Source organism: Pipistrellus hanaki (assembly GCF_964339955.1).
Source record: "Pipistrellus hanaki genome assembly, chromosome: 16".
NCBI lineage: Eukaryota > Metazoa > Chordata > Mammalia > Chiroptera > Vespertilionidae > Pipistrellus > Pipistrellus hanaki.
This window is the reverse complement of record NC_140518.1, coordinates 28555839-28687188: the sequence shown is the minus strand read 5'-3', so window position 1 is coordinate 28687188 and position 131350 is coordinate 28555839. Positions and strand designations below refer to the sequence as shown.

At 39.3% G+C, this 131350-nt stretch overlaps 2 protein-coding genes and 1 pseudogene across 5 annotated transcripts; 2 read left to right on the top strand and 1 right to left on the bottom strand.

Moving 5' to 3' along the window:
• Positions 1-31536: 31536 nt before the first annotated feature.
• Positions 31537-85710, top strand: SUZ12 (SUZ12 polycomb repressive complex 2 subunit). 2 transcript variants are annotated; one of them, XM_084862735.1, is made up of 16 exons: positions 31538-32109; positions 34656-34702; positions 34790-34854; positions 40492-40560; positions 51272-51321; positions 55237-55322; positions 57603-57834; positions 59429-59522; positions 66090-66195; positions 76433-76610; positions 78887-78978; positions 79182-79325; positions 80229-80386; positions 80691-80889; positions 81344-81423; positions 83399-85710. In XM_084862735.1, exons 1-16 carry the CDS (start codon positions 31797-31799, stop codon positions 83742-83744), a joined length of 2259 nt encoding a protein of 752 aa, XP_084718861.1. In that variant the 5' UTR covers positions 31538-31796; the 3' UTR covers positions 83745-85710. The 2 variants fall into 2 exon arrangements, with proteins under 2 accessions (XP_084718862.1, XP_084718861.1); XM_084862736.1 differs by lacking the exon at positions 40492-40560 and having other exon boundaries at positions 31537-32109.
• Positions 32764-128909, bottom strand: CRLF3 (cytokine receptor like factor 3). 2 transcript variants are annotated; one of them, XM_084862763.1, is made up of 8 exons: positions 128681-128909; positions 112567-112774; positions 108753-108840; positions 105740-105917; positions 103865-104087; positions 102249-102381; positions 92039-92151; positions 32764-32886 (listed from the first exon to the last, which is right to left on the bottom strand). In XM_084862763.1, exons 1-8 carry the CDS (start codon positions 128795-128797, stop codon positions 32855-32857), a joined length of 1092 nt encoding a protein of 363 aa, XP_084718889.1. In that variant the 5' UTR covers positions 128798-128909; the 3' UTR covers positions 32764-32854. The 2 variants fall into 2 exon arrangements, with proteins under 2 accessions (XP_084718889.1, XP_084718888.1); XM_084862762.1 differs by lacking the exon at positions 32764-32886 and adding an exon at positions 89643-91207.
• On the top strand, positions 113374-114585 carry LOC311611063 (integral membrane protein GPR137-like; annotated as a pseudogene). The gene has a single exon. The product of its transcript is annotated as an integral membrane protein GPR137-like (transcript).
• Positions 128910-131350: the final 2441 nt, after the last annotated feature.

Genomic DNA, 131350 nt, shown 5'->3' with positions numbered 1-131350 from the left:
ACCCTCCGTTTGAGGAGAAGAGAAACTCAGTTACTTTTAAGTGTCCTTATTTTAGGGAAGATAGGATTTACTAGTGGTCTGCAAACTGCTGTTTAACTTAGTTTCCCTATTCTGCTTGTCCTGGAATTTTCCTACCTTCTTACTATTCTATAACAGTTGTACACATATGCAAAAATTCATCCACTGAGGTTCAAACTTTAGATTTGTGCACTTCATGGAAGTTATACTTTAATTTAAAAGAAAAAAGTAATGGCCAGACTCTCTCGTTGAGGATACCATTCCTTTTCAGAGCTTTATATGTGTGGCAGGATCAAAATATTGAAACACAAATGACCAAAGCCTCCTCCTTCTCCAAAAGAGTTCCTTTGAATTTTGCATCCCGGCCCACAATGTATTGGTTTTAAATTAAATTATTGGCCTGGCTGGTGTTGCTCAGTGGTTGAGCATGGACACCTGAACCAGGTGGTCACAGATTCCCAGACAGGGTACGTGCCAGGGTTTTGGGCTCTTCCTTCAGTAGGGGTATGCAGGAGGAGGTAGCCAATAGATGATTTTTCTCTCATCTCATCATCGATGTTTGTATCTCTCTTTTTCTCTCTGAAATCAATTTAAAAAAACATATTTAATATAAATTACTGTTTGTTTTTTAATATATTTTATTGATTTTTTACAGAGAAAAAGGGAGAGGGATAGAGAATTAGAAACATCAATGAGCCGAGACCGGTTTGGCTCAGTGGACAGAGCGTCAGCTTGGGGACTGAAAGGTCCCGGGTTCAATTCCGGTCAGGGGCATGTACCTTGGTTGTGGGCACATCCCCAGTAGCGGGTGTGCAAGAGGCGGCTGATCGATGATTCTCTCTCATCGAGGTTTCTGACTCTCTCTCTCTCTCTCTCTTCCTCTCTGTATAAAATCAATAAAATATATTTTAAAAAAAGAAAAAAGAAAGAAACATCGATGAGAAACATCAATCGGCTGCCTCGTGCACACCCCCTACTGGGGATGTGCCCACAACCAAGGTACATGCCCTTGACCAGAATCAAACCTGGAACCCTTCAGTCTGCAGGCTGATGCTCTATCCACTGAGCCAAACAGATACGGCTAACTTACTCTTTTTTTTCCAATCATCACGTAAGATTAATCCCAGAAAGATGTATCCTGCTCACCCCACGTTGGAGAAACACGGGCCCCACTGAACCCAGTTTGGAAAACAGGGATGAGGGGTCTAAGGGTCCTAAGACAATCTCTTGGGAAGTCAAACAGATGAACAATAGCAGATGTTTGCAAATCAAGTCAAAACTTCTGTTCTTGCCTTCAAAGTACGTTAAGTGTAAACTTCAAAATAGCTTGAACCTTTCTTTAATTATTCATTATCATATCTGAAGACTAAGTTCTCAGATAGCTCTGTGGTTAAAAACAGCAGGCAGCTGAAACCGGTTTGGCTCAGCGGTAGATCGTCTGTCTGGGGACTGAAAGGTCCCAGGTTCGATTCCGGTCAAGGGCATGTACATTGGTTGTGGGCACATCCCCAGTAGGGGGTGTGCAAGAGGCAGCTGGTCGATGTTTCTCTCTCATCGACGTTTCTAGCTCTCTATCTCTCTCCCTTTCTCTCTGTAAAAAAAATCAATAAAATATATTTAAAAAAAAAAAAAAAAACAGCAGGCAAAGAAATGCTTATCTTCTTTTATTATTATCACTAGAGGCCCGATGCACAAAATTCGTACAAGAGTTGGCCTTCCATCCCCGAGCTGCTGGCAGCGGCTTCCCTCTGGCACTCAGAACCTGGGCTTCCCTCACAGCCCTGGCTTCATCCAGAAGGTTGTCCAGAAGGATGTCTGGAAGGATGTCTGGTCTAACTAGCATATTACGCTTTAATTTTTATAGATGATGATGATGATGATGATGATGATGATGATGATGATGATGATTTGGTAAAGGGACGTACCTAACAGCAATGCTAGATCACCTGCAATCCCATCCCCCTCCCTTGCTTAACTCCTCTGCCCGCTCCTCCCACACAGAGAGCTCTGGTCCTCTTCAAAGTAGGAGCAGAAGCGATAGACACTGATTGGTCTTTGATGCCTGAGAACATCAGGGCCCGCCGTTTGCTGCGAATGCTAAGCATCTGTACTTTTCAAACCTTCCCTGCTAGCTCACACCGCTCCAACAAAAGCTGAAGAGTCTGAGGTGACACACATCACACACATTAAAATATTTGGAACGGGGGACTTTTCATTTCTTTTCTCTATTATCTATAGCTCCTTTTACTCTGCAAACCACACGGGACAGTAAATTACTTCTGGCATGCAGCCCTTGTCCCCTTGCCAAATTTCAACTGAAGCCGGTTTTTGCCACCAGGCTAACAAGCCCTGAAAATGAGGAGGTAAGTATAATGGACGTGGTGGCCTGGTCTTTAACTGCGGGCGCCTCGCATGACAACGGGAGGTTCGAATAGATTCTACTTTATAAAGTTGTTGTTTTTTTATTCTAATGAAATCTTTAAAAACTCTTTCAGGTTACTCCAGCTCAAACACATGTAAATGGATAGAGTTTCTTTTTAATTGGCAAAAGCATTTTTGTGGGTTGTTTTCCTGTGGCTTAAGTTATTGCTTTTTGAAAACTCAAAAAAAAAAAAAAAAAAAAAAGAAGAATAAGAAGAAAAGAAATGGTAGTGTGGGGGTAACCGCCTACGATTAAAACAAACTGACATCTTGAAAAAAAAAACATGCTCTGCCATGATTGGCCTGCCGATTGTTTGTGTGTGAATACATTTCATCAAAGCGTCGCTGATGAGCGACTTTTTTTTTTTTCAGTTTGCCTCCAGCCCATATAGAAACCCAACCCTGCTGAAGTATGTTGTAGGTCTCTTTTTTAAAAAAAAACTTCAAAACGTTAAAAATAAACATCACATTTCATTTTCATCATGGAAAGCAGCAGGTAGGATCTGTGGTGAGGTAACACCCATTTCTCTCCATTGAATTCCCACGTCTATTCCCGGGCACAAGTGACGGGGAAAAATTCTTTTTCTTCTTCTCATTCTACCCTCCAATTAGACGTGACTGATTAGCCTCGCATCCATGCTCAGTCCCAACTTGTTTCAGCAAAGAAGAGGTTTGGCGTTGTGGGGTGTGTGTGTGTGTGTGTATGTGTGTGTGTGTCTGTGTGGTGTGTGGTGTGGTGTGTGTGGTGTGTGTGTGTGTGTGTGTGTATGGTATGTGTGTGTTGTGTGTGTGGTATTTGTGTGGTGTATGTGTGTGTGTGTATGTGCATGGTATGTGTGTGTTGTGTGTGTGGTATTTGTGTGGTGTGGTGTGTGTGTGTGTGTGTGTGTGGTATGTGTGTGTTGTGTGTGTGGTATTTGTGTGGTGTGTGTGTGTTTAACTCTACAAGAATAATATGGCCTTCCTCCAGAAATGCCAGCTTTCTTATCATTCACCAGCCATTCCATGCTATATCTTTTGTCCCTTTATTCATTTGCAAATTTAGCTCAGGGGGAAAAAATTAAAAAGGAAACCTGCCCTTAATGGCCCACCATCCCACTATCACCACTAATTTGTGTGCTTACATACATTTATATAAATGGCTCAGTCTTTCCATCTTTCCTCCCTCATCTCACTAATTTTCTAATTTTCTAGGTGATCTTATCCAGGCCCATAACATCAAATGAATCTATCGGTGTTATCCAGCAGAATTTTCTATGATAGGAATGTGTTCAATTGGCCGGCTGGCGTGGCTCAGTGGTTGAGCATCAACCTATGAACCAGGAGGTCACAGTTCCATTCCGGGTCAGGGCACATCCCTAAGGTTGTGGGCCTGATCCCCAGTGTGAGGCCCACAGGAGGCAACTAATCAATGATTCTCTCTCATCACTGATGTTTCTCTCTCTCTCCCTTTCACTTCCTTTCTGAAATCAGTAAAAATCTATAATAATAAAGGTATAATATGCTAATTAGACCGGACAGCCGAACGACCTCCTAGAGGTCCTTCTGGATGACCTTCTGAATGAAGCTGGGCTGTGAGAGACAAGCCCCTTGCACAAGTTTTGTGCATCAGGCCTCTAATATGAATATATTTTTATTTTTTTTAAATATATTTTATTGATATTTTACAGAGAGGAGGGAGAGAGATTGAGAGCTAGAAACGTCAATGAGAGAGAAACATCAACCAGCTGCCTCTTGCACACCCCCTATTAGGGATGTGCCCGCAACCAATGTACATGCCCTTGACTGGAATCAAACCTGGGACCTTTCAGTCCGCAGATCAACGCTCTACCACTGAGCCAAACTGGTTTTGGCTATTTTTAAATGTATTGTATCTGCCCTTTCTGATATGGTAATCATGAACCCTAGGTGGCTGTAGATGACCTTTGGAAATGCACATGAATGACCTTTAAATGAATGTCAGCTGAGTCTGAGGTGACTAGCATGGCCCTCTCCCGGAAACAGCCTCCCAAAACGTAAAAGACCACAATCAGTACCATCTCTTATCTTTATCCAGTGCTTGGAATGAGGAACAAATAGGGCCTTCACTTACCCAGGTCTTGATATGCTAAATCTCGTCCTTGAACAACAACAAAAAACAAACAAACAAACAAACAAAAAAAAAAATGAGGAACTCACCCAGGTCTAGGTGAATAGGACCTGGGCACACCCGAAACTCCTTTTGACCTTAAAGCCCCCCTTGGAGCTGAAACCGGTTTGGCTCAATGGATAGAGCATCGCCTTGGGGACTGAAGAGTCCCGGGTTCGATTCTGGTCAAGGTCATGTACCTTGGTTGCGGACATATCCCCAGTAGGGGGTGTGCAAGAGGTGGCTGATCGATGACTCTCTCTCATCGATGTTTCTAACTATCTCTCTCCCTTCGTCTCTGTACAAAATCAATAAAATATATTAAAAAAAAAAAAAAAAAGCCCCCTCTGGAAATCAATAAATGTGCTGTGTTGTCTGTGGTGGGGGTGGCTGTCCCTTCATCAGAGTAACAGCCTCCACCAGGCACCCAGCTTGAACCTGTTTCTGTCTCTTGTCTCTTTCTTTCTTTTTTCTCAATCCCCAGCTCCTCCACTCAGGAACCTGTCCTTCTCCCCTTCCGTGCAGGATGCAGGAGAAGGAGAAGCACCCACCGCAGATGGCTGTTAAGTGCTTGAAATGTGGCTATCGCATGTGAGAAACTGAATTTTTGTGAATCCTCACCAGAGAATATTTTTCCATTGATTTTTTTTTTAAGAGAGAGTAAAAGAGAAGAGGAGAGAGAGAGAAAGAGAGAGAGAGAGAGAGAGAGAGAGAGAGAGAGAGAGAGAGAGAAACTTACCTCCAGCACTTGCCCCAACCATGGCGGAGGATTGAGCCCACAACAAAGGTACGTGTCCTGGGACCCTTCACTCCACAGGCTGATGCTTGATCCACTGAGCCAAATAGGTTAGGGTACGATAAACTGAATTTTTAAGTTCATTTCGTTGATCTAAATTTAAATTGCCACAAGTAGCTAGTGGCTGCCGCACTGGACGGCGCAGATCTATAGGACTTCCAGGGTATAGCACCCGCCCATCACTGTCCACCGGACACCAGGCTCAGGCCAGGATAGCCACCTGCCTGCTCAGCATCTCCGCTGGGAGCTCTTACAGGCATTTCAAAATGAGTGTGTCCAAGATCAAGCTGCTGAAGTTCTCCCTCCACATCTGCTCTTGCTATGATCTTCTCCTTCTTAGATAATGATAATTGTATTTTCTGTTTCTCAGGCCAAAAGGCCGGGAGTTGCCTTCATATCTAACGTGTCAGCAATCCTCTACAAAATACAGCCAAAATGTGACTTCTCCCCATCATTGCTACTGCTATTATCCTCGAGCAAGCCACAATTACTGTTCACCTGGATTATTGCTACAGCCTTCACCTGGTCTCCCTGCCTTCACCCTGACTTTCTTGAGTCTATTTTTTATGGTAATAGTTGTTATATTTATTCAATATCAATTATGAGCTGATGTTACATACAGTATCTTATTTTATTAATATTGCATAACTGAGCTATGTGTTCTATATTGAACTTAACTATTACTAATGTGAAACCTTAGAAAAGGCATCTTACAATTCATAAAAGATAGCATACATATATATTGCAAGCCACCATTCTATTTAGTCTATGCATATTGATTTGTTAAAATGTATGACCATGCCCAGCTGATGTGGCTCAGTGGTTGAGCATCAACCTATGAACCAGGAGGTTACGGTTTGATTTCCAGTCAGGGCACTTGCCTAAGGTTTTGGGTTTGATCCCCAGTGTGGGGCCCACAGGAGGCAGCCAATCAATGATTCTCTCTCATCATTGATGTGTGTGTCTCTCTCTCCTTTTCCCTTCTTCTCTGAAGTCAATAAAAATATATTTAAAAAAAATAATAAAAATAAATAGAATTATGACAATCATAAGTCCTATTATTTTATTTTTCAATTACAGTTTACATTCAATATTAATGTCTATCTGTTCCAAGCATACAGTATAGTGGCATGTTACCGACTGGGGTAACTGGATGGGAACAAGAGATGGTACCAGTGAGACAACAAGACCTTGGTTCTTATCTTCTTGAGGGAAAGATTTCAATCAAGAAACAAAATGTAGAAAAGCAAGCAAGAATTTATTGACCTCAGCAAAAACCCACTTAGGACAATGAAACAAGGACGGGCACAGCAGAAGCACCAGGAGAGCCTCAGCTGGGCTGCTTTGGCTCACTGGGAAGTCAGAGGAAGGGAGGGGCCTTGGAGACGGGTTCAGGGGTCAGCCTGGGACGGACTGCCACTGCCCATTGCTCCCCCGGCTGCAAGCTCAGGGGCTCCCTTAGAAGTTAGGGGGTATGTGCTGTGGGGGAAGGAAGTGGCTTCGGTCTGCTCCCTGGAAGGGGAGCAACCTGGACCTTTATTTTCAGGAGTTTTAAAGGCTGCACATTTAGGGGAGGTCATAAGGCAGAATCAATAAAATATTCATTAGCTTTATACCGACGTACCAAAATGAGGTTCATTCTCTTCATTTGTCCTTGGGTGTGGTTGGCAAATGGCACTTAATTGGGTACCAATTATCTATCTCCCTGAGTAGGGTGATTTAAAAAAAAATATATATATATATATATATATAATTTTTACAGAGAGCAAGGGAGAGGGAGAGAGAGTTAGAAACATTAATGAGAGAAACATCTATCAGCTGCTTCCTGCACACCCCTTACTGGGATGTGGGGGATGTGCCTGCAACCAAGGTACATGCTCTTTTTTTTTTAATATATTTTATTGATTTTTTTACAGGGAGGAAGGGAGAGAGATAGAGAGCTAGAAACGTCAATGAGAGAGAAACATCGACCAGCTGCCTCTTGCACACCCCCTACCGGGGATGTGCCCGCAACCAAGTTACATGCCCTTGACCGGAATCGAACCCCGGACCTTTCAGTCCGCAGACGGATGCTCTGCCACTGAGCCAAACTGGTTTCGGCCAAGGTACATGCTCTTGACCAGAATTGAATCTGGAACCCTTGAATCCACAGGCTGACACTCTATCCACTGAGCCAAACTGGTTAAGGCGAGTAGGGTGATTTTTTAAAAATATATATATTATATTGATTTTTTACAGAGAGCAAGGGAGAGGGAGAGAGAGTTAGAAACATTGATGAGAGAAAAACATCAATCAGCTGCCTCCTGCACACCCCTTACTGGGGATGTGCCTGCAACCAAGGTACAGGTCCTTGACCGGAATTGAACCTGGGACCCTTGAGTCCGCAGGCTGACGCTCTATCCACTGAGCCAAACCGGTTAGGGTGAGTAGGGTGATTTTTAAAAAATTTTTATAAAAATTTATTTGAGCCCTAGCCAGTGGTTCAGTGGTTAGAGCATTGGCCCAAGGACTGAAGGGTCTTGGGTTCGATTCCAGTCAAGGCTCCATTCATCTCTATGTCTCTCCTCCTCCCTTCCACTCTCTCTAAAAAATCAATGGGAAAAAAATATCCTTGGATGAGAATCAACAACAACAAAAGAATTTATTTGAGCCAAACTGAGGACATATGCTAGGAAGCAAGATTTCAATTGCTCCTGAGAGAATGATTTAAGCTATTTTCCCTCTGGTTGGGAAGGAGAAGTGCAACCCGTTTACTATTGAGTGTCGTTGGTTTAGGGAAGTTAAGATTTACGAGGTGACTGAAAACTGCAGTTGAACTATCTATCTCAGTTTCCCTATTCCTCTTGTCCTGGATTTTCTTAGCTTCTTACTAGTCTACTAGAGGCCCAGTGCACAAAATTCATGCACAAGTAGGGACAGTAGGCCTGGCCAGGGTGATTGGGCTCCCCCCTCAATCATATACTTTACAAAGTATATGATTTGCTGGCACAATCATATACTTTACAAAGTATTCCCCTGATATTTCCAGTACCCACCTGGCAACAATATATTCTTGGGGAGGAGGGGTAAAACAATATTGTTGACTATATTTCCTATGCTATACTTTACATCCCCATGACTATGTAACTACCAATTTGTACTTCTTAATCCTTTTACCATTTTCACCCCATCTCCCAAGCCTCCTCCCCTCTGGCAACCATTAGTCTGTTCTTTGTGTCTATAAGTCTTGTTTCAGTTTTGCTTATTTTGTTCTTTAGATTCCACATATAAACAGGTGTCCATTCTAAACAGCAGCCAATGTTATTCTTTTATAGTCTGGCAGACCACATTGCATGCTCCTCAAAGCGGCTCTTAAAAAACAAAACAAAACAGCTGAAACCGGTTTGGCTCAGTGGATAGAGCGTCGGCCTGCGGACTGAAGGGTCCCGGGTTCGATTCCAGTCAAGGGCATGTACCTTGGCTGCGGGCACATCCCCAGTAGGGGGTTTGCAAGAGGCAGCTGATCAATGATTCTCGCTCATCGATGTTTCTAACTCTCTATCCCTCTCTCTTCCTCTCTGTAAAAAATCAATAAAATATATTTAAAAAAAAAACAAAAACAAAAACACAATCATTTTTTAAAAAATTATTTTTCAATTACAGTTTACATTCAATATTGTTTTGTATTAGTTTCAGGTGTCCTGCAGCGGCTCTTTAACTCAGAGTAAGAACTAAAGTATTTCACTTGCCTACAAAGCCCCATACAGAGAGAGGCCAGTAAGCCAAGGCAAGTAGAACAGGGATACTGAGACAGAGAGCTAAACAGAATGACAGAGCAATTTACAGCAGACACAGGTCACCTCGCTGGAAATAGCATCTAGGCCTCAGTTGTATTTCAGCTGCAGGCCCAGAAATGCAGCAAAACCGGATGGGCCACACCAGGACCCGCTGCAATGACTGAGGACTCCCTGCCCTGATACCAGTCCGTGGAGACCATGGCCCTGGAGGAGCATACCTAGAAGACAGAGTCATTTGCTGCTGAAACCCTCCCCTGAGACCTCCCCTAAAGTTCTCTTTTGTGAGAAAGAGATAAAAGCCTTAAGACAGCCTGGCTGGTGTGCTCTGTGGTTGGGCATTGACCTACGAACCAGGAGGTCACAGTTTGATTCCCAGTCAGGGCACATGCCCAGAGTTGTGGGCTCGATCCCCAGGGCGGGGCCATGCAGGAGGCAGCCAACTGGTCAATGGTTCTCTCTCATCATTGATGTTTCTGTCTCTCTCTCTCTCTCCCTTCCTCTCTGAAATCAATAAAAATATAATTTTTTTTCTAAAAGCCTCAAGACAGCCGAAATCGGTTTGGCTCAGTGGATACAGCATCGGCCTCCAGACTTAAAGGTCCCAGGTTTGATTCTGGTCAAGGGCATGTACCTTAGTTTCGGGCACATCCCCGTAAGTGGGTGTGCAAGAGGCAGCTGATGGATGTTTCTCTCTCATTGATGTTTCTAGCTCTCTGTCCCTCTCCCTTCCTCTCTGTAAAAAGTCAATAAAATATATATTTTTTTAAAATAATAAAAGTCTCAAGCCATAGGACCCAGTGCATGTTCTCCCTTTGGGGAGCAGCCCCTGCCATTACCTTCCCCTCTTCTTCCCCCACTCTTCCCCCACAGGCATGCATCTCCTAAACTCTAAAGGACCCCATGAGACTTGCAACCAGGGGAGCAATGGGCAGCAGCAGCTTGTCCCAGGCTAACCCCTGAACCTGATCCCTTTTCTTTGACTTCCCAGAGAGCTAGGGCAGCCCAGCCTAGGTTCTTCTGTTGCTTGTTCTATGCTAAGTCCTTTCTTGTTTTATGACCCCAGCTTTAATAAATGTTCTCTCAGAGTCATCTGTTTTGAAATGTTTTCTGCATGAAGTCAAGAATCCACACACTATCAGCTGGCCCCAGGCAGACAGTCCCTTTCCGGTAACATTGCCATTTGGTGTCCTGCCACTCCCTTCCCTCTCTGACCTTATCTCCCACTCCTCCCTAGTTTCCAGATACATTAACCTCCCTCGTACCCATCCCCACCCCCTCAATATCGCAATGCAGGGCCTTTGCACTGGCTAGTCTCTCTGCCTAGAATTCTTTTCCCCAGATAAATTCACAGCCCATCCCCACACCTACTTCGAATCCTTCTCAAATGTCACTCCTTCCCTGAGGCCTTTCGTGTTTATCCTCCCTCTACAACCCTTATTCTACATTCTTGCTTTTTCTTTTCTTCATCTCACTGATCACTATCTAGAATAGTATTATCCTTCCACTCATGCACTGAAACATAAGCTCCAATGAGCTGAAATTGTTTGCTGCTCAACTTCCAGAGTTAGGCAGTAGTGAGTGCCCAATACCTATTGGTTGACTGAATGAATGAATATTTGTACAGTTGTACTGTACTATGTAGTTTGCATTGTAACTTATTTCTTTAATCTATATGTCTATCTTTCATAATGCTGTGATTTCTGTGAAAGAGAGAATGAATATTTTCTTTATCTTTGAAGTCCCTAGAACCCAACATTGAAAAACACTAGATACTCAATAAACATTCACTGAAAAAAAAAATAATCAACTCCATGTCATGCATACCACCTGTTATAAGAGTCACTCACAACATTTAATATGCTTAAAATTCTTCCTAAAGGAGGCCTATAAGAATGACAATGTAGAAGATGGCTGCTCGGGTAGGCAACTAGCCGCAGCCGCACACAACAATTTTAATAAAATACAACTAAAATATAAAATGGACATTACCCAGAACTACAGGAAAGTCGACTGACTGGAAATCCTACAACAAGAAGCAAGGAGAAAACCAGAAGGAAGCACGGAGGAGCTGTAAAAGCCCAAGGTACGGAGACACGCGGCGCGCGAGAAGAGGACGGAGCCGGAGAGGAGGGAGGCCGAGTGCCTGGCAGGCGTTCCCTAGCGGAAAGGAGATAAAACTCCGACTGTGCTGGGCCCCCGACTGCTCTGAACCCCCGTTCTGGGCCAGACCCCGGGGACTCAGGCTCAGCCATAGGGAGCTGGGCTGTAAGTCGGAACCCCGGGGTAGCGGAGAAAGGAGGTCCCGGAGGCGCGCACACTGCCCCCAGAGAAGGGACGGTCGGCTGTGCCGCGGGATTGCCCTGACGGGAAGGAGTCTGGGGCTCCAGACTGCTGTGAACGCCACCTCCAACTCCACTTCCAACTGAACTGAACCCCAATACCGGGCTCATTGTGGGAGAGCATAGACTGTTTGGCAGCAGGCGAAAATCGAGGGCACCTTTCTCTCAGAGGCACCGGCAGCGAGCACTGAAGGACCCGCATAGGGCGGGGCTGACGGAAGCCAAAGCTGCAGGCTCCACCCTGAAATCCCGTCCCATCTGTAACTGCGAAATGCGACAACAAAATAGATCACAAACGAAAGAAATGGAGGACAAAAAGCGTCTGGATATAGAGTTCAAATCTACGCTTATAAGGTTTTTCAAGAATTTCCTAGAAAAGATGGATAAGGCCTATGAGGATATGAAAAGAGACCATCAAGAAATGATAAGGGAACAACAAGAAATAAAGAATACATTGTCTGAAATAAAAAATATTCTACAGAGTCCTAAAAACAGAAGGGAAGATCGCAAGAATCAAGTCAAAGATTTGGAACATAAAGAGCCAGAAGACACTCCTCCACAGAAGCTAGAAGGCAAGAGAATCCAGAAAATTGAAGATAATGTAAGAAACCTCTGGGACAACTTCAAGCGAACCAACATCAGAATTATGGGGGTTCCAGAAGATGAGAGAGAGCAAGATATCGAAAACATACTGAAAGAAATAGTGACAGAAAACTTCCCCCACCTAGTGAAAGAATTTGACTTACAAGTCCAGGAAGCGCACAGAACTCCAAACAAAAGGAATCCAAAGAGGACCACACCGAGACACATCATTATTAAAATTCCAAGAGCAAAAGATAAAGAGAGAATATTAAAAGAAGCAAGAGCAAAGAAGGTAGTAACTTATAAAGGAGCACCTATACGATTGTCAGCTGACTTCTCAACAGAAACCATGCAGGCCAGAAGGGAATGGCAAGAAATATACAAGGTGATGAATAGCAAGAACCTACAGCCAAAAATAAGCTACCCAGCGAAGCTATCACTCAGAATCAAAGGCCAGATAAAGAGCTTCACTAATAAAAAAAAGCTAAAGGAGTTCATCACCACCAAACCAGAATTATATGAATTGCTGAAGGGGGTTCTTTCAGAAGAGAAAGTAAACAAAGATAAAAATTATGAACAACAAATACGTAATTATCAACAAGTGAATCTAAAAACCAAGGAAATTAAAAAAATCTGATGAACAATATTAACTGTTGAATATAATAGAATCAGAGGTATGGAAGGGGAGTGAACTGACGATTCTTGGGGAAAAGGGGAGAGGGGGGCGTGGGAAGAGACTGAACATAAACTGTGCACCTATGGATGAGGACAATGGGGAGAGGGGAAAGGGCAGAGGGTGGGGTGGGAACCTGGTGGAGGAGAGCAATGGTGGGGGGGGGGGAAGGAACATTTGTAATAATATGAAAAATAAAAACTTATTTAAAAAAAAATAAAAAAATAAAATAAAATAAAAATAAATAAAAAAAAAAATAAAAAAAAAATAAAATTCTTCCTAAAGGAAAATGGTCTGCCCACAGCTACTTTTTCTTACCACCTGACCTGGGCAATTTGTCAATATGGATCAGGTCACAGAAAGTAAAATTCTGACTCAAGGGCAACCAATCCATTGGAAGGCAAAAAACCTATAATGTACCCTGGCATGAAAAGGTAAACTGAAGTGCCCTAAGCCAGTTTCGCTCAGTGGATAAAGCATCGGCCTGTGAACCAAAGGATCCCGGGTTGGAACCTGGTCAAGGGCACACACCTTGGTTGCAGGCTCCTCCCCAGCCCGGGCCCTGGTCCAGAGGAAAGAAGGAAGGAAGGAAGGAAGGAAGGAAGGAAGGAAGGAAGGAAGGAAGGAAGGAAGGAAGAAAAGAAAGATGAACTGAACAAACTTAACTCTCTCTTTGGACTCTACATTAAGAAGAAAAGCGAGAATTACATGATGGGCACATATGAATTCAAACTAAAGAGAATCCCTGAGTTAGAGATATGAGCTTGAAGAGCTTGGCCAGGCAGAATTGTAAGGAAGCAGACACCATGAGTAAGTAGAGGTTGAAATATGGAAAAGGTATACAGAATGACGGAGGAAGAACATATCAATCAAGAGGAAATGGAGAGTCACTGAATCACATTAATAAGAGCACCCTGAAGTAAGGGTCCACAAGTTCCTACAATTAGGTCCCATTTTGAACTCTTTTAATTCCGTTCTCTTGAAGCTCTGTGCCCTGTTCTTGCTCTCTGTGTCAATTTGCAATAATGCCCAATTGCTGGAGTGTCTTAGAAGAGGTTGTGTCAGTTCTTTATAATCCTCCATCCCAACTAAAATACCATTCTTGGTTCATAAGTGGCTATCACATGTAGAAGAGTGAGGTATTGCATTTTCCACCAAATGAAACATTTGAGATGTTCTTCAAAGCCATAGCCCATTGACCCTGGGAGCTTTGATCATTTATTAGGAAGCAAAGGGAGAAATGTTCTCTTTGGAGCCATTTGGTTTCTCTTAAAGTCACACTTCTCTCTCTCTCTCTTTTTTTAAAAATATATTTTATTGATTTTGTAGAGAGGAAGGGAGAGAGATAGAGAGTTAGAAACATTGATGAGAGTCATCGATCAGCTGCCTCTTGCACACCCCCCACTGGGGTTATGCCCGCAAGCAAGGTACATGCCCTTAACCAGAATCGAACCCGAGACCCTTCAGTCCTCAAGCCGAAGCTCTATCCATTGAGCCAAACCGGTTTTGGCAGTCACACTTCTCTTAAAGCTGGAATCTACTTACATTGTGGATGTACCTTGCTGAAACAAAATTGAAACTCTGGGTTTACAACACATTATTATTTGGTCACTTTTAACAATATTCCATTTATTTATTTTATTACAAAATGAGCGTACTGTGAGAAATTCAAATGCCATGTTCTTTTAAATAGTGAAGGTTTATGAACCACAAAAGAGCCACAAAAATGACGTTCCCCCGCTACATTTCAGTGAATAACATTGGTCTGGGTTAACACAAAGCACCCAAGAAAAAACAGCTTTCTTCTCCAAAGACTTGGTCACAGTCTTTCTCCTTTTCCATTAGTAGCCCTTCCCTATAGGTCCACACAGCTGCACAGAGGAAGCCAGCTATTTTATCTTTTATTTAAAACATATTTTTTTATTGATTTCAGAGAGGAAGGGAGAGAGAGGGAGAGAGAGAGAGAAATATCAATGGTGAGAGCGTTATTGATTGGCTGCCTCCTGTGGGCCCCATACAGGGGATTGAGCCAGCAATCTGGGAATCAAACCATGACCTCCTGGTTGATAGGTCTATGCTCAACCACTGAGCCACGCCAGCAGGCCAGGAAGCCAGCTATTTTAAAATGCACTCACTCATTTGCTAGAAGGGCAGTGGGCCATAACAATTAAAACCGCCATCTTTATTTTGAGTACATTTTGGCAGTATCTACTAACATTTTAAACATACGTGAATTAAGGCCCAGGTATTCTGACATATACAAATCTGCAGAAACACTAACAAAACTACACAAACATATATGCATAAGGATGATCACTGAAGTGATGTTTGTCAATAGCAAAACATTGGAAAGATCCGCCGAAACCGGTTTAGCTCAGTGGATAGAGCGTCAGCCTGCAGACTGAAAGGTCCCGGGTTCGATTCCGGTCAAGGGCATGTACCTTCGTTGCGGGCACATCCCCAGTTGGGGGTGTGCAAGAGGCAGCTGATCGATGATTCTCTTTCATCATAGATGTTTCTAATTCTCTATCCCTCTCTCTTCCTCTCTGTAAAAAATCAATAAAATATATATTTAAAAAAAACATTGGAAAGATCCTAAATTGTCTAACAAGGAAGTAGTTAAACAAATTAAAGCACATCCAGGCAATGGTTTAATATGCAACTATTAAAAAGATGGAGCCAAAACCGGTTTGGCTCAGTGGATAGAGCGTCGGCCTGCGGACTGAGGGGTCCCAGGTTCAATTCTGGTCTGCGGCATGTGCCTGAGTTGCGGGCACATCCCCGGTGGGAGGTGTGCAGGAGGCAGCTGATCTGTGATTCTCTCTCATTGATGTTTTTAACTCTCTATCCCTCTCCTTCCTTCTCTGTAAAAAAATCAATAAAAATATATTTTAAAAAAATTAAAAGATGGAGCAGTGCATGTATATGAGATGGAAATAGGCCAATATGTTGATAAATCTAAAAAGGCAAGTTAGCCCTAGCTGGTTTGGCTCAGTAGATAGAGCATCAGCCTGTGTACTGAAGGGTTCAATTCCAGTCAAGGGCATGTGCCTGAGTTACAGGCTTGATCCCCAGTAGGGGTAGTGCAGGAGGCAGCGGATCAGTAATTCTCTTTCATCATTGATGTTTCCATCTCTCTCTCTCCCTTCCTTTCTGAAATCAATAAATATATATATATATTTTTAAAATAAATAAAAATTAAAAGGCAAGTTACAGAACAGTAGTTATTGTATAATACATTTAAAACATGTGTATGTTTGTGTTGTGAGAGAAAAAAAAAAAAAGCTTGGAGGATTGCCCACCCAACCATTCACACATTTAGAAGTGAAATAAAAATATTTAAATAAAAACACTTTAATAGAGAGAAAAGGGAAATGAGAGACTTCAGAATCTGACTCTGGTTCAAATCCTAGCTGCAGCATCTTTTTAGGGTTCGTTGGGCTATTATTAAAATGAAAATCTGCTTTATCTTAACTTCTGAGTGACACTTTACAGCCAACTGCCGGAAACACCTCCGCTTTTATTTAATACGCTGTTGTTTTGAAACACCAGAGAAGATCCTGCCTTGAGAGACACGTGATCTGCTTTTCCTGCGAGGAACATGTACTTTGTCAAGTGAATAATTTCACTCCCTCACCTATCTGCTTGTTAATAAGATGCTCTTAATAAGTGGGGCATATTGTCTCTTTTGCAAATCCTGCTCCCTTTTCTCCCCATCTTCCCCTACGCCTCTGTAAGCTGGGAGCTGTCCAGGTACAAATTAACATTTAAAAAGACCTCGAGTTGTTCACACAAGCAGCTCCATTATTGCTCTCTCCTTTACAGCCTCGTCTGCTCAGGAACCCACGTTCAAATTGGACCACAGCCACTCCAGCCAGCCCCTCAGCACCCAGGTATTGAGGGCGAGAGGCTGCTGTGGGCTGCAAAGTCCTTTCTTCATCCAGAGAGCTTCACTCATAAGGTTCCCTGACCACCTGGTGTGTGCTCATCACAGGCTCTGACAAAGCACTTTTGCCTGCCTTGTCACTAAACCTTACAGCAACTCTGTAGGAGGGTGAGGCTTCCTTGAACAAAGGAACAAACCCCCCTTCCAGATGCTGGGAAATCTAGGCTTTGGGGTTACTCAAGGTCAAGGTCATTAGCGGTTCTTTTATTGATTTTAGAAAGCAAGGGAGAGGGGGGAGAGAGAGAGAGAGAGAGAGATAGAGAGAGAGATAGAGAGAGAGAGAGAGAGAGAGAGAGAGAGAGACTCAAGGACAGAGGAACATCAATGACAGAGAAACATTTCTTGGCTGCCTCCTGCACGCCCCTACTTGGGGAGGAGGGCAAGTGCCTGGACTGGGAATCTAACCGTGACCTCCTGGTTGGTGGGACTCGGACCGTCACTCAATCCACTGAGCCACACCGGCCGGCCTCTTTTTCCTTTTTTAAATTAACTAATGTTAAAAGCCACGCAGTGCTCTAAAACTTGGAAAGGAATACACACTCCCCCCTAGCACTGAAGGGTCGACGGGTCAATTCCGGTCCAGGGGTTGCAGGTTCTATCCCGGGTGCGTGCGGAGGCAACCCATCATGTGTCCCACGTGTGACCGGTGTGTCGCGCGGATTGAACCATGGCGTATCCCAAACGCCGTCTTCCCGCAGCTCCCTCCGTCCCTGTATACCTTCTTCACCCCGTCCCCTCCCTGCCCAGGCGGATGCCCTCCCCTCGTCCACTCCCAGGGCGGCTCCCGCACCCGGACTGCGGCCGCTTTCCACGCGGGACGCCGGCACCCGCTCCCCCGGCCTCGGCTCCACCTCGCGGGCTGCGGGTCTGAGAGCGAGGATCCGCCGAGGACGAGGGTCTGATGGGGGGTCGGGGTTGGGGTCGCGGGCAAGGGTCGGAATCGGGTCGGTGGTGAGAATCGAGGTCGGGACCCAGGTCAGAGTCTGGCAGGGTCGGGGGCCCCGGTCCCGGACTGAGGGCCGAGGGTGGGGCGGCGGGGCGGCGGTCCTGGTGTAGCCGGGAGACGCGGGCCCGGGCCGGCAGGGCACGGGAGCGGCCGCCCCCCCACTCCCCGTCCCGATCTGGCAGCGGCGGCCGTGGAGGCTCCCCGCGGCCCTCGACAGGCTGCCGCAGCCCCCGCGGGAAGGGCGCCCGCCTCCCCTCCAGCCCCGTCCCCGCAGCAGCTCGGCGCCAGCAGCCCCAGCCGGACTCCTGCACCCCAGCCCGACTCCTGCACCCCAGCCCGAGTCCACAGCCGTCGCCGGCCCCCCGAGCAGCCGCCGGCCTCCGGGGCACGGAGTCCCTGTGGGAAGCAAGCCGGGGCGCAGCGCCAGCCGAAGGCCGGGGCTCGGGGTAGCAGCCCCTGCCCCTTCCTCCCGGGCGTTGGCGGGTGAGAGTGGACAGAACTGCCTAGAGAGCGCTCCACCAACCCCCTCCCGTTTTCCTCTGACCACCTTTCCATGTCTTTTATCGGGCTCAGGGTGTTCAAGACCTGAGCCGTCTCTGACGGAAATGCTCTTTGTTTAGGGGGTGGTCTCTTTCCCACTAAGTGTAGGATCCTTTAGTTTGGCCTTGGATCAACTCTGTCCCCTCCCCTCCACACTCACTCCCGCATCTTCCCCAAACTGTCATCACAGCTGTGGTTTAAATCAATTTTTATTTTTTAAAATATATTTTTATTGATTTCAGGGAGGAAGGGAGCAGGAGAGAGAAAGGAACATCAATGATGAGAGAGAATCATTGATTGGCGGCCCCACACTAAGGTGGAGTCTACAACCCAGGCATGTGCCCTGACCTGGGATCAAACCATGACCTCCTGGTTCATAGGTTGACACTCAACCACTGAGCCACACCAGACTGACCAATTTTTAATTTATGTTATGAATTTGAAAAGACTTTTCAGAGTAAATCTGTGTAATATACTATGATCATATTTCCTGTTTATCATACTTTCACCCCTTTTCCCTGTGTTCATCAATGTCTCAATTATTAAGCATTCTATGTACTTATTAATTTCCCCCCAGATGTCCTGCCTAAACTGTAAATATTATATATTCAAACTCATCAGGTAACACATCTATTTAGGGTTTTGTTTTTTGTTTTCTTTCTCAGAAATACTCCTCCCATTTTCATCTTAACTGTAGCTCACTAAGACAATGACACAGCTGTTGTTCTGGGATTTCCCTTCATCAGCATCGTCCTGGGAATTTTCCTTACCTCTTTGTGGGAGTCCGTCCCCTGTGTTCTGGATCCCACGTCTTGTTTTTCTTCCTCCTTTGGGTACAGCACACCTTCTAGTAGCTTCCTGAGAAAGGGTATAAAGGAGGCTAATTTTTCTTGAGATCTTGCATGTCTGAAAATATCTTTATTTGACCTCCTGGCTTGACCGATGTGATAATTTGGGTTTGTAATTCTAGGTTGGAATTTACTTTTCCCTAGAATTGTGGATTGTCTTCTACCTTTCAATGCTATTCCTGAGGAGTCAATTGAAATTCTTCCTTTTGTATATGACCCATACACCTTTGTGTATTACCCTGTGTGTATTATTGTTTCTGGAAGCTTTATCTCCTACCTTTGATGTTTTGAAATGTGCCATAATATACTTCAATGTGCATCTCTTAAAAATATATATGTTTTTATTCATTTTTAGAGAAAGAAACATCGATGTGAGAGAGACATGTCAATTGGTTGCCTCCTGAGCATACCTCAACCAGGGCTGGGACAGAAATTGCAGCCCAGGTATGAGCCCTTGACCAGAATCAAGTCTGAGACCTATAGGTGCTCAGGTTGATGCTCTAACCACTGAGAAACACTGGCCAGAGCTATTTATCTTTTTTTTAAAAAAAAATATTTTTAGCTGGGACCGGTTTGGCTTGATGGATGGAGAGTCGGCTTGGGGACTGAAGGGTCCCGGGTTCGATTCCGGTCGGGGGCATGTACCTTGGTTGCGGGCATATCCACAGTGGGGGGTGTGCAAGAGGCAGCTGATCGATGACTCTCTCTCATCGATGTTTCTAGCTCTCTGTCTCTCTCCCTTCCTCTCTGTATAAAATCAATAAAATATATTTTTTTTAAAAATATATATATAATTTTATTGATTTTTTACAGAGAGGAAGGGAGAAGGATAGAGAGCTAGAAATGTTGGTGAGAGAGAAACATCGACCAGCTGCTTCCTGCACACATCCTACTGGGGATGTGCCCGCAACCAATGTACATGCCTTTGACCGGAATCGAACCTGGGACCTTTCAGTCCCCAGGTCGATGTTCTATCCACTGAGCCAAGCCGGTTTCGGCTATTTATCTATTTTTTATTGATTGGTTTGAGATGAGAGAAATATTGATTTGTTATTACACTTATTGGTTGGCATTTGTATAATCCCTGACCAGGGATGGAACCTTCACTCCTGACATATGGGGATGACATTCTAACCAACTGAGCTACCCTGCTAGGGTCCTTATTTGTTTATCAAACAAATATTGATCTATCATGTCTTAAGAGACTGGGGATACAAAAATGAATAATATAAATTTCCCTTCTATGAGGTACAGAGTAGTAAGAGAAGAAAAACTTAAATATTGAATGTGATAGGTACCATAAAAAGGTATGCACCAGGTACTGTAGGAATGCCTAGAAAATTAATTCAGTCTGGAGGACCTGCCACGGAAAAACTCAGCATGTTCTTTAGGTCTACATGTTCTTTAGATCTACTAGTGGGTTAGGTTTTTTTGTTTTATTACACATTATATACTTTTCTCATCACAAGTCTTAAAGGTAAAGTATAATATTTATTTGGAAGAGTACTAACCTACTTTTTTTTTTTTTTAAAGCCACAAGAGATGTCCTCAGAATAAACTGCTGGTTCATTCAGTTAAGTCAAACACTTTAGACTGAATTAATAAGGGGTTTCTTTAAGCTACTAATGTATGGGAAAGGTAGAACTATTAAATAATTGCTGCTAAGTTTCTAGAGTATATTTACAAGCATGAATAGAAGAAATGTCATGAAAATAATATAAACATACATGGAGGTAATAGTAGAGGTGACAATGGATAAAATACACTTGAAAGTTGTAAGAACCCCGAAATCATATTTCATAGGATTAGCAATCATCTTATCAGAGGATCACAAAGATTTGTCTGACACCAAATATTTGAGCCTATAATTTTATTCCAGATTGAGAATAATTGCTCTAATAGAATCTTCTAATTGTGTAAAGAAATAGGCCCAGAAAGTTGAAGTGACTTTTCTAAGGCCGAGCTGAGGTTGGAGGAACTAGGAGATGTGGCTCCCACTTCAGTGCATCTTTTCCTCTAAATACTCTATACATTTGCCCAGGGGAAGCTCAGATATCCACCAATCAGCATCACAGAAACGTTATGTCAATATGTTAAGTCCTTTGTTAATTAGTTCAACAAAAATGTATTGAATGTCTATTCTTTAATAGGCTTTAGAGATGCACAGGTGAATTAGACATTAGCTAGTTGGGTAGATGAGTACATGCACTATGGGTAATTTTTTCTATCTGGGAAATTGGGGGATATTTTCATGTCAGAGATGGCATCTGAGTTAAAACAATGAATGTGTAAGCCTTTGATGAGGGAATGGGGGGAGGCATTCCAAACATATTAACAAAGTGCAAAAAATGTCATAAAATAATGCTGAAATAAATATGACTGAAGAGCAGGGAGGGATGGCCAGGAATGCAAAGACATGAACTGAGAAAGTAGAAAAGACTCTGGCCAAAACCGGTTTGGCTCAGTGGATAGAGTGTTGGCCTGTGGACTGAAAGGTCCCAGGTTTGATTCCGGTCAGGGGCACATCTTCAGTTGGGAGTGTGCAGGAGGCAGCTGATCAATGTTTCTCTCTCGTTGATGTTTCTAACTCTCTGTCCCTCTCCCTTCCTCTCTATAAAAAAATCAATAAAATATATCTTTAAAAAATTTTAAAAAAAGAAAGGACTATGATTTTGCAAGGCTTTTACCTAAAAAAAAAAAAAAAAAAAAAAAAAAAAAAATAGGGATATTTATTGATTTTTCAAAAGGTTCTATCAGCCGGGACCGGTTTGGCTCAATGGATAAAGCATCGGCTTGGGGACTGAAGGGTCCCGGGTTCGATTCCGGTCAAGGGCATGTACCTTGGTTGCGGGCATATCCCCGGTGGGGGGTGTGCAAGAGGCAGCTGATGGATGACTCTCTCTCATCGATGTTTCTAGCTCTCTATCTCTCTCCCTTCCTCTCTGTACAAAATCAATAAAATATATTTTTTTAAAAAAAGGTTCTATCATAGTATTGTTTAAAACATGGTAAGTCTTCAAGATACATGGCTTTCCCAGCTACTCGTTCTATGCCATCATTTTCTCTGGAATAATCCTGAGTTCCAAGAAACACAGAGCCCAGAATAAAACAAGTTCCCCAACCCTGCTTGGGAGTTTCATGGTGAATTCATTTTCTTGTTCACAATGTATTCTGTTCCCCTTCTTCTGCTGACCCTTTATTAAGTTTGAAGATTTCTAAGAAATGAAAAGTAGCTTCTAATGAGAAAAAAAAAAGGAACCCTGCTTTGAGTATATAAGCAACATAATTAGAATTATTAAAATAGAATTGATATTACGATTTTCTGGAAGTCAGTGAAGGGAGAAACCTTATGAAGGGCACTCACATTTAAATAGAGGACGTCCGGGTCTGGAGCATGAGCTCTGCCAGTAATGAAGAGGCATCACTGACAAGCAGATCTTCAACTCATTGGCTACTCTCACTGCCTCTTTCTCTCCCAGGAGTTTACTGGGATGGGCAACAAAGTTTCTCATCATCTTCTCCTCCCTGACATTTCCAAGTCCCTGTGAAAAGAAAATTAGTTCTTTCTCATGAAAATGTGGTGACACTTGTTCAACATACAATTGTCTGAACAGCACCAACTGGGGCCCCATGGAGTAAGTGCTCAGGAAAGAGGGAGATAGATTGAAAAGAATATGACTACTCTCATTAGAAAACAAATGAAAAGGATTAGAGGCGGAGACACCAGCATAAACTCATGTTTAGTTTAACCTAGGTAGAGATTGATAGATACAGTAATAATTATAGATTTGTGTTATGCATGTGTTAATATACATCTGAAGCAGTGGGTACACCCAACTTCTACATCTTGGTTTCTCTGTCAAAATAAAAGGAACCATAGCTTCTTGGATAAATGGTTGATCTAGGTCAAAGGTAAGGAATATACAAGATAGCACTTCTTGTAGTAGGAGACAGTAAGGAATTGCTAAAAGGGGTGGGGGGGGGCACCCACAATGATGCGGCCATGTCAAGGGAACAGAGAAGCCAACTAAAAGGTCTCCCAATGAAAAATAAATAAATAAATAAATAAATAAATAAATAATAAACAAATGAACAAATAAATAAATAAAATGAAAGGTCTCCCAGTGGCTAAAGCAGGAACAATTTGAACAACAAAATGAAGAACATAGTATTGAATATAGCTTAAAGTACCAAATAAATATCTATGAATCCATACAAATTAATGATTGAATGAATACTCTCTTCAAAGAGAACTTTCTTCAACTCCTGGTTCCTGAGTTGAAATTTCTTGGCCTGTGTGTGTTCATTTGATCCTGATACACCAAAAAAGTACAGTAACTTAATTTATCTTGATATAAAATATAAGTCCAACCCCTCCAATCATTCTCTCTCTTTATAGTGCCTTTGTGATAAAATAAATAAATAAATAAAATGGTTACAGAATTCTAAATTCTATTGTTGATGCTTTTATAATCTCAAGGAATTCCTTCCAGGCACATTGAGTACAAACTATCCCACCAGCTAGATGTAAGCCCTGTATTGTTTGATCAAAAACCAGCTGTTGGCCGAAACCGGTTTGGCTCAGTGGATAGAGCATCGGTCTGCAGACTGAAGGGTCCCGGGTTCGATTCCGGTCAGGGGCATGTATCTTGGTTGCAGGCACATCCCCGGTAGGGGGTGTGCAGGAGGCAGTTGGTCGATGTTTCTCTCTCATTGATGTTTCTAGCTCTCCATCCCTCTCCCTTCCTCTCTGTAAAAAATCAATAAAAATGTATTTAACAAACAAACAAACAAACAAAAACCAGCTGTTAAATCATTCTGTGGTCTCTTCGGGCCACTCTCTTATTCAGCTCAACGATGATGGTGGTGACTTTCTCAAACTAGTCACATAGTATTGAATTGTTAGAAGCTTAATGCCAAAAATTGTTAGAGTGCTAATTGCAGGGAATATGGAATGGCAATGCCTTTTAATGGATTCACTGCAAATTTCAAATCATTTCAGGTCCAAGGGAAAATCTTCCTACAGATTAAAGTTTAGGGAGAGGAAGCCATGAATATGAATTTTAAAAAAATTGTTCGACCAGGGAATAATAGCCAAGTTTCCCAGGAACTGGTGCCACTGACCACCAGGGTGCAAGCAGAAATAAAATCGTGAGTAGAGTAAGGTGGATGAGAGTATTTTTGTACAAAGTACTGAGACATCCCGAAGAACAAGCATTTATAAGTTGAAAGACAATTCTTCCATAAACATTCATCCCTACAGATCCTCTCCCAGGATATATCAATACTTAACCTCCTGTGTCATCTTGGCAAATGACTTGAAACAGTGGAGTTCAGTTTCCTCAGGTATAAAAAAGAGGCTTAAATTAAATGCTCTCTGAGTTTCCTCTAGCTATACAATGTGTTTCCATGTAAAAATCCATTTCTAAACAGTAATTGCTAAATATATCCTCCAAATGAAAATCATATAATGAAAATAGGAATATTTTAAAAACAACTAGCTAAAAAGGAAGGCCTGCATCTCTTAATTTGTTCTGATTAACAGTAGTACTTAGTAGCAATTATTAAGGTGAAATGAAGATGAATTTATAAACTTGAAATGGAAATCTGGTATTATGGAAGTGGTATAATACTGAGTTACATTGACATGATTTATGACATAGTGATGCTCTTATTTCCTCAGAAAATGTAGGAAACATTTATTTTGGAAACAATAAGTTCACAAAGATAAGAGCTAATAACATCAAGACTAAATTTTTTTCTGAGCCGGGCCTGCATAAGATATGAAGAGACTGATTTTTTAATCTCTTTTTCATTGCTATGAAACAGTAATTTTCATTACTCTCAGCATAGGTTTATTTTAATCCTCACCTGCAGAGTGCGGATATTTTTCTTTTCTTTATTTTTTTGGAGGATATTTTCCCATTGATTTTTAGAGAGAGTGGAAGAGAGGGGGGAGAGAGAAACACTGATGTAAAAGACACATCCATTGGTTGCCTCCCACAGCTGCCCCTTCAGGGACTGGAAAACCTGTAACTGAGCGCGCCAGCCAGGGCTAGGCTTGTTTTTTAATGCAAATTTGAAAGTATGGGTGCATGAGGTGTACAGAGACCAATTCCATTTTTAGTGCCATTTCAGCTCCTTATTTCTCAGTATCGGACCTGGGAAGGCAGCAGAGTGTAATACATATACAAGTAGAACCATTATCTTCAAGCAAATTATAAAGCAGAACAGCTCTGACTGAATGGGGATGCAGAGCCCACCACATCACAACCTGGCCGTTTCCCTTGCGGCACCTTCTTGAAACTCTGAGGCTTCCAAGATGCCAATTTGGCTATCTTTGTTGTTCTGGAAAACACATGGGTATTGGAGTCCCCTGTAACTTGCTTCACATCTCAGTTCTTCCCTTTATAAGCTGTGGGATGGTGAGAGAGCTACTTAATCTCTTTGAGATTCAATTACACAGGTGTAAGAGGTTAGCTAACATTGCTGTTTATGATTGTCGGTGGATAGGATGCTCAATCAATTTCAATTTTCTGATTTTGTTTAAAATTAAACATAAAACAACTTGTCCCACACTTTGAAAAATGGACATAATAGTTGTCTCCAGATGTAAGCCTCCCAAAATTCAGGTTTAGGCATTTTCAATTTGTCTCAGGTGGTTTTTCCTTCTTCGGGTCATTAGGGTCAAGTTTCTTCTGGTCCCAGGAGTTCTAACTACCATGCTTATTATATCTAGTTAAGTCTAGATAAACACACACATAAATCAGTGGCTTATTTTACAAAAAAAAACACACACACACACACACACACACACACAACCCCCCCCCCACATAATACATAGTGAATATTCCATAGGCCTCATATTTTTTCTTTTAAACAAAGGAAACAAAAACGTACAAACTTTTAATTTTACATTTCAAATAGAACTGTTAAGATTATTCCTTCACACAAACATTTATTAGGAAGGTTATTGCTATTTTTACTTTGGAAGCCATTCTTTTTTTAAATTGATTATATTTCTCGCAGAACTTATAGCAAATATAACTCTAGTTTGCTCAAAGCAAGACTTAAAGATATTATTTTCGGATATAGCATTTGTTGGCTTTTTAAAAATGTTTTTTTAAAATATATTTTATTGATTTTTTACGGAGAGGAAGAGAGAGTTAGAAACATCAATGAGAGAGAGTCATTGATCAGCTGCCTCTTGCACCCACCCCACTGAGGATGTGCCTGCAACCAATGCACATGCCCTTGACCGGAATCGAACCCGGGACCTTTTAGTCCGCACGCTGACTCTCTATCCACTGAGCCAAACCAGTTTTGGCTAAAAATGTTTTTTAATTGATTGATAGAAAGAAAGGGACAGGAATAGAGAGACATAAATATTGATGGGAGAGAAACATTGAGCCTAAAACCCAGGCATGTACATTGACCAGGAATTGTGACCTCCTGGTTCCTGGGTTGATGATCAACAACTGAGCCACACCAGCTGGGCTGTTGGATTATTATTTTTTAGTATCTTTTTATTGATTTCAGAGAGGAAGGGAGAGGGAGAGAAACATCAATGATGGGAATCATAGATCGCCTGCCTCCTGCATGCCCCCAACTGGGATCGAGCCCACAACCTGGGCATGTGCCCTTGACCAGAATCAAACTCGGAACCCTTCACTCCACAGGCCATTGCTCTATCCACTGAGCCAAACTGTCTAGGACTTGGTTTATTTTGATAGTCTCAGACCTCAATATCACAGTGAGCAGTGGGTGGAGGACAAAAAGACACTGTACAAACGAAAAAGAAAAATTTGATATCTAGGTTATTTTCAGCAAATGTATTCAATACTAATAATTATTAATTCCAGTGCATCAGAAGTTGATCTTTCTTGATTTAGAAACAATATGTACAATATCTTACGTCTCTAAAACTCTTTAGTTTCATGGAATCATGGTCCAGAGTGAGAGTTCTGGCCAGAACCGGTTTGGTTCAGTGGATAGAGCGTTGGCCTCCGGACTGAAAGGTCCCAGGTTCAATTCCAGTCAAGGGCATTTACCCTGATTGTGAGCACATCCCCATTGGGGGGTGTGCAGGAGGCAGCTGGTCCATGTTTCTCTCTCATCGGCTTCTGACTTTCTGTCCCTCTCCTTTCCTCTCTGTAAAAAAATCAGTCAAATATATTTTTTTTAAAAGAGTGAGAGTTTTAGAGACACATGGTCTTGCCTTTGTTTCTTCATCTATGAAATGGGGATAATAAGTTACCTACATTAAAGTGTTGTGTAAGGACTGAGTCAAAATATGAAAAAACCTAAAATACTGCATGGCACATAGTAAACATGCAATAATTATTACCATTACTTATATTTGTGCACTGGTGTTCTTATTCTTTAAAATCCATTGAATGAGCCCCTATGCCATCCACAGTGGTATACATCTAAGAAGTAGAAAGTGAAGTAGAAAGAAAAAAGACTTGGTGCTATAATGCAGGGGTTGCTAACTTGACTTTGATTCAGGTAATACATGAATTTAGATGAGAAAAAAATTAAATCTTTAATTACATTAACTTCCAACTGAAATTTAGCTTTCCTTTAACTACTAATATAATAACATATCACAGTAGTGTTAGCAATGCCTGTGGTTTTATTTCCAAGAGAATTAGATATTTCTATATGAAGTTACAGTTATTGCAGGTATCTTAAAATATTATTTGCCCTCATCACTACTTTGAAATTATGATGGTTATCAGACTGACCTGCTGCTAGATCACATTTGGTACATTGAAAAAAGATGCACTTATATTACTATATCACAACTTTATTTTTTACTATTTTGGTAATTATATTTAATTATTATTGGCTTCCTTTATAATCTGATAAATTTCATTTATGCATATGTTTGAAAAGGGGTCCATAGTCTTCATCAAATTGCCAAAGGGGTCCATGACACAAGAAACATTAAAAATCTCATCACAGAAGCCTATGGAAGGCAAAGTGGGGGCATTAATAAAAGAGTGCACACTTGGGATGAGTACAAAATGTGTTTTTAAAATATATTTTTATTGATTTCAAAGAGAGGGAGAGGGAGAGAGAGAAAGAAACATCTATGATGAGAGAAGATCATTGATTGGCTGCCCCTGCATGCTTCCTACTGGGGATAGAGCTGCAACCTAGCATGTGCCCTTGACCAGAATCAAACCTGGGATCCTTCAGTCCGCAGGCAGACGCTCTATCCACTGAGCCAAACCAGCCAGAGCTGATTTTTTTTTTTTTTTTTTGTAAGAGAAGCAAGGTGGTCCTCATTTTTTTTTTTTTTTAAAACAACTTAAAAACAGTCAACTTGAGGTCCTAAGGATAACTTTATTCTGATTGCAAAGGTGCCTAGGAATTGGAGTTTAAAAACCTGGGTTCAAGTCACTTAAATGAGCAAGTCACTTAGTCTCTCTGGACTACTTTCTCACCCGGTGAATGAAAATGATGCCTGTTTCATAGGATCATTATGACAATGATTATGTAAAAAAGCATATTTATAACTGTAAAGGTTAAAATGATTGCTACTCTCTCCTTGAACACATATCTAGTCCTGTGCTAGGAAATAGAAAAGAAATGGACAACCGCCTTTGCTTTTTAGGAGTTTATCAACTCTAGATATGGCAAAAGTAAAGATAAGCAAAAAACCCTAGAAAACAATTCAAATCCAGTGTGAGGTGGGGCACTTGTGAGTTGGTGCCACAAAGCTCAAAAGAGTTGCCATGCCACACTTAGAAATAACAACACAAAATAAATAAGCTAACCACAGAAGTCACCAACTCTGTGGTGATGTAATTGTTTTACTTATAGAACAAAATCTGATTAAGAAGACTATCATGTAACCAAGACAACTCCTCAATTATTTGTCTAAAGGAATAAGGGGTTTTTCCTTGTTGTCTTTTTGTGTGTGTGTGTGTGTGTGTGTGTGTGTGTGTGTGTGGGTGCTCTACATACAGTCTAGACAAAGGAGAATATAAAAAGTGAGAATTAGGACATATTTATAATATCTTAATCAATAAAGAAAATAAAAAAGTGAGAATTTGCTTCTATGCCTTTCCCAAGAGATTGGTTTCCTCATGACCAGTTCTGGGGATTTTCATTAATGTCCAGCATGGGGCTACTGGACATTAAAACCTTGTCCATGCTGAAGCCTAGAAGGCGACCATGGGGTTCCAATATATATATTTTATTGATTTTTTACAGAGAGGAAGGGAGGGGGACAGAGAGTTAGAAATATCATTGAGAGAGAAACATTGATCAGCTGCCTCCTGCACACACCCTACTGGAGATGTGCCCCTAACCAAGGTACATGCTCTTGACCAGAATCGAACCTGAGACCCTTCAGTCCACAGGCTGACGCTCTATCCACTGAGCCAAACCCGTTAGGGCGATCATGGGGTTCTTAAAGACCCTCCCTGCTCCCTTCACTCCATTTCTCTGTCCATCAAAGGTTTATGATAACTTGTCACTCGTTCTTTTCCTTTGACTGTAACTGTTCCCCCACACCCCTCCAAACGGGAGGATCCTGTACAGATGATGAACACTGGTGGTTTTGCCAGTTATGTTTGCTGTTAATTAATAAATTAGCATTCTGGCTTATAACTTGGAATGTTGATGATCTGCTTAGTGTGATGTAATGCCCCAGACGCTGATTAAATGGATGGAACTTCATTTTATAACCCAGTAAAGCTAAAGACCAGCAGTTTACCACGATCTAAAACCCCACAAGCCTCTGTGGGGGTAGCTTTAAATCAGAGAGGGCTTTTTTTTTCTTCCCCCCCTCCCCCCCCCAGAAATCTAAAACAGAAATCCTCTTTTGTGGAAGGAAACCTAAAAAACAAAACAAAACAAACAAACAAAACCCAGCGCAGATAATATGTACAAATAATATAACAAAATAGTATTCTGAACTTTTTGTCGGATGAAAAATCAGCAATAGGTCTACGTAATTTCAGACGTGTTCCTGAAATGCCAGATTTCATATTAAATGTTTTATTTGTAGAACTCACTTTCTTATAAATAGCAGCTTTGATAAAATCAGTAATTTAGATAAGTAGCCATTCCAAAGACACCAGTTTTGCAAACAATTTAAATAACCATTCCAAAGATACTTGCTTTGTATGTACTGTTTTGAAGCTGACTATAAAGACGAAAGCAAACATTTGAAAAAAGTGTTTTTTGAAAGTACAAAATGGTTGTGTGTTTATAGATTGGGGATTTGGAAGGTAATGTTTCACTGTAATGTAATACTAGATCACAGCGTTTGAATTGGAAAAACACCCTTAGAGGTCACATTGCCTAACCTAAAATTCAAATCTTTTAAGAGCTTTAGCTCAACTCCAAACCCTTCTGTGTCTGAAGAATGAATGGGGCCTATGCATCTACCTTTTTAAGCGCAATACCCGCAAAACAAAGGATTCCCTCTCAAGTTTTTGAGGCGCAAAGTTAATAAGTTTTTCAAGAAGGGTGTGCGTACTTCTAAGAAATTCTCCCTCTGCCCACTCCTGCGGTGTCTGGGGTGGCCGTTGGCGGTGGGTGGGTGGGAATAAAATACCCAGGTTTTGCTTCCAACGTAACAGAGGTTGAGCAGCCACAACCTCTCTCATTACAGATCCTGAAGCCCCAAAGAACCTACAAAAAACTGTTCTCCTCGCTTTATAGTTTATGGGACATTCCTGTTACATATAAATCGCTTCCTTGCCCTAACTAGTTTGGCTCAGTGGATAGAGCCGTCAGCCTGCGGACTGAAGGGTCCCAGGTTCGATTTCTGTCAAGGGCATGTACCTGGGTTGCGGGGGCACACCCCCAGTAGGAGGTGTGCGGGAAGCAGCTGATCCATATTTCAAACTTTCTATCCCTCTCCCTTCTTCTCTGTAAAAATAAAATCAATAAAATATGTTTTAAAAAAATCGATTCCTTTGGTGGAGCCCAGTCGCACCACAACCCCTTGGCTGCTCCCAGTCTTCAAGGGCTTTGCTGGGTGGGGGTTCGGCCATGGGTGGCTTGAGGCACGTGGTTACAAGGAGACAGGGAACTCGAACCTGCCTGGGAGAAACCCCTCAAAGGAGAAGCGACCCAACTCCCTGGCAGGTCCCTTCCTATGAAGTTAGAGACTCGCTGATCAGCCATGGATCTGGGTTCCTGTAAGAGGCCCCTCACCCCCGGTGCCTCGGAGGCCGGCCTCCCGTCAGGGGGGTCCTGTCCTCCTGGGGACGGTGACTGACGACGCTCCGAAGGCGAGAAGCCGCTCTCTAAGCCGCTCGCTGGGTCTCTCTCGCTCCCCACAATGCACCGGGGCCAGCAGGAAGGCCGCTCCGACCCCTAATTTTCCCGCGAATTCAGTTCAAAGAGGCGGCCGGGCCCCGCGGTCGGCAGCGCGCACGGGCCAACCAAGCCGCGCCTCCGCGAGAAGAGCCTCCGCGTGACTGACGGGGGGATCCGCGGGCCAACGGGATGGGCGGCCGGGCGGCGCGCGCTCCCGCCGGCCAATCAGGACGCCGGGCGGGGGGAAGTGGGCGGGGCCAGGCCGGGCTAGGGTGAGCGGCTTCGGGAACGGAGCGGGGCTCTCAGGAGGAGACACTTTTTTTTTTCCTCCCTCCTTCCCTCCTCTCCTCCTCCCTTCCCTTCCCCTCTCCTCCCCTCTCTCCTCCTTCCCCCCTCGGTCCGCCGGAGCCCGCGGGAACGAGCGGTGGGTAGAGCCGGCGCGCTTACTCTCCGGGGCCGCCCGGCGGGTAGCTGGCGGGGGAGGAGGCAGGAACCGCGATGGCGCCTCAGAAGCACGGCGGTGGGGGAGGGGGCGGCTCGGGGCCCAGCGCAGGGTCCGGGGGAGGCGGCTTCGGGGCTTCGGCGGCGGCGGTGGCGGCGGCGACGGCTTCGGGCGGCAAATCCAGCGGCGGCGGGGGCTGTGGAGGCGGCGGCGGCAGTTACTCGGCCTCCTCCTCCTCCGCGGCGGCGGCGGCGGCGGCAGCGGCGGCGGCGGCAGCAGCAGCGGCGGGGGCTGCCGTGTTACCGGTGAAGAAGCCGAAAATGGAGCACGTCCAGGCTGACCACGAGCTGTTCCTCCAGGCCTTTGAGAGTGAGTGCGTTTGAGCCTTTGAGGGCAGAAATACCCACTCTTCCGGCATTCGGGGGGTCGGGACACTCGGGCTGGCCTCCCCCCCCCTCCTCGCCGGGAGTCGACTTGATGTGGGAGTGGAGGGAGCTGTTCCCCCCTCCGGGGTCACGGCTCCGAGTCTGGGGTCTTTTGGGGGAAAGTGGGATCGCAAGTCCAGGTGAGGGTCCCGACTCCCCGGAGGTTTGCCCAGGAGCTCGGGCACCGGGGCCTCGCGGTAGGGGCCGGCTTCTCCCGGTGGAGGTTACCATTGGGCTGTCGGGCTGTGCGGTCTCGATCCGCAGTCAGATCCCAAGGCTCGTGCTTGGTCTTTTCGTGCCTTTCGTGCTCTAGAAGTTCAAGGGTTTCGGGGGGAGGTTTTGGGGAGCAAATCGAGTCTGTTGAAATGGACAGAATTGCCATGAGTCTGAAATGCCGACGCACCCCCAATCACCACCACCCCATCCCATCATCTTATCTCAACCCACCGCCACCACCTAGAAAAAAAGGAATAAATACCCACGCACCAACTTGGTGTGCATATTATATGAACACGGCACCTTTTGGGGCTTTGAAACCTTTCACGTCTGTCCGCCCATTTCACGGATACACACACCGAGACGGGGAGTGTGGAGGAAGCATTTCGCTTACCTCGAGACCATCTCGGAAATGTGCCCGCGTTGTTAACTTGTCTTAATTCCGGAACCTTTTCTTGGGTCAGTTTTCTGCTTTATGATCTGTCTTCGAGGGCAAAACTACGACCTAATTTGGAAAGGGGGACAAACAATAGAATTTATTAAAAAGGAACACAACGGCTATAAATATTTACGGCCGCCCCGAGATTGGTTTCCATTTTGCTTTTGTGTGAATGCTGTACTTTGGATGATCGTGAGCACTGTCTTCACAAAACTTGAATAAACTCCGCTCTACCGCCGAAGGTCTTTATTTACAATTTTTTCCCCGTGGCATATGTTCAGGGCATGGTATCAGCTGTACTTGGAAAGACATAGTACATTGTGTAATACCTTTCTTTCATTCTCTCGTTAGTGCTTCATGAAATTCTAATTGGGATTTAATACACGGAATATCCGTTTTTATTGGGATCTATATTGAACCTTAAGGGAGAGTCGCATTACTTTTGTTTTTGATTAATTTCAAAAGCTGGCGAGGATTTAAATTGGAAATACGGCGGAGAACTGAATCTCAGTAATGACAATAAACATACCCATTTGTACCCCTTCTAAAATATAATCTCTTAGTTTGTTTAGAACAAAACCAAACTAACGATTCAGTGGATATTTGAACAATTATTTCTAAATGTTGAAAAGATAATTTTCCAAGAAAGTGTTAGCTATTTTGTTTTCTGTTGTGTCTACCATGGAGAAGTGAACTGTCATTAAGAACTAGATTTAGCCACAAAACAACTGGATTCTTCTCTAATATTGACCTTCTTTTCAGATTAGTTTAAATGCTTTGATGTATTTAATAATATAGTCATTTCATTTTGATACTGCTTTATTTAAAGGAACAATACTAATAGATCAATAATTGATATTATGGTATTGTGTATAAAATATATTTTCTATCTATAACCTGAGTCTTTATAACAAATTGAATTTTAATCAAACTCAGCATTAAAAAGCTTTTGGGAATCTGTCAATTACTTTAAAAATATGTGTTGAGGTAGTATTTATATGTTGAGATAATATTTACATTGAGCGAAATAGATAAAAATGAACTATAAAGAAATATTCATTGAAAAATTTACAATTTGCTTTTCAGATTTCTTTTAATGTTGGCTTTCATCATATCTTATTAGGACATGTAGATAACAGTTTTATTCTGTTTTGGCTGACTACTATAACTTTTTAAGAAGACTGATCAAAAAGTGGGAACTTCATTTTTATTTGGCATCAATAAGTGGTTCTTTTGCTAAATCCAACTACCTTATTTCAGCTACTTTTTTGGGGAATATGGTTTATATTAATAGTTTAAATTAGCTAAATTAAATTAATGTAAATACTTTTCAATTCTGCATACAGATTAGTTTCAAAAGTACATGCTTTAGCCTGGCTGCCATGGCTCAGTGGTTGAGCGTCCACCTATGAACCAGGAGGTCAGTGTTCAATTCCTGGTCAGTGCATATTCCCAGGTTATGGGTTCTATCCTCAGTGGGGGACATGCAGGAGGTAGCAGATCAATGATTTTCATCATTGACATTTCTATCTTTCTCCCTCCCTTCCTCTCTAAAAATCAATAAATTACTTTTAAAAAATAAAAAAAGTACCTACATTAGAAATGCAAGGCTTAAGAACAAGACTGGATCATCTGAAATTTCAAATAAATGTAGATGAATTTTGTGAATGTCTCTTGATCTATGGTACATACTAATATATTCTTGATGTAAATATTTAGTACATGGCTTTCATAACAGGTGACTATACTGATTACATGAGCTAGATTGGTATTTTTCTTAACCTGAGTAATACGTAAATTTAGATAATGTTTGGGTTTTGTTTTTTGTTACCCAGAACCAACGCAGATCTATAGATTTCTTCGAACTCGAAATCTTATAGCGGTAAGTTATCAATAAAATTCATCAATATTATTTTTTTCTTAGAATTTCACCTATTTAATTTTAATATTTTTAAAACTTTTTTTATAGCCAATATTTTTGCACAGAACTCTTACTTACATGTCTCATCGAAACTCCCGAACAAACATCAAAAGGTACATTTTATGAGTCTTATTTCAAGTTAACCAAACCATGTTAAAGTTTTGTTTTAAAGTACTTTAATTTCTAATTAAAGATTAAATATGAAAACTTAGGTAAAAGAGTGGCAGGTTGAATTGTTTGCAAAGTGATCATTTTAGAAGTATCATGTTTGTAAATTCCAGTTTAATACCATTTTTTTTCTTAATAGAAATGATTTAGTAGTGAAGTGAATGAAATGATTTTACTGACATGTTTTCACTCTTTACTTCTAATTATTTTCAAGTTTGATAGAAGTTGAGAATTTAAATATTAACTAGAGGGCTCAGGGTAGCTATCTTGGATACATAAACTTAACAGTTAATTTTTTAATATTTCTTATATGTTCTAGCATTAAAGAATTTGCTTCTATATTGATAAGTTTAAAAAGTGTCATTTTATATCTTTGGTCTTACTAAAGTGGAAATACTTTTTTTTATTCATTGATTATAGAGAGAGAAAAAGGGAGGGAGAGATTGAGAAACATCCACTTAGTTATTCATTGATTGATTGATTTTTGTATGTGCCCTGACTGGGGATTGAACCTTGATGATATTCGGACGATGCTCTCTAATCAATTGAGCTACCCAGCCAGGGCCAGGAAATACTTTTGATGTAAATGGGATGAGTGTCCTTAAAATAAATCTTAATCATTTAGTCTTAAAGTAGAATCTAGAAGTATCAGAGCTTATATTTGTAATGTTCAATTTTTTAAAGATTTTTTAAAAATTGATTTCAGAGAGGAAGGGAGAGGGAGAGAGAGATAGAAACATCAAGGATGAAAGAGAATCATTGATTGGCTGCCTCCTTCACATCCCCGAAACCCAGGCATGTGCCCTTGACTGGGATCGAACCTGATACTCTTCAGTCCACAGGCCTACGCTCTATCCCCTGAGCCAAACCAGCTAAGGCATAATATTCAATGTTAAGCATATGTAATTGAATGCTAATTTCTTGTCCTACATGCAGGGTTATTTATCCAGCATATCAAATGAAATAACGTTTTTACTAAGCATTTGGTGTTGTCATCTTGACTTGGTAAAACAATTAAGCTATTTCAATAGACTTTTAAAGTAAACTCCTTTTAGGTTTCCTTTGGAGACTTCTACTGGTTATTAAGTAAGCATCATGGTGTGTTTTGTTTGTTTTTGTTTTTTAAATATATTTTTATTGATTCAGAGAGGAAGGGAAAGAGAGAGAGAAAGAAACATCAGTAATGAGAAAGAATCATGATCAGCTGCCTCCTGCACACCCCACACTGGGGATCGGGCCCGCAACCGGAGCATATAGCCTGACCGGGAATCGAACCATGACCTCCTGGTTCATATGTTGACGATTAACCATTGAGTCATGCTGGCCGGGCCAACCATCATGATTTCCATCTATAACCTAAGAGCAAGACATGTACTTTATTTTTTTAAAAATATATTTTATTGATTTTTTAGAGAGGAAGGGAGAGGGATAGAGAGTAATAACATCCATGAGAGAGAAACATCGATCAGCTGTCCCCTTCCCCCTCCTCAACCCACCCCCACTGGGGATTTGCCCACAATCAAGGTACATGCCCTTGACCGGAATTGAACCTGGGACCCTTTAGTCCGCAGGCTGGCACACTATCCACTGAGCCAAACCAGTTAGGGCAAGACATACTTTAGCTTAGCTTTACATACCTACGTTTGTGGCCGGCAAATGGGCTCGTGAGCCACACACAGCTATTTGGACCCTTGAGTGTGGCTCTTCCACAAAATACCACTGCCTGGGTTAGTCTATTTTGAAGAAGTGGCGTTAGAAGAAGTTTAAGGTTAAAAAATTCGGCTCTCAAAAGGAATTTCAATCGTACTGTTGATATTTGGTTCTGTTGACTAATGAGTTTGGTGACCACTGACCTAGGTGAATTTGAAGGATTGATATGTTAAAACTATTTGTCTTCTGGTAATATTTCTGAATATCTAGAGAGAGCATTGTATTTAATAGGTGAAACTTACTTAAATACTTAGGAAGAGGGTGGCAGGTTAGGCAACAGAATTAAGTCTGTTCGCTCTTTATCTGTCAACTTCATTATTTCTATGCCTGAATTCAACAAACTTTTTTTGTAAAGGACCCAGAGAGTAAATACTTTATGTGGTCTATGATACAGAATTGAGGATATTCGGTAGGATGTAGTACTTACACAAAAAGAGAGAAAACAAATGTGTTCAGATTTTTTAATTGATGAAATTCAAAATACTTTGGGTTGAGTATAGTGTTTTGAAATATAGGCCTACTGGTGGGCAGTATGGGACTCTTATTTTTGTAGGGTGGGGAGAAATAACAGCATAATTGGGGTTTAGAATTAATGTTCTCTCATCAAATCAATTGCAAATATTTATAAAAACCTCTCTTAGATTGTCGGCTGTGTAAAAACAGTAGGCTGGATTGATTAAATAGTGGTTAATTTTTTCCCTGTATTTTAAAAAATATATTTTTTTTTCATAAAAGGAAGGGAGCCGGGAGAGTGATAGAATCATCAGTGATGGGAGAGAATTATTGATCAGCTGCCTCCTGAATATCCCCCACTGGAGATTGAGCCTCCAACCCCTGATTAGGAAATCAAACTACACTCAACCTCTGAGCCACATTGGCCAGGCTTTCCTGTAGTATTTTTAATATGGAAGGTTGGCGGGGTTATCATCTAGGATGTTGCCTAATTTATATTTAAAAATGATTGTTTTCAAAATAAATTAGAATTAACCCATAAATGGATAAAAACAATATATTTATTTAAAACCTAACTTCATAATTTTCTTGTCATGTTAGACTATTTGATTGTCTCGTGGGATATGTTTCTGTTATCTCTAACTGTGGAGGCAGTTTTTTAAACTAGCCCTTAACTTATTACCCTATAGGTAAAACATTACCTTTTGGGGAAGTTTTGAAGCAGTTTGCCAGCCAAGAAACATAAATTCCACTTTGTAATTTCCATACAAAAGAATTCATTAGGGAGGAAAATGCATTAGGAATCACTTAATTCTTTTGTTATATCCCTGGCCTATCAAAGACATTGACTCATTTTTTCAAATTTTCATTTTTTTAATCATCACCCCAAGATATGTTCTCCATTTTTTTTTTTTTCAAGATAGAGTAGGGGTGTGGGAGAAAAGAGAGAAAAACATCAATGTGCGAGAGATACATTGATTGGTTGCATCCCGTTCACACCCTAACCTGGGCAGATTCAGAGGTATATGCATTTGACCAGGAATTGAACTTGCAACCCTTTGGTCCCTGGTTTGATGCTCATTAACCGCTGAGCCAAACTGACCAGAGCATAAAGACTGATCTTTAACAAATTACACTACAACTTATATCTTTAAATGAATGCTGCCCTGTCTAAAGTAGTTGGTGTGAGGATGGTACTTAGCTCAGTAATTATGGTCTTTGTTTAAACTGGGGTTTTTTTGGAACTCCTTTTACTAAATTGCTTTTAGTATTATCCCTTTGCTCAAAATGTTTTTAGAACTAGCCTTGTACTTTTCACTTCATAGATATATTCAAACTGTAGGCTAACACTACACTGACAACGTGGAATACTGGTGAGGAGAAGGACATCCTTTATTGAATCCTTTTACAGTTTTATGTTAGCTGTTTTTTAATCCTCCCAAGAAGATTTCCTAAAATTTCTTGAATTTAAAAATACTTTTCTTGGATGACTTTTTGATAACTATTTTCCCTTTTATATCTGATCTAAGTAGTGGTACCTTTCTAAAGAACAGAAATACTTGTTGCTTGGGTACTGGGGCTGCTTTTATATAGTTGCTTTATATAGTTGCTTATGGGTTGTTGTTTTTTCAAGGAGGAATGGGTTGTCTTTATGATCTTACCTGTTTCAAATGGTAGTTAATAACCAGTTCTCTTTTGCAGAACACCATAATTTTGGAAGAGATGAACTTTGTGATTTAGTCTTTTTCCCCCCCAACAGATAGAATCTCATCTTAATCATTACATTAACATATTGTTAAAAAAAACTTTTAGTAGTTTTACAACTCTCCTCAATAGTACATTTCAGTATTTGTTTGTTTACTTTATATACACATTTTTTACTGATTACAAAGAGGAAGGGAGAAGGAGAGAGAGAGAGAGAGATAGAGATAGAAACATCAATGATGAGAGGGAATTGGGGATCCAGCCTATAACCCGGGTATGTGCCCTTGACTGGTATCAAACCCGGGACCATTCAGACAGCAGGCTGACGCCCTATCCACTGAGCCAAACCAGCTAGGGCTCAGTATTTATGATATCTTTGTGATTAGCCTAGAGAAATCTTACGTTTTTCTTCTTTCTTCTCTGTTATCTGTGGAGATTGAAAATGTATTGCCCTCCTTCATAAAGTACTTCTTACTATACTCTATTGGATGAAACTTTATTAATGAAGTTTTCAATAACTCTAAAGTTAAAGAGAGAAGCTTTTATTTTTTATTTTTTTAAAAAGGGTCTTTTGTTAATGGAGGCTATTTATTCACCTGAACTATATATTCCATCAATTCTGTTCTTCCTATCAGTATTTTACTGCAACACATATACATTAACATTTCTCTACTCATAATTTTTATTATAGCAATTGTGTATAATAGCTGATTTTGAGGAATGAGGGTATTAGTAGTTTCTAGTATCTGAATTTAAGCTTTACAAAGTAGTTAATGCAGAATACATTAAACTTTTCAAGTCCTAAATTTGAAGAGAGTGCATGAGTATGATGATAAATATTTGTCCCAACTAACATGTTACATATGGATTTAGACTTTTAGCCTCTATTTTTAGAACATTTATAGAAAACCAGCTTAAGATTAGGCTTGTTTTAGAATTAATTCTTAAATTGCATTCTTAAATTCTTAATTTAAGTTTCTAGTTTGTAGAAAAATTACTCTCTTAAAAGCTAGTAATATTTTTATGATTTGATGTGGGTATGTCCCTTAAACTTTAAAATTTTTTCATGATGATGATAACCATCTCTTTAATATGATATTCTGTAATGTTAGCCATTACTAATAATCTTTGAGGATGTTAACTTGATATATTTTTTATAGAATACTCATTTTTATGTGATAGTACTAGCACATATTTGTCAGGTTACTTAATAAAAGGATGAATGTTTTCAAAGTATACATAATTTGCATTTGTTTGGCTCAGTACAACAGATGCTTGAATATCTACCAAGTATAAGGCACTATGCCAAACATTATATGACTGCTTGAAAAAAAAGCAATCTCTGTCCACCAGGAGCTTATAATATAGCAGGAGAAATAAAATATTTATAAAATTTCACATTTAGGAAACTAAATGTTAAAATAATTAAAAACCTATGTGCCATAGGTAAGGAGAAATAACCCCAATTAAGGTTTGGGAATAATTACAAAAGATTTCATGGAAAAATTAGCATTTGAGATGGGACTTGAAAGCTTGTCTGCTATATTATAACATAAACTGTCTCAGTATTATGCATTGTTATGGCTAACCATAATTTATCTTATAAAAATAATAAAAATCAGATTTCCAACTTGCCTATTATAGTGACAATAAAGTGTAACATGTTTGTTTTTCCCAGTTGAGAAGTGATTATTTTGTTTATCTGTTTCTTCTAGGAAAACATTTAAAGTTGATGATATGTTAACAAAAGTAGAGAAAATGAAAGGAGAGCAAGAATCTCATAGGTAAGATAACCTACATTAAGTGACATACTTGAGGAAAGAGGAAAATGATAGTGATCTTTTCCCTAGTGTTTACCTCAATATTATAAGGAGTTAGAAGGAACCTTAGAGATCACATGGTCCAAACTCTTACACAAATCAGGAATTATTTCCTTTATACCATCCCTGGCGGAGAATACCTAAGCCTCATCTCAGTACCTCCAATGCTGAGAACTCAATGTTTTCTAAGGCAGCTGTGTTCATTATTAATTATTTCTATTTCCAGTTTCTTAGATTTTTAAAAAATTTTTTATTGAGATATTATATGTGTACATACCTTACCAATCCCCCCCATAGTTTTTCCTCCATTGGTTATGCTCATATGTATGCATACAAGTCCTTCAGTTGATTTCTTCAGTTTCTTAGATTTTGAATTCAAATTTCTGTAACTTCTGCAGTTGGTGTTAATGTTGTAATTCATATAAGAAGAGATACAGACTCATATTTACAGTGTACTTCACTCTATGTTAGGTGTTGTGCCAGGTGCCTCACAACAGCATATTTCTTCTAAGTATCATCTTCAAATCTGAGAGAGGCTCTCTCTTTTCCCCATTTTGTCTTTCCCCTTATTTACATTATTCAGGCAAAATATTCCTAACTTCATTTTTATTTGAATATGTTTATCACATGGTAGTTTAATAAATTTGACATTTGGGCAGAATCTACTATTGTATGTTTTCAGATGTGACACCCAGAACTAATTCCCTAAATAGCTGACCTAATAGATAATATGTTTCCACTCCTAGACAGTATTATTCTTTTTTTTCCCCCCTTTGCACAATATTTATTTATTTATTTATTTACATTTTTAAATTAAATTATCTGTGTACATATTTTAACATTGCCCCCCCCAATACATACCCTTCCTCCCCAGAGTTTTGTGTCCATTGGTTGTATTTATATGCATGTATACAAGTCCTTCTGTTGATCTATTATCTCCCCCAGATCTCCCCGCTGTAATTTGACAGCCTAGACAGTATTATTCTATTTATTTTTGTTATGTAAACTAAAGAAAGTTAAATACTATTTTAAAGAGAAATAAGAACTTAGTTAGCATTTATTCATTGACTCATTTTAGGGAGAATGCAAAACTAAAAATACCAGGTTTAAAAAAAAAAAATAGAGTTGAAAAAATTGTCACAGTGGGTTTTTCTTTTTCTTTTTTTAGATATATTAGTGATTTCAGAGAGGAAGGGAGAGGAAAAGAGAGATAGAACCATCAATGATGAGAGAATCATTGATTGACTGCCTCCTGCACACCCCCTATTGGGGATCGAGCCCGCAACCTGAACATATGCCCTTAACCGGAATCGAACCTGGGACCCTCCCATCCACAGGCCAACACTCTGACCTTTAAGTCATATCGGCTAGGGCTCTTTTTCCATTTGAAGTTTTAATCATATCATGCCAGTTTCTATAGGCTATGCACTGATTTAATGATACTTCATGTATGGTTTCTCATTTTGGTGACTGCTGTAAGATGTCATTTTTGCAAATGCTTATATTTAAAGTTTGGCTTTTGAATTAAAAATATTTTGTTACTTGAATTATAAAATTACAATTTTTATTTTATATCTTGCAATCTTATAAGACCAAAGTGTAATTTCTATTTCCATATGTAGGTAATCTTGACTTGTAAATAAGCTTTGATGATCTGTTCTAGAAGCTGAAATCACTGATCTTGACTTAATCTATTCCTGCCCACAAAGCACCTTTCAATGCAGGAATATTCCCAGTGCATGTACACTCTATTCTTTGCTTGCATTTTTATTCCAGATTCTTGTCTGGTCATTTGCCCTGGACAAAGCTCTTGGGATCCTCAAGGCCTTTTTTATTTAAAGTGTCAACTGTGTTCTGACCTCCCTGATTCTTTTCTACTGAACATCTTAATAGTTTGCCCTTCAGGTCTTTAGGGGTTCATGTGAGAAGGAAGAATGAACCAAGAAGAACATTTAACCCTTTTCTTCTTTCCTTTCAAACTTCTACCTTCATCACTGCTGAACCCTACTACTATCTCTTTGTGACATTGTCTTAGATAAATATTACAGAGCTTGCCTTAGAGGGAGTAGGGAGTCATATGAGGGAGATAGAACATGCTGGTTAATTCTCTGAATAATCACAATAATTTTCTTTTTGATCAGTAGGTTCAGTAATTAGACGAGTACTGTAATGGGTATTGTTAACCAGCTCATAGCAACATCAGAGATTTGCATAGAATTCTTGCTTGTTATTTTGAAAGACAATTTTTTCAATCTTTAAGATCCACCTGGGACCATTGAGTTGGATATTTCAATCCCCAAGATTTTCTTTTTAAAATTTGTTTCAGAGAGAGGAAGGGGCTGCCTCCTGCACACCCATCACCGGGGATCGAGCCTGCATCCCAGGCATGTGCCCTGACCAGGAATTGAATCATGACCTCTTGGTTCATGGGTTGATGCTCAAACATTGACCCACACCGGCCGGGCAATATTTTATTTTTTTTATTTTTTATTAAGGTATTATATGTGTACATATCTTTCCTTTGGATATTTTATTTTATTTTTTAAAATATATTTTATTGATTTTGTACAGAGAAGAAGGGAGAGAGACAGAGAGCTAGACACATCGATGAGAGTCATCGACCAGCTGCCTCTTGCACACCCCCTACTGGGGATATGCCCGCAACCAAGGTAATGCCCTTGATCAGAATCGAACCCGGGACCCAAGCTGATGCTCTATCCATTGAGCCAAACCGGTCTTGGCGGGATATTTTATTTTTTAAAACCTAATTCTGTTGGAGCTGACCATACTTAATACGCAGCATAGCACTTTAGGCCAAGGGGAAGTATTGAGTTAATGTGCTAGCTGTTTCAACCCCCACCCCCAAAATGTCTCAGTGATGCTCCTGGGAAATTCTTTCATTTTAAGTTTACCTCCAAAACCTTATAGTATTATTAAATGACTACAATATATTTCTCATCTCAAATTAGGTATAATCCTATTGTTTACTATATTTCTCACACAGGATTATAAAATGTTTCTTAGACACTAATATATAATGCCAGCACTATAAAACTTGGCTTGTAAAATTGTTGATCAAATTCTCTTAAAAGAGGACAAAATAAATCTTTGTTGTTCCATGCCATTAACTATTAGTAAAAATCTTAAATCATATACAAAAAAGTATATCTTTCATTTATATTTTTATTCTGTACAATATCAGATGTAGAAATCTTGTTCAGTTTAACTGTATCCTGAATTTGTAATCTTAGTTTTCTACTGTAACAATGTTCTTTCAGCACTTCCAAAGTTGTAATAGCTCCACTCCCAAACCCAATGTATTTCATGCTCCTGAGTTCTAGGGGAATATCAGGATAATCAAAGAAGCTCCTAAGTTCCAGAGAAATATAAAGATATACAAAAATAATATAGTACTACAGCTCAAAAGTTAGAATAATCAAATGTCTGGCCTATTTATGACATAGTGATTTATAAACCAAACCAAATTCCCAACATTATCCGTGCAAAATGAAATTGGTGTTCCAGGATTTTTTATGTAGTTTCTACTCTAGATAAATAGTTGTCTTACTAGTGACAGATAATTGCAGAAATTTACTAGGGCAGGGGTGAGGAACCTTTTTTTTTTGCCAAGGACCATTTGGATATTTATAACATCATTCTTGGGCCATACAAAATTAAGTTGATAATTTTTATCAACTTAAAAATTAGCCTGCTATATTTGGTCAAATATTTAATTAACTCACTTCTAATGTCTTGCCAGGACTAGACCAACTGTTTTTGCGGGCTTTATGACCTGTGGGCCAGACATTCTCCACTCCTATATCAGAGGAATGGGCGGATAGAAAAAAGAAAAACATTGCCCTGGCAAGTGTTGGTCAGTGGTTAGAGCATCAATCCTTGAACCGAAGTGTTGTGTGTCAAGGGCACATACCTTGGTTGCAGGTTCCCTGCCCCACTTGGGGTGTGTGCAAGAAGCAACAATTGATGTGGCTCCCTCACGATGATGCTTCCCTTCTCTTCCTTTCCCCCACGCTTTCACATTCTAAAATCAATGGAAACAATATTAACAAAAAAGAAAAATACATGTATTTCATGGTTTTTACTTCTTTAAGGTGTTGGTCAATTCATGACAATAGATCAGAATTGTCATCTGTAACTTTAAAACTCAGTTTCAAAGCCTACCCTTGATGAACATTGCTGCTTTTCTTGCAAAATGGCTTCTGAAAATTCCATGGCAATGAGCAAATCTTAGAAATTTATAGTTGTCTCACCTCAGTCTCCCAAGTTTATACTGATGTTTCCTCTTGCTTTTTTTTGTGTGTGTGTGATTATATTTAAAATATCTTTATTTTCTTTTTAGAATATCTTATATCCTGTCCTCTCGAGCTCTTGTTCTGGCACTTAAGTTTATTGTGGGCTTTTTATTTACTTTGGGTTTTGACCAAGCACTATGGCTTATTGGAATAAATCTCTGGTATTTCAATAGTTTTCTATTCTAGCAGGATTCCCAGGGGTCTCTTGTGTTATTAATCCTACCAATTTTGGAATTGCTATAATTCCTGACTTACAAGTGCATCCCCACTAGCTGAAAGGTCAGCATGAAAAGATTTCCAAGTTGGAGTTGCTTCCAAAAATATTTCCTTGGGCGAGATGAGAAGCAGGATGTCTTCTCTCTTCTCCTAAATCATCTTTCATTCCTGGTCCACTGTTGATAGCTGGAGATGTTTCCTCAAAAGATATCTGAACTACAACTTTTACTAGGGATATTTTCCAACCTTTGATTTTGGTAGGTTAATAAGATAAATGTCTTTCATCACTTCCTATAGTTGTTATTACAGCCTAAGCTTTAGAGTTAGGAATCTTTCTTTGGTAAACATTTTTTTGTACTATTCCAAGGCCCAGATCTCTTTTTTTTCTGTATTCCCATTTACTTAGTGTACCACTTCCCAAACACTATATATACTATCTCCTATTGCTCTGGTCAGCAAACTGCAGCTGGAGAGCCACATGCGGCTCTTTGGCCCCTTGAGTGTGGCTCTTCCACAAAATACCATGGCCTGGGTGACTGGGCGAGTCTATTTTGAAGAAGTGGTGTTAGAAGAAGTTTAAGTTTAAAAAATTTGACTCTCAGAAGAAATTTCTTTTTTTTTTTTTACATGGAAGTTGTTTTTTTTTAAATTATTTTATTGATTTTTCTTACAGAGAGGAAGAGAGAGAGATAGAGAGCTAGAAACGTCAATGAGAGAGAAACATTGACTAGCTGCCTCCTGCACACCCCCCACCAGGGATGTGCCCGCAACCAATGTACATGCCCTTGACTGGAATCGAACCCGGGACCCTTCAGTCCGCAGACGCTCTATCCACTGAGCCAAACCGGCTTCGGCTCAGAAGAAATTTAAATCATTGTACTGTTGATATTTGGCTCTGTTGACTAATGAGTTTGCTGACCACTGTCCTAGGGGATATTATGGTGAGCAAAAAAGATAAAGACCCAGCCTTTATGAAGATCATTGGCATTTGGGGGGGGGAAAGACATAATCATATAATAAATATAAATAAGTGCCGGGAAAGAAAACTGTGGGGAAGCTATGAGTGTGTAAAGCAAGAGAATCAGCTCTTGTTTAAGATACTGGCTTTGGAAATAGTGATGGTCAGGGAGGGCTTTTCTGAAAAAATGAACTGATATTTGAAAGATAATATAGGACTAAGTAGGGCAAGAGGAGAGCAGATAACTGATTCTAGATAAAGGAAATATTATACATATGTCATTTGAGGCCAGAGTAGCTGACAGGGAGAGTGGTATTAAATGAAGCTTAAGCAGATGGCCTTGGCCAGATAATGCAGATCCTTGTAGGCTATTTAAGGATTTTGGTCTTCATCCTAAGAAAGTTATTTTAAATACATATATCACATTAAGGTATTTCTCTACCCTTCTCTCTTAGAGATTAAGACTGCTCCTTGAGTTGACTATGTCTTTTCCATCATTAATAAGATATGATGTTTTCCTTTTTTTTTTTTTTTAAGGACTAGCTGGTTCTATTTCTTTTTTTTTTCTTTTTTTTAAATATTTTTATTGATTTTTTACAGAGAGGAAGGGAGAGAGAAAGAGAGCTAGAAACGTCGATGAGAGAGAAACACTGGCCAGCTGCCTCCTGCACACCCCCTACTGGGGATGTGCCCACAACCAATGTACATGCCCTTGACCGGAATCGAACCTGGGACCTTTCAGTCCGCAGACCGACGCTCTACCACTGAGCCAAACCGGCTTCAGCTCCTTTGTTTTAACAATTTGGCTGCCTTGAGTGTACATTTTGAAGTTGTTTTCAAATTATTATCTCTTTATACTTGAGTTTTAGTTGTTTCTTTTTCAGAATCTGGGCTGTAAATTTCTTTTTACATATCGGTTTCTGAAGGTGCCGTATCATTCACTGCTGAGCATATCTGATTCTTAAAATTTAAGTGGTTAAGTACAAATTTTATAAACATTCCTTTGTTAAAAAAAAATGTTCCTTTGTAAAATATGGGTGTTAACAATAATTCCTCTACTAGTATGTTTGTCCATAGTATTTCTAGAAGGTGATTGATTTATATGTAATGGATTCCCTCACTACAAAGGGTTCCCATTCTTGTGTCTGAACTTCAAAAGAAACCAGATTCCAAAATAATGGGCTTGGAGCAGTCATCAGTTTCTCAGCTTTATGCATTACTAGAGGCCAGATGCACAAAATTCGTGCAAGAGTAGGCCTTCTGCTGCCAGCACTGGCTTCCTCTGGCCACCAGAGGAACCAGGCTTCCCTCTGGCCACCAGCAGGCACCTGGGACCCAGGCTTCCCTCGAAGCCCCATCTTTGTTTAGAAGGTCGTCTGAAGGATGTCTGGTTTAATTAGCATATTACACTTTTATTATAGATAGCATTAAATGTATAAGAAAAGTTAGGTAACTAACATCTAACAAAGTAGGTGCCAAATAATTTTTTTTTTTATTGAATTTTTTACAGAGAGGAAGGGAGAGGGACAGAGAGCTAGAAACATGAAACATCGATGAGAGAGAAACATCGACCAGCCGCCTCCTGCACACCCCCCACCGGGGATGTGCCCACAATCAATGTACATGCCCTTGACCGGAATCGAACCTGGGACCTTTCAGTCCGCAGACCGACACTCTACCACTGAGCCAAACCGGTTTTGGCATGAATCAAATTTTTATCTGATATCTTACTACTGATCATCTAGACTCTGTATAGTCTAAAACCAAATATCCCTGCCTAATCAATACTACATGTTTCTTCCCTTTTTCTGATCTAGCTTAATTAATAAGATGTAAATACAGTAGTCATCAGAGAGGGAAGAGGGTAAATCAGGAAGGGGAAAAAAACGCCTTTTTCCTTTGATGAAACCACCTATGGAAAAGATCAACTACACCTCTTTGTTGCTTTTATTGTAGGTACAAATCAGAGTGTTTACTTTTAGGAGGGAGAAGAGGAGGAGAAAATGTGCATAGCAAATTACATTCCCAGAGTGATTTTTTTAAATTGGTTAATTGAAATGAGGATTTTATTTTCTCAAAGAAACAATGTTAAAATGATGGCTGAATGTACTTGCTATCTCACTTAACTCATAATGTACCACTTAAAATGGTCTCAAACCCTCTGTAATGAAGGACCTTTCTGTTTGTTTTTATTTTCTCATCTTTTGTAGATGGATACTTTTGTAAATACACTAATCACATGCTTGTATATTATGGCAATATTAAATTTCTATTAAAGTTTTTAAACTCTTATTCTTAATTTCTTACCTTGTTGTGGAATGATAAATTTTCCCAATGAGACCTCAGTTTGCAGACTACATTTTGAGTGACACTGATTTAAAATATTTTCTGGAGTAAGAGAAGATGTTTCTGGCATTTTAAAATTGGAAGTTAAAAATCACATTTCCTATAAAAACAATGCAAATAACACTATAAGTACTACAGTGTAATGGCAATTACACTGACCTTAAAAATCTTTCTACTCTTGGGAGGATATCATTATTCTTATAAAAAGTATTTATCAAGACACTACTAGGTTCTGGGGGTGCTGATAAAATAAAATGATTGTTTAAGGAGAACCTGTGTGGGGGAAAAAATAGTGACAAAATGGTAAATAGAAGTGCTTATAAAGGAAATTTAAGCTCTCTGATTATAAAGCTCTGGGATGGTTGGGGATTGGTTTTATGCAAGATTCAGTCCTGAGAGATCATTTTTTCATTTTACAGATATCGGATCACGGTGAATAACTAAAGCCAGAATTCAAACTTGAATTTTCTGTCTCTAATTAGTCAGTGTAATCTATTTTCATACTTTATGTTATCATTGTAACCTATTTTTCTATATAAGGCTTTAGTGGCGATAAAACAAATGGGAGCCATATTATACACAACAGTAAGACAAAAGATTTGGCAGTTAAGGACTCATTAGAAAATTTGGAGAAAGGAATACTACATGGTGTTTTTAAGAAAATTATCCTGGTTTTAGCATGTAGGTTTTTTAAATGAAGCAACAAAGAATAGGATAGGCTGGTTGTGACTAATGTATATTCCAATACGTGGAAATTCTATAATTTCCAATTATTACATGCTCTTTAATATTATCTCGCTTCAGTGTCTTTATACAGGGTGTGCCAAAAAATTGGATACACAATGTCTAGATTCTACTATATTTTGAAAATGAGATGTATTTTCATGAACACTTCCTTTATAATTTTATTCAAAGCATGTATATATTTTTGGGGTGAACCCTGTATAACTCCCCTCCTGCTTATAAGAATGCCTAGATTATCACCATCTTTTTTAACCTCCCCCCCCCCAAAAAAAACCCACAAAACCATACCCTTTATGGATCCTTATACCCTTTAACTATTTTCTTTCATTCATTACACTAGCAAATTTTTTTTTAATAAAGAGAGACTTTTAAATTTTTTTTTTATTGATTTCAGAGAGGAAAGGAGAGGGAGAGAGATAGAAACATCAGTGATGAGAGAGAATCATTAATTGGCTGTCTCCTGCACATCCCCTACTGTGGACAGCCTGCAATCTGGGTATGTGCTCTTGACCGGACTCGAACGTAGGACCCTTCAGTCCACAAGCAGATGCTCTATCCACTGAGCCAAACCAGCTAGGGCATAGTAAATTTCTTATTTAAAATCTTTATTGTTGAAAGTATTACATATGTCTGCCTTTCTCCCCCCATTGTCCCCCTCCAGCTCCTTTAAAAAATATATTTTATTGATTTCAGAGAGAAAGGTAGATGGAGAGAGAGATAGAAATATCAATGATGATAGAATCATTGATAGGCTACCTCCAGCAGGCCCTCAGGCATGTGCCCTTGGCTGGAATTGAACCGGGGACCCTTCAGTTTGTAGGCACTCTGTACACTGAGCCAGACTAGCTAGGGCTCTTTTTCTTTTTCATTAATCCTCACCTGAGGATATTTTTCCATGGATTTTTAGAGAGAATGGAAGAGAGGGGGGGGGAGAGAAATATTGAGGTGATTGGTTGCTTTCCACCCTCTGAGGTTACTTGTCCATAAACAGAATTGAACCTGGGACTCTTCAGTCCACAGGTTGATGCTCTATCCATTGAGCCAAACTAGCTAGGGCAATTACCCTAGTCCAGTGGTCGGCAAACCGTGGCTCTCGAGCCTCATGCGGCTCTTTGGCCCCTTGTGTGGCTCTTCTACAAAATACCACCAGTAGGCACACATGTACAGTGCGATTGAAACTTCGTGGCCCATGTGCAGAAGTTTGTTTTCTGCCTGGGAGAGTCTAATTTGAAGAAGTGGTGTTAGAACACTCAAGGGGCCTAAGAGCCACAGTTTGCTGACCACTGCCCTAGTCAATTTCCTGAGTAAGAGATCAGTACTGCTTCCCTTTCCCCAACATCTATTCTCTATAGCCCCCCCACCCCTACCCCGGGTCTGGTGTCTTATCTCACTATAAAAACTGTTCTGGAAAGTTATGAATGGCTTCTGATCAACAAATAGATGGTTTTATTTTGTGGTTTAATGATACTACAAAAGCCTGTTGTCTCTGTTATTCTATCCCATCTTAATCGTTTTTCATTGTGAGTAGGTATTTTCAAAACAAATAGGATCTTTATAATTTTTCTTTTTTCTTTTCTATTGCTTCTAAAACTAGTAGTGGGAATGACATGTTGAAACAGTCATTTGTAATTGTATATTACCCTTCCCCCCATTGAAGTAGAAAGTGATGTTTTTTTATATTTGTTAGAAGGTTGAATTTCCATAGCTTTGGAATATTCAGACACTGCCTGGATTCAGCAACCCTTATTAAAAAAAATTGTGGGGTAGGTGGGGAAACTTGTTTCTATTTTAAAGATATAACACTAAAGCACAGTAAATCATCTTGCCTCTCATTTGGTGGTCTGATTTTATCTGCCTTAATCTTTTGGTGTTTTCATTTTTGGGTGTGATATTTGTTTATTTTTTAATGTGTAGACACTATTTCAGATGTCATACTTAATGGAAAACATGGAGTCATGGGCTTAAATAGAGTTAAGAATAAGAAAATCAAATATTTATAAATTACCTGAAATAGTTTTGATTTTAATGTTGTTTTAAAGTCTAGGCTATTTTTATTATAGAGCATTAAAGTGATAAATGTTTTGTTTGTTCTGTTTAGCTTGTCAGCTCATCTGCAGCTTACCTTTACTGGTTTCTTCCACAAAAATGGTATGTACTTTAAACATTGGCATTTAACAACAAACACCATTGTGAATTAAAAAAATTACTTCATGTATGTAAATTTATAAAATGGAGAAGATGTTGAGTCTGATAAATGTTATACTTCTTGTTAGTTGACCTCTTCAGTGCTTTTCATTATTGCTTTATGTGGTGAATAATGGGATGTGGAGGATGTAACTTGCAACTCAATTCTCAAATTTTAGAGATGTGCCGAATTCTGAAAAGATCTTGGCACTTCATTTAAAATCCATAGGCCCTACAAAGACTCAGATCTATTAAGGTGGAGTTTAAGAGTCTACATTTTAATAAAGTACAAGCCCAGCAGTGTAACTCAGTAGTTGAGTGTCATCCCATGCGCCAAGAGGTTGTCAGTTCACCAGTCAGGGCACATGTCTGGGTTGCAGGATTATTCCCTGGTAGGGACCATGCAGGAGGCAGCCAATCAATGATGTTCCTCTCTCATTCATGTTTCTCCCTCTCCCTTCCTCTCTCTCAAAATCAATAAAAACACATTTTTTTAAAAAGGGAGCAGATTGCTGTCCTACTTAAAACCCCCCAAATAGTTTAATAAACAAAATGATTATATTAGAACAGTTTGATAGCTTTTTTCACATAACAATTAATGAGCTCTGTTCATATCTCTTTTGACAGGTGGTATAACTTCCTTCTAGTTTTGCTTTAGATCTGGTCCATTTTTGGTAGGAGTAACTTGAATGGCACTTTTGAGATTTCCCCACCCTAAACCAGTGGTTGGCAAACTCATTAGTCAATAGAGCCAAATATCAACAGAACAACAATTGAAATTTCTTTTGAGAGCCTTAAATTTCTTTTAAGTTTCCTTTATTAAACTTAAACTATATAGGTAGGTACATTGTTATTAACTTAATTAGGGTAATCCTAAACTGGCCTTTGCTAAAAAAAAATGTCCTCAATCTGATTGAAGCATGTGGCTCTCGAGCCGCCATTTGCCGACCATTGCCCTAACCTATTTATAATCTTATAGACTCCTTACTTCTAATCATTATTTGGTTTTCTGTGGTACTTTTAAAGTACATGGGCTCTAATACTTTAGAAATTTATCATTTGAATTTTGTAGATTTGTGAATCCTTTGTTCCCAGGAACTTACATAAAACATATATAAGTTCTCCATCACTGAAGTTAGTAATTGATAGTAATTGAGTGATATTTACTGATCAATATTATTTTGTTAATTAATATTAACTTAGTTGAACCAATTTTAGTTGAATTAATTAGTTGAAATTAATTGAAAAGTAGTTTGATTAAACTGTTATGTCTACATGACAACATGTATAAAGTTCAAAAATTGCTTGAATTCACTTAAAGCTTTTATTTTATCTTGATGCTACTGAAGTAAATGAGAAAGTAAACTCTATTGATACTTATGTTTCCAGAAAATAATTTCCCATAATAATAAAATTAGTGGATTTTGGGAAGAAGCAGATATATTGCCTTTCATCTATTCAAAGTATTGTTACAAGTTTTTGGGTTTTTTTAAGAAGTAATATTTTAAGTATTTATTGATTTTTAGAGAGAGAGGAAGGGAGAGGGATAGAGAGAGGTAGAAACATCAATAGAAAAACTGGAGATCAAGCCAGCAATCTGGGCATGTGCCCTGACTGGGAATCAAACCAGTAAACTCTTGGTTCCTGGGTCAGAGCTCAACCATTGAGCCATGCTGACCAGGGAAGAAATAAATATTTAAAAATATATTTTATTGATTTTTTTACAGAGAGGAAGGGAGAGTTAGAAACATCGATGAGAGAGGAACATCGATCAGCTGCCTTCTGCACACCTCTTCTGGGGATGTGCCCGCAACCAATATACATGCCCTTGACCAGAATCGAATCTGGGACCTTTCAGTCCACAGGCGGATGCTCTATCCACTGAGCCAAACTGGTTAGGGCAGAAATAATATTTTTAAGAAACTAGGATAGAAAACCAACATCCAGGTCTCTAAAATCTGATTTTTTGTTTTGTTTTGTTTTTTAAATGAAGACTTTTTGTTTAGCAGTTACTATTTGAAACTGCTTAGAATGAATACACAAATATTATTAGGGTGCTATTTTCGGAGTAAGTAATGTTTAGAGAGTAATGTTTTGTTGCTGCATTTTAGCTATTGGATTATTTTTGCTATATTAAAGTATTTTTATCGTGGATATAATTTTCAAATAGGCTGATTCAAATTCATTTTATGCACACTTTTTAAGTAGAAAAATTGTTGTCCAGAATCTCAGGACAAAAATTATTTTATTTCTGTATGTTTATAGATTCATTTATTATAATTCTTCCACATAATACTGAAACTTGATGATGAAAGAATAAATATTTAAAATTTTGACCTATTAATATTTTTAGACTTTAAAGACAAGCTATGTCTCTGTCCACTCATAGTGGACCCATGCCAGAGGAAGTTGCAGCCTCAAACCATTGCCAAGCCTCCTTACCCTTGAGCTGTGAGCACTGAAGGGGGCTGCACAGTATAAAAAAAAATAAAGATAAGCTATGGCCCATTGTGGCTCAGTGGTTGAGCATCAACCCATGAACTGAGAAGTCACCAATTAATTCCCAGTCAGTGCACATACCCAGGTTGTGGGCTCAACCTCCAGTAAAGGGCCTGCAGGAGGCAGCTGATCGATGTTTCTCTCTCGTCGATATTTCTGTCTCTCCCTCTCCCCCTCTAAAAAAGCCAATGAAAACATTTTAAAAATAAAAATAAAGTCAAATTATGGAAAATAATGTTAGTTAATTGGTATAGATAATACAGAATATATTTTTAAATTAAAATATTTAAACCTTTGTGAACCAAGAGATTCCTTTAGAGAAATTCTGGTGAAAAGGTCAAAAATAGATATTTTTATTTTGAAATGCTAATATATTTATATAACTTTTTTTAAATTCATTTTTTTATCTCTTTGGTCTTTAAACTAAATTTTTTAATGATAACTGTTGGAAGAAGGAAAAAAATTTATTTTTTTAGGAAAAAAAATTTAAATATTTATTCTATGTGTGGTGTCTTTCCTGAATATTTCATTGTTTTTTCCTCTTGAACTATTTTATTGGTACTCTCCAATAAGAAGCTTTAACTATATTTGTCTTTTTTTTTTTTTTTATAATTGCAGTTTATTATATTGTTTTATTGTTGTAATTAAATCTTTATAGCAGAAGTAATCGGTAAGCCTTTTTAGTTTTAATTAAAATAATAGAGCCATTATTTGAATGAAAAGAAAACTCACAGGGCCTACAACGATAGTGTATGATCCTGATAGGCCAAGGTTTTGGTTCAATCCCAGGTCACCCAATGAATACATAAATAGGTAGAACCAACAGGTCAATTGTTTCTTTCTGTCTTTCTCTCCTTTCCTCTCTCTTTAAAATCAATAATTAAAACAATTTAGGAGGGAGAAAAGAAAAATGAGTATATAAGAAGATAATTACAATTGTCTTGTGAAAGGTTTATTTAAGTGACTATTTGTAAAGGCTTTTTAAGAGTTTGCTGCACATTTGAAACTGATTTCGGCCATAGTTAGTTTGCTCAGTCGTTAGAGCATCGGCCCACAGACTAAAGGGTCCTGGGTTTAATTCTGGTCAAGGGCATGTACCTCAATTGTAGGCTCGATCATTAGCCCCAGTTGAGACACGTGTAGAGGCAACCAGTTGATGTGTCTCTCTCACATAGATGCTTTTCTCTGTCTCTTCCCTTCCCTTCCATTGTCAGTAAAGATCAATGGAAAAGGTATCATTGAGTGAGAATTAACAAAAGGAAAAGAATGAATAAAATTCTGAGAAGTCTTTTATATTAGAAATTTCTAGACTTTTTAGGAAAATGAGTACTGTATTTATATATTTTAAAAAATACATGAAGTATTGATTTTTCTATTTAGATAAGCCATCACAAAACTCAGAAAATGAACAAAATTCTGTTACTCTGGAAGTCCTGCTTGTGAAAGTTTGCCACAAAAAAAGAAAGGTAACATAAGTAAATTGGTAGATTAAGTAAAATAATTTTAGAATTTGAGTATATTCATTTGTATATACTTTGTATTTAAACCATAAAAGCTTTTAAATATGTGGGTGCTTGAATTGTAACACTGATAACCTCTTTGCCAACCTCCCAGATCTGTGTGTTTTCTTAGTCTGGCTGTAGGTATATATATATGCATAAAACTTTCTCCTGTAGGAATCTGACAGTGAAGGGAAGAGCTATCTTTTAATATTTTAAGATATAAATTCAGTTACTTCCCTACTACTTAAGTCTATTCTTATACCCATTAAAAATTTAATAAAATATATTTTTTATTGATTTTTTTTACAGAGAGGAAGGGAGAGGGATAGAAAGTCAGAAACATCGATCAGCCGCCTCTTGCACACTCCCTACTGCGGATGAGCCCACAACCAGAGTACATGCCCTTGACGGGAATCGAACCCAGGACCCTTGAGTCTGCAGGCCAATGCTCTATCCACTGAACCAAACCGATTTCGGCTCCATTGAAATTTTAAATACGGGCTAAGAGAGAGTTTTTCCAAAAGGATTATTTTTTCAAAAATATTCCTCTCAGGCTAAGAAATTATATTGCCAGCGTTATCAGCCCTTAACTTGTTAATACATTGCTTCAAGTTTTTATTATAAGATGAAATTATTGTCATAAAAATGTAATGGTTAAATTTCTTGGACAACCCACCAAAACCAACAGATATAGTCCTTGGGTTTTATGAAGTTCCTATTGCTGATATTCTTCCAAAATCATAGTAAGGTGATACAGGACTTGAAAACTGCTAGAACAGTCGTCAGCAAACCGCAACTCGCGAGCCACATACGGCTCTTTGGCCCCTTGAATGTGGCTCTTCCACAAAATACCATGGCCTGGGTGAGTCTATTTTGAAGAAGTGGTGTTAGAAGAAGTTAAAATTTGGCTCTCAAAAGAAATTTCAATAGTTGTACTGTTGATATTTGGCTCTGTTGACTAATGAGTTTGCCTACCACTGTGCTAGAGCATTGGTATGGATAGACTAAGGTGAGAGGAGATGGCAGAGTATATATTTATTAAAAACTTTGCAGTTAATCTCCCTTCCTCTCTGTTAAAAATCAATAAAATAAAAAATAAAAAAAAACTTTGCAGTTAAGAAATATCACTTTCCATGCTTTCAACTCCCATGCACATATAACATGTAGTGATGTGAAAAATTTTTTAATATATATTTTTTATTTAGGCAAAAATATGTGAATATACCTATAATGTCCTTTTTTATATTTCAAAAAATAATAGGCATAACTATTTTCTTGGAAAGTGAGATATACTAATATTAGTCATCTCTGGAGTGTAAGATCTGGGGGATAGGGAAAACATTTTTCATTTTATACTCTTGTGGATTAGACTTTGGTTTTTTACTATAAACATGTATTTATTTAAAAAAGAAGCTACAGCCAAAACCGGTTTGGCTCAGTGGCTAGAGCATCGGCCTGCGGACTGAAAGGTCCCGGGTTCAACTCCGGTCAAGGGTATGTACCTTGGCTGTGCTGGGGATGTGCAAGAGGCAGCTGATCGATGTCTCTCTCATCAATGTTTCTAACTCTATATCCCATTCTCTTCCTCTCTGTAAAAAAATCAATAAAATATATATATTTTTAAAAATAAATTGGACATGTGTTTAAAAAAATAAAAAAGCTACAATGAAATAATGTACTATATTTTGTTATAAAAATCCTATGCGTCTTTTAATTTTTCACCTATGCTTTTTCAGCATAATTCTAGTTATATAATTGCAGAACGTTACTCATAAAATGATGAATATTGCCTCTGTTAAACAACATATTTAAATGAATTTATTTATGTCATAATGTTGACAATAAGGTTATAATTCTCTCTTTTCATTTCTAATGGTCTCATCTATTTTTTTGTTAAAATGTAAAATTTAAGGGGGAAAGATTAGCAGGTTTAATGTTTAAGCATGATTTTTATTTCATATTTCTAATTTAAAACTTCGATTATCAGCTAAATATTGGACATACTTTATCATTATTTTCAGCATATTGGAGAAATCCACATTTGTGTTAATATTTGGAATATATTGTACTTGTTCCAAATTTTCTTTTTGCTTCACAATTTTCACAACTGTGGTTAGAATTTTAGAATGTCATTTGGGAATTTTGGCCTACAGCATGTTTCGTATAGCTGTGATTACAAGTTTGTTGTAATTCTAATAATTGTACATATAAATAAATATAATTTAATAATCTTTACTTTTGCAGGATGTAAGTTGTCCAATAAGGCAAGTTCCTACAGGTAAAAAGCAGGTGCCTTTGAATCCTGACCTCAATCAAACAAAACCTGGAAATTTTCCATCCCTTGCAGTTTCCAGTAATGAATTTGAACCTAGTAACAGCCATATGGTGAAGTCTTACTCATTGCTATTTAGAGTGACTCGTCCAGGAAGAAGAGAGTTTAATGGAATGATGAATGGAGAAACCAATGAAAATATTGGTAATTTTATTTTAATGATATGACTAGATTTTGTGATAGGAGATTACAATGGTTAATGAAAATTATTAAACCAGCATATCTTAAAAGTATTCATAACTTGGTCTATTTCTTTTTGAGTTATTGTAATAATTTCTTAAAACTGCCATCCCACAGGAACAAAATAATGCAGAACTAGAACTGAATTCATGTTTTTTTTAGTAGCATTGCTTTTATTTGCAAATCTCTGGTAGTCTAATGATATAATTTTATGGTAGATTGTCCAGGCTCTTGGACTGTTTGCTATTGTGCGTGGTATTTAATTTGTAAAGTTCTCATTATTACATGATGAAACATACTTCATATAGTAAAATAATAAATTTAACACTGGATGGAAAAGATGGGAATTTCTTAGCCTCACAGCAAACAAATTCATTACCACCTCAACATTTTATTTTTATTTATTTATTTATTTATTTTAAAATATATTTTATTGATTTTGTACAGAGAGGAAGGAAGAGAGATAGAGAGTTAGAAACATCGATGAGAGAGAGTCATCGATCAGCTGCCTCTTGCACACCCCGTACCGGGGATGCGCCCGCAACCAAGGTACATGCCCTTGACCGGAATCGAACCCGGGTCCCTTCAGTCCCCAAGCCGACGCTCTATCCATTGAGCCAAACCGGTCCCGGCACCACCTCAACATTTTATTGTGGTAAATTTCATATATACAGAACATTCAAAAGAATTTGTGAACACTAATATCCTCACATTCAACACATAGATTCATATTTTATTATACTTGGTTGTTATGTATATCCCAACAGTTTTGAATCCACCTTTGAGGTAATCATTCAAACAATTGAATGATTGGTGCTGGAGATACAAAGATGATTAAAACAACCAGTTTTATCCTTCAAAGACTCACAACCTAGAATGTGGAGATAGACAAATACAAATAAATACAGTTGGCCCCTGAACCAATGTGGGGGCTAGGGGTGCCTAACCCACCCCACCTCACCCACCTCTGGAATTGAAAAATCCACGTAATAATCTTTGAGTTTTTTTTATTCTTTTAAGTAGTATACAGAATCTTTTATTTTAAACTGTGTTTTTATTGATTTCAGAAAGAGGGAGAAAGGGATAGAAATATCAATGATGAGAGAGAATTATTGATCAGCTGCCTCCTGCATACCCCTTAATGGGGATTGAGCCTGCAACCCAGGCATATGCCTTGACTGGGAATTGAACTGTGATCTCCTGGCTCAAGGTTGACACTCAAACCACTGAGTCACACCAGCTGGGCTACTCTTTGAGTCTTTAAGTACCCTCTGAAGTTCTTCAAAAGAACCATGAATGAGGAGGATTTTTTTTTTCCTTCTTGCCTAGCAAGATCAAGATCATTCTTAATAGAGGTGGGGTTATTGCCAATGAATGCCATTAAGTAGAACATTCATACATACCATAAAAACAAAATAGACGAGTCTAAGTCTGCATAGTATATTGCAACTTAGTGTAATTTGTACCTCATTTGGGATAAATATGTTGGGTCGTATATCATAAATAGTACATTTGTGCTTTTAATATTTTATTCATGAGAAATGTTTTTCAAATTCAGATGTTAATGAAGAACTTCCAGCTAGACGAAAACGAAATCGTGAAGATGGGGAAAAGACATTTGTGGCACAAATGACAGTATTTGATAAAAACAGGTAATGCTGGTGGACAAATGAGGCTCCCATAATGTTCTGGACATCCTTTTATTCCAAAGTAGAATGTAGTAGTGATATTATTTCTTTGCGTTTTCTCTCTTTATTCTTATGACTACAAAAAAAAAAACACCACGAAAAAAAACAAGAAATATTTTCTCTTGATCACATAGAAAATAATAAACACAGATGAGGAACTACTTGAATGGCTCAGTTAAGATTATTTGGCAATTGTCTTTTTTTTTTCTTTTTCTTTTTTTTCTTTTAATATATTTTATTGATTTTGTACAGAGAGTAAGGGAGAGAGATAGAGAGTTAGAAACATCAATGAGAGAGAGTCATCGATCAGCTGCCTCTTGCACACCCCGTACTGGGGATGTGCCTGCAACCAAGGTACATGCCCTTGACCAGAATCGAACCCGGGACCTTTTAGTCCCCAAGCCGACGCTCTATCCATTGAGCCAAATTGGTTTCGGCTACAATTGTCTTTTTGAGTGTCTACTCTGTCAGATACTGTTCTAGGAAATGAAAAGGCAATGAAATCTCTGCCTTTGTGGAACTCTAGTGGAGTAAACATACACCACCCCTTCAAAAAATTATATCAACTAATGTCACTTAGTGGTGAGTGCTATAAAAAAAATAATAACGAAAATAAATGGCTGTTTTACAGAGAAAGCCTAGGAGAGGGTAATATATGAGCAGAGACCTGAATGCAGTGGGTCCGGTGCAAATTTTGAGGTTATATAATTACTAAAATTAAGGAAGAAAATTATGTGTAATCATTGTATGGCTCTATGTACATTTGGCATAGAGTAGCAAAGAACACTTGGATTTATAATTATCTCAACAGTTTTCATTTGGGAATAAAACATCTGATTGCCAGTAAAAATGATCTAGGAGGCAAACACAGCTTTCATTTTTTACAGGATTGGAGGTGAAACCTATAACATATTTCTGGTTCCAGGCTGCTCACTGGTAGTTCACTGTCAGGTATTAGATATAGAGCAACTAGTACATTCCTTGTATTTTATAAAAAGTAGTAGATATTATCACTTATTAGTCACCATGTAAAGAAAGGTAAAAGTTTTATTTATTTTTTTTTAACGCCAAGAAATCTATGGAATTTTTTTTTTTAATTGATTTTTTACAGAGAGGAAGGGAGAGAGATAGAGAGCTAGAAATGTCAATGAGAGAGAAACATTGACCAGCTGCCTCTTGCACACCCCCTACCGGGGATGTGCCCGCAACCAATGTACATGCCCTTGACCGGAATCGAACCTGGGAACTTTCAGTCCGCAGACCGATGCTCTACCACTGAGCCAAACCGGTTTCGGCAGTAAAAGTTTTTTAATAGGAAAGCAAAGATGATTAGGAATAATACCACAAAATTTGGGTACCATATTGTCTTAGAATATATCACTTAATATCACAGTATTGCTATTGGCAGAACAAATATAGTGTCTTTTTAAAGTCTGAAATTTTAATGTGGATCAAAGATTTAAATGGAAAATACAGAATTATATACTAGGAGATAGTGATTATGTCTATGGGAGAAGCAATGAGAATATGACACACGGCTTCATTAATGTTGGTAAATGTACTATTTTAGGCAGGGTGGGAAGGTATCTTGAATTCTTTTTAAAATTCTTAACATATACTAACATATTTTTTATAAATGTGTAATACTGCCTTTTATTTAATGATAAAAACTATGAAAATACCATGGGAAAATTTCCTCTCAACTTTTTTTGAAAATTCCCAAACCTACAAAAAAGTTGTGAGAACAATACAGGTAATTAAGGCCATAGACCCTTTAGCTAAATTCATCAGTTTTTAGCATTTTACCACATTTGCTTTCTTTGTGAATATACTTTGTTTTTTACGAACGATTTGAAAGTTTGTGATACTCAACTTCATTTTTGAATACTTTAGGATGTGTCTCCTAAGTACAAGAACAAGAACATTTCCCTCCACAATCACAGTACACCTATCATATTAAGGAAATCTAACATAATATAATACTGTCTCCCCAATTAACCCAAATAATGTCATTTAAAGCTCTTTACCCTTTACCCCTAATTGAGGACTGTGATCTGTAGTTGCCAGTTGCCATCTGTTCAGATAACTTTGAATTGGAATAGTTCTCCAGTTTTGTTTGTTTGTTTTGCCTTTTGGGACACTTTTTTAAAGTCTAGGCCTATAGTTTTGAAGCATTTCTCAATTTGCACTTCTGTGGTCGATTTCTTTTCTTTTCTTTTTTTTTTAAAATATTTTATTGAGTTTTTACAGAGAGGAAGAGAGGGATAGAGAGAAACATTGATGAGAGAGAAACATGGATCAGCTGCCTCTTGCACAACCCCCATTGGGGATGTGCCTGCAGCCAAGGTACATGCCTTTGACTGGAATCAAACCTGGGACCTGAGCCAAACCGGTTTCGGCTGTGGTTGATTTCTTAATATATTCAGGTTAAACATTTTGAGCAGAACTCAATAGTGATGTTCTTTGCACATCACAAACAGATAATGTAGGTTTGATCACTTGATTAAGGAGGTGTTACCATATTTCTCCATTATAATACTACCTTACTGAGGATATTTTCCCATTGATTACTTTTGGGAGAGTGGAAGGGAGTCGGGGAGAGAGAGAGAAACATCAATGTGAGAGAGACATCGATTAGTTATCCTGAAATTGCTCAGGGATTGAACCTGCAACCATGTCGCATTGATAAGACACTAACAGCTGAGCTTCTCTATAATTAATCAATATGTAATTTCTGTAGTAATACATGAAACTGGGTAAATGTCCTTTTCCCCCTGACCACCTTTTACCCAGCAGTATGGCATTCATTCAGGATTCTTGATTGAACAAATTATTCTCATGTCAGTTGCCAGTTGGTAACCTTCTATAATTTCTTCCACATTTATTGGCAGTTTCCTATAGAGTTTTCCATCCCTCACCTTAAATAAAAAAGGGAATGGATTAACAAATTCTATTTTTATTCAATCTGCTCTAATCTGTTCATGTAGTTATTCATTTTAATTCGCAAATTATCCCAAATTTGGTAAGGAAAAGCGCCTCTATGCCAGCTCCTGTGTTCTTTTGACTTACGTATTTTTTGGTTTCGTTTGTTTTTTCTGATTTTCTTGGGTAGCATTTCCAGCTTATATTCTCCATTTTCTTCCTCTACTCTGGAATTGGCCATTTCTTCAAGGAATCTTGGTTCCTTTTAGTAAAGTATTTGCAAGCCAAGATCTGAGAAGTTAGATGTGTAAAGATTATTTTTATAATCTCAGAGAAATTAAAGTCTCCTTAAAGAATAATCAGAATTCAAAAAAATATATAGAAAAAGTATGGCATATTGAACAAAAATATAAAACTACATCTGAAAGCAGAAAAAAACAAGTAAAAGATAAGTCAGGGAAATTAATTTTAACTCATAAGATAAATGTCTCATTCCTCTTATATAAAGAGATCATACTAAGAGGAAAAATACCACAGCCTTAGAAGAATAGGCAAGAGATATGATAAAGATGTTTATAAAAATAACTATATATATGTGTGTGTGTGTGTGTGTGTGTGTGGTCCTTAAGCAATTAAAAGATATCTGTATATAAAAATACACTGAGATGTCAGTTTTTTTTCACTTACCAGTTTGGCAGAGATTAAAAAAAACAACACCTTAATAAAGCACTATTGATCAGGCTTTGGGGGGAAAGGGCCTCATTCATTACAGGTAGGAAGGTAAATTCAATTGAACCTGTCAAATGTACAATCAGAATATTATATACTTATGTAGATGCATGAGGGAAGCTTCTTTTCAATTTAGAAGTATATGAATATATAAATAAAATTAGCTTTTTAAAATATTAAGTTAAATAGCTTTGCATGCTATTTGAAGGATAATAAATTCAAGTACAGCATAAAAACAAATTTTATTTTTAGAGACAGTGGAAGGGAGAGGGAGAGGCAGAGAGAAAATCATCAGTGTGAGAGAGACACATCGATTGGTTGCTTTCTGCATGCACCCCAACCAGGGCTGGGGATTGAGTGCAACTGAGGTACATGCCTTTGACTGGCATTGAACCTGGTTCTCTTCAGTTCACAGGCTGATGCTCTATCTACTGAACCAAACTGGCTAGGGCAAGACAAAAATTCTTAAGTCTCAAAGTCATTTGTGTTAAAGGTCAGTCTTTGGAGACAGACTGTCTAGATTTAATTGCTAGTTCTGGCTACTTAGTATGTCATCTTTTTTTATTTTTTTTTTTAAATATATTTTATTGATTTTGTACAGAGAGGAAGGGAGAGAGATAAGAGAATTAGAAACATCGATGAGAGAGAGTCATCGATGAGCTGCCTCTTGCACACCCCCTACTGGGGATATGCCCGCAACCAAGGTACATGCCCTTGACCGGAATGGAACCCGGGACTTTTCAGTCCCCAAGCCGACGCTCTGTCCATTGAGCCAAACCGGTTTCGGCTAGTATGTCATCTTAAGGCAAGTTACTTAACCTCTCTTCAGTTTTTCTTCTGAAAAATGGCAAATTAGCATCTTTTTTTTTTTTTTTAATATATTTTATTGATTTTTTTATAGAGAGGAAGAGAGAGAGAGAGAGCTAGAAACGTCGATGAGAGAGAAACATTGACCAGCTGCCTCTTGCACACCTCCTACCGGGGACGTGCTCACAACCAATGTACATGCCCTTGATCGGAATCAAACCTGGGACCCTTCAGTCCGCAGACCAACGCTCTACCACTGAGCCAAACCGGTTTCGGCAAGCATCTTTTTATTTTTAATTTTTTATTTTATTGATTTTTACAGAGAGGAAGGGAGAGGGATAGAGAGAAACATCGATGAGATGAGGAACATTGATCAGCTGCCTCCTGCATACCCCCCACTGGGGATGTGCCTGCAACCAAGGTACATACCCTTGACTGGAATAGAATCTGGGAACCTACAGTCTGCAGGCTGACACTCTATCCACTGAGTTAAACCACTTAGGGCAAGTAATAGCATCTTCATAGAGCTGTTGGGAAGATTAAATGAATTATGTAAAGTCTTTAAAATAGTGCCTGACACATTGTAAGCACTTGATAAGTGTTAACTGTTATCACTTAACAGATTTTTTTTTTAAGACTGATGAAGAGAAGCCAGGTTCTTCTTACTATGTACAATTAATTGTTGAGCATAATTAAAAAATGCTATTTAAGCCAAAACCAGTTTGACTCAATGGATAGAGCGTCGGCCTGTAGACTGAAAGGTCCCAGGTTCGATTCCAGTCAAGGGCATGTACCTTGGTTGCGGGCACATCCCCAGTAGGGGGTGTGCAAGAGGCAGCTGATCGATGATTCTCATCAATGTTTCTAACTCTCTATCCCTCTCTCTTCCTCTCTGTAAAAAAATCAATAAAATATATATTTTAAAAAATGCTATTTAATATAATGTTACCAGTGTTCAAAATATAAATTATATATATTCTCACACACATACACACACACACACACACACACACACACACACACACATTAAAACTATACTATGGGCCAAAACCAGTTAGGCTCAGTGGTAGAGTGTCAGTCTGCAGACTGAAGGGTCCCAGCTTCGATTCCGGTCAAGGGCATGTACATTGGTTGCGGGCACATCCCCGGTGGGGGGTGTGTAGGAGGCAGTTGGTTAATGTTTCTCTTTCATCGATGTTTCTAGCTATCTCGCTTCCTCTCTGTAAAAAATCAATAAAGTATATTTAAAAAAACAACAACTATATTATGGGTATAATTAATTTTTGATTCAGCTGGTATTTCATTTATTCATTTACCCATGAAATGTTTATTGAGCACCTATATGTGCCAGGTGACTCCAGGATCTTATAGTTATTGGAGTTGTTGTAATCATGAATTTTATTATTGGTCAAGTATAAAAGTCAAGAACTCCAATTCAAATATTTATAATAGTTAAAAATAACAGAAGCATAATTCTTAGTAGTCCCCTAAGGCAAGAATTGTAACACCATCCCATTTTTATAAGTAAAGCCTGCATACATACTTTATACTTAAGTATAAAGTTTTGAGGCCATAGGTATATTACATTTTAAATGTTTAAAGTTATATCTGAGTAGCTGCATTAATAAAATCTATAATAATAGTAGTTAATAGTGGAACCCATTAAAATTGCTGTGTCAAGAATGGAGTATAGCCGAAACTGGTCTGGCTCAGTGGATAGAGTGTCGGCCTGCGGACTGAAAGGTCCCGGGTTCGATTCCGGTCAAGGGCATGTACCTTGGTTGCAGGCACATCCCCAGTAGGGGGTGTGCAAGAGGCAGCTGATCAATGACTCTCTCGTCGATGTTTCTAATTCTCTACTCTGTATGTATCTCCCTTCCTCTCTGTAAAAAAAATCAATAAAATATATTAAAAAAAAAAAAAAAAGAATGGAGTATAGATGTATTTTAAAATTTGGTCGGACATATAAGCTAGTTTATAAATTTAATAAATGCTTTATAAGTCTAAATTTGTAGAATTTATGTACTTACAATAATAACAGGTTACTTTAAAGTGTATGTGTTTGTCTAACAGGCGCTTACAGCTTTTAGACGGGGAATATGAAGTAGCCATGCAGGAAATGGAAGAATGTCCAATAAGCAAGAAAAGAGCAACATGGGAGACTATTCTTGATGGGAAGGTATGGACTTCTTAGAAGGCATGTTATAGTTATGAACTCCCATTTTTTATTGGTGTTTTTCTCCTTCAAATGCAAATTTATGTTGAAAGTAGAGTCCTTTGTTTTTGTACTTTGGAAAACACAAATAAAATTTACTTAGAGTATTTAATGGGAGGAATCCTCCTTGGAGCCAGACCAAGTTGAGATTTTCACTCCTTGCTATGTAGCATCCAGCAAGTTTCATAAGCTTCGTGTCTTAGTTTTCTCATATATAGAATGAGGCACAGAGTTGATGGATTAACTGAAACAATTAATGAAGTATGTTTAGCACTGTGCCTGGCATAAAATAGGTGCTCAATAAATGTTAACTGCTATTTTAAATCCCTTTCATAGTAATAGCAGGTAACATGATGACTATTAATAAATTATTAAGAAACCTGCTGGACTTACATGAAGTACACGTAACATAACTCTTCTAAGAGACTTAATAAATAAGCATCCATACATTTCTTGAATAGGCAGGCTTAACAAAATGTTACTTATTTCTAAATAATAAGGTCAGTGTACCATCACAAGCAAAATCCTATAAAAGATTTTTTTAAGCCTTAAAATTAGTCTTAAATAATCCTAGAATAACCTGTAATAAAACTAAGGAAAATTATGGAAATGTTTTCAAAGAACATTTACTTACCAGGGGGTAGTGCATACTATAAAGTTAATAGAACTTAAATAATATGATGTAAGCAGATCAGTGAAGCATATTTCTGAAATGGTTTTCATATATATTTGAAATTTAGTCATGATAAAATTGGTGGTACATCTCTGTGGGAAAGACTGTTCATTAATTGTCACAGAATTGGTCTCTAGCCATCTAGAAATAAACTTAGACCTAAGAAATTCCAGAAGGCTCATAAATATAAATGTAGAAATAAACAATACACAACAAAAAATGTAGATGAATATTTGTATAATATCGTTCTGAGGAAAGCTTTTAAATTTAAAAACATGAATTGGGGAAATATTTGCAATATATAAAAGGCTACTATTATGAATACATAGGATTATAACTCAATAAGAAAAGCTAAGCAATCAAATTAGGAAAATGGGAAAAGGATAGGCAGTTTTGATTATTTTTTTTTCTTCTTTTTTAAAAAATATATTTTATTGGTTTCTTACAGAGAGGAAGGGAGAGAGATAGAAAGCTAGAAACGTCGATGAGAGAGAAACATCGACCAGCTGCCTCTTGCACACCCCCTCTGGGGATGTACCCGCAACCAAGGCACATGCCCTCGACCGGAATCGAACCCGGGACCCCTCAATCTGGAGACTGACGCTCTACCGGTTTTGGCAGTTTTGATTATTTTAAAAGATATGTTTGTTTATTTTAGAGAGAGAGGCAGGGAGAGGGAGATAGAAATATCAACGAGAAAAACATCAACATCAATTGGCTGCTTCCTGCATGCTCCCTAACAGGATTGAGCTCCCAAACATGCCATGTGCTTTGAACAGGAATCAAACTCGTGATCTCTTGGTGCATGGGTCGACACTCAACCACTGATCCACACCAGCCAAGCTTAGGCAGTTCTTTAAGCAACAAATATAGATGGCCAGCAATTTCATTCTTATTAGTATTTAAAAACATGCAAACAGAATTAGAGATAGTTACTTTTGACTTCTTGTATGACCACAGTTTTAAAGATTGATAGTTTATAGTTGGATATATGAGGACACATATTCTCAAATAATGCTTTAAGAATAAGTTGGTAAAACTTCCTGGAGGGCAGATGGTCAATATGGATAAAAATGTTAAAAGTATGTTAGGTTTACCCATAAGAAAATAAAATTGTATTTATATGAATTGTTAGTTTTTCCCAAGAAATTGTTTGAGGCAATATGAAATGGCATCCTTTTGAGTCAGATCATATGGATTTGTTTTTTAAAAGCTCTGTGTGGTATTTTGTTCCATAATTTATTATACCAATGCCATTTTAATATATAATTTGGTTATTATAATTCATGTAAATTTTTTTGTTTTAAAAGTAGTGAATATATTTGTACATGTATCTTTTTGCATTGCAAATCCTGTAATAATAGGCTAATATGCAAATTGACGGAACAGCAGAACTACTGGTCGCTCAACACAGGAGCTGCCCCCTGGTGGTCAGTGGGAGCGAGGCTCAGCCAGAAGCCAGGCTCATAGCGAGCACAGTGGCAGTAATGGGAGCCTCTGCCACCTCTGAGGCAGTTAGACATTCCCCAAGATAAATTCAGAGGGGGAGATTTGAGAGTGCAGGCCAGACTGGGAACAACTCCCCCCGCCTGTCTCCATCCCAGTCCCCAAGTGCATGCCTCTACTATGTTTATAAGATAAATTCCTAGATATGGACTCAGTAGGTCAAAACCAGTTTATCTGACCACATTTTTACTTCATTCTAGTCTAAAATTATGGCTTTATGATAATTATTTGTAATAAAAATGTAGAAGGAGTTAAGGCTTGTATTCAGTGAAATAAACAATGGAGAACCAATTTGGAATAATTGGCCTAATAATAGTTCAATCTTAAAGATGAGTGTGAGGTAGAGAGGCAAATGGCTAAATGTTACTAGGAACTAAGAAAACCAAGAGAAGATAGTAAGTTTTATAAAGTGATTAGAGGTGGAGGAGGAAAGCCAAGAAAGTAGTCATCAAACAGTGTCAAAAAATTGGCAGGATTTAGGTACTACAGTTTACTTGCTTTTTTTTTTTTTTTTTTTTTTTTTTTTTTTTAATATATTTTATTGATTTTTTTTTTTTTTTTGCCCCCCACCCTCCCTCCCACACATCCCCTCCCTCCCCAGAGTTTTGTGTCCATTGGTTATACTTATATGCATGTATAAAAGTCCTTCGGTTGATCTATTATCTCCCCCAGATCTTCCTCCCCTCCCCGCTGTAATTTGACAGTCTACTTGTTGATTTACTGTCTCTATATCTATCTTTTGGTTCATCAGTTTATAATGCTCTTTGTTATCCACAAATGAGTGAGGTCATGTGGTGTTTCTCTTTCATTGATTGGCTTATTTTACTCAGCATGATGTTCTCCAGTTCCATCCAGTTTGCTGCAAATGATGAGAATTCCTTATTTTTTATGGCCGCATAGTATTCCATTGTGTAGATGTACCAAAGTTTTTGGATCCAATCATCTGCTGACGGACACTTAGGCTGTTTCCAAATTCTGGCTATTGTAGATTGTGCTGCTATGAACATAGGGGTGCATATATCCTTTCTGATTGGTGTTTCTAGTTTCTTGGGATATATTCCTAGAAGTGGGATTACTGGGTCAAATGGGAGTTCCATTTTCAGTTTTTTGAGGAAACTCCACACTGTTCTCCACAGTGGTTGCACCAGTCTACATTCCCACCAGCAGTGCACGAGGGTTCCTTTTTCTCCGCAACCTCGCCAACACTTGTCGTTTGTTGATTTGTTGATGTTGGCCATTCTGACAGGTGTGAGATGGTACCGCATTGTTGTTTTGATTTGCATCTCTCGGACAATTAGTGACTTTGAGCATGTTTTCATGTGCCTTTTGGCCTTCCTTCTGTCTTCTTTTGAAAATGTTCTATTTAGGTCCATTGCCCATTTTTTAATTGGATTATTTATCTTCCTTTTATTTAGTTGTATAAGCTGTTTGTAGATGTTGGAGATTAAACCTTTATCAGTGGTATCATTTGCAAATATGTTCTCCCACACTGTGGGCTTTCTTGTTGTTTTGTTGATGGTTTCTTTTGCTGTAAAAAAGCTTTTTATTTTGATGTAGTCCCATTTGTTTATTTTCTCTTTAGCTTCCATTGCCCTAGGGGTAGTATCAGTGAAGAAGTTCTTTTGGCATACGTCTGAGATTTTGCTGCCTGTGGATGCTTCTAGTATTTTTATGGTTTCCCGTCTGATGTTTAAGTCCTGTATCCATTTTGAGTTTATTTTTGTGAATGGTGTAAGTTGGTGATCTAGTTTCATTCTTTTGCATGTGTCTGTCCAATTTTCCCAACACCATTTATTGAAGAAACTGTCTTGACTCCATTGTATATTCGTGCCTCCTTTGTCAAATATTAGTTGAGCATAGTGATTTGGGTTGATATCTGGGTTCTCAATTCGATTCCATTGATCTATATGTCTGTTCTTGTGCCAGTACCAGGCTGTTTTGAGAACAGTGGCTTTGTAATATAGTTTGAAGTCTGGTATTGAGATCCCTCCTACTTTACTCTTCTTTCTCAGGATTGCTGTGGCTATTCGGGGTCTTTTATTGTTCCAAATGAACTTTTGGAGAGTTCTTTCTAGGTCGGTGAAATATGTCGTTGGTATTTTAATGGGGAGTGCATTGAACCTATAGATTGCTTTAGGAAGTATGGACATTTTGATGATGTTGATCCTACCAATCCATGAACATGGTATGTTCTTCCATCTCCTTACATCTTCCTCTATCTCTTTTTTCAGTGTCGTGTAGTTTTCCCCATATAGGTCCTTTACTTCCTTAGTTAAAGTTATTCCTAGGTATCTTAATTTTTTTTGGTGCGATGGTAAATGGAATTGCTTTTTTAGTCTCTGTTTCTGCAGTTTCTCTGTTGGTGTATAGAAAAGCCATGGATTTCTTGGCATTAATTTTGTATCCTGCTACATTACCAAATTCATTTATTAAGTCAATTAGTTTTTTAATGGAGTCTTTTGGGTTTTTTATGTACAATATGTCATCGGCAAATAAGGATAACTTTACTTCTTCTTTTCCAATTTGGATGCCTTTTATTTCCTCCTCTTGTCTAATTGCAATGGCTAGTACTTCCAGTACTATGTCAAACAGGAGTGGCGAGAGTGGGCATCCCTGTCTTGTTCCTGTTCTTAGAGGGAATGGTTTTAGTTTTTGCCCATTGAGTATAATGTTGGCTGTGGGTTTATCATATATAGCTTTTATTATGTTGAGGTATGATCCTTGTACTCCCACCTTGTTAAGAGTTTTTATCAGAAAAGGGTGTTGGATTTTATCGAATGCTTTTTCTGCATCAATTGATATGACTATATGATTTTTATCTTTCAATTTGTTTATGTGATGTATCACGTTTATTGATTTGCGGATATTGTACCATCCTTGCATTCCTGGAATAAATCCTACTTGGTCGTGGTGTATGATCTTTGTGATGCTCTTCTGGAGTCGATTTGCTAGAATTTTGTTGAGGATTTTAGCATCTATGTTCATGAGGGATATTGGTCTGTAATTCTCTTTCATTGAGTTGTCTTCATCTGGTTTTGGTATTAGGGTGATGCTGGCTTCATAGAAGGAATTTGGAAGTGTTCCTTCCTCTTGGATATTTTGGAATAGTCTGAGGAGGATAGTTTTTAGTTCTTCCTTGAATGTTTGGTAAAACTCTCCTGTGAAGCCATCTGGCCCTGGGCTTTTGTTTGCTGGAAGCTTTTTGATGACTGTTTCAATTTCTTCCCAAGTCACTGGTTTATTGAGATTTTTAGATTCTTCCTGATTGAGTTTTGGAAGATTATATTTTTCTAGGAATATGTCCATTTCCTCCAGGTTGTTCAGTTTGTTGGAGTAGAGTTGTTCATAGTATTTTGTAACAATCCGTTGTATTTCGGTGGGGTCTGTTGTTATTTCACCTCTTTCATTTCTGATTTTGTTTATTTGGGTCCTCTCTCTTTGTTTCTTGGTTAGTCTGGCTAGAGGTCCATCTATCTTGTTTATCCTTTCAAAGAACCAGCTCTTGGTTTTGTTGATCTTATGTATTGTTTCTTTGGTCTCTATGTCGTTTATCTGTGCTCTGATTTTTGTTATTTCCTTCCTTCTACTTACACTGGGCTTTTCTTGTTGCTCTTTTTCTAACTCTTTGAGTTGTAGAGTTAGATCATTTGTTACACTTTTTTCTAGTTTTTTGCAATAGGCTTGTAAGGATATGAACTTCCCTCTCAAAACTGCTTTTGCTGTGTCCCATAGATTTTGGATTGTTGTGTTTTCATTGTCATTTGTTTCCAGGATGTTTTTAATTTCTTCCTTGATTTCTCTGGTAACTCAGTCCTTGTTTAATAGCATGCTGTTTAGTCTCCATGTGTTTGATTTCTTTGGATTATTTTTATTGTAGTTAATTTCCAGTTTTATGCCATTATGGTCTGAGAAGATGCTTGATATGATTTCTATCTTCTTGAATTTGAAGAGACTTTGCCTATGTCCCAAAATGTGGTCTATCTTTGAGAATGTCCCATGTGCATTTGAGAAGAATGTATATTCTGTGGCTTTGGGGTGGAATGTTCTGAAGATGTCAATTAATTCCATCTGGTCTAGTGAGTCATTTAGGATTGATATTTCTTTGCTGATTTTTTGTTTGGATGATTTGTCGAAGGGTGACAGTGGGGTATTAAAATCTCCTACTATGATTGTATTGCTGTTAATCTCTCCCTTAATGTCCTCCAGCAGTTTTTTTATGTATTTGGGTGCTCCCGTATTGGGTGCATATATATTTACCAGGGTTATTTCTTCTTGTTTGATTGCTCCCTTTAGTATTATGAAGTGGCCTTCATTGTCTCTTGTTATGTCCTTCACTCTGAGATCTAATTTGTCAGATATAAGTATTGCTACCCCAGCTTTCTTTTCATTTCCATTTGCCTGGAAAACCTTTTTCCATCCCTTCACCCTCAGTCTGTGTGCATCTCTTTTTCTGAGGTGGGTTTCTTGTAGACAGCAGATGTATGGGTCTTGTTTTCTTATCCAATCTGTTACCCTATGTCTTTTGATTGGAGCATTTAAACCATTTACATTTAATGTTATTAATGATAGGTACTCATTTGATGCCATTTTTATTCTATACCCCTGTGTTCCTTCTTCGCTTCCTATTTATTTATTTTTACAGTAGACCTTTGAGCATTTCTTGCATTGCTGGTTTGGTGGAGATAAATTCCTTTAGTCTTTTTTTGTCTGTGAAGCTCCTGATTTCCCCTTCAATTTTAATTGATAGTCTTGCTGGGTACAGTATTCTTGGATTCAGACCCTTTCTTTGCATGACTTTGTATATTTCATCCCATTCCCTTCTGGCCTGATAAGTTTCTGTTGAGAAATCAGTTGTTAGTCTGATGGGGGTTCCTTTATATGTAACTTTCTGTCTCTCTCTGGCTGCTTTTAAGATTCTAACTTTGTCATTGGTGTTTGCCAATTTAATTATAATATGTCTTGGCGTCGGTCTTCTGGGATCCATTTTGCTTGGGACTCTGCGAGCATCTTGGATTTGTGTGGGTTTTTTCTTCTCTATCTCAGGAAAATTTTCTGTCATTATTTCTTGAAATACATTTTCCATGTCTACCTCGGTTTTCTTTCCTTCCGGAACCCCTATTATTCGAATATTGTTTTGTTTTGCATTGTCCCAAAGCTCCCGTAGGCTCTCCTCCTGCTTTTTAATTTTTTTTTCTAGAAGCTGCTCTAATTGGGTATTTTTTTCCATCTTGTCTTCTAGCTCACTGATGCGATCCTCTGCTTCTTCTAGTCTGCTCTTGATGCTATCTATTGAGTTCTTCATAGTAGCGATGTCATTTTTCATTTCATCTTGAGTCATCTTCATTTCCTCTTGGGTTTTTTTCATTTCCTCTTGGGTCTTACTCAAATTATCAAATTTGTCTTCCATTCTTTTTAGCCATCTTAAGATTGTTACTCTGAATTCTTGCTCTGGTAGGTTGCTTGCCTCTATATCGTTTACTTCCTTTTCTGGTGAAGCCTGCTTTTCTTTCATATGCGGGCTGTTTTTTGGTCTCCCCATGATCTATGATGTCTGGTTGTGTAGTTCTCTCTCTCCTGCTTTGATTTAAAGGCACAAAATACAACACAACCAGGTACAACACACAAGGCACTGAATCGAAATGTGTTTGCGATATTAATAACCACCAATAAGGGTGACTAGAACCCAGCTAACAAAAACATGCAATCAAACAAAAAGCATAGGCAAATCAATCTTATAAAAGAAAAGCATACAACTTCAGTAAAGTTAACATTCAACATACAACTTCAGAGTTAGAGAGTAAGACTGTTTTTTTTTTTTGTTTTTTTTTTGTTTTTAGGACAACTGCGAGGGAGGTGTGAATGGGTTTGGAGCAGGTAGTTGGAAATTAGATATATACAAGTAGGGTGAAATTTTAGGAGGGGGTAGACAGATGGAATGGGGGAAATCTAGAGCAGGAAAGGGTTAAGATAAACAGGGTATCAAAGGAAAAGATTGGAAAGAGGGTGAGGGCATAAAGGTAGGGTTGAGATAGAATAAAGCGTTGGAGAAAGAAGGATAGATAAAGACTGTAGAACAGTAATCCTGAAATTAAAAAAAAAATTAAAAAAAAAAAATATATATATATATATATATATATATATAATCAAATGGAATAAAAATAATAAAAATAAACAAAAGAAAATAAGATGAAAAAGGTAAATTAGTAGTAGTAGTAATAATGTTGATTACATATACAATGTAATAATTATCAAGATAAAATCAAGTGAGGAAAAAGAAAAAAAATAGTTTCTTGAGTAAACGTTGCAAATAATGAAAACAAAAGTAAAAAACAAAAATTTAAAAATTAAAAAAAAATAATAATAAAATTTTAAAAATTTAATTAAAATTAGCAGTAATGAAGGTCATTCGCTTCCTCTATTGTTATGATCCAGTCCTGATTTTTAGGCAGGTTTTGCTTTGTTTTTATTATACTAGAGTCAATTTGTGACTTAGCCTCTGGGGGCAGTGTTTCTAGGTTGACTTCCCAGACTCTAAAGCCTCTCCAGCTTTTTTTTTTTTTCCGTCCTCTCTGAAGCTGGAACTATGGAGGGGGGGAGGGGGCAGGTCCGAGCAACTGCAATCTCCCGCAACTCTCCGATATCCCTCCGAGCCGGATCCAAATGTGTTGCTCTTTAGATATCTCCCCTGTTAGGAGCCCCGTCCACTTTCAAGGGTGACAACCGCCCAACAGCGGGGGCTTCTACTTGTAATCACCACCCCTGTCCTCCAGCTTCCGGGAGCGCGCTCTGTGCGCACAGGCTTTTTGTTTTCGCCGCGAGCGCTCTCCACCCTCTCCCCGCGAAATCTGACCTTTTCGCTGAGCAGTGGGGCAATCCTGTGAGGGCAAGTGTTCGCGCCGCTTGGGATCCGCGTTCTGGGGGTCACAGATGCTTGGTGGTCGCTGCGGCTGTGGATATTCAGGCCTCTGACACGATCCTATCTTCCTCTCAAGATGGCGAGGTTTCCCCGTCCAAGCCGGTAGGTAGCTCCGGGCAGGGACACAGCCCGCGTGGGTGCTTCCCTGTGAGGGGCACCTCTGTCAGCAGCCCCCCAGCAGTTTCTTCTGGTGTTCGCTGTCTCCCAGCTTGCCAATAAACACTCACAGCACAAGACCCTCAGTTGCTCTCTCTTTCTGCTTCGGGAGAGGGCTCAGAATCCGCCCATCTATTCTTCCGCCATCTTACCTCCTCCCAGTTTACTTGCTTTTTAAAAAATATTCTAAGGAGGTATATTTGAACTCGCTTAGACACCATGAACAAAGCTCACCCTCTCGAATTAAAAATTTTATGTACAAGAAGTTATTGAAATTAAATGGAGGTTGACATGTCCAAGGAATATTGCAGGGATTTGATCCCTTTATTAATCTTGTGATAGATGAATGTGTAGAGATAGCAACTGGTGGGCAATAGGACAATATTGGAATAGTGGTAATACGAGGAAAAAGTACCATAAGTCTTAGAAGAGTATAAAGAATGGCTAGTCACCAGAGAAATCAGCTGCTTCCACATGTCCCCTCTCCACAGCGCCTGTTTTACTACAATATAAAAATCGAGTCCTGTTCATTTTTACATTGAACTTTTATTAAACTTTTTTATTGGTCCAGAAAAAAACATTCTAAATTGGTTACCAATATAAAAATGGCAACATTCCCTATTAGAACTTGGATTTCTGACTTTTTTTGAAAAACCTGAAATGTGGCTGTGCTGGGCCAGTGTTTGTGTCTGGCAATAATTCAGCTACTGTCATAAGTGGCTGTCTTTTTTAGACGACTTGAATGCTCCAGTACTTTAGTCTCTACTGTGCTGTACATTTACTTGACTTAGCTGGCCATTGATGTAGGCATTTTAGGTTTTCAAAAAAAAAGTCTGTTGGTTTAAATCAAATCCACATTAGCTTATAATAAATATTATTTAAGTTTCTACAATTTCTTTCAATTTGTTATATGGAATCTTCCTATACTCTTTTCATGTTTTTCTTTTTAGAGGCTGCCTCCATTTGAAACATTTTCTCAGGGACCTACATTACAGTTCACTCTTCGTTGGACAGGGGAGACCAATGATAAATCTACAGCTCCTATTGCCAAGCCTCTTGCCACTAGAAATTCAGAGAGTCTCCATCAAGAAAACAAGCCTGGTTCAGTTAAACCTACTCAAACTATTGGTAAGAAGACATTGCTGTCAAAATAATGTTTTGCAGAGTTAGGGCTTAGGTTTTAGATTGATTTTTGGTCATTTGCTCTAAAAGTTATTCTTTGGGAAATATTTGACTTATTAGAGAGACAAACTATGAGCCATGGTAAATTAGGGTTCTCCTATATTAAATGTAAAGTTTTGTGTTAAAGCACATATTAACAGTCCTTTATCCAAAATCTTTGTGTAAGATGTGTCTGGACTTATTTTTTATTTTATTTTAGAAGCATGATATAGTATATATGCCACTAAATTGTGGTCTGGTCACTTCTCAGAATACTTTGTGGCCAGCTAGTCAGATAGGTAAAAGAGTTTTAAAAAAAACAAGGAAAAAAAATTTATACAAAATTGTATCTATAAAATACTTAGTTATATCATGGAAAGTAAAAACATTTTAAGTAGCCGAAACCGGTTTGGCTCAGTGGATAGAGCATTAGCCTGCAGACTGAAGGGTCCCAGGTTCGATTCTGGTCAAGGGCATGTACCTTGGTTGCGGGCACATATCCTGTAGGGGGCGTGCAAGAGGCAGCTGATTGCTGACACTCCCTTATTAATGTTTCTAATTCTCACCGAAACCGGTTTGGCTCAGTGGTAGAGCGTCGGTCTGTGGACTGAAAGGTCCCAGGTTCGATTCCGGTCAAGGCCATGTACATTGGTTGCAGGCACATCCCCAGTAGGGGGTGTGCAAGAGGCAGCTGGTCGATGTTTCTCTCTCATCGACATTTCTAGCTCTCTATCCCTCTCTCCTCCTCTCTGTAAAAAATCAATAAAATATATATATATTTTAAAAATGTTTTTAATTCTCTCTCTCCCTTCCTCTGTAAAAAAATCAATAAAATATATTAAAAGAAAAAATGTTTAAGTATGTAAGTAAATATCCAAAATTATTAATGGTGATTATTTTTGGATTTGGAATGATACTAATATAATCATTTTTTATTTTTTTAATATATTAATTTCAGAGTGGAAGGGAGATAGATAGATAGGTAGGTAGATAGATAGATAGATAGGTAGATAGATACATCAATGATGAGAGTCATTGATCAAGCTGCCTTCTGCATGCCCCCTACAGGGACAATCCCACAACCCAGACATGTGCCCTCAACCAGAATCAAACCCGGGACCCTTCAGTCCACAGGCCAATGATCTATCCACTGAGCCAAACTGGCTAAGGCTTAATACAATCGTTTTTTAAGATACATGTTTTTATGATTTTTCAGGGGGAAAAACTGGGTGGCGGGGGAGAGAAATATCAATCGTTTCCTGCATGCCCCCTACTGAGGATCAAGCCTGTTCCCCGGGCATGTGCCCAGACTAGAAATCAAACTGGTGACCCTTTCGTGCATGGGATGATTCTCAATGTGCTAAGCCACACTGGCCAGGCAATATACAATCATTTTTTACTTAATTTATGTTAAAGCAACACTTAATGGATTCTGCTTACTACTTTCCCTGGGAATATAAATACCAAAACGACACTCTGACTTCAAAGTGCTTAAATCATTACTGTGATGCCAAAACCGGTTTGGCTCAGTGGATAGAGCATCAGCCTGCGGACTGAAAGATCCTGGGTTCGATTCCAGTCAAGGGCATGTACCTGGGTTGCAGGCACATCCCCAGTAGGAGGGGTGTGTAGGAGGCAGCTGATTGATGATTTTCTCTCATCGATGTTTCTAACTCTATCCTTTCCTTTCCTTTCTATAAAACATCAATAAAAAACAAGAACAAAAAAACATTACAGTGACTATATATAATTACTAGGAGTTACTTTTATAATGATAATAGGACATAAGAGGTGTTTTGTGTTTTTAAAAAAATATATTTTATTGATTTTGTACAGAGAGGAAGGGAGAGAGATAGAGAGTTAGAAACATCGATGAGAGAGTCATCGATGAGCTGCCTCTTGCACACCCCCTACTGGGGATATGCCCACAACCAAGGTACATGCCCTTGACCGGAATTGAACCCAGGACCCTTTAGTCCCCAAGCCGACGCTCTATCCATTGAGCCAAACCGGTTTCGGCAAGAGGTGGTTTTTAATTGAAAAGTATGGCTCTTGCCAATAAAGACTTAAATATATGATTAGGAGTATTAAGTGGGATTGTTCCTTGAGGATGAGAATAAAAACTGTACTAAATACCACAAGTAGAATTCTGTGAAACATTTAATGTTTAATTATTTTCACAAGATATATTATTTCACTTAGAAGCAAATATTTGCATTAAATATACAAGTATGTATTTTCAGCTGTTAAAGAATCATTGACTACAGATCTACAAACAAGGAAAGAAAAAGATACTTCAAATGAAAATCGACAAAAATTGAGAATATTTTATCAGGTAAACATAGCTGAACCAGTTATATAAGTAATTATGAAATGCCTTTATTTTGCATGTTACATATGAAATATTTTGGATATTTAAATAAAAGTACTATCCCTGATTTTTCTTTTAATTTGTTTTAACTATTTTTAAAGGAAATATTGAAAAAAACAGTTTTGAGATGTATAAGTTGGAATTTTCCCTTTTTGTTTTATTTAAAGTTCCTTTATAACAACAATACAAGACAACAGACTGAAGCAAGAGATGACCTACATTGCCCTTGGTGCACTCTGAACTGCCGAAAACTTTACAGTTTACTCAAGCATCTTAAACTCTGCCACAGCAGGTTTATCTTCAATTATGTTGTATGTAACTTTTTTTCTTACTAATATATATATATATATATTATAAGACAATTTGACTTTCAAAAATTGTACTTGGTACAAAATGCCAAAATTTCTGTATTTGGGTAGATTGCTAAATGGGTGAATTACAGTGAATAACTCAGTTTACATATAATGCACCTATATTGACGCATATAATCCTCACACCAACTTTTTGAATTAAGTGGTGATTTCTTCTTGTTCAGATGAGAAATAATTTATAAAAAGTTATAAAGCCAATATATGGCATAGCCAGAATTTTAACATAGATCTTTTTGTTGTTAATCCTCACCCAAGGATATTTTTTCCATTGATTTTTAGAGAGTGGGAGGGGGAAGGTAGAGAAAAACAGCATTGTGTGAAACACATGGATTGGTTGCCCCCTTTCAGTTCCCCACCCTAGGCTGGGGATTAAATCTTCAACCCAGGTATGTGTCCTTGACCGGGAATCTAACCTGCTACCCTTTACTGCGAGGGCCAATGCTCTAACCACTATAGACACAAGCCAGGGCTTAATACAAATCTTTTTTTTTTTTTTTTTTGCTTTCAGGGAGGAGGAGAGAGATAAAAATATCAATGATGGGGAGAATCATTGATTGGCACCCCCCCCTCCTGGGGATTGAGCCTGCAGCCTTTATCGAACATAGAACTGTGACCTCCTGGTTCATAGGTTAACGCTCAACAACTGAGCCACATTAGCCAGGCGGCATAGATCTTTTTCTAGATTCTCTGACTTCCTGTTCACCTTACTAATATGCCTGGCTAATTTATGCTTACAATACATTAAAAAACATAACAATTTTTAAATTAATTAAATTGGAGTGATAGATATTTAGATTAGAATAATATTTTCTTTTCCTAAAATCCTTGCCATTTTTGTTACAGTATCATCCAAAAGGTGCTAGGATAGATGTTTCTATCAACGAATGTTATGATGGCTCCTATGCAGGAAATCCTCAGGATATTCATCGCCAACCTGGATTTGCTTTTAGTCGCAATGGACCTGTAAAGAGAACGCCTATCACACACATTCTTGTGTGCAGGTAGGTAGGAAGGTCATACAACAACAGGTTTATCCTCTGGATTTTATTGATGATGGTGGAAGAACAGAAGGGGCATTAGCTAATTCTCTGAGTGGAATACTTCTTTATAGACCTCCCTGGCTCCTTTTTCCTGTTTTAAATGATAATGTCACTATTGCTGAGGTGGTTGTGGGGATTAAATAATTCTCCTAGTAGATCTAGGTACAAAGCCCCTAAAAAAGATATGTAATCTATTTGGGTGAGGTGAAATATAAAGAACCCTAACCGCATCATTTGATATTACATCAACATCTCTTTTCATTAGGCCAAAACGAACAAAAGCAAGCATGTCTGAATTTCTTGAATCTGAAGATGGAGAAGTAGAACAGCAACGAACATACAGTAGCGGACACAATCGTCTGTATTTTCATAGTGATACTTGTTTACCTCTCCGTCCACAAGAAATGGAAGTAGATAGTGAAGATGAAAAAGATCCTGAATGGCTAAGAGAAAAAACCATTACAGTAATTATTACTGTTATCATTATTAACAATGATTTTAGAATTTTATGATTAAATGGTTTTTGTTGTAAACTATTAATTGTTTAGTATGAATTAAACTTTTGACTTAGTAAAAGAACTTTTTCTAAATTAAGGAATTCAGGAATGCGCATTTTATAACTGGCTCATTTAAACAGCTACCAGGTGAAGAAATACAGATTTTCTTGTGATTTTATAGTGTGTTCATTGTATTTATAGGTAACCAATATGTAACTTAGGAATTCCTTTTTAAAATTACTGCTTAAAACAGAAGTGGTTTTTAAAAAACGTTGCCACTTTGCTGTATAAATAAGTTGTGGTATTTTTAGATACAAAAATCTGTTTTTGACATTCTCACAATTTTTTTCTTAGAAATAATACTTATATTATTTCTCTGCATTTAATAGGTGTTTTCTTTTTTAAATTTTTTTATTTTTAGCAAATTGAGGAATTTTCTGATGTTAATGAAGGAGAGAAAGAAGTGATGAAACTATGGAATCTCCATGTCATGAAGCATGGGTAGGGTATTTCTAAATTTAAATATTCCATTTCCTTTATATTCTTTTTACTGCTTCACATTCTATAAATCTACTTGTGTTAGAATATTTTATGAAATTTCGTTAATTTAGATTATTGTGTCCTAAATCTTACCCTAATCCAAAGTGTTATAATTGCATAGAGAAAAATGGTGATGCTCAGAGAATGTATCAGGAAAGTGCTAGCTCTTCAGCAGATTTTTATTTTTAATGTCCCTTTTTAATGACCCAATTTTTATTCCTTTTATTGCCAGAGAATACAAAAAGGAAATGCCTGTACTATTATCACAGTTTTAAAAATTGCTTAATCAGAATAAAATATAAGTAGCTTTTTTTATTTACTACCATTTCATAGGAGGCAAGGTAAAACAATCCTATTTCTCATGCCTTTGTCACTTCAGGTTCCAAAGCATTATTTCTTCTGCAGATCTGCCTCCTTCCCTTTGCGAACTATTTTCCTGTGCTACACATTTTCTTCTCTGCCTTCATTATTATTAGATCCTCATTTAAGACTTTCTTCTATGGTACAAGCATCCAAAGTTTTTTCATTTATAGATAGTGAAATGGGAGGGAATACTTTTGTTTCCTTACTCTTGGGAGTGAAGGGTTGTTGGCACATAAAGATATCTGGTTGCATGGCCTGTAGCTTTTTTTTTTTTTTTTTTGTATACTGCCTTCATCTAAGAACTAGAGGCCCGGTGCACGACATTCAGGGGGAAAGGGAGGAGGGCTGGAGAGCCCCCTGGCTCGGCCTACACCTTCTCACAGTCTGGGACCCCTCGGGAGAATATCTGACTGCTGGTTTACGCCCACTCCCCCTAATCCAGCAGTCGGACATCCCCCGAGGGGTCCTTAGCACTGCTGCTATTGCCGCTGCTGCTGTGCTCGCCAGCTGTGAGCCTGGCTTCTGGCTAAGGGGCAGCTCCTGCATTGACCATTTGCCCCTGGTGGTCAATGCACATCATAGCAACTGGTTATTCCACCCTTTGGTCGATTTGCACATTAGCCTTTTATTATATAGGATTATTATATAGGATAGGATAATCTTCACGTTTAGTGGGTTCTGAAAAAGGAAAAGAGGAAGATGGCAGATCACATATGGCTTGTATAACTAAATATTTATATAACTGTAAATATTATTATAGCTTTTTATTGAAAATGTTTGCCTGGTCCCCCAGTCTAGGGGTACTAAGGAGTAAAGTATGTATGCAGAAGCTTGAGTTAAATGTTTTTCCTTTTGTCCTGATAATGCCAGTTTCAAGATAGGATTTTAGTCACATTACTTTATTGAGCTCTATTTTAATTCTTTGATCTAAATGTGTTAGCACAATTCTAGGAGTTCATTGTATACTGGCATTATAAAGAGGCAGGTAGTTGGGCAAACTATTTGGATATTTAAGAACCTTCAGGCAGGCCTTTTGGGACTCTGTTGGACACTCAGTTCCTGTGGATAACTTAGCAACCATTCTCCTATTTGGTTCTCTCAATTTTTATTCATTGTATATACCCTCAATTCACTTTCCACCAAAACAACCACACTGTGCCTTATTTATTTGTTGTGACATCTTTGTTTTTTAGAGGTCTACCGTAATCTGAAAATGTAGAAAAACATTCCTTCGGAAATAGGAAAGTATATCAAAATCAAGGGAGAAAATAAAGGATATATTGGGAATATAGAGTTAATGAAAGTGATACTGGCAAGAGATTCTTTCAATACTGCTGTATGTAATTAGGAAAAACAAGTGATATTTAAACTGATTAAATCACATCTCTTTAAATATTTTAAATGCTAGGCTCATTCAAGTTATTGAATCTCACATTTACTATAGTGTTACTTCTTGCTAAATATCGTTTACTAGATTTGGATAGTCTTACTGTTCTATAATAGTTATCACTATTCCATTTGACAAAAGTGCTTTGTATTGTTATTGATGTTTTGTGTTGTTTTTATTAAATAGGTTTATTGCTGACAATCAAATGAATCACGCCTGTATGCTGTTTGTAGAAAACTATGGACAGACAATAATTAAGAAGAATTTATGTCGAAACTTCATGCTTCATCTAGTCAGCATGCATGACTTTAATCTTATTAGCATAATGTCAATAGATAAAGCTGTTACCAAGCTCCGTGAAATGCAACAAAAACTAGAAAAAGGAGAATCTGCTTCACCTGCAAATGAAGATATCACTGAAGAACAAAATGGGACAACAAATGGATTTAGTGAAATAAACTCAAAAGAGAAAGCTTCGGAAACAGATGGTGTCTCAGGGGTTTCAAAACAGAGCAAAAAGCAAAAACTCTGAGAAGAAAAGGCCTAACCCTGTGTCATGGACAAACACTGAAACTGCATTCTAGGGAGTTCAGCCTCTAGGAAGAGTTTTGTTTTTGTTTTTGTTTTTTAATCATCGATTCCAAACAGGCACTGTTAAGATGAAGTAAATGATTTCAACAAGGATATTTGTATCAGGGTTCTACTTCACTTCATTATGCAGCATTACATGTATATCATTTTTATTGATGTCATTACAACATTCTCTTGAGCATGAAAAGCAATACTTCAAAGAAAGTATTTTTTAACTTCAACAATTGTCTTATGAAATAAATTGATAATATAGAAATTTTTTCATATATTTAAATTATAATTTTTTTTTGCATTTGTGACTGGCTGTTTTTTTGCTTTGTGAAATATTTTCTAGGGGAGGGAAAATTGGAATGTGATTCCCTTTTTTAAAAATTGAAGGGTTTTGTGAAATTATTGCATTAGCATTTGCAATCAAACCTTGATCCTTGATTTTGAAATCAATTTAAAATGAAAAATTACAACACTCAAGATATTTTGCATTGCATAAAATGATTTTACAATTTGAAAAAAGCACTTCTTCATCTTATGCCTGTTTGAGATGGTAATTTTTCACATTTGACAGTGAAATGTTATGTTGGTTTAGAGATTACTTACCATTTATTTTTTGTGGATAATTTTAGTATATTGCTCACCCAGTATATTTTCTTAAACTTGAACGTTTTACAGTTTGGTTTTTTTCTTCCCCCCGTTAGGTAAATACATGGAAAATTAAACTGTCCACCTCTTTTCATCAGGATTATAAACCAAGGGAAGGATTTGAAATTTTGACGATGCCACTTTTGAGGGAAGAAATGTTCTATAAAAATGAACCAGAAAACGTAACATTTTTTTCTTTATAAGGATGTCTTCGTAATGTGTTTCACGATTAGAATAAGCTGACTTGAATTGTTTTGAGCAATTTTGCCCTGTGTTATATGTGTTTTATGCACATATTTGCAGTTGGATTTTCTCCAACAGAAAGTGGTTTCACTACTGGCACATTAACAAGCACCAATAGATTTTTATTCCAACTTCAAGCACTGTGGTTGAGTAACATCACCTCAATTTTTTTATTATCCTTAAAGATAATTGCATTTTCATATTCTTTATTTATAAAGGAACAATGCTGCTGTATATACAGGTATTTTTAATTTTTTAATTTCATTCCACCACCATCAGATGCAGTTCCCTATTTTGTTTAATGAAGGGATATATAAGCTTTCTAATGGTGTCTTCAGAAATTTATAAAATGTAAATACTGATTTGATTGGTCTTTAAGATGTGTTTAACTGTGAGGCTATTTAACTGATAGTGTGGATGTGCTTTGTCATCCAGTATTAAACTCTTAGTTATTAATTTTTGTGTTTAAGAAATAGGAAAGAGGGAAACTGCAGCTTTCATTACAGACACCTTGATTGGTAAGCTCTCCAAATGAGTTATAGTAAACTCTGATCACACCTATGGATAGCAGATCTTGAGCATTTCTCTCCGGCTTTAATTTGCTAAAGCTGTGCACATATGTAAAAAAAAAAAAAATAGATTATTTTAGGGGAGATGTAGGTGTAGAAATTTTGCTTATGTCATTTCTTAAGCAGTTATGCTCTTAATGCTTAAAAGAAGGCTAGCATTTTTTGCACAAAAAGTTGGTGATTCCCTCCCCCAAATAGTAATGAAATTACTTCTGTTGAGTAAACTTTTTATGTCATCTTATAAGAGCTGAAAAAAATCCCTTTGTTTCTATTTATAAAAAAAAATGCTTTTCTATATGTACCCCTTGATAAGAGATTTTGAAGAAATCATGTAAGATGATAAAGCATTTGAAAGGTACAGTAGATGTAAAAAAAATCAGTTTAAAAGAACGTTTGTTTTTACATTAAATGTTTATTTGAAATCAAATGATTTTGTACATAAAGTTCAATAATATAAAAGTTGTATTCTGTTTTGTTTTATGTATTGTTAATTTGTGCACTAAAACTTGGATTTGTTTAGGATATTAAGGATCCAGAAGTACACCTATCAGTCAAAGCTGATAAGAGATTGAGAAAGGACTTTGCAGCCTCCAAAAAAATGAGAAATGTCTGTTTAAGCTAAGAGAGAAAAAATTAATGTGAAACTTGCTTTCAGTTTTAGTAACATTAATTTCAACTTGAGTATGTTCTTTATGGTAATACCAAAATATATTTTTAAACTTATAGTTCAAAGTAATGCCAATATTAGCAGTTATCCATCTTTGGTAGTGGATTCTTTCCTTTTTTTTTTTTTTTTTTTTAATATATATTGATTTCAGAGAGGAAGGAAGTAGGGGGGGAGAGAGAAACATTAATGAAAGAATCATTGATCAGCTGTCTCTTGCGCGCGCACACACACACACACACACACACACACCCCACTGAAGTTTGAGCCTGCAATCCAGGCAGGCGTGTCCTGACTGAGAATCCAACCATGACCTCCTGGTTCATAGGTCAACGCTCAACCACTGAGCTAGGCTAGCCAGACTGTTCACTTTTTAATGAAAAAGAATTTATCTTGGCTCTCAAAAAGCTCAGACTAGAGGGGGATACAAATGATAGTTATAAAACTCATGTGTGTTTAAGCACTTGTTTCCTTTTCATTAGACCATTAACTCTCTCACTGATTGTATGTACTGTCTGATGGTCTTAGCTGGTGCTCAGGTATTTGGTGATGTGATGAGGGCTTTACATGCCATGTTAAAGGTTTGGGTTTCAAGCAGCAGGAAGTATTTAAGAGATTTACTGCACAGATACAAGCCAACTTATATTTTAGGTGGCCACAGCTGTAAGAATTTGGGGAGAACCTACATAGGAAGAAATTCTAGAATGCTATTTTTTAAAAATATATATATTTATTTTATTGATACCAGAGGGAGGGAGAGAAACCAATGATGAGAGAATCACTGGTCGGCTGCCTCCTGCATACCCCGTACTGGGGATTGAGCCCACAACCCGGGTGTATGTCCACACCAGAATGAAACCCAGGACCCCTCAGTCCACATGCTCTCATCACTGAGCCAAACCAGCCAGGTCTAGAATAGTATTGTAATCGTCCAGGTAACACTGACTGTTGTGAATTAAGTGCCCAAAAAGTAATTGTTGAATGGCACTGCAATATAGAGGAATGAGAGAGGAATTTCCAAAAAAGAGGCAGTCCCACAACAGTAAATAAAATGGCAACTTCAAGGGAGGTAAGGGATAGCAAACAAGTTTAATCAGTGTATTAAATATCCCCAACTCCTTTTCAAGTCACAGAGTATATAAAAAGTGGGGCCATAGTAAAAAGGAAACGGGCAAATGAAGAATTTGGGGGAGAATGGATGGGAAGTTTGGATATAACTAGACAGGAAGAGAAAAAAGGCCAAAGATCAAAGTTACTAGAAAAGTCCTAACTGGTTTGGCTCCGTGGATAGAGTGTTGGCCTGCAGGCTAAAGGGTCCCAGGTTTGATTCCAGTTAAGGGCACATGCCCAGGTTGTGGGCTTGATCCCCAATGGGGATTATGCAGGAGGCAGCCAATCAATGATTCTTATCAATGATTCTTATCAATGTTTCTCTACATCTTCCTCTCTGAAATAAAAATATTTTTTAAAAGTTACTAGAAAAAAGTAAGATCAAGAACATAGATTCAGCCTGCTAAAGATGAAAGTTTGCTAATATGTAAATAAACACTCAAAACATTTCTGGTGGTAATTGGAAATTGTAAAAAAATATTAGTACTAATGAGATATGAAACAAAAGTAATATTCTATTTTTAAAATTTTTATCTATGATGAATTTTAAAGACATTTTTGGAAAATAAATTGGTACAACCTCTAGAGAGAGCATTCTGGTACTTTTATTAGAATCACAATAGCCTGGCCAGAGTGACTCGGTTGGTTGAGTGTGCTGTGCACCAAAAGCTGCTGGTTCAATTCCTGGTCTACATACCTGAGCCGCAGGTTTGGGATCAGGGGACTATGGAAGGTAACTGATCAATGTTTCATGGTGAGAACTTAAGAATTTTAAATCACAATGCATTTAATCTTTGCCCTAACTAGGAGTTTATCCTACAGGCCAAGTAGGGAAACTGGACTTTTCACCCCACCAGACAATGATAAATACCCCTACCCCTGTGGTGACAGGAGCCTAGACTTCCCTCTCCATTAGCAGTGATGAAGCACCTCTCCTCCTCTGATAGGGTATTTCAGAAAAAGCCTGGTGGAGTCAGGACTTTGACCATGGCCTAGAATGATGGGGTAGTAGTGAGGCAGTGCCTCTCCCCTCAATCTGCTCAAGTGGTGTCAAAAAGCCAGCTGACAGAGGTTTAAATAATATCCAGTCTCAACAAAAATGTCCACATTTCGATAGAAAATGGCTTGTCAGTCCAGTTCTGAAGGCCCTAAAACCAGGAGTGCTGAAGGCAGAAGATCCATATCCCACCTCAACAGTCAGGCAGAGTGAATTCAACCTTCCTCTGCTTTTTTGTTCTATTCAGGCCCTCAACAAATTGGCTGATGCTTACCCACTACTTTCTTCAATCTATCAATTCAAAAAAATTTTTTTTTCAAGAAGTCTTATTTTTTTATATATTTTATTGATTCTTCACAGAGAGGAAGGGAGAGATATAGAGAGATAGAAACGTCGATGAGAGAGAAACATCGACCAGCTGCCTCTTGCATACCCCCTACTGGGGATGTGCCCACAACTCAGGTACATGCCCTTGACCGGAATCGAACCTGGGACCTTTCAGTCCGCAGACTGACGCTCTACCACTGAGCCAAACCGGTTTCGGCTATCAATTCAAATTTTAATATTTTCTAGAAATATCCTCAGATGCACACCCAGAAATAATGTTTAGCTACCTATCCCTTAGCCCAGTCAAGTAGACATACGACTAACCATCACAATAACCGTGATAAGTAGGTTTCAATGAATACACTGAAAAATAAACGAATAGCCTAAAGCAAAGAATATAGAACATCTTAGAAAAGAAATAGAAGATAAAAGAAGAGCCACATGGACATTTTAGAACTGAAAAATAAAATAATAAAAAGCTCACAGATTGGCCCAACAGTGGAATGGCAGGAGATGACAGAGGAATCAGTAAACTAAACGACCAACAGAAATAACCTGATTTGAACAGACTTAAAAATAAACAGAACCTCAGAAAACTGGGACAAAAAAAGGGTAGTACTTGAAATAATGGCTGCACTCTTTCCAAATTTGGCCATAGACATAAAACTAAAAAGGCAAGAAGACAAGGAAAATAAGGAATCTATGCAAATCTATAAAATCATTGAATTTATAAAAACTAAAGAGACAAGAGAACAGTGAAAGCAACCAGAGAAAAGTGACACTTTACCTACCAGGAAAAACTATTAAAATACTAGGTTTAAAAAAAATAAATCAGAAACCAGGAGAAGTAGCATAATATTCCCAAGTATTGAAAGAAAAGAATTGTTAACCCAGAATTCTATACTCAGTGAAAATATCCTTCAGGAATGAAAAAGAAATCAAGACATTCTCAGATATAAGAATTTTACACCAGCAAACTTAACCTTAAAAGAATGGTTAAGCAAAGTCCTCTAACTCTCTTTATCCCTCTCCCTCCCTCTTTGTAAAAAATCAATAAAAAATATATTTTTTAAAAATCCACACCTGTCTAAAACTAAGTTAGGTTTAAGTCACTTCTATAAATAGGTAGATTCTAGAAGTATAAATTTAAGATGCCATTCTCCAATGGAGAATAAGAAAGATGTTCAATAAATATTTGCTGAATGAGGCAATAAGATGACATTCTGGAGAAAATAATCATCTATATTCATTCAATCAAACGTTTATAGTGTGTGTGTTATGTATCAGAGAATATAGTATAAGTAAACATATACAGAATGTAAGTATAACTTTTCACAAGAAACTCTTTACTCCCCTTCTTAAAAGTAAAGATTAAAATTGGATTCAAGTATTATGCAAGAAAAAAAAAATACACTCATTTAACTTTCAGGTTTTATTTTTTTAGACAGCTGGACGAGGCATCTACATTCTAACACATCTTCAGTGAAAGATGACTTAATTATACATAAGGCACAGGAAAAAAGGTCATGATTGTCCAACAGGGAAGGCGAATCCCCAAATAAATTATCTTACAAAAATATCAGACTTGCTTTTCTACTATTAAAAATGAAAAAAAAAAATTCACATTAAAAAATTCTGTAGGCTGGTATATAGCAAGTTAAGATAATCATTTTACGTACTAAGTAAGTCTTTCAAATAAATATTTTACATAAATTTAAGTTGTCAAAAATAGGTCAAGTATTTACCCTATATTTGGTCCGCTAAACGACCATTTATAAATTGACATTAAACTGGACTGCAGCTCATACCATTAAAATGTTAATATGCATATCACGGTGGCTGGACATGCACATGTACATGTTCTGTACATGTGATGTGGCTAACACTGCTGTGCATACTACTTCCACAAGTAGTTTTACCCTGTAAAAGTCCTCTAGCCTATCATGAATCAAACTATAAGAACAAAATAAAATACATTGCCTATTATAGACATTTGCTCAGTAATTACAAAACCTGCAAAAATTATCATGTTTTGGGGTCTTTAAGAATACTGAATATGTGATAAAATTCAATACTGCTTACGAATGCCTGAATATGAAGAGCATATTCAACACGTAAGTGGAGAACACAAAAGTGAATGTATATTACAGACTCAGGCTTCTATCTGGCCTAGTCCTGTTGTTTTATACTAAAGTCTTACATGGCCCTGGATTCTTAAAAGATGGAGATTTAATAAAATAATGATACATTAAATTTTTCTGTCTTAATAGCCAACTTTTAAAAGTATAGGGTGAAAAGGTATAGGGCTTTCTGTATCTCCTAATATTTTAAAAACTAATTTGTTTTATTCATTATATTGTGATATGACATTTTAATTAACACTATGCTAAAAATAAAAACTGCATTACACTTTTGTCCATAACATTCAAGTTTCTTATTGCTAAAATATTCCAAAATAAATCCAGTAAACAATTTCCATTTCCCATGGCTTAACAGAGAGATGAATCTACCATGTTTTTTTTTTTTAAATAAATTAAAACTAAATTGGGCTGAGGACAGCTACATTAAAAACCTGCAAACCAAAGCCAATCATCCAAAAGTCTAGAACACCAACACTTTCCATCCAGGATAGAAGAATGAGCATCCAAAGTAAAGAGAACCACAAGACTGATCAAGTACCCAATCAAAAACCACTTCTCTGTTATTAGAGCTAATAGTTACTCGAAGCTTGAAGTTTCCGCCTTCGTTATTATTGGTGGATCCCAGAGTCACAGCTTCAATGTCAAATGTGACAGTGGACCCAGAAGTAACGGCGGGCAACTGATTAGTCATTTCTTTTCCATTTACAAAAACTGCACCTAAAATGTTAAGGTGAAAAGTCATTTACCTGTGAGCAACAACTGAGAACTGAAATAGAGTCTAGATTATTCAGAACACAGCTAATTTCCCAATTCAAACAAAGAAGACATTTTGGAATGCCAACTGGTCAGAGATAAGGCATTTAATTAACCCCCATCCTCAAGGCAGAAAGGAAAGTTAAAGCTTTAATTACATTTCAGAAGTCTGGTCTCGGCAGAGTTCTCTTTTAGAACAGAGACTATGAATTTCCCATATGGGTGGTATCAAAAGAAGCCTGACTCCATTACACAATTACATCCTGTGGAACAGCAAGATCGTTTCACACGGAATGACCAGGAATCTCGTTCCACCTGCTGCTTGACCCACACCACAAGATATGAACATCTCTGACAGTGACTTTCCAAAGCGTGATTACCATGAAGTAAGGGACAAACAACATGAGAGCTATATAACAAATTAAACCTTCTCCCTAGTTCCCTAATCTAGGTTTAATTTAGATGACCCCTGCAAGCAGGCTGCAGAGGCAGACTCCCTGGAGCGAGACCCAGCCCACCAACTCCGGTCACTTAACCTCTCTGTGGCTCAGCCTTCATCATCTATAAAATGGCTATACTATTACTCCTCACTTCAAAAAATTGTTTAAAAGATTAAGTAATTTATACTTATAAAGGGTACAGAACAATGCCTGGTACACAGTAGCCATTTGGATATGTCATGAAGACCTATATCTTCTTAGCTCCTGCTATAAATGTGTGACATTGGGACAGATTCATATCTTACAATGGTAATTAATATATATGTGTCAAAGGGCTGACAGACTGATCTCTTACCGTTTGTACTAATGCACACTGCTTGGTCCCGCTGCAGAGAGTCATATCCATTCTGCCTTTCTGCACACACTCCTATACTGTCTCTTCGATCTGGTTGGCCCACAGTTTCAACTCTGTAAATGAAGGAGAAAGAACATTCAATCTTTTTTTTCCCCAAACATGATCTGTAACAGTTATTAAGCTTTAAAAGAATAATCTCATCACAACTGCTCTTAATAGCTAATAAGAATCTAGAACTTCCTAAATTTCAGGCGCTGTTCTAAAAATCTGTCTATAAATCACTTCATTCAATTCACAGAACAACCCATGAGGTAGGTGGTATTATCTCTATTACCTGTGGGTGGCGGGAGGGAAGCCAGCCCGGGTCCCGGGTGCCAGAGGAAGCCAGTTCCAGCAACTGGGGGAAGGGAGGCCTACCCTTGCATGAATTCTGTGCATCGGGCCTCTAGTTATCATCATATCCATTTTATATGAGGAAACTGAGGCACAAAAGAGAAAACACGGCTGACTAGGACGGACCCCCATCACCTGGCTCAGTGGTGGAACTAGGATCGGTCACAGGCATTGTGACTGTGGAGTCTGTGTTAACTATTTACAGCTATAACAGCACATTGCTATTTTATGTTCTGGTGCTGGTCACATAGAAAACTTGTTATATGTACGTGCCATTATATTAAGTATGACTATTACCATCATCAGTATGAGAGTCTAGCAATGATGTGATTAATGTTTATCAAGTATTTAAAGCCTTTAACATAGATACTGCAGTCTTCTAACAAGGATAATATGGCCTGGCCGGCGTGGCTCAGTAGTTGAGTGTCGACCTGTGAACCAGGAGGTCGTGGTTTGATGCCAGTCAGGTCCTATTATCCGGGTTGGGACTCGATCGCCAGTTGTGGGCATGCAGGAGGTAGCCGATCAATGATTCTCTCTTATCATTGATATTTCTATTTCTCTCTCTTCCTTTATGAAATCAATAAAAACATTTTAAAAATAAAAAGGGATAATATGAATACAAACCTATTTTGCTGGGAAAACTTCCTATGTGGAAGGTTTAAGCATTTCCTTTTGTGTTTTAGTCTCAAATAATGCATCATCATGTACTCTAGATATTAAGAAACCTATATATAAAGGTCAACCTATATTGCTATTACCAGGCTCATTTTCTCCACCATTCCAAAAAGCCAGACTTTGCAAGGATAGAAAAAGAAAAATGAATAAAGAACAGAATGTAGCTTTACCAAGGGAAGACTGTGATTATTTATACTCAGTGTGGCTTCAAAGTCTTTTGCTGTAATGTGGGACACATACAGGGTCATAGTAAATATGTGAGCGAGTTTATGAAGTCATTGCATTTCTTTTTTTCTTTTTTTTGTATTTTATTGATTTTTTTACAGAGAGGAAAGGAAAGAGATAGAGAGTTAGAAACATCGATAAGAGAGAAACATCAACCAGCTGCCTCCTGCACACCCCCTTACTGGGGACATGCCCGCAACCAAGGTACATGCCCCTGACTGGAATCGAACCTGGGACCTTCCAGTCCACAGGCCGACTCTCTATCCACTGAGCCAAACCGGTTTCGGCAGTCGTTGCACTTCTAAACCAGATGTGTAAGACGTATGGGGAGGAGGGAGTGACATCAGTGCTATGGCAGAATGAAGTGCCAGTCCTCATTCTACCACAGAAACTCTGCTTTAACAAGGACATGCACAAAGCTGAAAGCAGCTGCCCTGGAACGGAGAGGAAGAAAAAGCTCACTTTCCCCTTCTCCCTCTCCTAAGCCACCACAGCTCAGTGTCAGGCAAGAACACGTAGCCCCTGGCTTTTCCTTCAGGGAGAGAGCACAGTGCATCCAGGAGGGCTGCCGAAGACTTGGCTTCTGCGTGCCTCACTTGCAGCGCTGTAGGAACTGGCACAGCATGAATGTCTGAATGCTGCTGAGACCAAAGGTAAAGAAGAGTGGCATCCTATAGCCCACACTTGGCATGATTGGGAGAAGGCACATACACAGCTCAAGGCTTCTCTCCTTTAGGAGAGGGAGAAGAGTAGACAGTGATTCTGGTGCACCAGAAGCTTTTCACGGGACCACACAAATGGTATCTGTCTCACCTGACGTGGGCGCTCATGAGCCAACATACTCTGGATGACTGGTAGCATCCGAGAACAAGAGGATACATACAGGGTACATATGGCAGGCAGCCTTGCTGCTGTAGCACCGGAGAACTTGCAGTGCCACAAACAGGCACCAGAGGGAGCCAGCAAGGCCCTCTGAGAAACTGCACACTCCAGCCCAGGGAAATCACACATACAAGCTCCCATCAAAAGGTGTCAGAGGCCCCCCTAGAATCTCTAGGTAGGCTCATTTGTGCGAGTCCTTTCCTGTACAAAACCAGGCCATAAAGATTGGGAAAGGGAGGTGTTTTCATGTGTGTAGATTCCAACACAAAATTATAAAACATGAAGAAAAAGGGAAATATGGCCCAAACAAGATTATCTTTTCTATAAAGAACGTTAATTGGAACAACGAAATCTGATAAGGTCTGCAGGGTGGGCCCCTAGAGAGTTGATACTAACAACATGATTCAGCACGGGAGCAGGTCACCCCAGAGAGACCGATCACGTGATAAGAGGTTTGAGGCTTTGAGCTACAGATTATCAGCCCAATCTTCTGGGAGGGCAGGGAAGGTGAACGTTGAGCCAAGCGGGGAATGATTTAAGCAACCATAAAAAAATCCCCAATAAAAACTGGGCCCCTTGGTTTACAATACTCCTTGCCTACAGTCATGCTCTATATGCACTATCAAATGCCCTCCTTGGAAATGAGTTCAGGTGACCTCCAAAAGAAGGATTTCTTTGAGGAATTCAAGGAAAGTCGGACAAAGCCTGTCCAAAAGAATACGCTACCATTCTGGGGTTCTCTCTGACTAACTTTCCATCTCTACTAACCCAGGCATGCTCTCTATCTGCAGTTCTTTGTATTTTTGCTACTCTGTATTTTGTCTTGTGCTGTTTCCCTGAACTGCCCTTTCCAGCTCCGCCTGAGAAAAAGCCTTTTACCAACCCTCACCTAGAAGTAACTTTTCCCTCCTCTAGATTCCAAGGAGTCTGGATAATTCTTATACTAATTTATAAGCTGCCTGCTCTACATTGAGCCAAAGTTTCTGGTTTTCTCTGTTTCTTAAACTTTGCGCTGCTGCCAATGTCAAGTACTGTAAATACCATCCGAGTGGAGTAAGGGTTGATGAAACAAACAGCCTCATTCAAAAGACTGGAGTTGATCCGAACTGTCCTTAAGAGTTTAGAAAAGTAGTTTAAGACAGAAAGGAAATAGGCAGTAAGAAGTCTAAGAAATAGTCCTGAGAGTTACAAAACAGTCACAGGGATGTAAAGTATAGCCTAAGGATCAATTATAACTACACATGGTGCCAGGTAGGCACTTGAAATATCGAGGGTGGGGGTGAGAAAGGACACTTGGTAAAGTATATGGTTGTCTACTCCAACCACTATGCTGCACACCTGAAACTAATACAAAATGACATTGAATGTAAACTGCAACTTAAAAATAAAAAATTTAAAGAACAGTTCTTAGATTATCTGGGAGGAATAGCTATAATATGTGAACGCCCCAAAGCAGGTATGCCTTCACGATTTCATGCAATCCTTCCTCTACAAACTGAAAGCTAGAGTACAGAATCCTAAAGGAAATCTATGTAGGAAACCAACTCTCTAATCTCACCCAAGTGAGTACCATATTTTCCGGTGTATAAGACGACTTTTGAAACGAAAAAAAGTCAACGGAAAATCGGGGACAAAAGACCAAAATTGCACAAAAATTACCTGCAGATCTTGACGGCAAAGTAAGTCTTTTCTTTGAAGTGGGGGGTAGTCATACAGCGAATATAGGCCTAAACCTATGTTTTAACTGTAAAATTAGGGGGTCATCTTATACGCCGGAAAATACAGTAATAGCCTGTGGGGAGTTCCCTACATTGAAGCCAAGCTTCAATCTGAAAGGGCGACACCATATCGCTTTGGCCAAATATAAAACCCAGCAGAGCTCCCTCGGACAGAGCATCTGTCTCCATGTGGAGGAGCTGATAAGATCTCAAAGATCCCAGTTAAAAACAAATTAACTTCTTAATCCTAGAGAAGACTATGCCAGGGAAGATTAAATTAGGTTGGAGTTTGTTTGTTTTTTAATATGAGGAGCTAACAATTAGCAGTGAGGATATATCTAGTAAAGACAGAGACCAATCTTGTACAGAAAAAGAAAGATCTCACGCTTAAATCCATTCAGAAAAGGTAATGCTAATGCTTAACCAAAGGCAAGCATTCAATCAAGTTCACAAATCCCTCTTCTAACCCACCATGGCATTTCTCAAATAAAGCCCCAAATTCTTTGATGCTTCCCCTACCAAGAAGTGGGGCTAGTCCCAGCCGGTTTGGATCAGTGGATAGAGCATCAGCCTTTGGACTGAAGGATCCCGGGTTTGATTCCAGTCAAGGGCACATGCCCCGGTGGCAGGATTGATCCCTAGTGAGGAACGTTTAAGAGGTAGCCAATCAATGATTCTCTGTCATCAATGATGTTCCTATCTCTTTCTTCCTCTCCCTTCCTCTTTGAAATCAATAAAAAATATTAACAAATAAGAAAGAAGTGGGGTCTGTGTGTCTCCGCTGGCTTCCAGATTCTGTGACTGCTTGAACAACAGAATGTGGCAGGACTGTCAATTTCTAGGCCTTAAGAACCGACAGTTCCCACGTCCTATCTCCTGGGATGCTCATTCTTGGAACCCAGCCACCATGCAACCCCTGGAGGCCCATATGAGTGAACCATCTTGGAAACAGAACCACCATCCTTTGTCAAACCACCACATGAGCAGAGATGCCTGCACTTGCCAAGCTCTGCAAATTATAATTTCCTGAGCAAAAAAGATTATTGCTGTTTTAAGCCTCTAAGTTTTGGGGTGGCTTGCTACACAACAATAGAAAAATGGAACACTAATTTTGAAGGAAAAGGTTATTACTAAAAAAAGCTATCTTATTGCCCCTGGGTTAACTGTCTCATGTTACTTGCCACAGGCAGGGTATGCAGTGGTGAGGAACAGACTTTGGGGCTAGATGGCCAGCATTTGAACAGTGACAAGTCAGTCTCTGTGCTTTTGTTTCTTTGTCTGTAAAAGGAAGACAGCTTCTGAGGCTATTAGGATTAAGGAAGGCTGCTTGAAAGGAAGCTATTTTAAAGAAAAGAAGTATTAGAGAAGAGAAAGTAAACATATGGCTTGAAAACAATAAGATAGGTTATCTTAGAAGCAAGGAAAGGGAAAGCAGGGATGCTCAGACAGGAAATCGGGGAGAGGCCTGGAAGGAGGGGGTTGCTAGCAGACCTGGGCACCAAATGAAACTGGGCTGTAGAGCCAGGCTATAAGTGGTTTCTTTGGCTTCAGCAGCTCTAAGCACTGCAGAAACTGCAGCAGGAAGTAGACTGGGCTGAGCAACAGGGCAGTGCCCACAGGAATACACTCTTCTGACTAAGAGGCCCTCAAACACCCTAAAAAAACGAAGTAAAGTTTGCCTTTAATAAGTAGGCCTATCGTTTCCTCCCTCCTGTCCCCCCAAATCACATCTTCTGACATTAAGTCTATTAATGCTGATGCCTGAAATTCTTTTAAACAAGGAGAGAAAACATTTTCATTTCCAATTCAGAGGGGGAAAAAAATGACAAAAATGCAAAGGTCTGGCTAAGAAAATACTGAGCTTAACTAAGTTTCAGATAATTACCCTGACAAGTGGGGCCCAGTCTGGCACCTTTTGGGGAGGAGGCAGGAAATAAGGAGTGATTTATGGAGGCCTACAGTCCACAGATAGTAAGAGGATTTAAATTAAACCCACGGCTATTAAAAAATGTAAAATAAAATAAATAAATAAATAAATAAATAAATAAATAAAAAATAAATAAAATCCATGGCTATTTATTAAATGACTTGAGAAACAAATCTAAGTGTGCCATCTATCAGACCTTTTCTGTGTTCAAAGAGAAAGGATTTAAAAGCAGGACACCATCAACCACAGATAATGGTCAGTAAGAGGAAAAACAAAAGGAACTAAAGCTACTGTAACAGGAAAACTACAGATCTCAGCACTAATTAGAATTATGTTTGCTCTCCCAGGAAGACACAGATCACAGACTCTGGAGGCAGACTGCCTAGATTTAAACCCTAACTCTGACATTTACTAGCTTCATGACAATGGGTAAGTGACTTCTCCATGCCTCAGCATTAATATGATAACTGCACATGTTTCACTGGATTATTGCGAGAATCAGATGAGTTAATACTAAGGCAGGATAGTAAGAAGCTAGGAAAATTCCTGGGCAAGTGGAATGGAGAAACTGAGACATGGTAATTAAACAAGGCCAAACAATGTAGACAACTTACAGACAGCTAGTGAATGGAAAGGCCTTATCTTCCCTAACCAAGGGCACTTGAGAGCAAATGGTTTATACCTCTCCTCCCTACCAGAGAATAAAGAGCTTGAATCACGCTGGTCAGGGAGATAGAGGACAGAGACCCAATTTAATGCCATTTGTGCCAGCCAAACCCAAGGACAGATAAACTCAGGGAACAAACAACAAAACCTCAAATAGAGCCAGACAGACCCTAGATAAAAGTAAAACAGTAAAGTAGACCAAAGAATAATCCCAAACTCCCCTATACACTCATTTTGATGATCTTAATATTAAAATCACACCTGGAAGGCTGATGAATGTTCTGATGAAACCCTTCCCTAAGGTTCTCACAAGCACAAGAGAGATAAACCCTTAAGACAAAAAATACCAGTGCCAGCTCGCTCTAGAGCACACCTATGCCTCTTCTTGGGAATGAACGTTTTAAAAAATATATATTTTATTGATTTTTTTACAGAGAGGAAGGGAGAGAGAGAGTTAGAAACACTGATGAGAAAGAAACATCAATCAGCTGCCTCCTGCACACCCCTTACTGGGGATGTGCCCACAACCCAGGTACATGCCCTTGACTGGAATCGAACCTGGGATCCTTGAGTCCAAAGGCCAATGATCTATCCACTGAGTCAAATGGGTTAGGGCTAGAATATACTTTTCACTTCCTCTTAAAGTCTAAGGATCCACACAAGACTTGCAACCAGGGAAGCGGTCGGCAGCAACAGCTCATCCTGGGCTTACCCCCCAATACTATCCCAAGGTCCCATTTTCTCTAACTTTCCAGTGAGCTAACAACAGCTCTCACTTCTATCACCATGACCTTCACCTCCCAGTGAGCTAACAGAAGCCCTGTGCTAGCTCACTTCTTTCCCTTGTCTCTCGGGAGCCAAAGCCAAGCACCACCTAGGCTCTCTCCTGCTGCTTCTTCCACCCTAAGCCCTTCCTTTGTTTCGCAGTCCCCAGCTTTAATATACAAACTCTCAAAATCACTTGGACTCATATTATGAAATCTTTCCTGCACAAAGTCAAGAACCCACACACTGCAGACCAGCCTGAGGCAGACCCACTCCAGGCTCGGGCCCTGTCTGGTGACAATACACGTAAAGTGTTTAGAACCAGTACCTGGCACATAGTAAATGCTATTGAAATGTTAACTACAATTATTATTTCTATGATTATTTTTCTTACTATGGTCTGAGACATCTGGCTTAAATCTATCAACTTAGGAAGCCCTACAATTACATAAAAGTACCTTGTTCTCAGGAGATTCCCTCCTAATGCAAGTATTTTTATAAAGAAAAATAAACAAAGAGGGGGTATGTTAGTATAGAAATCTCATGATTACTTGGGGAATAATTATATAGGCTTGAGGCACTAGACTCCTTATTTTTCTTTCTGATACTTCTTCTCTCCCCTTACATTATAAAGAAAAGATGGATGACTTAATAACTCCTTAATATAAGAGGTGAGAGAAGGTATAAAGAATGAGAGAACGCTGCCGAGACCGGTTTGGCTCAACGGATAGAGCGTCGGCTTGGGGACTGAAGGGTCCCGGGTTCGATTCCAGTCAAGGGCATGTACCTTGGTTGCGGGCATATCCCCAGTAGGGGGTGTGCAGGAGGCAGCTGATCGATGACTCTCTCTCATCGATGTTTCTAACTCTCTATCTCTCTCCCTTCCTCTCTGTACAAAATCAATAAAATATATTAAAAAAAAAAAAAAGAAAAGAAAAAAAGAATGAGAGAACGTGTAACTAGTACATTCTGATAACTGCTGACAGTTCAAATGACTTGGCCGGTGAAGAACAGAGCATTAGCTTAGCTTCGTGGTCGGCAAACTTGGCTCTTTGGCCCCTTGAGTGTAGCTCTTCCACAAAATACCATGGCCTGGGTATTTTGAAGAAGTGGCGTTAGAAGTTTAAGTTTAAAAAATTTGGCTCTCAAAAGAAATTTCAATCATTGTACTATTGATATTTGGCTCTGTTGACTAATGAGTTTGCCGACCACTGGCTTAGATAATATTTCAGATACTGTCCATATCTTACAAAACAAGGCACAGAACAGGAGGAACCTGGAACAAGAATTCATAATAAAATTTCATAATCTCAAGAGTTAAAACTTAGCCCGGCTGGTGTGGCTCAATGGTTGCCCATCAACCCATGAACCAGATCATGGTTCGATTCCTGGTCATGGCATATACCGGGTTTTGGGCTTGATGCCCAGCAGGGGGTGTGCAGGAGGCAGCTGATCACATAGAATGTTTCCATCTCTCTCTCTCCCACTCCCTCTGTCTGAAATCAGTAAAAACTGATTTTTTTTTTTTTTTTTAAAAGGTAAGCCCTAGCCAGTGGATAGAGCATCAGCCTGGGGACTGAGGAGTCCTAGGTTTGATTCTGGCCGAGGGCACGTGCCTGGATTGTGGGCTTGATCCCCAATAGGGGCAAGCAGGAAGCAGCCAATCAATGATCCTCTCTAATCATTGATGTTTCTATCTCTCTATACCTCTTCCTTCCTCTCTGAAATCAATAAATATATATATATATATATATATATATATATATATATTGATAAAGTAAATAAAATAAAAATCAAAAAAAGGTAAAACTATATATATATATATATATATATATATATATATATATATATATCAATTGATAAAGTAAATAAAATAAAAATCAAAAAAAGGTAAAACTCAGAAGAGAGTTTGCTACTCTGTGAGTATGGTGAACATCAGGCAAGCTTTATGCTTTAAAATCAAAACTGAACTTTGGTTTGTAGGAAGAGCTACTTAGAAATATGACCATAGAGAGTACATCTCAGATAACATAAAAACACACAAAAAAATTTTCTAATACAGGAAGCGATAAAGAAATAGAAAATTAATTGGTACTAGCAGAGATTTGTTTTTAGTTTGTTTTTGTTTTTTTCAGAGAATTATGTATATAGTAGGTTTACACTGGTTGGCTGTCTCTCATAGAGACCTGATTTGATTGATTCAAAACTACAAAAAGAAAATTCTGTGCCTCTAAATTTTTGTTGTTGTTTAAAGTATTACATATAGTAGTACATATATCTCTTTTTCCCCATTGACCTTCCCCCAGCCTCCCCTACTCTGTCACATGCCCTCATCCCACCCCTACCCCCAGTGTATTGTGTCCATTGGTGTGCTTATATGCATGCATACAAGTCTTTTGGTTGATCTCTTCCCCCCCCCTCCTCAACACTCCCCAGCCTTCCCACTGTAATTTGACAGTCTGTTTGGTGCTTTACTGCCTCTGCATCTATCTTATTGTTCATCAGGTTATAATGTTCTTTATTTTCCATAAATGAGTGAGATCATGTAGTATTTTTCTTTCATTGCCTGGCTTATTTCACTTCACATAATGCTCTCCAGGTCCATCCATGCTGCTGCAAATGGTAACAGTTCCTTCTTTTTCCTCTATATTTTTTAAGGCTCACTTGTGAGAGGTATTCTACTTGCCTCTATTTACCAAGAAGAAAAGAGACCTAAACATAATATGTACATACTATGTATCGAACATAAACAATGCATTTTGTGTTCAGTTAATCTTCATAATAACCCTATGAATACATGAGGAAACTGAAGCAAAGAGAAATAAAGAAATCTCCTCAAAGTACCACTGCCTATAAATGATGGGATAATCTCAGGACAATTTTGATCTGAAGCTTATATATGTTCTTCATTATCCTGCCTAAGCCATAACAGACAGATATCATAGCATCTACTTGCCTGAACGTTAATGTCTGCCCACAGAAATAGGTTGGAGCGCTGGAGTAGAGAACACCTGAGGACTCTGAATCATTCCGGAGTGCTATGTTTCTTCGACTGCTCAGACTGTACCCCTCAAAGCCAGCTGTCCATTCTTTTTAAAAATCAAAGACATTGAAAACTATTAGGATCTTTTCAGGACTAGCTTCAGTACAGACACATTAAAAAAGACTTGGAAGTAGAAGAGACTACTCTTAGAGGATCATGAGGAAATTTAATAAAAGATTTTTCCATGACAGGGTATTATGGTCAATCCTACAAACCATAAAAACACTTTTGGTCTATTCTTAAACAATTCTGGCATGGAAGATAAAAGTGTTATCGCCTATCTGATAAAATCACATTTGAGCTTACTCTAACCTGATTAAGAACTTAATAAATGAGTCGGAATCCGTTAACCTAGTAATATATACTGAGTGGCCAGATTATTATATTATGATCTCTGAATGTATAATAATCTGGCCACTCAGTGTGTGTGTGTGTGTGTGTGTGTGTGTGTGTGTGTGTACACACATTAATACATTATATATATTAATACATTAGTGCATGAATTCATGTATGGGTGGGGTCTGGCCAGGGGGAGGGGACATGGGCAGTTGGCTGGCCTGCCTGCTGGTCGAACTCCTGGTCAAAGGGACAATTTGCATATTAGCCTTTTATTATATAGGATATACACTGAGTGGCCAGATGATTATGCATTCAGAGATAATAATAATATGGCCACTCAGTGTAGAAGAGATCAATGTCAATCATACAGCTTTAGAGAAAAAGCCTCTACTCAGATGTACACCGAACATTTGGATCAAACACTGCAGTGTCCATGCCCTAGCCCAGGGGTCAGCAAACTTCAGCTCGTCAGCCACGAGGCTCGTGAGCCGTGGTTTGCCGCTCTGTTGACTAATGAGTTTGCCGACCACTGACTTAGACTCTCGATTCCAATAATTATAGGCTGTTGTTCCCTGTGATTAAGCCCCTATCTCAGTGGTCGGCAAACTCATTAGTCAACAGAGCGGCAAACTGCGCCTTGCGAGCTGCGTGTGGCTCACGAGCCGCAGTTTGCTGACCACTGCCCTAGCCAGTTTGGCACAGTAGAAAGAGCATTGGCCTACAGACTGAAAGGTCCTAGGTTCGATTCTTGTCAAAGGCACATGCCTTGGTTGTGGGCTCGATCCCCAGTAGGGGACAAGCAGGAGGCAGCCGATCAATGATTCTCTCTCATCATTGATGCTTCTCTCTCTCCCCACTTCCCTTCCTCTCTAAAATCAATAAGAATATATTTTTAAAAAACAACAAAAAACTCTGCAGTTTCCTGATGCAATATTTAAAATTTGTGATTTTAGGGAATGCTACCAATCAGGGGTGGCACTGTTTTAGACTCTGGAGATAAGAACGGTTGAATTTTTTTGTAAAAGTCACATGAAGTAATTTGAGCAGGAAGTGAAAGACACGTCCTGTGTTGTTCTCATCAATCCAAAGGTTAGCCTTAGAAACAAGGGTGGTCAGTGTGCGACCTTGAGCACAAAAAACAAGTGTTCCTACACACAGTTAGGCTCAGGAGTGAGAAGGCAAGGGCATACCATGAGGCACCAGCGTGGAATGACCTATCTGGGGGACGCTCCAAGGACTCCACTCCTGCCGGCCATCTCCTCGGGCGCAGACTCGGAACTGGTAATCAACATTGGGGTCTATGTGTAATACTATGAATTCCGTTTCAGAGCCCACATATACATCCTCAAAATGATTTGAAGTACATTTACGGAACTGGAGTCTGTAATCTTGGGCTGTAAAGTCATCATCCACCTAAGAAGAAAGACTTTGTGTTAGGTCAACATCAGGGAGTAATTTCTCTCGGCATCACTGTTTAAAAACTTTGAATGTGGCCCTCGACAGATTAGGTCAGTGGATAGAGCATCGGCCTGTGGTCTGAAAGGTCCCAGATTCAATTCTGGTCAAGGGCCAATGCCAGGGTTTTGGGTTCAATCCCCAGTAGGGGGTGTGCAGGAGGCAGCTGATCATTGATTCTCTCATCAGTGATGTTTCTCTCTCTCTCTCTCTCCCCCTCTCCCTTCCTCTCTGAAATCAATAAAAATAAAAAAATAAAAAGAACTTTGAATGTGGCATTTTGGGCCAAGCATACAAGCCCATGTGCTGAATATACTAAATACAGGCTCTTCTCAGGAAGATCATAGAAAATATTCCATCACTGAGTCCCTTCTTTTTTTTATTGAACCATGTGTTTTAGATCTCCCAATCTGATACGAAAAAAATCTGCTTTCGATGAAGTGGCATGATTTCTACACAATAATGCCAAAGATAAAACATTAAAAATTCAAGGATAAGAATCCCACAACTAGCCCAGCCGGCGTAGCTCAGTAGATGAGCATCGACCCATGAACCAGGAGGTCACAGTTCCATTCCCAGTCACATGCTCTGGTTGTGGGCTCAATCCCCGGGCCTGGGTAAGGCTCATGTGGGTGGTGACCAATTGATGTGTCTCCCTCACATTGATGTTTCTCTCTGTGTCTCTCCCCCTCTCTTCCACTCTCTCTAAAAATCAATGGAAAATATCCTCGAGTGAGGATTAATAAAATAAAATATGGTAGCTCATCTATATAACCAAATTAACACACACAATCTCAGCAATGCTGAGAGTGTGTAGAAATCATTCTTTAGACATTTTATTTCAGAGATATTAGTTGAGTGTTGACCAGAAAGCTATCAGACACCCAATATTCACTACCATCATTTGAATTTCCTAATAAACAGAAATGGGAGCAATCCTTAACTCAGTAAGAGTTACAACTGAGAAACAAATATAGTGATTCAGGGATTTTAAAAAGAACTTTTAAAACTATTTATCTCAAACTGGAACAGCTACCTCAGTTCAAGATCCCTGTGACTTTAATTATATTTTTGTTTATGAAGAGAAGAAAATATTCAAAGGTGGTAATTTAAAAAGTAATTTCCCCAGCCTGTGTTGCTCAGTGGTGAGCACTGACCCATGAACTAAGAAGTCACGGTTCGATTTCCGGTCAAGGGCACATGCCTGGGCATAGGGCTTAATTCCTAGTGGGAGGTGTATGGTTCTCTCTCATCATTGATGTTTCTATCCCTTTCTTCTTCACCCTTACTCTCTGAAATCAATAAAAACATATTTAAGAGCCCTAACTGGTTTGGCTCAGTGGATAGAGCATCAGCCTGCAGACTCAAGAGTCCCAGGTTTGATTCTGGTTAAGGGCATGTACCTTGGTTGTGGGCACATCCCAAATTGGGGGGCTGCAGGAGGCAGCTGATCAATGTTTCTCTCTCATTGATGTTTCTAACTCTCTATTACTCTTCCTCTCTGTATAATATATATATTTTTAAAAACATATTTAAGAAAAAAAAATTTGAGGCCCCCAAATCTCAAACTCATAATGTTGAAGCCACTTCCATAATTCTGAATTACTTACCTTACACCATCTCACAATGATGCCTCCAGGCTTCTCTATTAGTTCCTCTATCTGGACTGGTGGGCGAGATGCTACAGTTCCATGCTTAAAAATGTGGTCTTTCACTATGTTAAGAATTGAGTCATCCAACTGAGCAGATAAACAAGGCACATCAACCAGTAAAGGCACTTCTGGTAAGCTGAGGAAACAAAGTTCATGTGCTTATGAGGCTTTTAACTAAGAGTTAAAAATACAAGAGCAGCCCTGGCCAGTATTGCTAAATGGTTAGAGCACTGGCCAGACCACCACAGAGTCTTGGGTTTGATCCCCAGCCCGGTTGGAGTGTATGCAGGAGGCAACTAATCGATGTGTCTCTCTCATTGATGTTTCTCTCTTTCTCTCTCCCACTACCTCTCTCCTTTCCACTTTCTAAAATTAATGGAAAAAAATCCTTGGAGGAGAATTAACACCCTCCCTTGCCCCCCCCTCCCCCCCGCACCTCCACCCCCCACCAAAAAAAATTCCAAGGGTTGGCTCTCACTCTGGAGCACAACACACCTTCCCCACTCCCTTCTCCCAGGCATCTTTTCCTTGTCTCTCTCCTAAGCTCCAAGGCCCTTCTTTTGCCTCTGTAACTTGTTTCCAAAGCCCAATGATTCCATAGTTCTCTTCTACCTCTGTGACTTTCTAAATAAACTTTCTCTTATTAAAAATAATAATAATACAGCCTTGGCTGGTATGGCTCAGTTGGTTGGAGTATTGTCATTATCCAATACATCAAAAGGTGGCAGGTCCAATTCCCAGTTAGGGCACATACCCAGGTTTTGGGTTCAATCCCTAGGTGGTACCGGAGGGCAACTGATCGATGTTTCTCTCTCCCTCTCACTAAAATCAATAAACATATCCTTGGGTGAGGATTCAAAAAAACAACAACAAGGAATATTTACATCAGTCACATACTATAAGGATGCAGAAGCTCCTAGTAAATAATGCTCATGGCAGTGGGGACTTTACAAGACATTACATAAAGATTCTATTCCCAAATAAATATAAGCAAAAAGATTTAAAAAAAAGTTGGTAGAATCACAGTTGTCAAGTTTATACCAAAAGATCTGTTTTATTGAGATATGACCCAGTTTCAATGTTCTGTTCAAATCATTAAAAATTTAACAATTGTATTACACATTAGAATTGAAAAAAATCTGGGAAGAGAGTAAGAGGAGAAGAGGATCCTAATATATGTTGACAGGAGATTTTACTTTGGGTGGTGAGTACATGGTTCTCACATAACTGAGAATGGTTCAATATATAGCTCTTGCAACACAGAAACCCACACCTGAAACCTGTATGTTCATGTTGACCAATGTCACTCCAATAAATTTAATTAAAAAAAAAGAATCGAAGAAAATCTATAATGATACTATACCAAAAATTACAATCACAACTATTTTATTTTTATTTTTATTTTTTTGGTGTTTGTTTGGTTTTATTTATTTATTTTTATTAAATTATTATCTGTGTACATATTTCAACATTGCCCCCCCTTCCCATACACACTCTCCCTCCCCAGAGTTTTGTGTCCATTCATTGTACTTATATGCATGTATAAAAGTCCTTCGGTTGATCTCTTCTCTCCCCCAGATCTCCCTACCCTCCCCGCTATAATTTGACAGTCTGCTTGTTGCTTTACTGTCTTTATCTGTCTTTTGGTTCATCAGTTTATAATGTTCTTTAATATCCATAAATGAGTGAGGTCATGTGGTATTTCTCTTTCATTGACTGGCTTATTTCACTCAGAATTATGTTCTCTAATTCTACCCAGGTTGCTGCAAATGATGAGAATTCCTTCTTTTTTATAGCAGCATAGTATTCCATTGTGTAGATGTACCATAGTTTTTGGATCCAATCATCAGCTGATGGGCACCTAGGCTGTTTCCAAATTCTAGCTATTGTAGATTGTGCTGCTATGAACATAGGGGTGCATACATCCTTTCTGATTGGTGTTTCTAGTTTCTTGGGATATATTCCTAGGAGTGGGATTACTGGGTCAAATGGGAGTTCCATTTTCAGTTTTTTGAGGAAACTCCATACTGTTCTCCACAGTGGCTGCACCAGTCTGCATTCCCACCAGCAGAGCACAAGGGTTCCTTTTTCTCCGCAACCTCGCCAACACTTGTCGTTTGTTGATTTGTTGATGTTGGCTATTCTGACAGGTGTGAGATGGTACCGCATTGTTGTTTTGATTTGCATCTCTCAATCACAACTATTTTATATTAGTAATATTGGTAATGAGCAGTGAAACCTTAAAAAATATATTCTCTTTCTCCCTTAGTCAGAATCTTTAACAGGGGATGAGTAAAAAGGCAGATAGTTTAGATCAAGCATGCCAAACCCATGGCCCACAGGCCACATATATTTGCGGCCTAGCCAATATATCAGTATGTAAGAAACATTTTAATTAAAAAATTGTAACTTAATTTTTACAATATCCTGTTATAATTATTAATAATGAACTACAATATTCGCTAATGACTGATTACTATGATCGTGTTGCATTCATTTCCCTCACGTGCCTTATGCGCAGGTGCACCATTTCTCTCCACTAATACCAGCAGTGAATATTTTAGCAGCCGATGGCCACATCATTAGTCTTGGACTGACTTGTTTGGTCTGTGTAACAGGAAATATTTCACTTTCAGAGAACTAGAAAAATAGGTTTATTTGCATTACACTTATTAATTTGTGCAATTAATCAGTGTCTGGTAAGTTAATATTCAATAAAAAAGATTAATTTTTATTAAAGTGTTCTATTATTTTATGTTAACAATTACTCATTTATTTCAGCCCTTTGTATTCAGCATGTCTTTACTAAAATAAACCTACTGGTTTCAGTTCTATGAAAACTGAAGCTTTTGTGTTTTTTTTTGCGGCCCACATAAACTTAAACCTTGTTTGTTTGGCCCATGTTAGCCTTTGAGTTTGACATGCTTGGTTTAGATGCTTAAAAGTAAGCCCCAAAGGCATTAACTCTTACCTGTCCAACTGAATGTGGGAGGCCTTTTTGGTAAAGCTCCACAGTTTTTCATTCTGTTCTCCTACACCACCAAGAATGGCAATTTCTCCTAGAATCAGAAAAAAGAAATCTAGTACAGTGAAAAATAGTTACATTCTAAAGTAATCAACACAACCCGAATCCAGATAGGTCTCTGGTTTTCTTGCAAACAATTCTTCAAATTTCCAAAAGAGGCCTGGCATGGCTCAGTGGTTGAGAGCATCGACCTATGAACCAGGAAGTCATGTTTCGGTTCCCGGTCAAGGTGCATGCCCAGGTTGCAGGTTCAATCCAGGTTGCAGGCTCAATCCGGGTTGCAATGTGGGGCATGGAGGAGACAGCCAATCAATGATCCTCTCTCATCATTGATGTTTCTATCTCTCTCTCTCCCTTCCTCTCTGCACTCAACAAAAATCTTTCTTAAAAAATTCCCAAAATAGGTGAAGGAATTAAGAAATATGGGTTGTTTGGGTGGTAGGCACATGGTGCAATATACAGATCTTCAAACACAGAAACTAACACCTGAAACTTATATGATGATGTTAACCAATATCACCCCAATAAATTTAGTAAAAATTAAATTTAAATTTAAAAAAGAAGTACAGAAAGAAAATAGTCATGGAGATATAAAAGCCTAATATGCAAAGTGTCCCCTCGGGAGTTCGACTGGGACACTGAGAGTTCAACCTGGAGTTTGATCACTCGGTATGATGTGCACTGACCACCAGGGGGTGGCATGGAATGAAGGGAGGCCCTGGCCAGCAGCCAGCAGCTGCTAGGGACCCTACTCATGCATGAATTTTGTGCACTGGGCCTCTAGTATAGTCAACAATATTATAATACCTATATGGTGCTAGGTGGGTACTAGAAATATTGGGGGGGAATACTTTGTAAAGTATATATGATTATCTAACCACTATGCTGTATACCTGAAACTAACACAAAATAATACTGAATGTAAACTCTAACTGAAAAATAAAATTTAAAGTAGCTTTTTTCTTAATTCCCAAAAAGTAAAAGCAGACACTATTTTAGAAGTGAGACTAACTAACCGGTTTGGCTCAGTGGATAGAGCACTGGCCTGCAGACTCAAGGGTCCCAGGTTCGATTTCGGTTAAGGGCAGGTGCCTTGGTTGTGGGCACATCCCTAGTTGGGGAGGGGGGAGCCCAGAAGGCAGCTGATCGATGTCTCTCTCTCATCGATGTTTCTAACTCTCCCTCTCCCTTCCTCTCTGTAAAAAATCAATAAATATATATTTTTTTTAAATGGGAGGAAAAAGGGTTCACAATGGCAACGTCCCGCCAGAAATGTCTGTTCTATTCTATACAAGGAAATATGGCTGTCAATCAACTTTATACAAAGCAGAAGACCCAGGGGCTTTTTCTATCTCTTCTTCAGAAACTTTTATCAACACCAACAGGAGTCAGAAGGAGTAGGGCACACGGGATCTTATAAAACAAATGGGGGGGGGGGGGAGAGGAAAGAAACATGTGTAATACTTTCAACAATAAAGATTAAAAAAAACACAAATAAATCATAATGTTTTCCTAAAAAATTATCATCTATTAGATTAGAAATTACTCAACAGAATAAAAAGAAAATGCTATATAAAGGCAGTAAAAACACAACTACTTCTATGTCCTTCCACAGCCCCACCAGAACTCTTTTCCATCTGAATGCACCTTGGAATGACTCAAGTTTCCTTCACCAAAAGGAAAACAGGGACACACTGAACACTGTCAAAATCCTCCCAATTCCATAAATAAGTCTTTATCCCTTGGGAAAGAAGAAAAGAGTTTGAAATTTAAAGTATTTTTGAAGTACAAAAAAGTTGAAGCATCAGATGCTGTGACAAGCATGTATGTACCTGGAAGGATTTGTTTTCTAAACTAAAAACATCTCAGTCCTCGGGGTGATGGGTGTACGCTCCTGACCTGTGATGAACTGCTTCTGGGTTTGTTTCCAAATTCACAGCCTCCAGGGAAAGACATTCTGTGGTCTTGCTAAAAATTTTTGTCTCAAAGGCACTGTTACGATGAACAGCAAATAAACACTTCTCACTGAAGATAAGACTAAAATAACACTTAGCATGTGAAGATAATGTTAGTACCATATTCCAACTAAGACCAAACGGGTCTGATTTCTAGTTGGCGTCACAGACTTGTGAGCCACACACTTTTTATCCTCTGCCCCTGACTGCACTTAGTTGCAGAATGGATGGTGTTCTACGCCTTTCCTGCCTCTTTCCCCCCAGAGTTATTTAAATGTTGCTGTCCCTTTGAGTTTTACCATCTGCTGCCTTCTCATCTCATATTGTAGGCTATCTCTTGATATTTCTTATTCCCATTGATTCAGATCTGATGTATACGCCATTAATTGCCATATTAACATCTCCAGATATTATCTCTCTCCTAAGCCTCACTCCCAACTCCCTCTTTCATCTTAAGCACTTCAAATTCAACATGCCCAAACCAAATGCCTAAGTACCCACCAGAGCCCAACTCGCCTCCTTCATTTCCTAGGTCAGTAAAAAGCACAATTTACTGACACCCAATATCAGGCTGGTTCTGGTTATCTTAAATCCTTTGCTTTTTCCTCCAACCTGTATCCAGACAATCACCGGTAACCAACTCTTAGTGATCCGTAAAATCATCAATAATTCTACCTCTGAAAAAACTTAAAACCAGCTCTACCTTATGCTCTCCTGTCTCTGCTCTCATTCCTTCCTATCTGGATTACTGCTGAAACTTTCTAATTATTTTCTTCACTTCTAGTCTTACAACCTTGAACCCAGTTTCCAAACTGTAGACTGTGCTATTTTTTTAAAATGCAACTTTGACTGTGTAACTCTGCTGCCTAAATTATTTCAAAAAGATCCCTGATATACCCCTCCCTTCACTTGTGATGTTACTTCTGTTTCCACTCGGGCTGTTAGCTGCTCTGCAAAACTCCTCTTACAAAAAGCTATCCTACACTCTTCCTGTTAAGTGTCTCCCTTCTGTGCTCCCGTAAGGCCTCAGATCTCTCTCAGCATATATGCCTCACTCACATGTGAACCCCAAAGGACAGAATTTTAATTTAATGTACCTTACAAAGGCTTATGGGGAGGGAGGGGGGAGGGAGGAAGGCAGCAAGGCTAGATCTGGGCATGTTTCAACCAAAATAATTGGCTAAAGACAAAAATATAACAACTACAATTTCAGAAGTAAACACTAATCATGTTTGTTAACCTATTAAAAAGAACAATGGAATTGCCCAGACAAGTGTGTCTCAGCGGTTGAGCGTCGGCTCAGGAACCAAGAGGTCACTGGTTGATTGCTGATCAGGGCACATGCCTCAGCTGCAGGCTCCATTCCCAGTAAGGGGCGTGCAGGAGGCAGCCGATTGATGATTTTCCTCTCTCATGGATGTTTCTATGTCTCTATCCATCTCCTTTCCTCTTTAACAATCAATAAAAAACATACAAAGAACAAGGGAATTAAAGTCTATAATCCACAAACACTCTAAAAAAGATATGAAGACTCAAAATGACCTTAAAATTGCTCTGTTAACAACGAATGTAATATCATGGACCCATGTGAAAAAAATCATTTACTCCTTGTTTTGTAAATGATTATAAGTAACACTTTAATTGCATTTATGCTGGGATACCTCACTGTATATCTGTCATCCTATATTATAAACTGTCCCATGGCAGGAACATCGTAAGCACCCCAGATGGCAATGAGCCTGCCGGTATCCTGAGAAAGGAGCACTGTTGGTCTGAATTCGCCACATTTAATGGGAGACTCCCACCTTCTTGGACCAAGTCCTCTGCAGTGGTAACTCCGTGCTCTATAAGCTTCTGGCAATCATCTAGTGGCTTAATGGTCTCTTGCTCAATAGTATCCACTTCTTGCAAAAGGGTCACCAGTCGCTCATCCAGGAGCTTCCCAAGGGTTCCCTTTAAATCATTAAAATGTTGCTTGAGGACATCTCTGGTCTGTGATGCACTCTCTTTGATCTGAAAAGAAATAACAAAACTCAGAATCACTAAAAAAGGCTAATCCACAAGCAACAACTATGATAACTTCAAGGTGCTACACAAACATCGTCGTCTATTCACTGAAAAGCCAAATGTGATTCATTTGCACCAACTTGCAGACTTGCACAGAACTGGCCTTCCGGTGAGACAGAATGGCATCAAACCCTGGCTCCACCATTCACAAACTGTGTCAGTGTGGACAAGGCAATTAAGCACTCCACACCTCAATTTCCTTGTGCTTACCTCATGGGAATGCTGCTAGGATTAAATAAAAATGTATGATGTACTTAGTAAAACAACTGGCACATTGTTCTCAATAAATGTTAGAAAATATCATCTGCACAAAGTAATTTGTGGCAATAGTACATTTCAGTAAAAAATAATTTTAGATGCATCAGGGCACCCTCCCCGCACCATCAGGGGAGCCTCGAGATAATCGGAGTGCCTCCCCTTGCAGGAACACTGCCTCGGCGCAGTGGGAGGGATAAGGGCCCCTGTAAGGGTGGCCGTGCGGCTCGGGGAGACTTTGCGCCTGATAGGTGGCGGACCAGCCCCTCCATCTCTGCCTCAGGATTCAGGCCTCCCTCCCTGACATGGAGAGCGCTCTGTCTGGCCTGGTGCCTGCTCTGGTCTGGTGCCTGCACTGCCACCGGCTGTGACCCTGGGGCTGACTGCGGCCTACACCACTCTGTATGTTCTGCTCTTCTCCGTTTATGCCCAGCTCTGACCGATGCTCCTGCACGGGCACAAGCGTCTCAGCTACCAGACGGTGTTCCTGGCACTCTGTCTGCTCTGGGCTGCCTTGCATACTATTCTATTTCTGAGATACCCCCTCCCACCCCAAGCCAATCGCCTGGGGCCCCTGCCCTTTTGGCTTCTCTACTGCTGCCCTATCTGCCTGCAGTTCTTCACACTGATGCTTATGAACCTCTATTTTGCCCAGGTGATGTTCAAAGTCAAGACGAAACGTCGGCCAGAGATGAGCCGAGGCTTGCTGGCTGTCGGAGGGGCCTTCGTGGGGGCCTCGCTGCTCTTTCTGCTGGTGAATGTGCTGTATGCTGTGCTGTCCCGCCATCCGGACACAGCCCTGGACCCTCCTGCTGGTGCGTGTCCTGGTGAGCGACTCCCTGTTTGTTATCTGTGCACTCTCTCTTGCCGCCTGCCTCTGCCTTGTTGCCCGGCAGGCACCCTCCACCAGCATCTACCTGGAGGCCAAGGGGACCAGTGTGTGTCAGGCAGCTGCAATGGGCGGTGCCATGGTCCTGCTCTATGCCAGGGCCTGCTACAACCTGGTGGCCCTGGCCTTGGCTCCCCGGATACCATGGCTTGCTGGGAGCAGTAAGTCTGAAAGTTGGTTTGCAGAAGAATCAAACAGGCTGCCTGTTATAATTCAGATTGCAGGCTCCATCCCAGACCTACTCAACTAGAAGCTTGGAGAAGGGGGGCAAGAGGAGCGTATGGAGTTCTTGCTTTCCACAAGCACACCTGTGACTCTGCAGCCCATACTTTGAGAAACACTGCTCTACGGCCACAGAGCCAGACTAAGGACCGCTGCTCTAAGACAGCGGTCACCAACCGGTGGTCTGGGGACTACTGGTGGTTCATGAGGTCTGAAAGGTTGGCGACCGCTGTTCTTAGAGGTAAAACAAGAAAATCTTGCTGAAACCGGTTTGGCTCAGTGGATAGAGCGTTGGCCTGCGGACTAAAAGGTTCGATTCCGGTCAAGGGCATGTACCTTGGTTGCGGGCACATCCCCAGTGGGAGGTGTGCAGGAGACAGCTGATCGATGTTTCTTTCTCATCGATGTTTCTAACTATCTATCCCTCTCTCTTCCTCTCTGTAAAAATCAATAAAATATATTTTTTAAAAAAGAAAATCTTTACTTTTAATGTATTTCAGAAATACTTTAAATTTCAAACTCTTTTCTTATTATGGAAATGTTTAAATATATTTCATACATTTTTTTTTTTTTTTTTAAAGAATACATATAACATGGCCCTGGCTGGGTGGCTCAGTTGGGTTAGAGTAGGGGTGTCGAACTCAATCAGAGAAGGGGCCAAAATCTAAAATCCAGCCTAAATCGTGGGCCAAATGGTTTACTGAACAGTCATAAACTGACAATGTCATAAACTGACAGCGGAGTGCAGTGATGACAGCGCGGTGCGGGCCACATTGCAAGGCCTGGCGGGCTGGATTTGGCCCACGGGCCTTGTGTTTGACACATGTGGGTTAGAGCATCAACCCAAGTACATCCCCTTGGCTGGGAAGGATCCATTCCCAGCCAAGGGGATGTACCTGAGCTGCAGGTTTGCTCCCTGTCCACTCTTCAGGGCATGTGCAGGAAGCAATCAGTCAATGTTTCTTTCTCCCTCTCTCCCGCCCTCCCTTCCTTCCTCCTTTCCATTCTGTCTTAAAAGCAATGAAAAAAATATCTCTGGTGAGGATTAACAACAAAAAAGGAAATTCTAACTATAAACCAAAACTTATAGTTGAATTAAAGCAAACACATACTTTACTCGCTAACTTATCATACTAGTTTCATATGACATATTATGTTTACTGCCCTAACCCTTTTGCTAACTTTATCTTAGCAAGAATGTTTGAAGTCCAAGAAAATCCACCTAGAAAGAATATATCAAAATATGGAGAAAACACTATATTTATTTATTTATTTATTTTATTTCAGAGAGGAAGGAAGACAGAGAAAGAAACATCAATGATGAGAATCATTGATTGGATGCCTGCTACTGGGGATGGAGCCCACAACCGGAGCGTGTACCCAGATCTGGAATCCAACCATGACCTCCTGGTTCATAGGTCAACACTCAACCACTGAGCCACGCCAACCAAGCTAAAGTACTTTATTTCAATAGCTAAAAGAGAAGTTTAGAACACTTTCTATTTATTCTCTAATACTAAATTTAAAAAGCAGACATAGAAAATTGTTTTACAGAAATGTTCACAACCACATAAAAACAAAAGATGCCCCTGCCCAAGGGCAACAAAGAAATAAAAAATAAAAATTAATTAATTAATTAATTTTAAAAAAAGAAGTTTGATTGGCTGGGTGGACAGATCATGGACACAACTTTTTCTCTTTTTCACCTTACTGGGAGTTACAGTGGCTGGTATGTGTGCAGTAACAGAATTCCTTAAATCATAAAGTAAAGGAGAAATCCTAATTTAAATTTAATTGTTAACTAATCTCTGTAAAATTACTAAAGAACTTCTATAAGATAAACTAAAGTCAAAGTTGTTTTGTTGATTTTTTTTTTTTTTTTTAAGAGCCAAACTTCCCCTAACCTGCTTGGCTCAGTGGATAAGAGCGTCGGCCTGCGAACAGAGGGGTCCTAGGTTCGATTCTGGTCAAGGGCATGTACCTCGGTTGCAGGCAGCTGATCAATGTTTCTTTCTCATCGATGTTTCTAGCTCTCTATCCCCCTCCCTTCCTCTCTGTAAAAAATCAACAATATATATATATATATATATATATATATATATATATATATATATATATATATAAATTTTTTTTTAATTTTTTTTTTTTTTTTAAAGAGCCAAACTAAAAAGGTACTTGATTTGGTTCATCACTCAACTGTGGGATCCTTGGGAATAAGCCTCTAACATATCAGTACTAAGCAAATAAATGTTACTGAATAAAAATAAAGTTAATCAAGTATGCTTTTAAGACTGTACTAAAAGAACCAAGGGAGAAACATCACCTGGAATATTATCAAAAATGCAAAAATGTTCAGATCTCACCCAGAGCTACTGAATCAGAACCTGCATTTTTAAAAATATATATTTTATTGATTTTTTTACAGAGAGGAAGGGAGAGGGGGACAAAGAGTTAGAAACATCGATGAGAGAGAGTCATCGATCAGCTGCCTCCTGCACACCCCCTACTGGGGATGTGCCCGAAACCAAGGTACATGCCCTTGACCAGAAGTGAACCTGGGACCTTTCAGTCCGCAGGCCGACGCCCTGTCCACTGAGCCAAAGCGGTTTTGGCAGAACCTGAATTTTTATTTTATTTTTTTAATATATATTTTGTTGATTTTTTACAGAGAGAAAGGGAGAGAGATAGAGAGCCAGAAACATCAATGAGAGAGAAACATCCATCAGCTGCCTCCTGCACACCCCCTACCGGGGATGTGCCCACAACCAAGGCACATGCCCTTGACTAGAACCGAACCTGGGACCCCTGGTAGTCCACAGGCCGACGCTCTACCCACTGAGCCAAACCGGTTTCGGCAGAACCTGCATTTTTAACAAGATCCCCAAAAGACTCAGACAGACCTTACACATGTCGGAACACTGTGATATAGTTTGCACCCCTACTACGAAGAGGAAATTCTGCAGCTGAACACTATACCAGCCAGGGCCCGCCTCGCTCTTTAACGGATGTGGCACGCACGGATCCGGCACACACAGGAAGTGCATTGGTTAGGTAAAGTCTATTTCCTCTTTAGAAAGAATTCAAAGCTCCTTGCAGGGCCTATGTTTTGTTTCTGTTTTAGAACCTCAGAAAAAAAAAAAAAGAGAAAAAAAAAAGGAAGTCTGTGAACACAAAGCAGTGAGAGGGCCAGGGAAGGGAGCTCCATTTCCAAACCCATCTCCTGGACTTTCATTGTAAACGTGTCCCCTTTTAGTCACAGAATGTCAACCACGCTTTTCAAACTTGACACTACCTTGGCATCATTTTCTTCTCCCATCCTAATTTACAGCCTCAGTCACCTTTAAGCCAATTATGTAACCAAGTGCATTTGCTTTGCTTTTGAAGCTTTAAAAGAAAAGAAAAATGTGGGCTTCACTGCTGAGTGAACTGTCCCTATCTGATGTGGCAGCATGGTTCAATGCGTCCACGATTAGCTCATTAAATCTTCACAACTCTGAGGGGTGGGCCTGCATTGTTTATATGGAGCAAAGTGAAGCTCAAAGTCAAAAAAATTCCGCAAGGCTTCCCAGTGCCTGGAACAGTCTGACTCCAAGGACCATGATCTTTCCACATAGCAGGCTGGTTAGTACTCACAGATCCTTTTTGAAAGAGGTCCCAGGTCAACCTATAAATTATGTATTGCCTGATGTAAAATGTATTTCTTGTCCTTGAAGAAAGAACCTTGTCATGGTCAACCGGTCAGGCCCAGAAGCGACCTCGCCATTCTAGGGCAAAACAACTGTGATGGTGTGTGACAGAGATTTAAGAATACAAATACCACACAACTCAAGGTTTCTAAAAGGACCTAATATACCTTGTTTATATTATTAATAATATTCTGGTCTTGGGTGGTTTGGCTCAGTGGATAGAGTGTCCGCCTGTGGATTGAAGGGTCCCGGTTTTGATTCCACTCAAGGGCATATGCCCAGGTTTCAGGCTCGATCCCCAGTAGGGGGCATGCAGGAGACAGCTGATCAATGATTCTCTCATCATTGATGTTTCTATCTCTCTTTCCCTCTCCTTTCCTCTCTAAAATCAATAAAAATATATTTTAAAAAATAAAAGATGGCCTAGATAAGTTTTGAAAAATAATAAGAAAATTCTGATCTAATTTTTCACTAAAACCTCTACTGTAACAGACCATTAAAACTAATTTACAGTGCTGGAGTGTCATTCCCTACACAGAAAGGTGGTGGGTTTGATTCCTGCTTGGGCACATACCCAGGTTTCAGGTTCGATCCTGGTTGGGTCTTTCACATCAATGTCTGTCTCTGACTCCTCCCTTCCTCTCTCTAAAATCAAATTTTTAAAATTAAAAAAATAATAATAACTTGCCCTGGCCAGCACTGCTTAGTGGTTAGAGTGTCAGCCCTTACAGAAGGGTCTCTGGTCGATTCCTGATCAAGGGCACATACCTGGTTGCAGGTTCATCCAGCCCCGGTCCAGGCACAACTGGGAGGCAACCAATCAATGTGTCTCTCTCATATCGATATTTCTCTCTGTCTTTCTCCTCTCTCCTCTCCCACTCCTTTCAACTCTGAAAACCAAGGGGAAAAACTATCCTCCAATGAGGATTAAAAAAATAGTAATAATCACTTATTTACAAAGTTTCCACGGCAGTTGATTAATCTCAAAGCTCTATCAACAAAAAGGATTGGACAGGATAGGAAAGCACAGAACAGAAAAAATAGAATGTGTATTTCAGTAAATTAAGTAACTGGAATTTTCTTTTCTTTTTTTTTTAAAATATATTTTATTGATTTTTAAAAAAATATATATTTTATTGATTTTACACAGAGAGGAATTGAAGGGACAGAGAGTTAGAAACATCAATGAGAGAGAATCATCGATCAGCTGCCTCTTGCACACCCCCTACTGGAGATGTGCCCGCAACCAAGGTACATGCCCTTGACCGGAATCGAACCCAGGACCTTTCAGTCCGCAGGCCGACGCTCTATCCACTGAGCTAAACCGGTCCCGGCTATTTTATTGATTTTTAACAGAGAGAAAGGGAGAGAGGTAGAGAGCTAGAAACATCGATGAGAAAGAAACATCGACCAGCTGCCTCCTGCACACCCCCCACCGGGGATGTGCCCGCAACCAAGATACATGCCCTTGACCAGAATCTAACCCGAGACCCCTCAGTCCGCAGTCCAACGCTCCACCACTGAGCCAAACCGGCTTTGGCTGGAATTTTCTTTATCTCCTCTAAAACATGTATCTTCATAACTTTATAGAAGAAAAAAATTTTTTAACTTCCAATTTTAACTTATGAGTTTATTTTCCCAATTGTTTTGCGAATAGGAAACTAAAACTACATAAAATTAGAGATTAACTTTAAACACCATTAGCAAACAAGGACATAGAGATAAAAAATAAAAGACAAAGATATATAATAGTCAACTGAAATTGAAAAAAACTAACCAAAATTATTCTTCTCAATTCATATGAAATTTACTGCATTGGCTATTGCCTTTGTGCTGACACCAAGACATTAGTCATTAAAAATAACAATGATAGCCGAAGCCGGTTTGGCTCAGTGGTAGAGCGTTGGTCTGCGGACTGAAAGGTCCCAGGTTCGATTCCGGTCAAGGGCATGTACATTGGTTGCAGGCACATCCCCAGTAGAGGGTGTGCAAGAGGCAGTTGGTCGATGTTTCTCTCTCATCGACGTTTCTAGCTCTCTATCCCTCACTCCTCCTCTCTGTAAAAAATCAATAAAATATATTTAAAAAAAAAACACCTAAAAATGCTTTAAAAAAATAACGATAGCAATAATAGCAGTACAGTAATAGCTATCATCTACTGACTACCTACTGTGTGCCAGGTACAAACATCCACGGTCTTATTTAAATTCTATCACCACCCTATGAAAAAAGCATCTGTAGATGTGCAACATATGAGTCAGAGACATGAACTTGCCTACACTATAAAGCTACACTATAAAGTGGCAGAAAATTTGAATTATCTGATTCATGTATGGACTTATAAGTGTTGCTACATTTCCTTCTTATCTCTCTTATGATTAGGCTTTTTTTTTAATGCTTATTTGAAAACATCCAAAAAGAAAATCTTTACTATATGAATTGCTACTCTGTTACATTCATAGCCCTCAGTGAATCACAACCCTGGTACTCATATCCTCCCTCCCCCTTAGAATATAGGCTGGGCCTGTGACTAGCAATGCAGTCAATGTGCATAGCTATAGGGTAGAGCTGATGCTCTGCCAGTTTCAGGCCTCAGCCTTAAGAACACCTGGCAATTTGTGCTTTTGCACTTACAGGGGGTCCTGAGTCACCATTTAAGAAGTATGTCTACCTTTCTGGAGAGAACAAATGGAAGAAGGAGGAAAGTAGGAAGGGTAGGAGGGAGGAAGAGAGGAAGGACAAGACAGATACTGGCACTGAGACCCAGCCATAAATCCCAACTGACTCCTGCTACCACTAAGGCTCCAAACAGGTTAAGTACGTAAACATTCTGTCTTGAATATGCCAGACTTAGCTGTCATCTGATTGCAATTACATGAATGTTGCCAGCAAATTCAGGAGAGATGGCCAACTGAACCCCAGAATAGCAAATAAAATGATTGCTTTTAAGCCATTATGCTTTGGCACAATTTATGTAGCAACAAATAGCCAAAACATATGATAAAACAAATGTTTAATTCTTGATTATCTGCATTAATAGGGTGCATTTAATCAAGACAATAAATATTATTTTAAAAAATCTGCAAAATTACACCCAAAACATTCATAAAGGCACTCATTCAGTATTTAATGAAGTCTAGTTATGTTCTACAAACTGGGGTTATAAAGATAAATAAGGTATGGTCCTGACCTAAAAAAAATATCATTCTGGTAAAGGAGATAGTTGCAAGCACACATAACTATAATAAAATGTAGCATTATATATTATCTAATAAAAGAATAATATGCAAACTGACTATCACTCCAACACACAAGATTACTGCCCTCATGTGGACACAAGATGGCCACCACAAGATGGCCAGCAGGAGAGGGCAGTTTGGAGAGACCCAGGCCTGCAGAGGAGAGCAGTTAGGGGTGACCAGGCCTGCAGGGAAGGGCAGTTGGGAGAGACCCAGGCCTGCAGGGAGAGCAGTTGGGGTGACCAGGCCACAGGGGAGAATAGTTAGGGGCAAACAGACTGGCAGGGGAGCAGCAAGGCATCAATCAGGCTGGCAGGGGAGTGATTAGGGGGTGATCAGGTTGGCAGGCAGAAGCGGTTAGGGGCAATTAGGAAGGCAGGCAGACGAGCAGTCCCAGATTGGAGAGGGTGCAGGCTGGGCGGAGGGACACCCTCCCCACTCCCACCTCCACCCCATGCACGAATTTCATGCAGCTGGCCTCTAGTTTCTATATAAGTGGGATAGCCACAAACTGCCATCAGAGCTCAGAGCATTCTGCTGGGTAAGAGAATAGGAGAGAAGTAGGGGACATCACTTTGAATAACAATAATATTTAATGGTATTATTATTACAGCTAATATTTATTAAGCACTTCGTATGTCCCAGACATTGTGCTAAGCATTTTTTAAAAGTATATTTTATTGATTTCTTACAGAGAGGAAGGGAGAGGGATAGAGAGTTAGAAACATCGATGAGAGAGAAACATCGATCAGCTGCCTCTTGCACAACCCCCACTGGGGATGTGCCCACAACCAAGGTACATGCCCTTGACCGGAATCGAACCTGGGACCCTTCAGTTCGAAGGCTGATACTGTATCCATTGAGCCAAACCAGTTTTGGCTGTGCTAAGCATTTTTAATAAATTTCTCACTTAGTCCTCACTGGTTTGGCTCAATGGATACAGCCCCGGCCTGGGGACTGAAGAGTCCAGGGTTTGATTCCGATCAAGGGCACATGCCTGGGTTGCAAGCTCAATCCCCAGTAGGGGGTGTGCAGGAGGCAGCTGATCAATGATTCTCTTTCATCATTGATGTTTCTATCTCTCCCTCCCCTTTCCTCTCTGAAATCAATAGAAATATATTTTTAAAAAATAATAAATAAATTTCTCATTTAAATCCCCACATTGGCCAAGTAAAGTAGGTACAATCCTTATCCTCATTGTACAGGTAAGGATAGTGAGGTTCAGGAAAGGTAACTTTCTCACCTCCTGGGCCACATGGACAAGTACTGACAAAATAAAATAACTGCAAATATAAGTGATTCATTGATACTTCTCAATAAAAAAAGCCCGTCCTACCTCTGTTTGGCTTTTTTAGATCACAAATTAGCCATATTATTTACCAGAGTTACAGTAACAAGAATAGCTCTTTATCAAAAATTATGCATACATTACAATTAATATTGGGGGGGGAAATCTATACAGAAAAACTGACATTCACACATTTTTTCTTTAACATCACTGATTGTAACATTCTTGATTCAGAATGCTTATTTTAATTCTTATTTATATTATTCTATATTTCAAGTGAGTTTTGGATTCAACAAGCAGCTTTCAGAGTGTCATGTTTAAAGACAATTTGTAAAAAGAAAAGATGACTGAAAAGCCAATGTAAAGATGTGGTCTTTTGCACACAAATAGGTATGCAGCTTTTTTTTCTTCTTGATTGTTGGTCATTTAGCATTGCTTCTAGAGCTTTGCTTCTAGTATTTGATGTACCTGAGTCAACACACTTCAGCCTACCAGCAACCAATGCTCCAGAGCTATCTATGTAACAGACTCTATTCACCTTGGCATTAAACATTAGATTACACGTAGGAAATTTTTCATAATAAATGCTTATGATATAATGTTAACCAAAAGAAAAAAATGAACACAAAGTTGCATATTGTGGTCTCTCAATTTTACAAAATAGCATGTCTAGAAGGAGACACCAAGATGGTAATAATGGCTGTCTCTAAGAAGTAGAATTATGAGTTATTTTTTAAATTATTTCATCCATTCTTGGTTTTCTTCAGCTTAGATATAACTATAATTGGGACACTTTAAGTACTGCTGCCGTAACAAGTTATTTCAAACAGATTTTTGGACTGTTTTGAAAATGGGTAACAGAAGGGGAAGTGGGAGATAAAAGAAGCAATAATAGCTTTCTTTTCTTTGCTTAACTACTAGGACTTCCTGCCCTGGTTCTCTGAAATAACTTGTTTTTTACGCTGACTTCTATATCTGTTCCAGTCTTTAGCTAGTATGCTATGTGTTTTCAAATGCTATTACAGGAATGTTGGCATTGTACATTAGGAATATCAAGATTATGAGTTAAATCTTCAAGAAATTATCTAAAACCAACTATTAAAAATTGAAAACAAAGCACTATAAAGACAAAGGGTCACATTACAGATGTTAAGACAGTCTAGGACAGCACTGGCTCGAGGCTGTCAATTATTCACTTGAGTATCCTTGTACAATTATCTAACTAACCTATGATATTTCAAACAAATGCTTTATCTTGAGGATAAACTACAGCAATTTATGACTACACAGCTGGGGTTTAAACTACAGAAATCAGCAGAGAGCTGATGAAATAGTAATGATATATCTAAGGCAGTGTGCCTCAAGTTTTAATGTGCATACATATCATACCTGGCAATCTTGTTAAAGTACAGAGTATGATCCAGTAGGTCTGGGTGGGGCCTGATTCCTGCATTCTTCGCAAGCTCTCGGGTCATGATGATGCCACTGCTATGGTCATGGGTCCTTGTAGTAAGAAGAATCAAAGGGATCCCACTGGCCAGAGTTGAGCAGGGCCCTCACCAAATAGTCTCTTATTTAGGTACCAGGATCTGGCCCTTTACTCTGAAAGAGCAGAGACTTCTTTCTGTCAGTGCCCTGAGCGGCACTGACTCATACCCATTAAAAGACACATGAAGGCCAGCACATTCATTTTATAGAGTGAAATATAACTGTACACATACTAGAATATTGGTATTTCTCACTGTAGGCACCGCCAGCCCCTCAAGCTTAAACCCCTTTTGATAATATACAAAGATGACGTTTCTAAGCCTGCAAAACTGAGGATGAGGACCTGGATAGTAGCAATGTCATCAAGTTGATGCCGTTCTACCCTAGCCGGTTTGGCTCACTGTACCGAGTGTCTGCCAGCAGACTGAAGGGTCCTGGATTTGATTCTGGTCAAGAACATGTACCCTGGTCAGGGTGCCTGCGGGAGGCAACTAATCGATGTGTCGCTCTCACTTCCTCCTTACTTCACTCTCTCTAAAGATCAATGGAAAAATGTCCTCGGGTAAAGATTAACAACAACAAAAAAAGATAGGGTCACTCTGGAAGGCATATCTGACTGGCCAGCTAATATCACTATGCAACATCTTGATCAGCTATCCACTTAAACAAGCAGGAAAGCCAACTCTATAGAAATAAACAACTGATGAAAATTACATTGGAAGTAAAAATCTAAAAATGAATACCTAAGAATTTAGGTTTTTCTTATCTGTTTTGCTTTTAGGGGTAGTTGTGTCATGACCAACCATCAAAGGAAAGACTAAATCCATTAAGGCAGTGTCTATTTCCTCAGCCACAGTATTTCTATTTAGGACCTAGAAGAATCTCTGGCGTATAGTAGGCACCCAATAAATATTTATTGAGTGAATGAACAAATGAGTATTTAAGGAGAGTGGGCGTTAATTGCTTTGGAATGTACATTTTAGTACCAAGGATTCCAGAGAGTTATAGAGAACTATTCTCAATAATTTCAACATCAGTTAGGCCAGACTAGCTGTAAACATTATCTGATTTCCTGAAGACAACAAACATCTCCCTAGCCTTTAACCTATTCAAACAGTTAGAAGTTACAGACTACCCTTTGCATTCCTAACCAGAACTTCCTTTTCTCTTAAGGCAGGGGGTAGGGCATACACTTAACCACAAGAGGAGAAACTGCTACATGCTGGCAGTTGTTGCTGACAAAATAACTTAAAAGATTTTTTACTTTTCCTTCTAGACTTCCATAGACATGATTTTTTTTAACCTGAAACAAATGTCATGTGAGTTTTAAAGGGTAAGAAACAAAAGCAAAGATAAAAGTATGCCAAGAGGTCTTGGAAAAGTTAAACAAAGAGTTTCCATACTACTCAGCATTCCTAAGTATATACGTACTACAAGAACTGAAAACATGTCCACGTAAAAACTTGCACATGAATATTCTTGGCAACCTTATTCATAATAGGCAAAAGGCGAAAATAACCCAACTGTCTATCAACTGATAAAGGGATAAATACAATGTGGTGAGCCACACAATGAATATTCTTCAGCTGTAAAAAGGAACTGAAGTACTGATACATGCTCCCCAATGGATGAATCTTGAAAACATTATGCTAAGTCAAAGAAGTCAGTCACAAGAGGCTACATAGTGTATGATTCCATTTATACGAAATGTTCAGAATAAGCAAATCCACACAGAGACTGAAAGTAGTTTAGTGGTTGCCAGGGGCTGGAGGAGTGACACCTAACGAGTATGGAATTTCTTTGTGGGGGTGATAAAAATATTCTGTAATTAGATAATGGCGATATATGCACATCATGTACTAAAAGCTGTTAACTTACACATGGTAAGGCACAAATGTTATTGTATGTGAATTACCTCCCTTAAAAAAAAATCATTCCCCCAAAAAAATAGAATCAGCAAGCAAAAAATATACATAAAGGAGAGCATCCCTTCCTCTCTGCTCTTCCCTTTCTTCCCCCCATGCAAAATCTTTGACTAAAAAGCCATATATTTTATGTAGTTATTCTGAAAATGACTGGCACCCTAAAAATATCCTAACCACCGAACAAAAGCAGCTGCTTATTTTGATAACATTTTTGTAACACAGACCTTCCTTAAAATGCAAGTTGACAGAGGGCTTATTCTACAAACCCAAACATACAATCCACTAGAATTAGCTCTGAGGAGAAGCGCCGTTGTAACTGGCAGTGGCACAAGACAGATTCCAGTTCACAAAAGAGAGCGCCAGTCTAATCAGAAGGTAATGTCATCAGAAACCAAACAGTGATGGATGTTCTTAGTGTTTTCTGTCTCAATCCCCAGAGAATGGGCCTTCAGACAAAACAAAACAAAAACCCATACTAAACTACACTAAATGATTTGGAAAGAATGTCCTGTATTTAAATTGTTGGATATAAAATATAAAAGAAGAGAGGTTTGGAAGTTGAATACTAAACCATTCAGGATGGGACCATACAAAAACAATTTCTAATCCATTCAATATCACACCAGAAATTAATAAATACTAGTGTCAACTCGACTGCTTAATTGCTGACACGGTTAAACAATAGTTCTGTTTATATATATCTTAGCTGGCTGAAACATTAGTCATACAATAAGAGATATTTTCATCTCTTTGTAAACAATGTCCTAGATTTAGAACCTCAACTTCAAAATAGCTGGAGGAATAATGCAGATGCTCTCAAATGGTCATCAAGACAAACACACTGGAAGGCATTCACTAAATCAAGATAACCATAACCTAGGTTTTTTTTTTTTAAAAACATACATATTTTTATTGATTTCAGAGAGGAAGGGAGAGAGAAACATCAATGATGAGAGAGAATCATTGATTGGCTGCCTCCTGCATGCCCCCTGCTGGAGATCGAACCAGCAACCTGGACATGTGCCCAGATCCGGAATCAAACCATGACCTCCTGGCTCATACAGTCAAGCCTCAATCACTGAGCCAAACCAGCGGGGCCATATCCTAGGTTTTGCTCCTAAATTATGAATGATGCCTTGCCTACACCAGCTCTACAAGGATTTTAAAATATATAAAAACCTAAAGCATATTGAGTATCTTGAATGGTGAGACCAAGCAAAAGCCCTATTCTGCCAATTTTCAGATTCTATGCAGCATGGGAGGTACTAGGATGACAATTTAGATTAATTATCAATGTGATGAAATCCCACTAATTCAAATGGTGAATGAGCCAAAACCGGTTTGGCTCAGTGGATAAAGCATCAGCCCTCGGACTGAAAGGTCCCGGGTTCGATTCCAATCAAGGGCATGTACCTTGGTTGCGGGCACATCCTCAGTAGGGAGTGTGCAAGAGCCCAGTAGGGGGTGTGCAAGAGGTAGTTGATCCATGATTCTCTCTCATCAATGTTTCTAACTCTCTATCCCTCTCTCTTCCTCTCTGTAAAAAATCAATAAAATATATTTAACACACACACACACACACACACACACACACACAAATGGTGAATGAATTCCCACTCACTCAAATGATTCCAGTCACTCAAAAAGTATTTTATTAAGCACCTATGTTAACAGTAGTTTGAAAATTATCTGTCCTACCACACACTGGGGGTAGGTTACATCTTTTTTTTTTTTTTCTGCATGAGTTCCAAGGTGTGGGAAAACCATGTGGCTTTCCTCTATCTCTGATAACCATGTCCACAGGGAACAGATAACGGCTGTCACTTGGAAGTATATTTATTTAGCTTCTCCTTTCAGTACGCCTCTCTTTAAATCTGTTTTTCCATTCCCCCTACACCTTTGTACTCCATCCCTCAAACATTTCATTTTCCTTCTCTTGACGTTTCAAAACAGCGTCTTCACCTTAAATTCTAACCCATCTAGGATGGGGTTATACGATACACTGTTTTCTAAAATGCATTAAAAAAAATAAAAATGCACCGAAACCGGTTTGGCTCAGTGGATAGAGCATCGGCCTGCAGACTGAAGGGTCCCGGGTTCAATTCGGGTCAAGGGCATGTACCTTGGTTGCCGGCACATCCCCGGTGGGGGGTGTGCAGGAGGCAGCTGGTTGATGTTTCTCTCTCATCGATGTTTCTAGCTCTCTATCCCTCTCCCTTCCTCTCTGTGGAAAATCAATAAAATATATTTTTAAAAATTAAATGCATTCAAGATCACATGAGATATTAAGTAGTATGCTCGGGCATCGATCCCATTCATTTCAGTGTTAACTCTTCTGCTTCCCCATCTCTTCCCCGTCTCTCTCGGACCCTCCCTCCCCAACACCCATCTTGCCCCCCACCTTTAACTCTCCCAAAGCCAGTACCCACGTTTTTCTCAGGCTCGCCCCCCTCTCCCCCCCGCAGGTTTCCCCGAGAATCCCCACCGCCCCCAGCTCTCCTGAACCCTCACTACCCTGTGGCGTCCCAGGGTTTTCTCTGGTCCCTCCTTCTCCCCTCACCTCGGACCCCACCCCTAACCCCACCCCTAACCCCATAGCCTAACGCAGTTTAGGGAACGCCCCCTCACTCTCCCCCGGATTCCCCCCAACTTGTCTCTTCCCCTTGAGTCCCTCCCCAGCACCCACCGCACCCATCCCCAGAGCCTGCCAGGAGGTCTCCCTGCACCTTCACAGCCTCCTGCCTTCTTCTCCCCTCAGAGTTCGGGGACCCCGCCGCCCCTCGGAGCCCTCCCGGCCCTGCCCACTCCCCGGGCACCGCGCGGGCTCCCGGGCCCGGCCCCTCCGGCGCGGCCCTCCGACCTGCCTCCGCGCCGCCCGCAGCCCCTGCAGCCTCTGGCCCAGCTCCCGCCGGTAGCTCTGCGCCGCCTCCACGTTCTCGCGGGCCTCCTGCAGCAGGAGCTCGGGCTCCAGCTCCATCGCCGCCTCCCTCGTCCGGCCGCTCCGCCGCCGGCGGCTCCGGGCGCGGTTCCCGACTGTCCCGAGCGCCGCCGAGCGGCCCGGCGTGGCCCCGCGCAGGCGGAAGCGCCGCCCCGCCCCGCCCCCCGCGGCTTTGATGGACAGGCGCGCGCGTGGGCGGGGCGCGGGGCGGGCGTCCAGCTCCCGGCGCTCCCGCCACTCGGGCCCCGCGGAGCCTGCTCCGCTTTCGCGTGGAGGCAGGGGAAGGATGACGGCACCTTTCCCGCCTCTTATTCTTTTTTAAAATATATATATATATTTTATCGATTTTTTTTAGAGGAAGGGAGAGGGATAGAGAGTTAGAAATATCGATGAGAGAGAAACATCGATCACCTGCCTCCTGCACACCCCCTACTGGGGTTGTGCCCACAACCAAGGTACATGCCCTTGACCTGGAATCGAACCCGGGATCGAAGTCAGTCCGCAGGCCTACGCTATATCCACTGAGCCAAATCTTTCCGCCAGCCTCTTATTTCATCCCGGCCTCCTGGTAGCCGTGTCTCAGAGGAGGAAGCTGAAGGGCCTGGAGGGCCATCCACGGTGTGTGGAGCACGGGGATTTGAACCACGTGGCTCCGAAATCGTCCTGGTCCCACCTCCCCACCCTGCGAGGATCCCAGCCGCGGCAGGGAGTGTAGGAGGTGACCCTGCACCAGGCCCCACGCCCAGAGGACCGTCCACCACTAGTCTAATGAGGGAGCCCAGACAGGCCTTCACCTTTGGCCAGCGGTGGGTACAGCTGTCCAGGCACGAGTCCAAAACAGGTGTCTGCACACTCTTCTTGCAAGGGCCAGCTGGGGCCCATCAAGTCTCTGGGGCAGCATCGTCAATACATCGTGTGCAAATATGATGGACACAAGTTTGAATCTCACTTTATGGCCACTGGTTACAAAATAGTCCTTGCAAATTTCGTCAGCTATTTGGCAAATGTAAAAAAACTTATTCTCAGCTGGGGCCCTGGGGCTCGGTTGGTGAAAGCATGGTTGCGATACCCTGAGGTTGTGGGTTTGATCCCCAGTCAGACTCTCTCTCTTTTTTCTCTTCCTCTCTCTAAAATCAATTTTTAAAAATTAAAACAACAACAAACAAACCATATCTCATTCAAGGGGCCATACAAAACCAGGAGGTGTGTAAGATTTGGCTTCCGGCCACCATTTACCCAGTCTGGCCAAGGATGTTAGAGCCGAAAGTTGCCTCAGCCAGGGAGCGCAGACAGGGCGTGATTTAATCAAGATTACACGGGGAAGGGGGACTAAAGGCTAAATCTCAGTTTTCCTGGGCCAACTAGAAAAGATTAGTAAAGAGAAGCCTTTTGTAGAAAATGGAAAATGAGCTCTATCATGAAGATAAGGTAGCCAGGCACTTAGTTAATACTGTATTAGCCAATGAACCCCCTTTATTGTTTAAGGCAGCCTGAGGTGAATTTTCTGTAACTTGCAACTGAAGAAATCCTAAAGGATACAAGATAAACCAGGGCCCCGACAGGAAACTTAGTGAGATGCAGGGTGCAATTGAGCTATGTAAAAGATGTCAATGTAGCCGAAACCGGTTTGGCTCAGTGGTAGAGCATTGGTCTGCGGACTGAAGGGCCCTGGGTTCGATTCCGGTCAAGGGCATGTACCTGAGTTGCGGGCACATCCCCAGTAGGGGGTGTGCAAGAGGCAGCTGGTCGATGTTTCTCTTCGACATTTCTAGCTCTCTATATCTCTCCCTCCCTCTCTGTAAAAAATCAATAAAAATATATTTAAAAGAAAAAAGATGTCAATGTATACTAAAGAGATTTAGTAACATCGTGAGTGGAAAGGCCATTGACGTAGAATCAGGAAAGACTGCCACAAACAAAATACATGAACATTTCCATATTCTCAGCCCTGGCCCTTATACTACTAATCCAGCAATGAAGGGGGATTTTGTCTTCACCTCCTCACCTGCAATTGTCTTCAACCTGGCTCCCAAGTTTCAGTGGTACAGAATTGAGAGAAATGATTGAAGAGGCAGATGGGAAAGGGGAAGCTGGGTACCTGGAGGTATGTACTGAGTAAGAAATGGAGGGAGAAACTTTAGGGCACTAATGGGAGATAAGGAAAGGAGAGTGGGGAAGATATTAAGGAGTTTCTATGACTTATGAATTGGGAACTATCGGGAGGTATGACAATACAATGCAACATGTGATTGTGGACTAGATCCATTTGCTATAAAGGGAATCACTGAACTTGACTAAACTTGAATTAAACTGAGGATTTGATGATAATAAAGTATCAATGATAAATCCTGTTTTTGATGATTACCTTGTGGATTCATAGAATGTACTTGTAGAATGTTGGAATTTACTCTCAAATGGCTTATTCAGGGAAGAAAATTGCACTCTATTTGCAACTTGTCTGTAAGTTTAAGATTTATATAAATTTGAGTTTTCAAAATATAAAAATAGATAGCATTGATAAAAATAAAAGAGGAATATTAAGATTAGGATTATCTCTTAATTATTTTTTATTGCTGGATAATATTTCTTTGT

Excerpts from the sequence above, each read along its gene's own strand:
- SUZ12 (XM_084862735.1), top strand. The coding sequence starts at position 31,797 with ATGGCGCCTCAGAAGCACGGCGGTGGGGGAGGGGGCGGCTCGGGGCCC. Across the intron at positions 80,387-80,690 it reads ACACACATTCTTGTGTGCAG|GCCAAAACGAACAAAAGCAA; the intron begins GTAGGTAGGAAG and ends TCTTTTCATTAG. Across the intron at positions 80,890-81,343 it reads TAAGAGAAAAAACCATTACA|CAAATTGAGGAATTTTCTGA; the intron begins GTAATTATTACT and ends TTTTATTTTTAG.
- CRLF3 (XM_084862762.1), bottom strand. The coding sequence starts at position 128,797 with ATGGAGCTGGAGCCCGAGCTCCTGCTGCAGGAGGCCCGCGAGAACGTG. Across the intron at positions 105,918-108,752 it reads TCCCACATTCAGTTGGACAG|CTTACCAGAAGTGCCTTTAC; the intron begins GTAAGAGTTAAT and ends TTGTTTCCTCAG. Across the intron at positions 104,088-105,739 it reads TCATTGTGAGATGGTGTAAG|GTGGATGATGACTTTACAGC; the intron begins GTAAGTAATTCA and ends CTTTCTTCTTAG.